This window comes from Pristis pectinata, chromosome 40, assembly GCF_009764475.1.
Source record: "Pristis pectinata isolate sPriPec2 chromosome 40, sPriPec2.1.pri, whole genome shotgun sequence".
NCBI lineage: Eukaryota > Metazoa > Chordata > Chondrichthyes > Rhinopristiformes > Pristidae > Pristis > Pristis pectinata.
In genome coordinates this window covers 7,171,534-7,314,545 of record NC_067443.1, presented here as the reverse complement: position 1 = coordinate 7,314,545, position 143,012 = coordinate 7,171,534, and the positions used below count along the sequence as shown (strand labels likewise).

Below are 143,012 nucleotides of genomic sequence, written 5' to 3'. Positions count from 1 at the left end.
GCTGCTGTCGGCGAGAACAGGAACCCCCAGCCAATGGAAACAAACGCACTGTGCCTTTGGCTGAGACAGCCAAGTATTTCAGCTGGAGATAAATGCTGTGTTATTCTGTGTGAGGGGAAACAAAGCCAGTTTGTTTGTGCTGAGACACAGCACCGTGGTCTGGTCTTCCAGGGGCCAAGAACATTTCTGTTATCGCTGCTTGCATGCACTTGGGCTGGAAGCAGAGAGAGAGCCGGTCTGGGAGCCGGATACACCACCCCTGTTACAGTGGGACACCCCCACTTCTGGCCTTGATGCTGGTTCCAATCCTGTCCCCCCCCCACACACCCCCAAACCCCCACTGTCGACCCAGAGACCTTCAGATCATCGGAGAGACCAGCTGAGGAACAGCACCCCCATTCCCCCGGGCAGTCTCCGACCTGGGGCTACAAACGGTGGATTCTCCGACTTCTGGTAACTGCTTCACACTCCACCCTCCCCTCTGAAAAGATTCAGACATCCTCAGACCTTCTGCCCATCACCTCCCAGCTTCACTCCCGCTCTCCCTCCCTCCCCCATCTGCCCACCACCCCCCACCTCACCTGCATCCACCCATCACCTGCCAGCTCTTGCCCCACTGCTCCCCCCCCACCGGCTCTCTCCCTTCAATCTCCGTCCAGGTGAAGGGTCTCAGCCCGAAACGTCGACTGTCCACCTCCCTCCGTAGAGGCTGCCTGACCTGCTGAGCTCCCCCAGCGCTCTGTGTGTTGATCCGCACCCCTTTTGTGCCTTGATGCTGGAGGAACTCAGCAGGCCGGGCAGCATCTGTGGAGAAAAGCAGGTGGTCAACGTTTCGGTTCAGGACCCTTCTTCAGGACTGAAGATAGGAATTGGTATTGGGATTGGTTTATTATTGGCACTCGTACCGAGCTACAGTGAAAAACTTGTCTTACAAACCGATCGTACAGGTCAGTTCATTACACAGTGCAGTTACATTGAGTCAGTACAGAGTGCATTGATGTAGTACAGGTAAAAACAATAACAGTACAGAGTAAAGTGTCACAGCTACAGAGAAAGTGCAGTGCAATAAGGTGCAAGGTCACAACAAGGTAGATCGTGAGGTCAGAGTCCATCTCATCGTATAAGGGAACCGTTCAATAGTCTTATCACAGTGGGGTAGAAGCTGTCCTTAGGTCTGGTGGTACGTGCCCTCAGGCTCCTGTATCTTCTGCCGATGGAAGAGGAGAGAGAATGTCCCAGGTGGGAAGCGATTCCCTTCCGGATGAACGGGAGGGAAAAGCAACTTTGAAGAAGTTTGCTTCCTCTCTTCGATGAGGGTCTCGTGTCTCCCTCTCCCACTGCTCCCCCTCCACGATCTCCTCTGCTCTCCACTCCCCGACCCTGCTTTCCCTCCTGTATATCGGGCTTCCCCTTTTCCTATCTCCAGTCCCGACCCCGAAACATTGACCGCCTGCTTCTCTCCACGGACGCTGCCTGGCCTGTTGAGTTCCTCCAGCGTCACCGTGATTTCATCTAGATTCCAGCATCTGCCGTCCTTGGGTTCTCCAGTAATGTTATCTACAACATTACTGTACAAGTAAGGACATCTACAACACACGACACACACACGCAAGGTCCGCAGAATCATAGACGACCCTTCTCATCCCTCCCACGATCTATTTGTCCCACTGGCAAGCGGTACCGGAGCATCCAGGCCAGAACTACCAGACTGTGCAATAGTTTATTCCCCAGGCTGTCAGGCTCCTGAATACCCTGGAGACAGTTTCAGACAAATGCCGCGTCAAAAGTCCTGGTTTGCACAACAGTGCACAAGAACTTTGGCTGCTGCTGAATGTGTTTATACAATTAGTGCAACACACCGAGTTCTGGATTTTCTTCGTCCAACTTGGTTTTGCACTAACTACACTAATTCTGCATTCTGTACATACTGTTTTTTTGCACTATTTGTACTTGAACAATTTTTCTGTCTGTTTATTGCATGTCCTCTGTTCTATGTATGTCCTCTGTTGTGTGAGGAAACGACATTTCGTTCCTCCGTGTGTTTTTATAGCATCTGGTGAACGACAATAAAGTATTGACTTGACGAATGTTCCTTCTAAGCCTCGCCGATTGAAGTGTCAGCCTAAGTGTCTCTTACGTGTGCTGAGTGTATCTGTTTCCAGCACCTCCTCTGGCAGCACCTTCCACATGTCGACCGGGCTCTGTGTTAAAAACTTACCCCTCAGAACTCCATGGGAAAATGGATTCTGACTCCCTGACCTGCCATGCCTCTTATAGTTTTACGCACCAGGTCATCCCTCAGCCCCCTTCACTCCAGGGAAATCAAACTCGGACAAACCGGTCCCTCCTTATAACAGAAATGTTCCAACGCAGGCCACGTCCTGGTGGATCTACCCTTCACCCAACAGTGCAGTGACGAAAACAGAACGCAGAATTCCAGCTGTGACCTGACCAGAGTTTTATCAAGTTGTACCAGGACCTCCCTGCACTTGTAGTCTATGCCCCGGCAAGTATCTCCTTTACCGTCGTACTGACCTGTGCCACCACCTTCAGGGGTCCTTGGATGTACACGGAGGGCCCTCTGTTCCTCAGTCCTCCCTGTGGTTCATGAGCAGCAAAATCAGCAGGGTTCGTGCTCCCCATCACTGCCCAGTGACCCCGGGGTTAGAGAGAGGGGGAATCAGCCGGGGTTCCTGCTCCCCATCACTGCCCAGTGACCCCAGGGTTAGAGAGAGAGGGGGAATCGGACAGGGTTCCTGCTCCCCATCACTGCCCAGTGACCCTGGGGTTAGAGGGGAATCAGCCAGTGGTACCTGCCCCCCATCACCGCCCAGTGACCCCGGGGTTAGAGAGAGGGGGAATCAGCCGGGGGTACCTGCCCCCCATCACTGCCCAGTGACCCCGGGGTTAGAGGGAGGGGGAATCAGCCGGGGGTTCCTGCCCCCCATCACTGCCCAGTGACCCCGGGGTTAGAGGGAGGGGGAATCAGCCGGGGGTACCTGCCCCCCATCACTGCCCAGTGACCCCGGGGTTAGAGAGAGGGGGAATCAGCCGGGGGTTCCTGCCCCCCCATCACTCCTCAGCCATGAGGGAAGAGATGAGATTGGACTCTGCGTCACACCAGCAGACACCACTTCACCTGCGCCACTGAGAGGGGACTGAGCGGTGACACAGCCGGCGATGCCCGGGTTCGAATCCCACCTTGGGTGGGTGGGTTTCCCCCGGCTACTCCGGTTTCCTCCCACATCCCCCATTGGCGGGGCAGATGGCTGCTACAATTTACCCCTCGGCGTTGGTCAGAGGCAGAAGGGTGAAAGTGGGGTCACTCGGACTCGGGTTGCAGAGGAACGGGGGGATCCTGGGACTGATGGAGTTGACCCCTGGGAGCCGGCACGCTTCCTATGGGCCGAATGGCCTCCCTCTGCGTCTGCGGTGAATCCCAGGCGTTCCCCAGAGCACAGGGGCGAGGGTGGAACCCTCCCCCCTTGGTGGGGAAGTGCAGAGAGACAGGTGAACACAGTGGGGAGGAAGGACTGGGGAGGTGCAGGAGGGGGGACAGGCAGTTGTCTGCCGAACCGGCCCTGGTAAACCCCCCAACCCCCCTCCATCGCCTGCCCAGGCTCGTCGAGCGGTCAGAGAACATTCCGGACTGAACTCGGAATGAGGCAGCACGGTCGACGGCAAAGCCAAGGGGCAGGGGATGTGCTGCCGGTTCGATGGGTGCTGGACACAGGGACAGCTCCAGGGACTGGGACTCGGGGAGAGGTGCTGGGGGGGCGGGGGGGGGCTGCAAAGGAGGCAGACTCCAAATTATCCAGGGCTCGCTCTGCAGCATCATTCGCATGGCAACCAGTTGCCAAGGCGACCGAGTCTGAGTGGCGATTACAGAGGGAGTAGAGGTGGTGGGTGGGTGGGTGAGGGTGGGGGTGGGGGCGGTCAATGGGATGCGTGTGTGTGTGTGAGTGTGTCTGCGTGTGTGTGTCTGTGTGTGTGTCTGTGTGTGTCTGTGTGTAAGTGCATGTGTGTGTGCGGCTGTGTGTGTGTGTGTGTGTGTGTCTGTGTGTGTGCGGGTGTGTGTGTGTGTGTGTGTGTGTGTCTGTGTGTGTGTGTGTCTGTGTGTGTGTCTGTGTGTAAGTGCATGTGTGTGTGCGGCTGTGTGTGTGTGTGTGTGTCTGTGTGTGTGTATCTGTGTGTGTGTGTGTGCGGCTGTGTGTGTGTGTGTGTGTGTGTGTGTGTGTGTCTGTGTGTGTCCAGTATCTCACTGCTTAAAGAGCTCATCCAAAACCTGGTGAAATTTAAAATCCTACCCACAGCCCAGGGGATGTTCCCCTTCCACTCCCTCCCCTATGGCCACTCTCAGCCACTCTACCACCACCCCCCACCCCCACCGAGCCCCCAGCTCTGCCCCCCTCTGTTCTCCTCCACTTCATTATTCGGCCATTCCATCTGCCGTTGGAAGCTGTGCCTTAAGCTGCCTGTGGCCCAAGCTCTGGAATTTACCCCTTACACTCATGTTCTGGGAGTGTGTGATGGGAACTTCACCCTGTGTCTGACCCCGGGAGTGTGCGATGGGACGGTGTGGAGGGAGCTTCACCCTGTGTCTGACCCCGGGAGTGTGTGATGGGCAGTGTGGAGGGAGCTTCACTGTGTGTCTGACCCCGGGAGTGTGTGATGGGACGGTGCAGAGGGAGCTTCACCCTGTGTCTGACCCCAGGAGTGTGTGATGGGACGGTGCGGAGGGAGCTTCACCCTGTGTCTGACCCCGGGAGTGTGTGATGGGACGGTGCGGAGGGAGCTTCACCCTGTGTCTGACCCCGGGAGTGTGTGATGGGACGGTGCGGAGGGAGCTTCACCCTGTGTCTGACCCCGGGAGTGTGTGATGGGACGGTGCAGAGGGAGCTTCACCCTGTGTCTGACCCCGGGAGTGATGGTTATGTATCAGGAGTTTCCCCGTGTACCCCATCTGATTGTCTGTGCACTGGGAGCACTTGATGAGTTGGTATTGTCATCTGACACCATGCCAGGGAAGAAATAATTCTAACAGAGCAGTAATCGTGTGTCGGTGAGTGGTCCTGTGTGTGGCTGAGTTAAAAACAGCAGCACATTCAATGCATTGATGGGTTTTTAATCTACTCAAAGCGAACTGAAACTCCTGTTGGTAAAATGAGCTCTCTCTTCTCAGAAATCGGGATAAATCCATCATCGAGGGAGCACGGTTATCTCTCTCATCGCCCACAACACCATCATTTCCTGAGCTGCAAGCCGCAGGCACTGAGTAAAGCAGTCTTAATGTCACCCAAGCCCCATCACACTGATCACGTTCCATTATCTTCCAACTACTCCACTTTAATTGATCACCACTGAAAGAGCCGCTTACGTAATTGCGGGAAGGGGAAGGGAAAATGAGGAAGAGGACGTGGCGATAACTCTGTGAATAAAGGATAATGTCAGCGAGCTCCTGCAAAATGGTCAAGGGGCAGATTCACTTTGCAGTAATGTGTGGCAGAAAGTGGACTTTGGGTTGCCCCCAAAGCGATAGTGCCCAGTGTGAAGCTGGCTGGGGATGGTCACTGCCTTTTTTCCCCCAGGACAGTGGGGTCTAAAACTGGAGGGAACAGGTTGAAGCTGAGAGTGGGACACAAGAGATTCTGCAGATGCTGGAATCTGGACCAACACACACAAAATGCTGGAGGAACTCAGCAGGTCAGGCAGCGTCTATGGAGGGAAATAAACCGTCGACATTTAACGATAGACGCTGAGTTCCTCCTGCATGTTGTGTGTGTTGCTTAAGGTGAGGGGGGGGGGAAGATTTTAAGGGGGACCTGAGGGGCAAGTTTTTCACACAGAGGGCGGTGGGTGTGTGGAATGAGCTGCCAGAGGAAGTGGGAGAGGTGGGGACAATTGTGTTTGAAAGACATTTGGACAGGTCCATGGATAGGAAAGGTTTAGAGGGAATGGGCACCTCGGTCAGCATGGACAGGTTGGGCCGAAGGGCCTGTCTCTGTGCTGTATCACTCTGCATTCTTTGTAAATCAAAATAGGATGACAGACCTGCAATAACTGTGGGTCTGTGTTGAATTGCAATTGGTAATTGGTTTATTGTTTCACTTGTACCGAGATACAATCAAAAACTTTTAATTTTGCACGCTCTCCGGACAGATCATTTCAATTCATCGGTATATTGAGGCAGTACGAAGAGTAAAGCAGTAACAGAATGCAGAATAAAGTGTTACAGTTACAGCGAAAGTGCAGTGCAGGCAGACAATAAGGTGCAAGGGCCACGATGAGGTAGATTGTGAGGTCAAGAATCCATCTTATCATATAAGGTCTTATCATATAAGGCACGGTAGTGTAGCAGTTAGCATAACACTGCCTGTAAGGAGTTTGTACGTTCTCCCCGTGTCTGCGTGGGTTTCCTCTGGGTGCTCCAGTTTCCTCCACATTCCAAAGACGTACGGGTTAGGAAGTTGTGGGCGTGCTGTGTTGGCGCCGGAAGCGTGACGACACTGGCGGGCTGTCCCCCAGAATACTCCACGCAAAAGATGCATTTCATTGTGTGTTTCGATGTAGATGTGACTAATAAAGATCTCTTCTCTCGTTATAGTCTTATAACAGTGGGGTAGAAGCTGTCCTTGAGCCTGGGGGGACGTGCTTTCAGGCTGTTGTATCTTCTGCCCGATGGGAGGGGGGAGAAGAGAGAATGTCCGGGGTGGGTGGGGTCTCTGATTATGTCGGCTGCTTTACCGAGGCAGCGAGAGGTGTAGACAGAGTCCACGGAGGGGATGCTGGTGTCCGTGACGTGCTGGGCTGTGTCCACAACTCTCTGCAGTTCCTTGCGGTCCCAGGCAGAGCAGTTGCCATACCAAGCCGTGATGCATCCAGATCGGATGCTTTCTGTGGTGCATCGATAGAAATTGGTGAGGGTCATCGGGGACATGCCGAATATCTGTGACCTCCTGAGGAAGCTTAGGTTAGGAAGGAAGGAATAGAACAGAAGAACTCTGTGTTGGAGCCAGTCGTTTGACCCCGAACCCTACTCGACCTTCAGTGACGTCGTCCCCTGCCTGATCGTGGCCTCGCCTCCCCTTCCCCATGACCCCGAGTGTGGCCACGACTGCCGAAGCCGAGTTTACCGTCAGCCGCACAAGTCCGTGCATGCAGGGGCACGACGGGAAACGTGCTCGCAACGCGACGGAGACCCAACCTTCACGAGCCTCCTCTTCCTCCTCGAGTCTGTTGACTGACTCTGTTCCAGAATGCCGCAGGTCCACCACCCCGCGAGAGGGCAAGTTCTTCCCATCCTAAATGAGTGACGCCCACCACCCTCCCCTTCTCTGGAACCCACGTCCCTGAGTTCTCGATTCCCCCCACAAGTAGAAACAGCCCCCCAGTGCATCCCATCCCCCTATGAATCCGTGGCTCTCGTCCTTCTGACGTCCAACAGCTGTAGACCGTCCCTCCTTTCACTGTCACTGTCTGAAGGGACCTTCTCGCTGCTGACTCCAACGCAGGTCTGTCCCACTGTGAAGGAGGGGAAGCACATCTGCAGGCAGTGTTGCTGCTCCCAACTTTGAAACTCCATCTTCTCTGCAGTGAAGACAGTCGACCGTCCGTTTCCCTCCGCAGATGCTGCCCGACCCACTGAGCTCCTCCAGCACCTTCCCTTTGCCTTTGAATGACGTGCTGTACCTGTAGGTCAACTTTGTGCTCTGTGCTTTGTGTGAGGACACCTCGGCATCCGTCTTCAAGGGTCTTTCTCTGTTTAGTCAACGTACAACTTCTCTGTTCCATCTCCCAACTACTTACCCACTCACTAAACCTATCCATATCCCCCTTTGTGTCCTCAGCATGTGTTTTCCCATCCAATCAGAATCAAGTTTATCATCACTGACTTATACGTCGTGAAATGTGTTGTTTTGTGGCAGCCGTACAGTGCAGAGACATTACCCTACGTGTTACCCTAACCGCTACAGTACCGTGCCCGCCTTTCTGAATAACTTCCTGAGATAGCCACACCTTTCCTACCGTGTCATTATTTCTCAATGGGACAGATATTATTTTAGATATTACAACATGTGTCCGTAAAGGTAGGCCACATTCTTTCAACAGCCTTACCCTCCAACCTGCTTTCCTCCTCCACTTTGTGCCAACTCGGCCTTGAAATATATCGTTGTTTTAGATCAGTTTCAGCCCTACGTTTGTCACTCCAAACTGAAGGCAAAATTCTTTGTTATTATGATCACTCTTCCCCACAGTTCAGTAACATCACCTCTTACAACCAGGATTATTATCACTGACTTAAGTGATATAAAATGTGTTGTTTTGCAGCAGCAGTACAGTGCAAAGACATAAAAATTACTATAAATTACAGAAGTAAATAAATAGTGCAAAGAAAGAGGAATAACGAGGTAGTGTTCATGGCTTCGTGGACCGTTCAGGAATCTGATGGCGGAGGGGAAGAAGCTGTTCCTGAATCATTGAGTGTGGGTCTTCAGGCTCCTGTACCTCCTCCCCAATGGTAGTAATGGGAAGAGGGCATGTCCCAGGTGGTGAGGGTCCTTAAGTGATGGATGCAGCCTTCTTGAGGCACCACCTCTTGAAGATGTCCTCGATGGCGGGGAGGGTTGTGCCCGTGATGGAGCTGGCTGAGTCTACAACCCTCTGCAGCCTCTTGCGATCCTGTGCATTGGAGCCTCCGTACCAGGCGGTGATGGAGCCAGTCAGAATGCTCTCCACCGTACATCTGTAGAAGAACACGACCAGAACTAAAGTGGTCCACAGCAGCTTCCTCAAACGATTGTGGTCAGCACATACTCTGTGGGCCGAAGGGCCTGTTCTCATGCTGGACCTTCCCGTGAGAAACAGGTGCCTTCTCCTGTGAGTTTGCTTTGCACCTTTTCTCTCTCCCTTTGGCCCCTTGTTCACCTGATAGCATTAGTGCATTCCACCGTGAAACGATCATTTAAAAATCTCTGCCCCATCTCCATTTCCTGCCTCTAATTCTCCAATCTATGACTACCTTTGCTCTGCTCTGTTTTTACCTGTAAAAGCTTCAAACTCTTTCCCTCTTATACTGCCTGCTCGTTGATTCTCACACACTTTCTTTCCCCTCTTTCGACATATTTTTAGTTGTCCTTTACCGGTTTTCCACTCCCTTGTCCTGCCGCTAGTGTCCTCAATACTCGGTCCTTTTCTTTCAACTTGGTGCCACCCTCAACGTTTTCAGGTCGAAGGATCCCCCTTGCGGAACTGTTCTTTTTTCCAATATAATATAAACGTTTATTCGCCAAAAGCACTACAAAAGAACATCTAGCGTCAAAATACTGCAACTAATACAGAAAGTTGAAGAAAAACTCTGCAAACTACAGAACTACAGCAATAACGCTAACTAACACCTGCCGAACGCACACGCAACACTTCAGGGAAGAATCACATTCTCACCGTCCACAACACATGCGATCCCCTGAGGGCCCCACCGATCACAGAACCCAACTGGGATGCCTATGGATACCACGAGCTCCCTCTCCAAGGACATCCGCGCGCGGACATGAGCCCAGAAGGCGGCAGGCAGGTGGACCGGCCGGAACCCTCGGCCGCCCGCCGCCGGGACCCGTGGATGGCCAGCTTGACCAGACCCAGGAGAAGACCCACCAGGACATCTCTCACGCACCTGCCCCCCCACCACACCGGGTGACCGTAGATCAGCAGCGTGGGGCTGGAGTGCAGCCAGAACGGAACCACTCATTCTTGCCCGGAACGCACCTCTGCTGAAATGTGTGAGGGATCTCCTGAATTATCCCCAGTCGAAGATCTACCATCTACCCTCGTTCCTTTCAGGCAACTCTGTCCCTGCATCTTCAGAACTGACTTTGTTTAAGTTTAGGACACCAACTTGGCCTTTACGGACAGGGGCAACTCTGTCGTATTGGTCTTGGTTCAGTTTGTGAAGAATGAAACAAGTTAAATTCTCCCATGTCCAGGAATGGTCTCCAGCCGTCCAGAGACCACTGGTCCCGAAAGGCTTGCAGAGAGCAAGCAGACATCACCTGCTCCCTCTCCAGGAACATCCGGGCATGGTGGTATCCCTGGTAGTTGGCTTGGGCGGAACCCTAGGCTGCCCGCTGGCCGGACCTGTGAATGGCCAGGCGCAGACGCAGACACGGAGATTCCCCTGACTGATCTCCCCTCCTTCCAGATGGAATGCGTTGCCTGACAGGGTGGTGGAGGCAAACTCATTGGGGGCTTTTGAGGGGCTTGGATGGGCACATGAATGAGAGGAAAATGGAGGGATGTGGGCATTCTGTGGGTAGGAGGGATTAGCTATGTGGGCCGAAGGGCCTGGTCTGTGCTGTACTGTTCGATGTTCTACGTTCTACGTTCAGACAGGGTGCCCAGAGGGTGAGCCTTAAGTGCAGCCAGAACCAGAGGAGCGGCCCTGACAAATACTCCAACAGGGCGGGCGGCAACATCACACTCCATGGAAGAGAGTCCTCCAGGTCACAGAAGTGACAGGCCGTTGGGGAGTCTGTCAACTAATTTAAGAACCTGTAGCATGGCACTGATCCCTGTAACACTCCCCACCCCAAGCCCCCGCGCTTCACTCTGTGTCTGACGCCAGGAGTGTGTGATGGGACAGTGTGGAGGGAGCTTCACCCAGTGTCTGACCCCAGGAGTGTGTGATGGGACGGTGTGGAGGGAGCTTCACCCAGTGTCAAGGACAGCTTCTACCCCGCTGTTATAAGACTATTGAACAGCTCCCTAGTACAGACTCCTGACCTCACAATCTACCTCATCGTGGCCCTTGCACCTTGTCTGCCTGCACTGCACTTTCCCTGTAACTGTAACACTTTATTCTGCATTCTGTTATTGTTTTCCCTTGTACTCCCTCAATGCACTGTGTAACTATATGATCTGTACGGACAGCAGGCAAAACAAAGTTTTTGACTGTAGCTCGGTCCGTGTGGCAATAATAAACCAATGTACCACTCTTCCATTCAAGGGTCCATTAACACCACAGTGTCGATGGCTGGAGGCTGCTGTGATGTTGAGACCCTCTAATAACACATTGTGCTCGCTGACTTTCTGTTGAGTAATACTCATCAGAGGAATATGATATTGGTTACGGACACAGCAGAGATTTTAATCCTGATCTTTCTATTTTGGACGTCATCAGGATTGTTCATCAGGATGTGGCAATATAACATGTGAGTGCGCATTAAAAAGGTTTATCCAAGCAGCTGGCCAGATTTCGAGAGAGTTTTAGACTCTGCCCTTTCTTAAGGGTCACGGACATTTTCAGATCCATATATTCCACCAGTATGGACAAACATGGGTTGTTTTCTCCGGAGCGGCACAGGCTGAGGGGAGACCTGATAGAGGTTTATAACATTATAAGAGGCGCAGATAGAGTGGACAGCCAGAATCTTTTTTCCCAGGGTAGAAATGTGTTATATTAGAGGCCATGCATTTCAGGTGAGAGGGGGAACATTCAAAGGAGATGTGTGGGGCAAGTTTTTTACACAGAGAGCGGTGGGTGCCTGCAATGTGCTGCCAGGGGTGGGCGTGGAGGCAGATACGATAGAAGCATCTAAGAGGCTCTTAGATAGGCAGATGGACGTGCGGGGAATGGAGGGATGTGAACCATGTGCAGGCAGAAGGGATTAGGTATCATTTGCTTAACTAGTTTAGCACAACATTGTGGGCCGAAGGGCCTGTTCCTGAGCTGTTCTGTGGCCAGACCTTTGACCCTTGCCAGCCAGCTGTTCAACTGCAGGAACCTTCTTCTGTCTTCATGTAGCACCACGGATGTGGGTGGTTGGGGAGGGGAGGATGTGGGGGGGGGAAGGGAGGGAGTGAGGACGTGGGGAGGAAATGAGGGACGTGGGGAGGAGGGAGGGAGTGAGGGACGTGGGGAGGAGGAGTGAGTGAGGGATGTGGGGAGGAGGGAGTGAGGGATATGGAGGGGAGGAGGGAGTGAGGGATATGGGGTGGAGGGAGGTGATGTTGAGGCAGATGGGAAGTGAGTGACCGATGAGGCGGAGGGAGCCAGCAGGAGGATCCGCTGGGAAGGTGCCGGTGTCCCCAGCTCCCGCTGTGTGTGAGCTCTGGGCTCGGTCCCAGGGAGGGCGGATCCCTGAGGAATGTGTCAGTGACTCAGACGGTGCTAAATTTGTCAGGAATTTGAGAGCTGATTTGGATGCAGTGTTGCTTCGTCTCCAGGGCTTTGAGGTGGTGCAGGAGAGGCTGAAACCCCCCCTCAACACACACAGGATCCCCCTCCCCCTCCCATGTAACACCAACTCCCCAGCTACAGTCACACCGCCCCAGTGACAAAATCAGACGAGCACTGTTGACCTCTGGTGACCGCTCAGTATTCCCGCAACAACTTCGACAATCTTCAACGGATGCAAAGTGTTTGAAATGAATGCATTCATGAGAGGATTACACAGCCCCACAGACAGACAATCCCCCCATGGTCAGAACACACCGTGGTCCCATTACATCACCTGGCCCCCACACCCCTCCCCGCCTCAGGCCCCCACACCCCTCCCCAAGGGCCCCTCCCCTCCCCGGGGTGTGAACTCTCCCTCTGCTCCCCCGGGTACACAGTGGGAGTCTGTACCCAACCTGAAACCCAATCCATCCCTCCCAGCAGTGCCTGCCCCCAGGGAGGCATGGAGCAGTCACACACACACACACACACACACACACACACAGAATCACACACAGAGTCACAGACTCATGCACTCACTCAGACACACACACTCCGGGTGCCAATAAAGCCTGACATTATTGGGCCAGGGATGGAACCAATGCTTTTCCAGTGATTGAGTGCCAAGTGTGTCCAATTATTTATCCGCCAAGCTCTGGGAGAGGAATAAACATACGGCCTCTGTCGACAGTGCTCAGGAAGCTCTCTCACCAGCATTTCATGTTGGTTTTCCCCCAGCTGCTTGGGCTCTCTGCCTGCCCAACCCTGACCCCATTCCCCTGGAATGCACTGCTGTTCAAACGCTAATTTACAGCACTCAATGCCACGGACAGAAACCAGAACGTACACTGCGTGCCAACAATCCGCCGTGGGGAGCTGTTGGTGTGGAGGGTGGTAACCGCCCTCTCGGCATCCAATGCCCAGGAGATGCTGCCCTGAATTTGCTTGATTAAGATATGACTCTCTGCCACTAGCGTCAGGGTTATTCCCTCATCCGGGGGATAATCCACATCCCCACCAACGCTCTGGGGTCCCAGAACGCACCCTGTCCTCTCCACCCACCACACCTGGTTCCTGCTCTCCTAACCTCCCTCAGACCCGCACCCTGGGAGGTTTCTCCCCACCCCCCACATCCCTCTTCTGTCACTCCACCTTTGCTAATCCCCACCTCCAGAATTCCCCTCCCAAACCTCTCCGCACCCTTCCCCCCAGCTCCTGCATGAGGCCTCCTGAGCCAGTCACTACCCCTGGGGTGTCTGGGTGTCGAGTGGTGTCACACAGCCAGACCCCGAGGGTAGGTTGTCAGAGACCCCCAGCTCTTTGGCTGGGGTAGGGTCCTCGGACCTGCGGCTCATGCACCAGGAGACCCCCGGGAGAGGGGGAGGCAGAGTCTGCACACACCATGGTGCACAATCAGCTCCACTCGAAGAGGGTGCTGACACACACACACAGGGTCTCACAGAGACAGGGACACACTCACAGAGGGACACACTCACAGGGTTTCACAGGGACAGGAACACACACACACACACACACACACACCACACACAGAGGGAAACGGACACACATGGTCACACAGTCACATACACAAACACAGACACATGCACACAGGTCACACACAAAAACAGACACACACACACATAGACATAGGTTTGTGTACACACACTGACCCACACAGTCACACTCATGTATTCACACTTTACAGACATCATGTTGGTCCCCCCTCACATTCCTGTGTACATTCTCCACACCACCCCTCCCGCAGCGCGGCGCTCCCTCCTCACCGCCCCTCCCACAGCGCGGCGCTCCCTCCTCACCGCCCCCTCCTCACCGTCCCTCCCGCAGCGCGGTGCTCCCTCCTCACCGCCCCCTCCTCACCGCCCCTCCCACAGCGCGGTGCTCCCTCCTCACCGCTCCCTCCTCACCGCCCCTCCCACAGCGCAGCGCTCCCTCCGCACCGTCCCTCCCGCAGCGCGGCGCTCCCTCCTCACCTCCCCTTCCACAGCACGGTGCTCCCTCCTCAACGCCCCCTCCTCACCTCCCCTCCCGCAGTGCGGCGCTCCCTCACCGCCCCGCCCTCCTCACCGCCCCTCCCGCAGTGCGGCACTCCCTCCTCACTGCTGCTCCGTCCTCACCACCCTTCCCTCGACCCTGCAGTGGAGAACGAGCCCAGAGGTCCACACTCAGATGTCTGGGGCGGGACACAAAGCCACACCGGTGATGGTGAGGTGGGCCTGCTGCTCTCTGAGCCACAGTGGGCGCAGACAGTGGGGACGAAGGCTGTTCCGTGCCCACTGTGTCACTCCAGCTGGATTCAGCTCCACAGGAGGCAGGAGGAAGCTGTCAGAGAGACAGGAATAATCTGAAAGTTGTCACTGGGGACAGCTTCTGGCAAACAGACGGGTTGGAAACAAGTGTCAGAGACATTTGCTGCTGAAGATAAGCCCCTTCACCACCTCTGAGTCACCTCCTGCCGGAAGGAGAGAGCTTCAAACGGCCCAGTGATGTGCCTTCCGATTGTCACCTGCTGACGGGTTTCACAGCAACAGTCGGCGAGGATCCATCACTGAAGCGACACAGTGTCCCCGCTGTGTGCACGCACGGGTCTGTGTGTGAGACTGTGTGTACATGCACAGGTCTGTATGTGAGACTGCGTGCCGGGTCTGTGTGTGAGACTGTGTACATGCACAGGTCTGTATGTGAGACTGTGCGTGCCGGGTCTGTGTGTGAGGCTGTGTGTACATGCACAGGTCTGTGTGTGAGACTGTGTGCCGGGTCTGAGTGCGAGACTGTGCGCACACACGGGTCTGTGTGAGAGACTATGTGTACATGCACAGGTCTGTATGTGAGACTGTGCGTGCTGGGTCTGTGTGTGAGGCTGTGTGTACATGCACAGGTCTGTATGTGAGACTGTGCGTGCCAGGTCTGTGTGTGAGACTGTGTGTACGTGTCTGTGTGAGAGGCTGTATGTAGACAGGTATGTGAGACAGTGTGCACACGCATGGGTCTGCGTGTGAGACTGTGCGCATGCATGGGTCTCTGTGTGTGTGAGACTGTGTGCACGCATGGGTCTGTGTGTGAGACTATGCGTATGTGTGTCTGTGTGAAAGGATGTATGTAGATGAGCCTGCATGTAAGAGTGTGTGTACAGGAGTCTGTGTGCGAGACTGTGTACACATATGGGTCTGTAAGACTGTGCGTACAGGGGTTTGTGCATGAGACTGAGTTTGCACGCAGCTGTGTGCACATGAGATTGTGTCACATGGGGTGTGTGAGACCGCATACAGTGGTCTGTGTGCACATGGAAGTGTGGTGTGTGTGAGACTGTGTACATGAGCATCAGAGGGAGATCGTGTGTGAGGGAGAGAGAATGTGTGAGACAGAGTCTGAGATTGTGTGAGAGAGGTTGTGCACGAGTGTGTGTGACAGATTGTCTGTGAAGGTGACTGTGTGTCTGTATCCATCAATGTGTGCATTTGCCTGTGACTCTCCAATGTAAATGGTTGTGAGCCCAAGTCAAACTGTCGAGGAACCTGGGCACAACCCCTGGGTCAGCACAAACTGCAGCAGTCACCGTCTGGGGGCACACAAGCAAGGTCTGAGCTGAGGGAATGGAGGGCAGCTGTTCCCTTCGTATCCTCAGGAGAGGGGACATGGCTCAGGACTGTGTGATGGGACGGTGTGGAGGAAGCTTCACCCTGTGTCTGACCCCGGGAGTGTGTGATGGGACGGTGTGGAGGGAGCTTCACCCTGTGTCTGACCCCAGGAGTGTGTGATGGGACAGTGCGGAGGGAGCTTCACCCTGTGTCTGACGCCGGGAGTGTGTGATGGGACGGTGCGGAGGGAGCTTCACCCAGTGCCTGACCCCGGGAGTGTGTGACGGGACGGTGCGGAGGGAGCTTCACCCAGTGCCTGACCCCGGGAGTGTGTGACGGGATGGTGCGGAAGGAGCTTCACCCTGTGTCTGACCCCGGGAGTGTGTGACGGGACGGTGGGGAGGGAGCTTCACCCTGTGTCTGACCCCGGGAGTGTGTGACGGGACGGTGCGGAGGGAGCTTCACCCTGTGTCTGACCCCGGGAGTGTGTGACGGGATGGTGCGGAAGGAGCTTCACCCTGTGTCTGACCCCGGGAGTGTGTGATGGGACGGTGCGGATGGAGCTTCACCCTGTGTCTGACCCCGGGAGTGTGTGACGGGATGGTGCGGAAGGAGCTTCACCCTGTGTCTGACCCCGGGAATGTGCGATGGGACGGTGTGGAGGGAGCTTCACCCTGTGTCTGACCTGTGCTGCAGCGGGGCTGAGAGCCTTTGACAGGATGGGATAGAGAGAGGCTTATTTCCAGATCTAACCCTTGCTGCAGGAACATGGGGAATATTTGAGGTCAGGGGCTTTTTTTGGGAAAAAATAATGATCTAGAAAATAGCAATGGGGTCAGTCGAAAGAAATTGGCACGGGGGGAATTAGACCAAGCCAAAATCCTTGATTGAAGTCTCTGAGAGTCTATTAACTTCCCAATGCAGATGCTGCCAGCTGTGGGGATTTTTTGTGGTACGTCAACGGTTTTGTCCTCAAGTGTTTGCAGATGTTGATCGCGATCTCTCTCACAAACACACACACACACATACACAGTGTCTCACCGTCCAACAACTCTCCCCACGTGCCTCTGCTGATCCGAGGGAGGTTCCTGCATCGGGCTGGCTGGGCAGTGGATCATGTGACCTCCGAGGATGGCCACAGGCGAGAGCGGCGTGGGATCGCTGGGCGCCCTCACGCTGCCACACCCAGGGGAGACTCCCAGGAGAAGGCTTGGAAGGGAGACACGTGAGACCGCAGATGTTGAGATGTAGAACTTCAAACAAACTGCTGGGGTAACTCAGTGGGTCGAGCAGGCATGGTAGTGCAGCGGTTAGCGTGATGCTATTACAGCGCCAGTGACCCAGGTTCAATTCCGGTGGTCTGTAAGGAGTTTGTACGTTCTCCCCGTGTCTGCGTGGGTTTCCTCCGGGTGATCCGGTTTCCTCCCACATTCCAAAGATGTACAGGTTAGGAAGTTGTGGGCGCGCTATGTTGGCGCCGGAAGTGTGGCGACACTTGTGGGCTGCCCCCAGAACACTCTACGCAAAAAGATGCATTTCACTGTGTGCTTCAATGTACGTGACTAATAAAGAGATCCTATCTGTGGAGGCAGAGGGCCACACCTCCACAGACCTCTTCCTCCCCCACCCCCCCTCCCATCGGGCAGAAGATACAAAAGCTCCAGAACATGTACCACCAGGCTCAAGGACAGCTTCTGTCTCGCTGTTATCAGACTCTTGAATGGACCTCTCAAGATGAATTGAGAGGATTGAGTCTCCCAACCTACCTGGTCATGGCCCTTGGGGGGTGGGGGTGGGGGAATGTTGTTGGGAAATGTGGGGAGAATGAAACAGGGAGGGGTGCTTGAGGTCGGCATGGACTCGGTGGGCCGAAGGGCCTGTTCCTGTGCTGTATCTCCGTACAACTGCTGCTGCTCCCTGCAGCAATGTCCACAGTGGCCCCAGCTGCCCGAGGTCCACTGCCCCCGGCCTCTGTGAAGAGCCTTGCGACTTCTCTGTCAGGAAGACCCAGATGAGAACGAGCAGATCAAGGGGCTGATCAGCCATGGACATGGTGCGCTCCTGGCTTTGAGGCTTTGCCACTTCTCCGGGGTCGATGGACACCTGAAGGCCGGGCTCGAGCAGAAACCCTGGGAGCTGAGACAATCAGCCACCTCTCCCTGGGCAGGACACTGACCAAGGAGGTCCGGAGAGGTTTGCTATGATCCTGAGCAACACACACAATGCCGGAGGAACTCAGCAGGTCAGGCAGCATCCGTGGAGGGAAATAAACAGTCGACATTTCGGGCCGAGACCCTTCATCAGGACTGGAAGGGAAGAGGGGAGAAGCCGGAATAGGAAGGGGAGGGGGACGAGCACTCACAGGCAGGGGATAGGTGAGTCCAGGTGATGGGGGGAGGGGCAAGGTGGGTGGGGGGGGGCAGGGGAGGGGGAATGATGTTCAAAGCTGAGAGGTGGAAGAGGCAAAGGGCTGGAGGAGGAGGAATCCGGCAGCGGAGGACAGGAGACCTTGGAATAAAGGGGGAAGGAGGTGAGGAACCAGAGGGAGGCGAGGGTGGGGAGGGAGATTCCAACATCTGCAGAACCTCGTGTCTCGGCTGTGATCCTCACCGAGCTCTGCGGAACACGACGCTCCGTACCCCAGGGGTTGTCCACACGGACCGCTGCTGGAAGATCACCCACAGGGTTAGGGACACCCGGACCTCTCGGCCTTCCGCTGGGATGTCCGCGAGGGAGTGCTCGCCGACCGGCACACACTGGGCGTGCCGGAGCCCATGCGGGGTGGGGGGGGGGGAAAAACGCACCGGTGTGGCCTCTGTCGGACCAGAGTCTGGTGTCCCACCGTCGCTGGAGATCGTGTGGAATGTCCTCTCACTGGGGCAGTGCTTAAGGAGCAGACGGGGGCAACAGTGACACATTGGATTGTGAAGGGAGGGGAATGAGGGAACGACCCATGGAGGGTCACTGGCTCCTTCCCCTCACTCCCCTGGCATTCAGACTCGGAAAGAACACGGATGTTTGCTCCCTCCCTGATTTCCACGGACTTGGGGAGCAGATCCAGACCCAGCAGTGCACCTCGTCACTGTGTGTGCCTCTGCTGCCCCCTGCTGTAAACAGTGGCCAGAGGCAGCAAAACATTTGTCACAGCGATTAAATACCCCCAGGGCTGGGAGAGCAGGGTCAGGCACAGGGTGAAGCTCCCTCCGCACCGTCCCATCACACACTCCCGGGGTCAGGCACAGGGTGAAGCTCCCTCCGCACCGTCCCATCACACACTCCCAGGGTCAGACAGGGTGAAGCTCCCTCCGCACCATCCCATCACACGCCCCCGGGGTCAGACACAGGGTGAAGCTCCCTCCGCACCGTCCCTTCACACACTCCCAGGGTCAGACACAGGGTGAAGCTCCCTCCGCACCGTCCCATCACACGCCCCCGGGGTCAGACACAGGGTGAAGCTCCCTCCGCACCGTCCCATCACACACTCCCAGGGTCAGACACAGGGTGAAGCTCCCTCCGCACCGTCCCATCACACACTCCCAGGGTCAGACACGGGGTGAAGCTCCCTCCGCACCGTCCCATCACACGCCCCTGGGGTCAGACACAGAGTGAGGCTCCCTCCGCACCGTCCCATCACACACTCCCGGGGTCAGACACAGAGTGAAGCTCCTTCTGCACGCTCCCACCAGGACCAGGAGAGCAGCAAACACCATCGAAAGCAAAGAGACACACAGTGAACACTCAGACAGACAGCACGGAGCAGACTTGCCTCCAGCGTTGCATTTATTGGTGAGCCTTGAGCCTCATCAGTGCACAGAGCCCATGCGGGCAGTTGGCACCACTGCCCCTCCCTGCCACAGCTGCTTGGCTTCGGCTGCAGCCTCACACTCTTCACCACTCCAGATCAAGCCTCGACGATCCCGTGCCGCACCCAGCCTGCCAGGAGCTGATCCCACTCCGTACCACGAGGGGGAGCGATTACCTGGGTGCACCTTCTTCCCCACTGACCAGCCCCCCCAACCCCTATCAACAGGCCGCCTGCGAGGGGGGTGAAGCATGTAGACGTTCAGCTGCATCGGCACCCCAACCCCTCCGAGGGCTGGTGAGGAAGCCCCGGCCGCTTTGTAAAGGCAGGAGAGCAGGCATCCAACACAAGCCCTGCAGCCGTTGTACAGGCCCTTCGGCCCAACTCGTCCGTGCTGACCAAGATTCCCATCCTAGCCAGTTCCACTTGTCTGTGTTTGGCCCCAATCCCTCTAAACCTTTCCTATCCATGGACCTGTCCAAGTGTCTTTTAAATGTTGTGGTTGTACCTGTGCGACTGTGCGTGGGCATGGGTCTGCCACTTCCTCTGGCAGCTCGTTCCATATACACACCACCCTCTGGGTGAAGAAGTTGCCCCTCGGGTCCTTTTTAAATTTTTCCTCTTTCACCTTGGATCCATGCCCTCTAGTTCTTGGTTCCCTTTCCCCAGGAAACAGACTGAGTGCATTCGCCCGATCTGTGCCCCTCCGGATTTTATACACCTCTACAAGGTTACCCCTCAGTCTCCTGCTCTCCAAGGAATAAAGTCCCAGCCAGGCCAACCTCTCCGTATCCCCCTCTGGCCCCCACACCCCTCTCCGTGACCCCCTCCTGCCCCTGCACCCCTCCCCGTCTCCGTGACCCCCTCCGGCCCCTGCACCCCTCCCCGTCTCTGTGACCCCCTCCGGCCCCTGCACCCCTCCCCGTCTCTGTGACCCCCTCCTGCCCCTGCGCCCCTCCCCGTCTCCGTGACCCCCTCTGGCCCCTGCACTGCTCTCTCTGATATAACTCAGGCCGTCGAGTGCTGGCAACATCCTCGTGCATTTTCTCTGCAGGCTTCCTGGTTGATGGCACCTTTCCTGCCGCAGGGCAGCCAAAACCGTACACACCACTCCCGCTGCAGCCTCACCAATGTCTCGTACCACCAGGACAAAAGGTCCCACCACCTGCTCTCAGTGCCCAGACTGGGCTAACCGGCTCTGGGCAAACTCCAGCAAAGGACAGAGCTGTCTCTCCAACTCCTGGGGCTCCCCGTCGTTGGTCAGGATCCAGTCCCAATGGACTCCATCATCTAGTCCACACTCCGACTCCGCGTCATCCACACCTGCCCGGGGAGCGAGAACCAACGTGGTGTCCATTACCACCGGCAACCAGTGACCGCGGACAGGCCCCGCGGCTGCTCGTCACGGGCAGGCGGAGAGGTTCACGGAGGAAATTCCGGAGCTGAAGGCATGGTGGCGGGGCAGTGAGAGGAGGGGCTTAGAAACCAGAGATATGGGGTGTTGTAGGGGGCCACAGAGACGGGGACGGGTGTCGGGGTCGGAGACGGAGAGGGGTGCCGGGGCCGGAGACGGGTCACAGAGACGGGGAGGGGTGCAGGGGCCGGAGGGTGTCACGAGGATGGGGAGGGTGTAGGGGCCGGAGGGGGTCATGGAGACGGGTGGGGGTGTATTGTGACAACCTTTAATACATCCAGGTTTTTAACATAAGCAGTACCCGGAGGTGACTCGGAGCGGGAAGGTGGGATTAGGCTCCCTTAATACCAGCACAGACACAATGGGCCGAGTGGTCCCAGCGGTGTGGGAGGTGACTGGGGACGTGCGTCCTGACTGTGAGCAGAGGTACAACAACTCCTGTACCTGCGGTGAATGTCCAGCCCCTCTGGCTGCGGGTCTCCTGGGAGGCCACCACACGCACCGTCTGCGTGACCTCGGCGAAGTGCCTCTGGAACCACTGCACGTCTGACTTCCGCCGGGCGTCACTGACGATCTGTGAGGAGAGAGGTGCCGCTGTTGGGTCATCGTGTGAGAGGCTGGGGCTGTGTCCGGACATGCAAGGTCAGCTGAGGTCTGGGGGACCCTCAGTCATGCTGCACCCCTTCCACACACACACACACACACACACACACACACAGAATCTGTCTCTCTCTCATACAGAGCGACATGACACACATCTAGTCTCACAAACACAAAATTTGTCTCGCTCTCACACCACAGACACACACACCCTGCGCACAGACACACACACACACAGAATCATAGTTGCAGACGCACATGGTTGCATCAAAGACACAAAGTCTCTTACACAGATTCACAAACACAAAGTGCATGACTGACTGTCCCTCATACTCACACATGCACTGTCTCAGACGCTCATGCGCACACACACACACACACAGACGTGTGCACTTGCACAAATGAGGCCAACTTCTCTTGCAGAATTCTTGAAGCTCACGAGTGCTTGTGTCAGTTTTCAGTTAAGTGAGATCCAGTGTTGGCCAGCTGCGGTGCCCACCGACGTCAGTGCAGCTGGCACAGGAAGGGTGCCAACATTGTGCTGAACCTGCCGCATCAGCCCTGAGAGTGAAATCACTCGAACCCATCCAGGCTTCCCCGGTACGGTTGGTGCAGCTGATAATCAATGAAAGAGTTCAACACCTCCACTCCCTCCCCACCGCCCCTCCCACAGCACGACGCTCCCTCCTTGCCGCCCATCCCACGGCACGGCGCTCCCTCCTCACCGCCCCTCCCGCGGCGCTCCCTCCTCACCGCCCCTCCCACAGCACAACACTCCCTCCTTGCTGCCCATCCCGCAGTATGTGTGAGTATGAGGGACAGTCAGTCATGCACTTTGTGTTTGTGAATCTGTGTAAGAGACTTTATGTGTCTTTGATGTGCAGCACTCCCTCCTCGCCACCCCTCCTGCGGCACTCCCTCCTCATCCTCCCTCCTGCAGCACTGCGTTCCCTCTTCGCCGCCCCTCCCACGGCACTCCCTCCTCCGCCCCTCCCGCAGCACTGCGTTCCCTCTTCGCCGCCCCTCCCACGGCACTCCCTCCTCCGCCCCTCCCGCAGCACTGCGCTCCCTCCCACGGTGCTCCCTCCTCATCCCCCCTCCGGCGGCGCGATGCTCCCTCCTCGCCGCCCCACGGCGCTGAGCTCCCTCCTCGCCGCCCCTCCCACCACGTGACGCTCCCTCCTCGCCGCCCCACAGCGCTGCGCTCCCTCCTTGCCACCCCTCCTGTGGCGCGACACTGATCACAAGCCGAAGTCACAGGGAGAACAGAACTTTCCACCTCACAGCTGCAGAGTTTGGGACCCAGAGGGTTTTGGAACGAAGTGGAGATCTCCTTACCCACACTGGCGACTTCACGTCCTTTACGATTAACCGGCAGAAGTAGCCCGGATCACAGGCACGTTTCTTTTCACCCCAGCAAATCATCTCCGCTCGATATCGCTCCTTGTACTCACTGGGGCCCAGTAACTGCTCAAGGTCCAAGCCGTGTTCCTGAGTGAAGGAGAGAGTGATGGTAAAGTGTGTGGCCACTCAAATACAGACCGGTCTTACCCACCACATCACAGCCCAGAGCACGAAATCACCCCCAAAACCACTGTGGAATGATGCACTGACGTCTCTTAAACGCAGCACTGAGGGGTTCCACCCTGCCCCAGGTGGCTTCGTTCGACAGCTGGTGTCCCTCGTTGGCGCGGAGCTTCAGGAACAGCCCATCAGGAACAACGATCTGGACTAAGTGCCCCAGCGTCTGGCGTCAGAGTCAAGACAAAACCTCCCGACTTGGTGACAGTTCTGCCCAGTGAATTAGAGAGGGCTGTTTCAGGAACACTGCTCCTATTTCCTTGGGCAGGTGGAGACGCGGACCCGTGTCATGGGGGCAGGTGGAGACGCGGACCTGTGTTGCAGGGACAGGTGGGGACGCGGACCTGTGTCGCGGGGACGCGGAGCCAGGCACAGATAGGGTGAATGGACACAGTCTGTTTCCATATCCTGACCACCTTCTGGGTGAAAAAGTTCAGGTTATCAGCGACATATGTCATGAGATGTGTTGTTTTGCAGCAGCAGTACAGTGCAGAGACATAAAATTACTAATAAATGACAAAATAAATTTTAAAAATGCCAAAAAAAAGGAATAATAAGTGAGTGTTCACAGGTTCGTGGACTGTTCAGGAATTTGATGGCGGAGTGGAAGGTTGTTCCTGAATCGAGTTTGGGTCTTCAGGCTCCTGTACCTCCTCCCCGGTGGTAGTAACGAGAAGAGGGCATGTCCTGGGTGGTGATCTTTGCCACCTATCTGAGGTACCGCCTCTTGAAGATGTGCTCAATGACCCAGATACTGGATCATCGAAAGTTGGATGGCAGTTTTTCTGTGTTAAGGCCGAGCAAGGGTAAAGGAGCAGAGAAATTGTTTGAAAGACAGAGACAAGAGAGTGCAAATGCAGAAGCCTCCGCCGTGCCCTGGATAAAGCCACGCGTGCGTACCTTGGCATACTGCTCCTTAATGGGGGCTGACAACCTCAGAATAGTACAGTTCTCAACGCCCAACCTACGCAACAAACCACAGAGAGAAACATTTACTGCCACACATTATTAACAGCAGCGCACTGCAACCGCGAAGACAGGCCAACGGGCATGCCCCTGGGGGGTCCTGACATTTCTGGGGGGGGGGGGGGCTGGTGGTGGGGAACTGAGTGAATATCGGCTCAAACCAAAGCTAAATGACAAGACTGTTCTTACTGACGGATGAATAGAACAGCGTCAGAGTTAGAGAGCACAGAAACAGGGCCTTCGGCCCAACTTGTCCATGCGACCAAGGTGCCTAACTGAGCTCATCCCAGTTGCTCACGTTTGACTCAGACTCCTCTTGAAGCAAGAATTAGATCTTTTGGGGGGGGGGGGGGGGTGGGGGGGGGGAATGACTGATCACGGGGGTTCTGAAAGCAGAGACAGAAGTTAGGAAATGGAGGAGGGTTTGGGGTTGGCACTCTAGGATTGAGGGGATGCTCTGCCCCCTCACTGATGGTATTGAAACAAGATGCCTGGCAGACAGAAGTCAGCAGAATAGAGAGACTGTACTCCCAGAGAAGTCAGTGTGCTGGGAAAAGCACATCTGTGACACTTGGAATCACCGTCTCGTCAAATGTTTGTGTCCACAGACTTCCACCCAGATTCAAAAATGGACTGACAAACAAAAAAAATGCTGGAGGAACTCAGCAGGTCAGGCAGCATCTATGGAGGGAAATGAACAGTCCCAATGAAGGGTCTCAGCCCAAAACGTCGACCGTTCATTTCCCTCCACAGATGCTGCCTGACTTGCTGAGTTCCTCCAGCATTTTACGTGTGTTGCTCCAGACTCCAGCATCTGCACTCTAGTGTCTAAAGCGGACAAACTGCCTACAGTTATTAGCTGATTCCGCAGAAATAAATAAGGCTTATTTGAGTTATCTAGATTGAAATACTAAGGATAGTTTTCTATAGCAAGAGCAATTTAAGTACTCATTTCCTTTTGTTGACATTCCCACAGAAGTCTTCTACAGGTTACAAACAATCTGCTGGAGGAACTCAACGGGTCGGGCAGCATCTGTGGGAGGAAAGAAACCATCGACATTTCAGGTCGAGACCCGAAACATCGACAATTCCTTTCCTCACACAGATGCTGCCCAGCCCACTGGGTTCTCCCAGCAGATTGTTTGTTGCTCCAAATTCCAGCATCTGCAGTCTCTGGCGTCTCTCTTCCACGGGTTAGGTGGGAAACTTGGTTGGCATGGATGAGTCGGCCAAAGGGCCTGTTTCTGTGCTGTATTATTCTATGATCACTTCTCTTGGGTTGGGGGGGCGGGCTTGTAAGTTAGCCAGTCGGGCTGGCTGGAGGGACTCTCAATCCCAATGCCTGAACTTCAGCTCCTGTTGAAAATGGCGTGTGGGGTGGTGTTTTCCCCAATTCAATGTTGACAAGGCCCGCATTATTGCCCACCCCTTTCAAACAAAATGTGGCTTTTGACCACCTTCTCAAACACTGCAGCTCTCCATCCAAGTGTTTTTAGACCCAGAGATGATGACAAAACTGCGGTACGTTCCCAAGTTGGGACAGTGCAGGACTCAGATGTGAATCCTACAAGTTGTTGCCATCGACTTTGTGCCTGCACCCCTTGTCTCTCTTCGTGGTAGAGTGCAAGGTTGGCAGTGATTGTTGGAGTAGCCTCGGCAGGAAGAGGCAAATGATTCCACGTTCAAAGTGAACCCAGTGAGGCTGCACAGTACGGAGAGCTGAAGGTGTTTAGGATCTGCCTCCCAGTGCAGTCACAGGCTGCTGGAGCAGCTCCATTTCACCAGTGCAGCCCTACACCTGTCGCTATGGAAGCTGAAGCAACAAACAACCTGCTTCAGGAACTCAGTGGGTCGAGCAGCATCTGTGGGGGGAGAGGAATTGTCGACATTTTGACCCAAATTCTTTTCCTCCTAGAGATGCTGCTCGACCTGCCGAGTTCCTCCAGCAGATTGTGTGTTGCTCCAGATTCCAGCGTCTGCAGTCTCCTGTGTCCCCAGTACAGACGTTAAAGTGGCTTGGTATTGGTAACTGGTTTATTATGGTCACATGTACTGAGATACAGCCTCCCCTGCACGGACTCTGTCTACACTTCTCGCTGCCTTGGTAAAGCAACCAGCATAATCAGAGACCCCTCCCACCCGGGTCATTCTCTTTTCTTTCCCCCCCCCCCCCCCATTGGGCAGAAGATACGAAAGCCTGAAAGTGCGTACCACCAGGCTCAAGGACAGCTTCTACCCCGAGGTGATAAGACTATTGAACAGTTCCCTAGTACAATAACATGGACTCTTGACCTACCTTGTCGTGGCCTTTACACCTTATTGTCCGCCTGCACTGCACTTTCTCTGTAACTGTAACACCTTATCTGCATTCTGTTATTGTTTTCCCTTGTACTACCTCAATGCACTGATGTAATGAAATGATCTGTATGGATGGCAGGCAAAACAAAGTTTTTCACTGTACCTCGGTACATGTGACAATAATAAACCAATTTACCAATACAGTGAGAAGCTTTTGTCTGTGAGCCTTCGAGACAGATCATTCCATACACAAGTACATCAAGGTAGCATAAAAGGAAAACAGAATGCAAAACATAGTGTTACTATTGCAGAGAAAGTGCAGTGCAGGTAGACACCCCACCCCTTCACTCACCTGCTTTCAAGAAGCTGCTGAGCCACCTTAATGCCTATGCTGGGTCCCATCAGCAAATCAACGGCAGCTCACAGGCGAGCTATCCCCTCCCCACCACACCTCCTGCCCCACCCCACCCCCAGCCTGACCGACGGGGCTTCATGCTGCAAGGTGCGACGCCCCCCACCAAACATCCCACTGCCAGAGTCACAGAGTCTTCACCCCCCAAACATCCCACTGCCAGAGTCACAGAGCTCCCCCCCCAAACATCCCACCGCCAGAGGCACAGAGTTCCCCCCTCCAAACATCCCACCGCAGAGGCACAGAGTTCCCCCCAAAACATCCCACTGCCAGTCCAGAGTTCCCCCCCCCATACCATCCCACTGCCAGAGTAGAGTCCCCCCCAAACATCCCACTGCCAGAGTCAGAGTCCCCCCCAAACATCCCACTGCCAGTCTCCCCCCCAAAACATCCCACTGCCAGAATCACAGAGTCCCCCCCAAACATCCTACTGCCAGTCACCCACCCCCCCCCTTCCCAAGGACCCTCCAGAGTGATGTCGGGGGGGGGGGGGGAGACGGGTGGGGACTGGTTTATACCCAGGGGCTGCAGGTGCCGGGACCTGGAGCAACGCACAAGATGCTGGGGGAGATCAGCGGGTCGGGCAGCGTCTGTGGAGGGAGACGGACGAGACCCTCCGGCCGCAGCTTTCCAGGTCCCAGGCTGTTGTCCGGGGACCGAGTTGGCGGGGGACCGAGTCCACCACCCCCTCCCCCGGGCCGGACGGAGACCGGGGCGCCGGGCCGGGTCGGGTCGGGTCGGTCGGCGTGGACCCCGCACCACTGACCTGCTCTGAATGCGGTCGGTGAGAAAATCCTTGCCCGACTTTCTCTTCCCGCTGAAGAGCAGCAGCAGCGCGGGCGTCGTCATGGCGGGCAGGGACCCCGGCACTCCTCCGGGGGGGGTGACAGATCTACATCCCACCCAAAGCCCCGACCTCCAAAGCGAGCGCTCTCCACACAAACCCCCTCCTTGTATTCCACCTCAATATAAAAGATAAATGTCCATCCCGGGTTCAGGGCCCGAAACATTCACCTGACAAACTAATTTCTCTTTAAAGCTCCCCTCTGCTCCCAGTGGTACGATCCACGCCGATTAGTCCACTGCTAAATGATCCGGGCGCCTCTACTGTTGGAAGAGCCCAACATTCGTTCCGCTTGTGCCAAAGAGCGGCACAGCACGGGCAAAGGCCCTTCGGCCCACACCTGTCCATGCCGACCTAGATGTATCCTAAAGATTAATCCCATTTGCGAGCACTTGGCCTCTAGCCCTCTAAACTCTTGTTATCCATATACCTGTCCACTTAGAAATTTACAGCACAGTCCAGGCCCTTCGGCCCACAATGTTGTGCTGACATTTCATCCTGCTCTAAGATCTATCTAGCCCTTCCCTCCCACGTAGCCCTCCATTTCTCTATCATTCATGTGTCTATCTAAGAGTATCTTAAACATTCCTAATGTACCTGCCCCCACAACCTCTGCAGGCAGTGCGTTCCACGCACCCACCACTCTCTGTGTAAAAAAACTTACCTCTGACATCCCCCTTATACCTTCCTCCAATCACCTTAAAAATTATGTCCCTCGTGTTAGCCATTGTCACACTGGGAAAAAGTCTCTGACTGTCCACTCGATCTATGCCTCTTATCATCTTGTGCACCTCTATCAAGTTACCTCTCATCCTCCTCCTCTCCAAAGAGAAAAGCCCCAGCTCACTCAACCTATCCTCCTAAGACATGCTCTCCAATCCAGGCAGCATCTTGGTAAATCTCCTCTGCAACCCTCTCTAAAGTGTCCACATCCTTCCTATAATGAGGCGACCAGAACTGAACACAATACACCAAGTGTGTGTAACCAGAGTTTTATAGAACTGAACATCACCTCGCGGTTCTTGAACTCAATACCCCGACTAATGAAAGCCAACACACCACACACCTTCTTAACACACTATCAACCGTCCACCTTATCTCTGCCTCACATAATTTTAAACATTTCTATAAGGTTGCCCCTCATTCTCCTAGGTTCCAAGGAATGAAGACTTCGCCTGGCCAATCTCTCCCTATAACTCAAGCCCTCGAGTCCTGGCAACATCCTCGTAAATCTTTCTGCACTCTTTCCAGTTTAAACCACATCTTTCTGATAACACAGTACTCCAAGTGCGGCCTCACCAATGACTTATACAACTGCAATGTAATGTCCCAACTCCTATACACAGTGCCCTGACTGATGAAGGCCAGTGTGCTAAATGCCTTTTTCACCACCTTGTCCACCTGTGGCGCCACTTTCAACGAACTGTGTAATTGTACTCCTAGGTCCCTCTGTTGCATTGCACTCCCATGTGCCCTACCATTCATAGTTTGACTTTCCAAAATACATCACCTCACTAATATTTGTATTGAAATCCATTTGAAACTCCTCAGGCCACTTCCCGAACTGATCAAGATCGCCCCCCTAATCTACAATAACCGTCTGCACTATCAACACCACCTAATTTCGTGTCATCCGCAAACTTACTGATCAAGCCTTGTGCATTCGCATCCAAATCATTTATATAACTAACAAATAACAAGGCTCCCAACACTGACCCCCGCGGCACACTGCTAGTCACCGGCACACTGCTAGTCACTGGCCTCCATTCTGAGAAACAAACTTCAATCCCCCTGCATCCTACCTCCGAGCCAAATTTATTTTTACCTCCTCTCTTTGTTTTATTGTCATTTTTGAAATTGAGATCTTAATTTATGAAATGTAACAAAAAAAACCATGTGCCACATTGTCAGCAGACAGATGGCCAGCATGACCACTTTGCACAACAATTTGTTTTGTTTTTTTTTCCAATTCTGTACTTCATGTACAATTTTGTATAATTTATGTTTTTCTGAATGTTATGTATCTGATGCTTCGTGTCTGTGATTCCGCTGCAAGCAAGTCTTTCATTGCACCTGTGCACACACGGACTTGCATATGACAATAAACTTGACTTATTTTTTAGATGATTGAGCTTTGACAATATTTTTGTTTGTGGAAGTTTTCTGTGCATGAATTGGCTACCACGCTTTTCAACACGACAACTGTGGCTGCACTCCAGTCTTTCATTGGCTATAGAAACAACCATTACCCCTTGCTCATATCCTGTAAAGAGGCCAGGGTGGTGTTCCTGGAAACAGTTCAAGAAAATGCCCAGACAGCCATCAAACGTTTCAACGTGAAAGACACTGTAGAAATGCAAGCACATTTGTCCTTCTTTTAAAAGGCTTTTTCTTTAATTTATTTGTTTAGAGGATGAGGAGATTACAGGAAATGTTGCCATTTGCTGTGCACCTGTCACTGTCCCCCATAGTCCAACCTCTCCTTACAGCTAGTGCCCTCTAATCCAAGGAACATCTTGGTGAACCTCTCCTGCACCCTCTCCAAAGCCCCTAAATGCTTTCTGTAATGCAGTGACCAGAACTACACACAATATTCCCAATGTGGCCTGAACCAAAGCTTTATACAGCTGCAACATGACTTTCTGAGTCAACAACCGCACAAATGACCACTGTATCATTTTGCACTAATATGGACTTTGTATTAGGGAAACAAAGGACTGAGGATGCTGGAATCTAGATGAAAAACACGATGATGCTGGAGGAACTCAGCAGGCCAGGCAGCATCCGTGGAGAAAAGCAGGGATTCTCCTTTCTCCGTGGATGCTGCCTGGCCTGCTGAGTTCCTCCAGCATCATCATGGACACTGTAGTTTTTGTTCTAACTGTTTTTTCTTGTAAAAATTGTGTATGATTTATGTTTAAGTTATGATTTTCTTGTGAATGCTGCTGATCTGATGCTGTGTGCCTGTGATGCTGCTGCAGGAAGTTTTTTTCACTGCACCCGTGCACACATGGACACGCAGATGACACTAAAAGAACTTTGTTTTTCTCCTTCTAATTATGTTCTTTCTTGTAAAAAATGTTTTCAGTGTTTAATTGATGTTTTTCTTGTGAATGCTGCTTTTATAATGCCATGTACCTGTGATGCTGCATTGCACATGTGCACACATGATCCTGCGCATATGACAAACTCGACTTTGAAGGACAAGCACGACGTACACTTTCTTTATCACCCTATCTCCTTGTGATGCCACTTTCAGGGAGCTATGGACTTGCACCGCAAGATCCCTGCTAAGGGTCCTGCCATTTACTGTATAATTACCTCTGACACTTGACCTCCCAAAGTGCAACACCTCGCACTTTAAAAGGAAAACATCAATAGGTGCAGCGCACTTTGGTATTGGTATTGGTTTACTATTGTCACTTGTACCGGGTCCAGTGAAAAACTTGTCTTACAAACCGATCGTACAGGTCAATTCATTACATAGTGCAGTTACATTGGGTTAGTACAGAGTGCATTGATGTAGTACAGGTAAAAACAATAACAGCACAGAGTAAAGTGTCACAGCTACAGAGAAAGCGCAGTGCAATAAGGTGCAAGGTCAGAACAAGGTAGATCGTGAGGTCAGAGTCCATCTCATCGTATAAGGGAACCGTTCAATAGTCTTATCACAGTGGGGTAGAAGCTGTCCTTAAGTCTGGTGGTACGTGCCCTCAGGCTTCTGTATCTTCTACCCGATGGAAGAGGAGAGAAGAGAGAATGTCCCGGGTGGCTGGGGTCTTTGATTATGCCGGCTGCTTCACCAAGACAGCGAGAGGTAAAGACAAGTGGCTGGGGCAGCCTGAAAGGGATGTAAAAGGGGCTGAGGAATCTTAAGTCGTAGTTTTGGTCAACGCGCAGTGTTGACGATGTTGCTCTCTCGGGGGTGAAGTCTATTCATTCACCATCCATTCATTCGTTCGCCATCCATCCATTCATTCATTCCCAAGCCACTCATTCATAACCTGAGGACCAATAGGAGACCGCGCCTCTACGTCACCAGCCATATAAAAGACGCTGAGATTGTACGTGTTGACGTCACGACAGAGCGTCCTCTCTCCAACCACACACCCGCCCCCCCTCCCCATCCACCCAGCCCTCCGAGTAAGCCGACGCGTGATTGGACGCGGATCGGCACGTCGGCCAATCACACGCAGCGTCGGAGCGCGGTGGCCGGGGCATCGGATGCCGGGCGGCAGTTGGAGCTGCTCTTTGTTCTGGAAGTTTCCACCTGCAGGAAAGTAAATAAAAGGAAGGAAAGATGAGGTAAAAGCCCGAGTTCCCGAGGGCAGGCGGCGGCGGCGGCGGGGTTGTGGATGGTTCCCTGAGGGGAACGGGGCGAGCGGCGGCGGGGCCTGAGGCCCAGTCCCCTCATGGAGCCCGGCGGTGCTTCCCCGCTCCGTGAGGGCGCCCGCACCGCCCGCTGCTCCCCCCGGCCGGCCGGCAGAGCCACCCTTCCTTGGCGACGTGTCAATTAAACCGGGTCTGGAACCGGCGAGTGGGATCAGTGGCGGCGCCTCCCGCGCTCAGCCTCCTCTCGTCGTTCCCCTGCTCCCGTCCCGCGTCCCCCTCCGCGTCCCCCTCCCCCCCCCTCCCCCCCTCCGCGTCCCCCTCCCCCCCCCCGGTCCCCCTCCTCCCCCCCCGGTCCCCCTTCCCCCCCCCCGGTCCCCCTCCGCGTCCCCCTTCCCCCCCCCCCCGGTCCCCCTCCGCGTCCCCCTTCCCCCCCCCCCCCGGTCCCCCTCCGCGTCCCCCTTCCTTCCCCCCCCCCCGGTCCCCCTCCGCGTCCCCCTTCCTTCCCCCCCCCCCGGTCCCCCTCCGCGTCCCCCTTCCTTCCCCCCCCCCCCCCGGTCCCCCTCCGCGTCCCCCTCCCTCCCTCCCCCCCGGTCCCCCTCCGCGTCCCCCTCCCTCCCTCCCCCCCGGTCCCCCTCCGCGTCCCCCTCCCTCCCCCCCCCCCCCCGGTCCCCCTCCGCGTCCCCCTTCCTCCCCCCACCCCCCGGTCCCCTCCGCGTCCCCCTTCCTCCCCCCCCCCCCCGGTCCCCCTCCGCGTCCCCCTTCCTCCCCCCCCCGGTCCCCCTCCGCGTCCCCCTTCCTTCCCCCCCCCCCGGTCCCCCTCCGCGTCCCCCTTCCTTCCCCCCCCCCCCGGTCCCCCTCCGCGTCCCCCTTCCTTCCCCCCCCCCCGGTCCCCCTCCGCGTCCCCCTTCCTTCCCCCCCCCCCGGTCCCCCTCCGCGTCCCCCTTCCTTCCCCCCCCCCCGGTCCCCCTCCGCGTCCCCCTTCCTTCCCCCCCCCCCGGTCCCCCTCCGCGTCCCCCTTCCTTCCCCCCCCCCCGGTCCCCCTCCGCGTCCCCCTTCCTCCCTCCCCCCCGGTCCCCCTCCGCGTCCCCCTTCCTCCCTCCCCCCCGGTCCCCCTCCGCGTCCCCCTTCCTCCCTCCCCCCCCGGTCCCCCTCCGCGTCCCCCTTCCTCCCTCCCCCCCGGTCCCCCTCCGCGTCCCCCTTCCTCCCTCCCCCCCGGTCCCCCTCCGCGTCCCCCTTCCTCCCTCCCCCCCGGTCCCCCTCCGCGTCCCCCTTCCTCCCTCCCCCCCGGTCCCCCTCCGCGTCCCCCTTCCTCCCTCCCCCCCGGTCCCCCTCCGCGTCCCCCTTCCTCCCTCCCCCCCGGTCCCCCTCCGCGTCCCCCTTCCTTCCCCCCCCCCCGGTCCCCCTCCGCGTCCCCCTTCCTTCCCCCCCCCCCGGTCCCCCTCCGCGTCCCCCTTCCTCCTCCCCCCCGGTCCCCCTCCGCGTCCCCCTTCCTCCCTCCCCCCCGGTCCCCCTCCGCGTCCCCCTTCCTCCCTCCCCCCCGGTCCCCCTCCGCGTCCCCCTTCCTCCCTCCCCCCCCGGTCCCCCTCCGCGTCCCCCTTCCTCCCTCCCCCCCGGTCCCCCTCCGCGTCCCCCTTCCTCCCTCCCCCCCGGTCCCCCTCCGCGTCCCCCTTCCTCCCTCCCCCCCGGTCCCCCTCCGCGTCCCCCTTCCTCCCTCCCCCCCGGTCCCCCTCCGCGTCCCCCTTCCTCCCTCCCCCCCGGTCCCCCTCCGCGTCCCCCTTCCTCCCTCCCCCCCCGGTCCCCCTCCGCGTCCCCCTTCCTCCCTCCCCCCCGGTCCCCCTCCGCGTCCCCCTTCCTCCCTCCCCCCCGGTCCCCCTCCGCGTCCCCCTTCCCCCCCTCCCCCCCGGTCCCCCTCCGCGTCCCCCGTCCCCCCCCCCCCCCCGGTCCCCCTCCGCGTCCCCCTTCCTCCCTCCCCCCCGGTCCCCCTCCGCGTCCCCCTTCCTCCCTCCCCCCCGGTCCCCCTCCGCGTCCCCCTTCCTCCCTCCCCCCCGGTCCCCCTCCGCGTCCCCCTTCCTCCCTCCCCCCCGGTCCCCCTCCGCGTCCCCCTTCCTCCCTCCCCCCCGGTCCCCCTCCGCGTCCCCCTTCCTCCCTCCCCCCCGGTCCCCCTCCGCGTCCCCCTTCCTCCCTCCCCCCCGGTCCCCCTCCGCGTCCCCCTTCCTCCCTCCCCCCCCGGTCCCCCTCCGCGTCCCCCTTCCTCCCTCCCCCCCCGGTCCCCCTCCGCGTCCCCCTTCCTCCCTCCCCCCGGTCCCCCTCCGCGTCCCCCCATCGTAAGGAACAGTAGTAGGCCATCTGGTCTGTTGTGCCTGCTCCGCCATTCAGTCAGATCATGGCTGTTCTCGCCATGGACTCAGCTCCACGTACCTGCCTTTTCCCCATAACCCTTAATTCCCCGACTATGCAAAAATCTAACTTGTGTCTTAAGTATACTTAATGAGGTAGCCTCTACTGTTGCTTTGGGCAGAGAATTCCACAGATTGACTACTCTTTGGGAATAGCAGTTCCTCCTCATTGTTGTCCTAAATCTACTCCCCCGAATCTTGAGGCTATGTTCCCTCATTTTAGTCTCACTTACCAGTTGAAATAACTTGCCTGCCTCTAACTTATTTAACCCTTCATAATTTTACCTGTTTTTATAAGATCCCTTCTCATTCTTAATTCCAGCAAGTGTAGTCCCAGGTGACTCTCTCTCCTTGTAGGCGAACCCTTCATCCCCAGAATCAACCTGGTGAACCTCCTCTGCACCGCTTCCAAAGCCAGTATATCTTTTCTCAAGTTAGGAGACCAGAACTGCATGCAATACTCCAGGTGCAGCCTCACCAGTACCCTGTACGGTTGCAGCATAACCTCCCTGCTCTTAAATCCAGTCCCTCTAACGATGAAGGCCAACGTTCCATTTGTCTTCTTGATAGCCTGTTGCACCTGCAAACCAATTTTCTAAGTCCCTCTGCAATCTTTCACCATTTAAGTAATAATCTGATCTTCTATTTTTCCTTCCAAAGTGGATGACCTCACATTTACCAACATAGTACTCCATCTCCAGACCCTTGCCCACTCGCTCACCATCTCTTTTCCCTCATCCCCATCCCTTCACATCTCTCTTCCTCGCCCTCTTAAGCTTCCTCAGTACTGATCCTCCAGTTTAAATGGAAGTATGTTCGTGGATTTCAAAGTAATCAAATGTTCATTTGGATTTCTTTGCAGTTATATTTGTGGTCATCCACTTTGAATTTAAATAGGATCAAACTTAGCATTTTCTCTCTGGTGAGGAGGTCAATGCAGTTCATACTGACTTGAGCTTCATATGTGCAGGTCATTAAAATGTCACAGACAGGTACAGAGGATAATCAAAATGAATGCAGTACTGCTCTTTATATCCAGAGAACTGGAATCCTTAGTGGTGGGATGGGGTGGAAGGTATACTGCATCAGCAGAGCCCTGCTAAACTCATGTTGGCAGCAGTTCTGGGTACAAAATCTTCATTAGCATCATTGTCATGACTCACCAGCAAGTATCTTGACTTCAACTGACAGCAATTAAGTATATTGATATATTTCCAAATTTAGAAGATTAAGATGTGACTTGGATATTAAGGTGAATTGAGAGGCTGAAGTAAAAACAGAAAATGCTGGAAATACCCAGCAGGTTGGGCAGTTACTGTGGGAAGAGAACATGTTTCAGATTGAAGATTTTTGCTCAGAACTAGGAAGGAGTGTAAAGAAGCTTGTTAATCTGCAGGAAAGGGGCATGTCCCAGACAGGATAAAGCCAGGGTGACTATTGGTTGAGATGAAAACAAAGTTATCTGGTCAGTGAGTGAATGGGAGCAGTTAAAGAGTGAGAACATAGACAAAAGAATGTTGGAGTTGTGAAATGCAGTGCAGGGAGACCTGACAGGAAAAATACACAAACAGGTTGAGCCAATTTCACAGATGGATGACTGATACAGAAAAATGAAGTTACTTGAAGTTGCAGAATTCAATATTAACTTCAGAAGGCTGCAGCTTGCCCAGATGGAAGATGAGCTGCTGCTCCTCAAGTTTGCATTGGACCTCATTGTAACAGTATAGGAGACCACAGACTGATAGGTCAGAGTGGGATGGGTAAATAAAGTTGCAGGAAGCTCAGGGTTGCCCTGACCACAGGTGCTTTGCAAATTGAGAGGCTAGTTGCAGAGAAACCATTTCCAGTGGTTAAGGAGTCAAGGGCTGGGGAGATTATGTGGTCCAAAATTTAGAGCCAAGCCTTTCAGGAGTAAAGTTCGGAAACACTTGTGCATCCAAGGTGATAAAGGTTTGGAACTCCATTCTGTAAATGGCAATTGATGCTCTGTCAATTTTTATTTTAAACCATACATTTTTTGTTCATCAAAGTACCTTAGATTCTGGAAATGTTCCGATTCTGATAGTTCTCCTTGAGAAAGTACTGGAATCCATTGTTAAGAAGTAATAGTAGGAATGATTGGACAATCAAGTAAGAAAGCTGGGTATAAAGGGAGGCAGTGGATGTTGAGTGTTTACACTTCTATTAGGCATTTAATAAGGAGCCACATAAATGGTTACTGCATACTACAACTGCTCACAGCATGGGGGAAAAGATGTCAGTATGAATGGAGGGTTGGCTACATAACAGAAAGCAAAGTCTTGAGATGAATGGATAATTTTCAGATTGATTTTCAGTAGCTGGTGAGATGCCACAGGAATTGGGCTGAGGTCTCGCCTATATGTTGGTCACTTAGATGAAAGGATTGAGTGTAATGTAGCCAAACCAACTGATATTTCCAATGTGGAAAAGCAAGTTGTGAGGAGAACAGTGTGGAGGTACGGATATAGGAAGGATGTGGAGATACAAAGTCTGCAGAGGGATATGGAAAGGGTGTGAGGAGGCAAATCAAGTATAAAGTAGGGAAATGTATGGTTGACTAATTAGGTACAAAGAAGATTATTGTTAAATGAAAATAGTCTACAGAATGTTGAGTTTCAAAATGATCTAGGTGTCCTTATTGAAGATGCATAAGGTCCGCATGTTAGTACAGTAAGTAGTTAGGAAGACGAATGGAATATTGGCCTTTATTGCAAAGGAAATGCAGTATAAAAGCAGGGAAGACTTAGCAGAGTTGCACAGGGCATTAGTGAGACCACACCTGGAATACTGACTGCATATGTTCCTATTTGCTATCAAACCAGGTATAATTTTAGGATGCAGTCCTGATGCAGGGTTTCAACCCGAAACATTGACAATTCCTTTCCTCCCACAGATGCTGCCCGACCTGCTGAGTTCCTCCAGCAGATTGTTTGTTGCTCCAGATTCCAGCATCTGCAGTCTCTTGTGTCTTCATAATTTTAGGATCCTCAATTCCATTTCCTTCCAGCTATTTCCACTCCACTGTAAATGATCCTGGCTTCTCACTTCACTGTTCACTGCTACAATCTATGGCCTTAGCCCCCATTTTATAACTGGGTGCTCAGCATGGTGCTCTGGCCAACATATTCTCCTGTTTTGTACAAATTCCTCAGTGCCCCAGACTTGCTCATTGCAGCATTGAATAATGTACATAAATGAAAGGTGCCATTAGGCTGCTTCCACAATCCTCACCCTCCCCCACCCCAACTTTCCCATATTTTTTCTCTGCTTCTACCACCTTTATGTAATGCGTTCTAGATCACAAAAACTAGCTATGTTACAGTTTTCAACACTCTACGCAGGGTCAAATCAAACCTCTGAACTCTTGCCACATCTTTTTGTGAATAGTGGAAGCTAATTAAATGGTTGACAGGAGGGGAAGGTTCTGTCAAATCCCCAACATCAATAACTGTATTACCCAATTTGTGAGTGCAAAAGGCAGGGCTGATTGGTTTAGAACTATCTTCGACCAGAAGTGCCAGGTGTCAGGATGATCTACTATAACTTCCTCTTGAGCTATTTATTTCAAATTAAGTCTTTAACTAATTTGATTAATTTAAGAGAATATTTTTAAAAATGGCTGCAAGCAATGGATGAAGCAAATGTTGTGGGCTGTGACTATATTGCAGTTGTGGTGTTGAAGACATGTTCCTGAACCAACTGCACCTCTAGCTAAACCATTCCAACATAGCTTGCAACTTGCCCAACAAACTGGAAATTTGCCCAGGCATGTAGTGTCCACAAAAGGAGAACAAATTAACCAAGTCGATCACTACCCCATCACTCCACTCTCACTCATCAACAACATGATGGAAGATGTTGTCAGAAAAGGACAGCGCATACAAAGTAAAACTAAGAGTATACATCCATAAAAGTCAGAGCAGGAAACAATGGTACAAAGAGTAAAATAAAGGCTCAAGATCATAAGAAAATAGGAGCGGAGGTTGGCCATCAGGCCCTTCAAGACTGCCCTGCTGTTTAATATGATCATGACTAATCTATGCTGTCCTCCACTCCTCTTCTGTGTCATTTCTCCATACTGCTCAATTCCTTGATTTATCAAGTATTTATCCACCTCTATTCTAATGATCCAGCATCCACCAACCGCCAGTGCAGAGGATTCCAGAGATTTGTCACCTTCTGCAAGGAGAAATTTCTTTGTACCTCAACTTCTCCCTTTTAGGCTTTGGCTTTGTGCTTGTTTCCTATATCTAAGACTCCTTGGCCAGCCCCATATCTTGTAGTCATGTCCCCTTCGAAACTCTCCCACTTGTGAAAGCTGTTCGAGTCTGTTCCGCTAGTAAAAACAGTGGGAGAGTCTTTAGAGTGACAGCAAATGCTTAGGCCATAATCTCTAGAATTACTTTCCTAAATTCCATGCTCCCTCCTCTTTTTAATGATACAGTGGATTTTTGACCATGCTTATGCTCATCCCTATTTCTTAGACTGTCTTTATCTGAATGTACACAACATTTGTGAGGAGATAGGAGAATTGATGGCACAAATAGAAATAAATGGATTTGATTTAATAGCCATTACGGAGCTGTGATTGCAAAATGACCGCTCTTGGGAATTGTATATTCCAGGATACAATCTAAAACAGATGGGCAAATTGGAAAAAGAGGCAGAATGTTCCTGACATTAAAGAATGAGATAAAGGCAGTGGAGAGGAAGGATCTTGGCTCAGAATTGTGAAGCAGGATCAGTTTGACCAGGAACCAGCAAGGGACAGAAAACATTTCTGGGATTGGTATTTAGGCTTTCAAGCAATAATGGTAATGTAGTGCATAATGTAAATCAGAAAATTAGAAGTGAATATAACAAAGTTAATACAATGAACTTGGGGGACTTTTCTATACATAGACTGCATGAATCAAATGAACATTAAAATATGTTGGATGAATTCATGGAAAGTATAAGAAATGCCTTTCTCGAGTATGCTGTGGAACCAACAAGAAAACAGGCTATTTTGGTTCTAGAAAGGATTATTTGATGATCTTGGAGTTAAGGTACTCTTAAGGAACAAAGATCATAATATGAATGAATATTGCATAAAGTTGGAAATAACAGCTTAATCTGAAATCCAGATCTTAAATTGAATCAAATGAACTGTGAAGGCACAAAGCATGTGTTGGCTATGGTAGACTGGGCAAGGTAAAAAGTATGGCAGCAATCAAGTAATGGCTAACATTAATATACAGTTCACAAATAACGTATCTTTTTAAAGCAAAAAAAAATCCCAACAGTAAAAGGGACTATCGGGAGAAGTTGTACTAGCTCAAAGGAAAAGGCTTGTAACATTGGCAAAAATGGGCAGGAGAAGTTATATTGGGGAACAAGGAAGTAGAAGAGAAATGTATTTTTGGCTCTGTCTTTACTGAAGACCCAAAATCTCCCAGATATATTAGAAATCTAGATGTAATGAGGAACTCATCAGTATTAGTTTTAAAAAGAAATTGGAATTGAAGAAATTGGTGGGAATGAAAGAAATAAATCTCCACTACTGTTTCAAAACTGCATTTGTCTCGAATTAATGATTCCTGTAATTGCTTAATTAGCAAAGACTGTGTGTAACTGAAATAGCCAATTCCAGCCAGAAGCTTGCAGGTCTGAATCGCAGGCTGTACATATCATCAAGATCAATCGGAGCTTACTGATGTGGAGCGGGGAGGTGAGGGGTTAACGCCATGCAGCATTTCCATTTCCATCCATTATCTTTTGATCCCCAGCGGAATGGGCTCACGTCCCATATCATCCTTTATTTATTTGTGATGCCTTTCATAGTCAAATATTGTGGGCAGTCAGTATGCTGTGATAGCTTGGGTGAATGCAAGAGGATACTTTAGAAAATATGCCTTCAGAAAGTGAGTAGATTGATCCTTAAAGGTATTAATTATAATGGACATTACAAGAACTGTAGACCTAAATGTAGTTGACAGGAAAAAAAGTTTGGGCAATAAATCTTTGACTTCAGTTGTCTTTTTAACCAATATGAATAATGAGATTGGTCTATGTACTTCTACTAATCTTGCCTTTATTTGTGGTTTTATTTGATCTTCCTCACAAAATATTTGGGGTTGAATGATTCTGTTGATTATCCCTGCTGTTGCTGCCTACTAGGTTTTGATAGCTCCATGTTTCTTTCCATTTGTGACTGAAATACAGATGCATTTGAATCCAGGACTTGGCTTGCTTTATACTTTTGGTGTTGGCCACATCCAGGATTCAGGAACTGGGACCCACTACACCACAGATCACCTTAACGCTGTTTCCTCATGATTGCTTGTTTGCTCTCCTATAGAGCTTGTATTCATTTTAACCGCGCATTCATTTGCTTTCTATTGCAGAGGCGACAGAGGACGTGGTCGTGGACGTTTTGGCGCAAGGGGTGGCCCAGTTGGGGGGTACGTGTCATTAGAGACTAGTTTGTTTAAGATTCTCTACTTTGAAATCCAGATTTTTATTAATTTGAAACTTTATTTCTCTCATGTGAACAGGTTCAGACCTTTCGTCCCTCACATCCCATTTGACTTCTATGTGGTAAGTCACAATTCATCAATTTTAAAGGTGTTTTTTGGGCATTGGATTCTATGGGCAGCGATCTTGCTTCATTACCTATTCTGATCACCATTTTGTGTACTTCTGCTTTAACTAGGTACTTAAAATCTCGGATGGATTGCACGCAAGCCCAATCGTGCCCCCTCCTGTTTCAGTATACCACAGGGCATACTGGTTATGTTAAAATGCTACTGTGCAAATCCCCCCACAGGAGCCATGAATTGAAATTCAAGTTGGGTAATAAATCTGGAACTAAAAACTAATATCATTAATTGTATTGAATCATAATTAAAAATGCCCCTCAAAAGATTATCTGTCATTCTTAACCAGTATGTAACCTGGACCTATAACACTCATAACTACCCTCAGAAGTTGTCTCAGTTCAAGCACAGTCAAGAGATGGGCAATAAATGCTTGCCTTTCCTTCAGCATCCACATTCTAAATTTAATCGGAAAACACAGGCCAATGGGGTAATAATCAAAAGTGGGTTTTTGCATCCTCTAGCCCACGGCATAGACTGAACCTTTACAAGTCAGTGTAGGCAGACATATTTCCTCTATCATTTTAAGGAAGTGGGCAAGGAGAGAAGAATTGCATTTCTATAGTGTCTTCCACCACCTTGGGATTCCCTAAAGAACTTCACAGCCAATGAAAGACTTTTTTGAGTGAGGCACCTGTGGTAATGTAAGAATGCAGCAGGTCATTTCATGTGTGTCAGGCTTCCATGCACCAGTTGTGATGATGTTGAGGTAACCTGGTTTGGTGATACGTTGGATATGGTGTCCACTGGACTAGAGAGAACTCTTCTCCTCTTTGAATAGTTCTTTATTTTATGTCCACCCAAGAGGGCAGGAGGAACATTTCTTTCTTTTTGCACTACTTCTGCTTGCACTACTATCTTTGCACCACTCTGTTGTTTTGTGCTCATCGCTGTATTTATTGTTCCCATGTATATTGTTTACTCTGAGCTTCATGAGAGCAAGTATATGACGGTAAACTAATCTGAATCCAAGTCCACTTTAACATCTCATTTGAAAAATGTCACTTCCAATGGTGAAGTGTTCTCCAAATGCTGCACTGGCTTTGTGACCTTAGATTTTTTTCTTTGCCTCTCTGGAGCAGAACTTGAAACTACAAACTACAGATTCTGGTTTAGCTCCAGCTAACACAGTAGTAGGTCATTGGGATCAGCCTACTCCAGCAGCAGTGTTATTTCTGAGCTTTCAGTGAAGCCTTCAGTGAGATATTAAACCAAGGCCTTGTTTTCTGTTCCATTGTTGAGAAAGGCGGTGAAAAACCAATGACCCCATCGGGAAATAGGTTGGAAGTTTCTGAGCCATCAATTAACATGTGAATAAACAGTTTAAGACATTATATCATTCATGGTGCAGTGAGTGTCAGTGAATTTCAAAATTGATATAATTAACATGAAGCACTTTTGAAACGTTTTGATGTATTATAAGATATTATGTAAATGTGAGCATATCTTTTCAGATAATGCAAAAGATCTTGACCCTGATGACTCAGCTTGTTGCTCAGTCTTGTGCTTTTGTATTGGAGATGGAGGATGCTTTTATGTTGGTGTTGAGCTTGCTTGCAATATTTAAATTCTCTTTTTGAACAGCTCAGTGGGTCCATGAATGATTATTTTTTAATTATCATAGTTAAAGGGGTAAGATTTTGCACTGTATTCATGGGTATTGATCACCTGGTATTGGTTTATTATTGTCACTTGTACCGAGCTACAGTGGAAAAACTTGTCTTGCATACTGATCGTACAGATCAATTCATTACACAGTGCAGTTACATTGAGTCAGTACAGAGTCCATTGATGTAGTACAGGTAAAAACAATAACAGTACAGAGTAAAGTGTCACAGCTGCAGAGAAAGTGCAGTGCAATAAGGTGCAAGGTCACAACAAGGTAGATCGTGAGGTCAGAGTCCACCTCATTGTATAAGGGAACCGTTCAATAGTCTTATCACAGTGGGGTAGAAGCTGTCCTTAAGTCTGGTGGTACGTTCCCTCAGGCTCCTGTATCTTCTACCCGATGGAAGAGGAGCCGAAAAATCATGGAGCTTGGGAGATCCATTCCTGTCTGAAATCAAATGCCTCAAACAAAGGGAAGTGCAGAAAATTAACAGGAACATAAAGGATAGGGATATAAAGTCTTGGTAGATTTCATAGATTTCTTTCCACATCACCATTTTGCTTTCCAAAGAAAATCAAGCGTATGAACAGAATAGCTCTTTCAGTTGTTTGTGCCCATTCCTCCATTCATTTAGATCGTTCTTCATCAGGAGTCATCACCATTACTGTCATTTCTTGCTCTTACCCAATTTTAAAAAAATGTCAATTTCAGTCTTGCGTTCTGGGAGAGAAAATCTTAGTTCTGCTGTTCTCTGGCAGGCAGAGTCAGAGGATGTGGGGAGAATGCAGAAAAATGGTGTTAAGGCCAAAATTGGATCTTATTGAATGATGGAGTACGTTTAAGAGCTGATGTAGCACTGGCCCTTGTTTGTGTGTTCTTATGAATAAGCACATATTGATTTTATTTTCATGACCTAGCTCTATTTTAAGATTTCACTTCCCTAAGGAAGTAGATTTTCCATCAAATCCTTTAACCATTTAATCAACTTAATTGCAGTGTTGTTAATATTGCTCTAATTAAATGTTGAGCCTTTATTTTAGAAGGGTAGATGTTGTGTTGCAGCTATATGGGGGGGAAAAATCCACTGATTAGACCTGTAATGTGTTGGCAGTGTACCTTAGGAAGGATTTCTTCATTTTGGAAGGAGTACTATGTAGATTTATGAGAATGATAACCTGGAATTCAACACTTAATGTATGAGGAAAGACTGTAAACTAGAGTTCTTTTCCCTGGCACTTGAATAAATGGTCTGTGATCAAAGTTTTTTTTGGAAAAAGAACTGATGATCTAAGAGTCCAGGATTAGGGGAGACATAACCTAAAAATTATAGTCAGGCCTTTCGAGAGTGAAGTAAGGATCACTTTTATCTGCAGAGCATGATGGAAATTTGGATTATTCTTCTGTAAGGGGCAGTTGATCCTGGGCCAGATGTTAATTTTCTGAGCACGAGGTTGTAAGAAGTTTGAGAAAAAGACAGGCTTCCAGAGTTAGGTTACAGATCAGCTACAATCTCATTGAATAGTGGAACATGCATACTGACACTTTTTATGATCAAATGTATTCTGAGCACAAACTGAGTTCATTGGCCCAAGATGACCAGGAAAAAATAACTTAGTCCAATTCTACTTTCATGCTCTTATCCCATAGCCCTACCAAGTATCTTTAAATGGGATGCGGGGTTCTGCCTCCACCACTATTGTAGACTAAGTGCTTCAGAATTAACCACCTTCTGGGTGAAAAATAATTCTCTTCAACTCCCTCTGATCCTTCCACCAACGACTTGAAATCTATGTCCTCTACTTACCACCCTTCAAAGGGAAATTGGTCCCTCCTATTCACTCTTTGGACTCTTTGTGATTTTATTTACCTCTGTTTTATGTCTGTTTCAGTCTCTTCTGTTCTGAAGAAAACAATTCCAGCTGAGCCAGTTATTCCTCATAGCTAAAGTTTCCAGTCTGACAGCACCTTAAGTTTTCTACCAGCCTGCGCTCCTGGAACAACAATTCCTCTAAGCAATTACAATCCATGGTGAGAAACCTGAAAAGCTGGATCTCTCTCCATATCTCAGGAAGCACCACTCAGCGAAGGCTGGCATTGATGACAAAATGCGCTGCTGCCTTCGGCTGAGGAAAAATGTCTGAAGATCAAGACTTTATTCCTTGGAGTGTAGAAGAATGAGGGGAGATTTGATAGAGGTTTACAAAATTATGAGGGGTATAGACAGAGTAAATGCGAGCAGGCTCTTTCCACCTAGATTAGGAGAGATAAGTACGAGAGGACGTGGCTTTAGGGTGAAAGGGGAAAGGTTTAAGGGGAACTTCTTTCCTCAAAGTGTGGTGGGAGTGTGGAAGGAGCTGCCATCTGACGTGGTAAATGTGGGCTCACTCTTAAGTTTTAAGAATAAATTGAATAGATACATGGATGGGAGCGGTCTGGAGGGTTATGGACTGGGTGCAGGTCAAAGGGACTAGTGGAATAAAGTTTCGGCAGACTAGAAGGGCCGAATGGCCTGTTTTCTGTGCTGTAGTGTTCTATGGTTCTAAGACCTCAAACCAGCATCAAGCTCATGATACTGATACTGCCCTTCTGTATGCTTTGGACTCGTGGACAACCTGTAGTAGGTACCTCAAGCCACTAGTATAGTCTCTGCAAAGTCCTCCAAATTGATTGGGAGAATGGGTGAATTATTGTCAGCCTCCTTTCCCAGGCTAGTATCCATTGCATCAGCTTGGATCAAGCTTAATAATTTCTAGTGAGTGGTTTATGTGCCCAGCGTCAGACTTCCAAAACAAGTACTCTACTCTGCTCTGAGGTTACCTGGCGGACAGAGAAGAAACGCCTCTAAGTTATTCTCAAAGTCATCTTGGCAACATATACTTGGTGACCCTGGCCCCTGATCGGAGTATTCAGGAAGGCACTGAGCACCTCAAGTTTCTACAGCAGGAGCTCACACAGGTCATTTGCATACAGTGGAAGGAGCACAGAACATCCCAAATTACCCACCCACCCACCCCATCAATTAGCACCTGCCGCACCACTGGCAGAGCCTGCAAATCCCACATTAATTCTTCATCCTGGAACCAAGTCATCCTTGGCCTTAAGGGTCTGCCTAATGGAAAGTGTAATCTGTATTGCCCTTTTAGTTCAATCATATCTTTCCTGTAACATAGCCAGGACTGCACACACGATCCTTTCTGTGGCCTAACTACTGTTTTATACAGTTTATGATCTCCCTGCTCTCATATTCCATGCCTCAGCTAATAAAGGTATTCCTTATGCTGCCTTAATCTGCCCTGTGCCTTCAGGGATCTGTTGATATGCCCTCAAATATATCTTGATTTCTCAGCACTCTTTGTAATACAACTATTTACTGTGTCCCTGGCCTTGTTTGCTCTTGCCCCAGTAGATACATCAGTTATCTGCCCACCTGACCAGTTCATTAGTAGGTTCGAGCAAGCTGTAGCTTTCCCTTTTAATGTGAGATTAGTTTGGAGAACCGTTTTTCAGCCGATACGGATGTAATGAACCATACGGCCATTGGTGCTGTAAATTTTCTTAAGTTTATGGTTCTTGCAACCAGGCGGCCAGTTTTTGCCCCTGGTGACCACTTTGCTCTTGCTCCCTACAATCTAAATCATTGATGTATGCCAGAAAAAGTAAGCTACTGAATACTGACTCCTTCAAGATCTGACTGGGGAAAACTGTCTTCTCTTTTACTAAAACACCAATCAACCGTTACATTTTGCTTCCTGCCACTGAAACAATTTTGAATTCTATGGGATCTGAAATAAAAGAAGAACATGCTGGAAGTACTGAGCGGATCTTGCAGCATCTATAGAGATTTCAGGTTAACAGCTGTTAGAAAAGTAATCCATCTGAATCCATCTGAAATGTTTACGCTTTCCTTAGATACTGTCTGACCAGCAGAGTATTTCCAATAATTGTTGTTTTTAAATTGGATCCTAAGTCCTTTTACTTTGTCTGGCCTGCTGACTAGCATCATGTCAAATGGCTCACTAAAATCCATGTTGACTGTATCAAAATGAACCCACCCCCCCCCCCCCATCCCCAATTTCCCAAAAAGATATTCAATTTAAGATTTGTAGGATACAACCTTCCCTCATCAAATCTATGTGACTGTCCTAGATCAATCCAGGCTTTCTAAATGACAGTTGGCTGAAAGGGCTGTAGAGTCTGCTTCTGTTCCAATATTCTAGCCTGAAGAAGACAACCCGACTTTGGCCATTTATATTCATTTGGTCCTTCAAATCCAGGTATCAGTGTGACAAATTGGAATTGTATTCACTGTCCAAGGCTGCCAATCCTTCCTGAGGCCAAAAGAATCTGACCATAGCTTGGTACATTGAAAGCACAACTTGTTCCTGATTGCCTGAGATAAGGGCCTCCATTCTGTTGGCCATTTGAATGTTTTTTGTAACTGTCGTTCAAATTACTGAGCCGAGGGTTATCAGACATTTTCCAGTTCCTCTTCACTTGTGATCCAGCCATTCCTGCTTGGCTGTTCTTAATCTTTCTTGACACCTTCAGTGAAATGAAATGGAGAGATTCCTGGCAGCCTAAACTGGTGGAATACTTGTCCAACTTTGATCTATCAGGCCTTGCGTGGATAGTTCTGAACAACCTTCAAACAGGTGTTGGGCAATAAACCATTCCTGGTGTTAACGTGAGAACTCTCTTCACAGCAATAGGTGGGTACAGGCAATGCCACATATTGTTGATGACTGTTTGCTGCCCAAGCAAGAAGGCAGGGTGGTGGCACTTTACGTGCATTGGGCAAGTCAACTGCAGACACTTTTTTCATAAAAAAATGAGACCTGTGATCCTGGACACTGAAATCACCTTGCTAGTCTGTGGTTTCTGGTACAAGTTATGGTGCTGGTTACGCAATTCCTTAATCACTTCCCCCACTCTTGATAATGCTTATTGCTGGAGGTATTGATCCAAGAATTCCAATACAGCCGGTCATTCTCTCACTTGCTGCATATGTGTGCCTAAATGCTCCACTGACAACTATGCATGGCATTGTAACTCACTTGCTTGTCCCTGGTAGTTTTTAAGTTTTTATTAAAAATCCAGTTGGCTTTGGATTCAAAGTGGAGTAGCTTACATTTCATGCCAGTAAACCTCTGCCAGTTTTTGTCCATCCCCGTAACCCAATTACCTTTATAATATTCAGCTCCCAACTTCACAACTTAGTTGGCTTCTGATGTGGTGTCATCTCAATACTTCTTTGCAAAACTCTTATCCAAGTCATTGGTTTTACATTGTGACAGTCTCTACTTTGATATTTCCTAACATTAAATCTTAATTATTTCCTCCATGACTTAGTCTCTTTATTCTCTTCAGGAAAAAGAAAACAGACAATAGATTAATTTAATAAGTCTGCCATGTTTTTATGAAAATGAACAAAAAAAATCTCTGATGCTGGAAGTCTGAAATAAACATGGCAAACACTAGAAATGCTCAGCAGATCAGTTCTGACAAAGGGTCTTCAACTTGGAACGGTAACTCTTCTTCATTTCACAGATGCTGCTGAGTGCTTCCAGCACTGCCTGTTTTCATTGACTTTTTTACAGTCTCTGTAACAGACCCATGTTCCGTGTCAGCTTCACTTTTTTCTCCCTTGCCTCAATTTTCTTGCAAAGAAAATTCATGCAGTTGAGTTTTGAAGTGAAAGGTGATCCTGACCTTCTGTGAGAGTCCACGCTACATGCAGTGACTTGCAGTAATGAGAGCTTTTTAATGTTTAATAATTGTTATTATTGCACTGTGTAGTTTTTGTGTTGATTAGCTAATTCTTGATGGTTTCAATGAAGACTAAAGTAGTTCTTGCTTTATTCTTGCCCCTAAGATTTTCTCTTCCAAATTCATTATCTTGTGTTCTTTCGCAGTGTGAGATGGCTTTCCCCCGGGTGAAGCCAGCTCCAGATGAAACCACTCTGAGCGAGGCATTGTTAAAGCGGAACCAAGATCTGTCCCCTACTCCTGCTGAACAGGTAAATGCTGATGTACTTTTCAGAGCTTGTGCCAAGCCTTTGGGTTGTTTCAGTCAGGCCGCCTGCAGCTTGTTTCCACGCCACCTGTTGAGAAATTCCACTGTGCAATTCATTCAGGCAGTGGATTACCAAAAATGCACGATTGGTGTTTCTGTGCAAATTCGTAACAAGTCAACATGAGAAATTTACAGGAGTACTCAATTCCCTTCTCCCCCACTCCCCTTCCCAAAATCACCACCACTCCACTCATGATACTCTTTTGTTTCAGGGATTTCTTACCTGCTGCATCTGTGTGCCTAAATGTTACATTGATAGACTTGTCAACTGTGGGTTGTATTTCAGCAGAGTCTGATATGCCTTTCCCAGCTAGAATCGTGAGATTAAAGAATAGAGGTGGTAAATTGATGCAGTTTGTCCTCATCCTGCTTTGAAACCCCCTAAATGCACCAACCCCATCTCCGCCGCATTCCAATTATAACTCTCCTCCCGCTGTGTATAAACTACCTAATTCAGTAAGGACCATGAATTAAGCCATTTTGATTCTAGTAGAAGCTAACTTCTCTCCGCCATCATGTGAAATGACACAGATTGGAACCCTGAGGGCTGCAGAAATTGATCCCTCCTAATACTGCACAGAGGCAGCGACTCCTCTGAAACTGCAGCTTGGTTGGAAAATTCATAAGCTAGCTCTCTCCAAAACTACTCGGTTTCACTGAGTATGTGTGTCCCTCATTACCTGGACTAGGCCTACCATGCACTTTAATAAATTACTGAGTGGAAGCAAATGGCACTGTTGGGAATTGAGGGCTGTAGGTTGGTGGTACATTTCAAGAAGCATTTTTCCCCCCTTGATTTTCTTAATTTGTCATTCCCCTTTGCAATGAATGGAGCAGCCTTAAGAATCGAGGAATCCCATGCTATTTGAGTTGTAGCCAGGAAGTTTGCCTCCTTTTTAAGTGGGAATTTTATACCAAAGCTTTGTACAAATCTGTGGTGTTCCACTACTGTTAAAAATATTTTTTTTTCCCTAGGCTTCTATACTTTCCCTGGTTACGAAGATTAACAATGTCATCGATAATCTGATTGTGGCTCCAGGCAACTTTGAAGTGGTAGGTTTGGCTATCTTTGACATTCTGATTACAAACTCCTGTAAAGCAGCTACAAACCTTGTGCTGTAATATTTCATAACTAAGGTTAATTTTGGACGTGTTGCCATTAAAAATAGAAACTACTGCTAGAAGAGAAAGAGGAAGTAATCACTAAGTTGGAGCTCAAGATGGTGCGTTAATGCCCACTGATATAATGCACCTTCAATTTAAAGTTGTCTTTTGCAGCTTAGGTGGAGAGTTCAGGTGAACCCAAATCTTCTGGACAGTTTTCTGTTCCACATGTAATACCGAACTTGTTCTTGTGTTCGCAGTTTTGTACTGTGTCTTGCTTTTTGATGTCAATAGCCCAGTTGTCCACATCCCTGAAAAACCATCCACTTCTCAGAATGGCAAAGCAACCACCTGCCAAAATTCAGTGATTGGCATGTCAATGTCTCTTCCAGTTTCTGCAGCTGTATGCAACTATCTGAACTTTAATGTTCTCCTTGGTCTCATCAGAGAGCAGAGCAGAGCTGAGGTTAGACAGCTGTTATTGTTTGCGATTGAATTTCTGCTTTGACTCCTCTGGTCCACTTTCACCTTTTGAACAGATATTTCTGGCTTGTTTTTAGCCTCATGCGAATGGAGGTTCGTAGATGTGACACTCTGTGACCTGATCAATTTTCTTCATCAGGGCCAGACTGCTGCCTTGGCAAAGTCGTTAGTATGTTATTTTTTGTTTGTCCACACTGTACACCACCTGCATTAGTTAGGTTTTTTTCTAGAGAAGGTCGCCAGTACAGTTCCCTGTTCAAAATCCCCTGCAGGTCCTCTCTCAGCTTTAAGATGAAGGCTATTTCCTAAGTTATAGCGTGTCATTGATCCTATGTGGGTTGATTTATCATTAAGAGTCCAGATCCAGACAGTAGGATCCATTGTTACCTGCAAGTTTATGAAGTTTGGCCAGGACAGATTTGAATTTGTAATGCAATAATGTTTGCTGGTGACTCTTGTATGCCAAGATTCACATTCAAGAATGGCTAATTGTCACCATGGATCTTGCACCTAGTATGGAATTTAATGTCTACAGGTCACGGAAAAAGAATAAAGAGTGATTTCCCTTGTGTTGTACTGAGCCACTTTGTGCCCATACTTTATTGTGAAAAAATTTTAAGCTTGTCTTTGTTTTTTCCATTCCCTAAAGCAAATAGAGGAAGTGCGTCAAGTTGGTTCGTACAAGAAGGGGACAATGATGATGGGCCATAATGTTGCCGACCTTGTTGTTATTCTAAAGATATTGCCAACCTGTGAGTATTGTAAGCAAATCAAGAGAGCGTCACTCATTTATCCACTTGTGTTCAATAGATAATTGTACTGAAAACCTTCAAGGCTTTTCTTGAGGGCTCTGCTGTCAAAGCAGTGGATTTTATGCTGTTCTATATTTGGAGAAATATTTGTTGCAATTTTTAACCAGAATGCTAATTTGTTCTCCCGAATTTCTTACTGAAGTAATTGTTACCCATCCTTTGGGTCTTGTCCGAACAATGCCCTCTTTCACTGGTACTCTGCTGATTAATGGGGGTGACTTCTTTGTCAATGTGAGTGTGTCTTTGTTCAGGCATAGTCTTTGAGCAAACAGCAAGGTCACAAAATGTTTAACAGCAAGTCCTTAATAACATATTTATCTAATTCAGTATGCTGTGATGTTATCTAAGTCAGTCAGAGATGAGAATAAAGGCATACAGCTTTGGGGCCATCAGTCTGTCATAATAATTCTGCTGTTGTGACAATTAACTTCAAAATAACCCCAGAGTTTTAGTTCTCTTGACCTTGCTTGCTGAAGTTAATTGCTCTGTGTAACGTTTGCTGCGCTGAATACATTGTCTGTTCAAGCCCTGTGGTTCTGTTATTAATCCCGTCTGACATAATTCACATTTACCATATCTGTCTGTGACATGTAACTTTCAAGATATGTACAATCCGGTTAATTAACTCCACTTTCTTCTGGGCTCATTCACTCACATTTAGGATCAGTCATGCTGCTGTTTATCGCTCTCTGTAATGCCACTATACCTTTCAAACAAAGCTAGATGCCTTCGCAAACAGAGAACAGTACTGGTAATACCCAGCAAATTTGTCAGCATTTTAGAAAATAGAACTGGTTAGCCTTCCAGGCGCAGACCCAATATAAAATGTTGTTCACCTAAGGATCTGCATCCGTCACATAAGCCTTTTGTTTCACCTTGAGGATTGCACAAGTCATTGCTCACTTTGTAATTTGCACTTTAGGCTCTGCTTCACCCCAAGTCATTTATTATTGTGTTTCTTTTTTGTCTTGCAGTGGAAGCTGTGGCTGCTTTGGGTAACAAAGTGGTTGAAACCCTCCGGACCCAGGAACCTTCTGAAAGTGAGTGCTGGTGGCTAGGCACTTGATAGGCACTTTTTCTCTGTTATTTTTGTGACTGAGTTTCCTGATTACATGTTGCAGCTAATTGACCAATCCTGCACTTTGCAGACCTGTTGTGGGAGATGGAAGTCCTGGGCTTCATGTGACTTTGTCTGCAGAAAGTCAGGACAAAGCATGCCCATGAGTGCATTAGCAAAGCTGTAGGTCTAATTATTGGCATCTGGAGCTTCCATCTTTCTCACTAATCACCCTTGCTAGATCAGCTGCAGTATGAACAATTGAATTGTCAGCCAACCTAGAGTGCCTTGCCCCACAACTGAGGACCATTGGAGGGTGCTAATCACCTCTGCACTCATGACCCAGTGTTTTCAGAATCTGAACGAGGAAAAGGAGTAGGAATGAACTTGCATGAGTTCTGTTACATCATCCAAATATGTGGAATAGTGGTTAATTTACTGGCCTAATATCTAATGAGCTTGGAGTAGTGATTTGGAGTTATGATTTTGAATTCTGTCATGGGGAACTTAAAAGGAATAAAATGTTAGCATTAGTACTGGTGACCATCAAAACTATCAGATCTGGTTCACTAAGGTCTTTTAGGAAAGGAAATCTGACATCCTCAACCAGGCTGATGTGGCGGTCTCTTAGATTCCCTCTCAAAAATGCACAAATGTGCCATTGGTTAGGGAAAATTAAATATGGATAAAACTGCTTGTGAATAACTGAAAAGTTAAGTTGAGGAGAGAGGTCGCTAGGAAGACTGCTGTTATAAGTAAGGCATTGCGAAGGGCTTGGTGTTGCTGCATCTAACCTACCATCTACATTTTCTTCCAGCACTCACCATGATCACTAACGAGACTGGCTTTGAGATCAGTTCACCAGATGCCACAGTTAAAATTCTCATCACTACCGTGCCGCCCAACCTGCGCAAACTGGATCCAGAGCTCCACTGTAAGTATTTTTGCATTACCCGAATGTTTTCAAAACCTCAGCCTTCAGCTTGTACAATGCTGCATGCTTTTCAATCGGTAAGGTGAGACCTCAAGCAACTTGGCTGCCTACCAGGGTGGACATCGCTTGCAGTGAATGATCCAAAATCGATCACCATTCAATGTATACCAGTGCTCTGATGGCATTCCCAATGCAACTGACCGCTTAACAACATTGTCATTGGTGTGAATTCAAGAAAATATGACAAGCCCCACCCCCAATAGTGTAAGGTACCCAAGTGGATACCGCTCACACACGTGTGCACTCTAGTGCTTGTCACTGGATAACTATTGAAATATTTCAGTCCCACATTCGAGATTTAAAACAGAAACAGCACATGGCATCTTATGAAAGAGATGCAGAATAGAAGGGGAAGTCATAGCCATCAGGTCTGTGCTGGTCTTTGCGGTTCAGTCTGTACCTTTACAGACACTGAACTGATTCACTTTTAAGTGGCAGAGCTGATTATGTTGTCAGTCTGCTAATCGGTCTATCTGAAGATAGTGCATGAGCTTTAATGGTGAAAAACCATTTCTCTGGCTAGCATGAGAGGCTGGTTCTCTCTTGTCTGTGCTGATGATATCTTTCCTCTCCCTTCCAGTGGATATCAAAGTCCTGCAGAGTGCTTTGGCAGCAATCCGTCATGCTCGTTGGTTTGAGGAGAATTCATCTCAGTCCACGTAAGTCAGTGTCTGTTTGCTCCCCTCGGGGAAGACGATGTGCGCCAACTTAATCCAGTATTCTGCACATGGCATTCTTTGAATCTGTGCTGGACACATGATTGAGCTTTCATACAACCCACTGCATGATGCAGATCTTTGAAACTCAAGCTCGGCGTTGTCACTGCTGCAAAAGTAGTAATGCTACCTTCTTGTGAAAGTTGGTCAGTGAATAGGAGATGTCTGTGGCTCAGAACCCCGCCCCCCCCCCCCCCCCCCCACCCCAATCAGCAAGATGTTAACTGCAATGGCTAGATCAAATCTCCCTATGCTGTTTGAAGGAGTGCTCCCAGGGCAGGTACAGCACAGCTTGGATGTCAAGTAAAGCACTGTCTACTCCTGACGAACACTGGCAGACCAAGTGTACTGTCATTTGGCTAAAAGTTTCTGGTTCTTATTGTGTACCTGGGCACTCAGTGCTGTATCTGTCTGTTTTTAATGCATTCCTAAGTTTTAGCTCTGGGACTGCTGTCTCATTAAAATTAGACAATGTAGCCAGGGCAGTGAGTTTAACCCAGGCATGTAAAAATGGCCGTGGTACTTACTGGAAACTGAGGGTCAATATTGTGACTCACGTACACAATGTTTTCTTATTACAAGTCCCTGCTGCAGGTTGGAGAAACAACACCTCATGTTCCACCTTGGGAGTCTCCAACCTGATGGCCTCAATGTCGATTTCTCTAACTTCTAGTAATCCCACCCCTTCTTTCTCTTTCTTGCCTTCCCCCACCCCGCTCCTTGTCTTCCCTTATTCCTGTGGCTCCCTTCCCCCACCTCGATGACCTGCTCATCTCTCTCCTCTCTCCCCCCTTACCCCCCCCCCCCCCCCAAATCCTTTACTCCATGGTCTACTGCCCTCTCCTACCGGATTCCTTCTTCAGTACTTTGCCTCTTCTACCTATCATCTCTTCAGCTAATTACATCTTCCCACCTCCCACCCCCCCCCACCTACCACCCCCCCCCCCCCCACCTACCTTCTCCCCTCACCTGGACTTGCCTATCACCTGAACTCACCTATCCCCTGCTTACCTGTGCTCCTCCACCCACCTTCTTATTCTGCCTTCTGCCCTCTTCCTTCCTAGTCCTGATGAAGCATCTCAGCCCGAAACATCGACTGTTTATTTCCCTCCATAGATGCTGCCTGACCTGCTGAGTTCCTCCAGCACTTTTTTGTGTATTGCTGGCAAACAAAAGAATGTATTGATAGCCAGTCTCTTTCATTATGTCATGGTGGAGTCCCTGCAGTAATGTTAAACTCTGAGGTTTAAACTAGGTGGTTTGTATTCATTCTAAATGTCAGTTGAAACTGCTTTGGGGGGAAAAAATTATTCGGTTCCAGTTTCTTTCACAACAATTAATTATTGTGTTCTTCTGCATTTGTTGTGTTTCTTTTTAGCCTATGCTTACAAAATAACCCATGGACGTCCAAGCTTTGCCTTGTGTAAGCCTGTGGACCCACTATGCCTTTGCCTTTTCTATTTTATTCATGTTTATTCTGCTTGAATTTAGTAGCTACAATGATATGAAAAGGGCTGTGCCCAGCAATTACTGATGAATCATTTCTAAATTTGAGATGAAAATAATTATCTTTATGTTATGTTGGATATATTAATGGGAGTAACTGATTTTAACCCATTTAGCCCTGAGGTTCTGTGAATTTAGTGATATTTCACAAAGGCAGTTAACTTGAACATGCTTAGGATAACAGATCATGCTTTGCTCTCAGAGTTAAGGTGCTGATTCGGCTGATGAAGGATCTGAGGTGTCGCTTTCCCGGATTTGAGCCTTTGACGCCTTGGATCATTGATCTACTGGTACGTATTTTTGTCTTGCAGGAAGCCCATGACTCGTGTGACTGCTCACTGAACTAATCAAGTTAGAAATCGAGGCCATGCAGACTGGCGAGGTTGCTGTTTAGTTCTAGGTTTATGCTGTGATGAGTTTGTCGATTGCAGCCAGTAAATAACGATAGCTAGCCTTGGTGCCTTAGGATTAGGGAAGTGAAACTTGGCTGGCATCCCCCGCGATTGTAATTCAGTAAGTCTTGTGTATGTGTCTGTGTGTTTGCTGCATGTATGAGTGCTTTTTGAGAGTAGAAGCTGCATAATGAATGGTGTTGGTGGTTGTCTGTTGACTGGAGTCAAGTTGAGCTTTGGCTGGGGGAAAGAAAGCAGTTGTTGAGTAAACTTATTTGTGTTCTTGAATATAACTCAGAAGGGGTGGTGGGGATGTGAAACTTGGTACCAAAGGGATTGTGTGAACAGGCTATATAGGTGCAATTAAGGGAGTACAGAGATATATGAGGGAGAAGAGAATAGACGGCTGACAGATTTAGATGAGAAAAGACAAGATGAGTCTCAGTGAACCATGGATGTCAGCATGGACTGGTTGGACTGAACAGTTTGTTGCTGTGCTGTGTGGTGTGTTGTGTGCGGCTCTGGTCACCACACTGTACGGAGGGTGTGGAGTCTTTGGAGAGGGTGCAGAAGAGGTTCACTAGGATGTTGCCTGGTTTGGAGTGCATTAGCTGTGAGGAGAGGTTGCACCAACTTGGTTTTCTCTGGCGTGACAGAGGCTGAGGGAAGACCTGACACTCCAGAGAAGAGAGGCATGGATGGAGTCTTTTTTCCCAGGGTGGAAATGTCAAATTCTAGAGGATATGGGTTTAAGGTAAGAAGCGGACAATTCTAAGGAGATTTGTGGGGCAAGTTTTTTTTTACACAGAACGTGGTGTGTGCCTGGAACATGTTGCCAAGTACAGCGGTAGAAACATATGATAGCAATATCTAAGAGGCATTTAGACTGACACACGAGCAGACAGGGAATAGGGGGATTCGGGCCACGTGCAGGCAGATGGGATCAGTTAGATTGGCATCATGGTGGGCCGGAGGGCCTGTTCACAGGGGGTGAAGCAATTGCATGTTCTCTCCCCACTCTCCATCCTGTTGTACCTGACTCTCTTAGCAACACTACTTAACTCCCTGTTGTCTGACAGGAATAAAGCTGTCAGGGCCTCAGCGAAATTATCATTTTCTTCTAAGCCATCGCAATTGTGCTCAGATATAGATGGCTTTCTTTTGGCTTTTTGTTTGCCTGTGGGTTGGAGGTGTGGAATGGTGAACAATATTTCTGGTGGGAGACTGAGGCTAATCTGGTTCCCAGATTGAGAGGTTTGCAGAATTTTACAATTTAAGATCACACGTAGAAGGGAGCAACGGACAAGACAGTATTTTGGTGTCTTGTGTCAGCCTTTCTTTAAATTGTACTGGTGAATGAGTGAATGTAGTCCCATTGGTCACTGAAAAATAGAAAATGCTGTAAATACTGGGCCAGATCTGACATGACAATGAGCTGAGTAGTGTTGCTAAGGGAGTCTGGTACAATAGAACAAATGAGCGGTGAGAGCTCTCACAACCACTTCATTCCCATGTGGCAAGCAACACGTGATTACATACAGCTTTTGGGTTTTCAGTATCTGAAATTATTTTGCTTTTTGCTCACTCGTCATTGGCTGCATCCAGAACGTTACTATGGTAAGTATCTTAATGTGGGTGTTTCAATGGTGAGCAAGCTTTTTATGGTGCATCACTATTCTGGTCCTTGCTTTGTGTGCCTGAACACACATTCGAGCAGAGACTTTGGATCATGATCAGGAGTGTGAATTCTGGCCAATTTTACTTATAAAAAGAACAAAAAAGAGTAGATGTGCTTTCCCTAGCACAGCAGAACCCACACATCAATACAGTGTTGATCATTCAGCCCATTAGTGCTGAGCTTCATATACTGCAACTAAATTTCAATCCTATTTCCTTTAAAGTGGGTTTTCAATTTTAATTTAGTTGCTTCAATAGCCATTCCACTTATGTACCTCACAGGAGAATTTCTTTTCTCCCTTCATTCTTTTAGTAATGATTCTAATCCATGTATTTTTGATAAACAAATTTGATTATCTACACTCTCACCATTTTCATCAGATTGCCATTCTACATTCCAGTGAGACAAAAGCACCCCTTTAAGAGTAACTCTGGAAGTGTATGATAATCCTTGTCAGTGGTTCCAGTAATTGTCCTTATTGTTTTGGCCTAACCAATGCTTAAATTTAATGTCATTCACAATTTCATTCAATGTTGTTACCTCAAAGCTCTGGGATCTAATTTGCCTTTTTATGGGCTGTTTAAAGCATTATGTACCCTCATGCATCTGCCCCTCGCTCAAATTTTGCCAGTTACACTCTGCTCTCTTTTGCTTTGCTTTTCCCAGAGTGTGCAGTCACGTATTTTTCCCATGGAACACAGTTCCCATTTCCACTGTGTTTTGGAACGTGTTTGTCTCTCCACAGTAGTCTGTGCCTATTAAATAGACTTTCACAATCCTGTTTTATTCCATCTATCAGGAATATCCAAACTAAACACAGTTATACGAGACAGGGCTGTGATCTGCAATTTTCCACTTAGAAGTGGATGTTACATGGAGTTGAACAAGTCTAATCGCAGAGGCAGGCCTGTTGCTCCTGCTGATCCATGTAGGTGCTTATGCTACACATGAGACTCTGGCATCAAACCCCATCACTCTGTTGTTCTTTTCCTTTCTCTCATGTGTTTATCCAGCATCACCTTAAAGGCAACTCAGATTTTCATGTCAAGGAACAAGTTCCACAGTTTCCCCAATCTCTGTGTAAAAAGGTTTCTTCTGAGTTCTCTGACAGATTTAGTCCTGACTGTCTTGTATAAATACAAATGTTTGCTGGTTTTGGAGTCCCCACAAGTTGAAACATTTGATCCAACTTTTAGTTGAAGAGCCACTTTCTGGCACCCATTTAGCTTTAAGGAGACTGAAAGACTGGTTGTATATTTTTCACCACTAGCCCACTGCACCCATGGCACTCCCATTCCCAACATGTTGACAACAGCTCAGGAAGCTTAGTTTTAAGATGTGTTACATAATCAGAGACTCACCTGAAATTGACTCAAAATCTTTTGCAGGGTCACTCTGCTGTAATGAACAATCCATCCAGACAGCCGCTGGCACTCAATATTGCCTTCAGGTACATGCAAGGGTATTTTGTGGGGTGGGGAGGAGGGGCAGTGTTGTGTTGGTGGTAAGGTATCTTCAACCTTCTTCAATGTAAAATGTTGGAGCCCAGTGCTGTGTACTGAATTCTCCAGGGATGATTTCAGTAGAATAAGATTCTCAGAAAAAAGCTGGACTGTGATGAGAAAGGTTGGGTGGGGCCTGTAGGTTAAAAGCAGTAATGTGACATGAGAAAGGGTGGCTGGGATGCAGAGAAAGGGCTACAGAGTCTGAATCTCCTTTTAGCACTGGCTAGAATTGGTCTGAATTGTCCTAGTCTCGGAGACCTCTCCATTCAAACCTCATTAGGTTAGTGTGCAGAGGAATAAGGAATTATTTGACTCCTGGATTCCCACAGGCGCTGCTTACAGCTCCTTGCAGCAGGTTTGTTTCTGCCTGGATCCGTAGGAATTACAGACCCCTGTGAAAGTGGAAACTTCCGCGTACACACTGTGATGACACTCGAGCAACAGGTAAGAGTCTTCCTTTGATATCACTACTTCTGAATATATTGACAAAGCCATGCTCCATGAGGCTCAGCATGTTCCTTCTGTCTGCTCTGCACCTGGTGTGCGGAGGTCATCTTTCCTCCCCACCCTCTCCTTATGGATTCCTGGAAAATTTATGTGCAGGAGTAGGTCATTGGGGCTGTTGTATCTCTGCTGGCCTGAGAAGGAGCAGTTATACTTAGTTCCTCTTTGGTCTCCACCCACCTCACCTCATTACTTTTTGTCTGCAACCCTGTAAATTCTTGGAAATTATATACGGCATTGGCTGCCATCACAATTGCAGGGACAACAAAACAGTTGCTGACAGTATCTCCATGTGAAAGAGTCTTGTGCTCAACTGTCTTCTAGACCTTTTGCTAGTGATTCTGGACTTGTAGCCTCTGGGTTTTCACCTGCTTGGCAGAAGGGATTGAGTTCTGTATTTTCTTCGTCCAACTCGGTTTTGCACTAACCCTGCATTAATTTTGTATTCTGTACATACTGTTTTTGTTTGCACTATTTGTACTTGAACAATTTTTTTGTCTGTGTTTGTCCTCTGCTCTGTGTATGTCCTCTGTTGTGAGAGTCTGGGGGAAACGACATTTCGTTCCTCCCTGTGTTTTTATAGCATCTGGGTGAATGACAATAAAGTATTGACTTGAACTTCATCAGCTTGAGAAACTGTCTTGGAATGCATTCTTACTCTTTGTTCCATGGAGAACAATTTAAAAAATTTCCACTTTTATTAACAAAATTCTCTCATCTCTAATAACAACATCATAATATTTCTGCTTTTTGACATTTTATAGAATCACAAAATGGCCATAGCATGGAGGCAGTTCATTCTGCCCAATATGAGAGCAATCCAGCTGTTCCCACTCCTGCACTTTTCCACAGCTTTACAAATTCTCTTCTTCTCGTCGACTTACTAGAGCCCTTTCAAATGCTGTGGTTGAGCTGATCTCCACTGGTGTCCCTGGCAGTGCATTTGACAGCCATGTGTATTTTTCCTGAAATGGTTACTCCAGCTGAGGCTTGGCTTAAAGAGTTCAGTTTTTGACTTTGCATTCTATATTTAATAAATTTATAATGTCAAGTAACCCCCACATGCACCTTTTAACCATCTTAACAACTTGTTTATCATCTTTAATGAATGTTTTATGAGCATCCAAAACTCTGTTCATCCACAGTGACTGGAGGGTTACATGCAGTTCGATCCTCCCCATCCTTCCAGCTACTTGCATTATTGGTTTTTTATTGGTGTATTGTCACTTGTACCGAGGTACAGTGAAAAGCTTGTCTTACAAACTGGTCGTACAGGTCAATTCATTTCACAGTGCAGTTACATTGAGTTAGTACAGAGTGCATTGATGTAGTACAGGTAAAAACAATAACAGCACAGCGTAAAGTGTCACAGCTACAGAGAAACTGCAGTGCAATAAGGTGCAAGGTCACAACAAGGTACATCGTGAGGTCATAGTCCATCTCATTGTATAAGGGAACCATTCAATAGTCTTATCACAGTGGGGTAGAAGCTGTCCTCAAGTTTGGAGGTACGTGCCCTCAGGCTCCTGTATCTTCTACCCGATGGAAGAGGAGAGAAGAGAGAATGTCCCGGGTGGGTGGGGTCTTTGATTACGCTGGCTGCTACACCAAGGCAACAAGAAGTAAAGACAGTCCATGGAGGGGAGGCTGGTGTCCGTGACGCGGTGGACTGTGTCCACAACTCTCTGCAGCTTCTTGCGGTCCTGGGCAGAGCAGTTGCCGTACCAAGCTGCGATACATCCGGATAGGATGCTTTCTATGGTGCATTGGTAAAAGTTGGTGAGAGTCGAAGGGGACAAACCAAATTTCTTTAGCCTCCTGAGGAAGTAGAGGAGCTGGTGAGCTTTCTTGACCATGGCATCTACGTGATTTGACCAGGACAGGCTGTTGGTGATGTTCACTCCCAGGAACTTGAAGCTCTCAACCCTCTCAACCTCCGCACCATTGATGTAGACAGGTGCATGTACACTGCCCCCGTTCCTGAAGTCAATGACCAGCTCTTTTGTTTTGTTGACATTGAGGGAAAGGTTGTTGTCATGGCACCATTTCACTAAGCTCTCTATCTCCTTCCTGTACTCCGACTCATCACTGTTTGAGATACGGCCTACAACGGTGGTATCATCTGCAAACTTGTAGATGGAGATAGAGCAGAATCTGGCCACACAGTCATGAGTATATAGGGAGTAGAGTAGAGGGCTGAGGACGCAGCCTTGTGGGGCACCAGTGTTGAGAATAATCGTGCCGGAGGTATTGCTGCCTATCCTCACTGATTGCGGACTGTTTGTTAGAAAGTCAAGGATCCAGTTACAGAGGGAGGTGTTGAGTCCTAGGTCTCGGAGTTTGGTGACAAGCTTGTCTGCTTCAGAATTCTCTTTTGGTAACTGGTAAAGAATTGTTCGCCAGGGATATGTCTTAACTAAGGGATGCTAGTCATAAAGCACGGAAACAGGCCCTTTGGCCCATCTGGTCCACACCTACCAAGATTCCCATCTAAGCCAGTATCATTTGCCCACGTTTGGCCCATATCCCTCTAAACCTTTCCTATCCACGTACCTGTCCAAGTGCCTTTTAAATGTCAATGTACCTGCCTCAACCACTTCCTCTGGCAGGTCATTCCATATACTGACCACCTTCTGGCTGAAAAAGTTAACCCTCTGATTCCTACTAAATTTACCCCCGTCACCTTAAACCTATGCCCCCCGGTTCTTAATTTTCCAACCCTGTGAAAAAGACTGTGTGCATTCACCCTATCTATGCCCCTCATGATTTTATACACCTCTGTAAGATGCCCCTCATTCTCCTACGCTCCAATGGTATTTTTTTCAAATCTGACATCGTCAGTCCTCTCAGGTAGACTGAAAAGATGGATAGTTTGGAACACCTCATGGCTGCCCTGCCATTCAATAAGGTCGTTGCTAATCTTTTGTCTTGGCACCCCTCTTCTGCACTATCCTTACCCCATGTACCTTCAATCCCTTAATATATGATCTCGGTCGATGAACCTCTCTTGTCCCCTTGGATTGTGAATTTTAAAGGTTCAGCACCCTCTGGCTGAAGAAATTTCTTCTCGTCTCGGTCCTGAATAGTCATCTCCTTGTTTTGAAATTGACCTCTGGTTCGAAGCATCAACTCTGCATCTAACCTGATAAACCTCATAAGAATTTTCCATATTTCAGTTGGACAACCTCTCATCCTTCCAAACTCAAGAGAGGACTGACCAATCTGTTTATTCTTATCATGTGACAAATCAATCTGGTGAACCTTTGTTCCAATTCTTCCATCATGAGTATAACCCCCCGTAAGTGTGGAGTCCAAACCTGTAGGAAATATTCCAGGTGCATTCTCACTAGGGCCCTTTGTAATTAGTGCAAGACATCTCCACTTGTATAATCAAGTCCTCTTCCAATACAAGTCCAATCTATTGTTGTCTTTCTGATTGCCTGCTGAACCTGCACTTCCAGTGTTCTGTGTACAAGGACATGCAGTCCCTCTGAATATCAACACCTTAGCAAAGGGTCTTTCACCTGAAGTTTAAACTCTGTTTCTCTTTCCAGAGATGCTGTCTGAACTGCTGTTTGGGAAATATTCTTGAATCTATAGAATTTTGGAAGATAACCAGTTCATTCACTATTTCCGTAGCCGCTACCTTCTAACCCCAGGCTGCATGTCGTCGGGTCCTAGTATTTTATAGCCTTTTGGGCCCATTGTTTTCTCCAACAGTGTTTTGTTTTAAATCAATACTAATTTCATTGTTCTCATTGTGTGTAGACCAGTACTTCTCCCTCTCTACATCTTCTATGGTACCAATATATTTGTTTGATTTCTTTGCTCTTTCTCTATTCCCCAATTATAATTTCTTCTATCTTGACCTGTAAAGGATCTGCATTAACTTTTGTGAATCTTTTCCTTTTTGCATACCTACTGAAGCTCTTGCAATTCGTTTTGATGTTTTTAGCTAGCATATTCTAATTTCCCTTATAAGTGCCTTAACCCTCCATTTCTGAATTCTGAAATGTTCCCAATCAGGCTTTTATCAACCACATCATACATTTTCCTTTGATCTCTTGATAGTCACGGCTGCAGCACTTTTCCTGCTGAATTTTTTTAAATTCCTTGAAGTGTTGAATGTTACTTGTGAACTATATATATGATTTAAAAGTTAACCATGTCTAGTTGTCATACCTTGTTAATGTGATTTCCCTGTCTACCACAGGCAATTCACATCTCGTGCCTTTATCATTTTCTTGATTCAGATTTAAGACCCTGATTTCAGATTGAACTCAACCACTTTCATTCTTCATGTAAAATTTGTATTAAGATCACTCTTACTTAAAAGTCCCTTAACAACTAGGTCATCAATTACCTCTTCAATACTTGATCTAAAACAGTCTGTTCCCTTGTTGGTTGCTCAGCATACTGATCCAGAAAGCCACACCCCATGAGTTCATCCTCCACCATTACTGCTCACTGTGCTTGTCCATGATTATCGTGTTACACTTGTGACAGGTAGCTTTAACTTCTTGAGTTAAACTACCCTACATTACCTTTTCTTTGTAAGCCTATATGCAACCCCTACCAATGTTTTCTGCCCGTTGGTGTCTCTTAGCTCCAAACAGTTCTACTTCATTTTCTGAGTCGATCTTTCCTCTCTACTGCCTTTATCCAATTAAATCAGACAGCCCTGCCTTTTCCACTTTGCCTTTCTCTTCTGAAAGTTAAGTATACGGAACTATTTAATTCCCAGCTTTGGTCAATCTGCAACCACATCTGTTTAAAGGCTGTGAGATTGTACCAGCTTATTTGTGCTGTTAGCTTGCCTACCTAGTTATGAATGTTACATGCCTTCAGATAAGGAGCTTTGAGTTTTGTCCTTTCCCTGGGGGATGGCAGAACATTCCTAGAGTCCTGAACAAATTTAATCCCACAAACAGCATCACTTTATAAGCAAGACATCATCTGATTATTTACCTCATTGCTCCTTGTGGGATCCTGTCTGGATATTAGTGCATTTTCTGTATTACAATAGTAAGTCCATTTTGAATGTGTTCAGGGCATGATATAAATGTAAGCTTGGTCTATTCTTTGTGTTATTCCTTGCAATAACCAGGCATTATTTCTTGTGCTAGGACATGGTGTGCTTCACAGCACAGACCCTGGTCCGCATTCTCTCTCACGGAGGCTATCGGAAGATCTTAGGACTTGAAGGAGATGCCAGCAGTAAGTCTGATGCATGGTCCTGGTTCTCCATTCCCTCTCCTCCTCCTCCAACTCCCTCTGCAGTGATTTTGATGCTCTTCTCCACAAAAGCCCTGGCAAGCTGGATTAATTGCCACTTTAGCAAGTGCATTTCCTGCTGTGATGATGAGCCACAGCCAGCTTTTGAGTTGCAGGACTGCAACTGCATCACTGATTGCAGCCAGTAAGATATGCACACCAAGAATGCAGCTGGCCTGATTCTTTTTGTTGTTGTGCCTTCACTCCTGTAGGAATGTGCATGTGGGTGGATTTCAGGTTTGACTCACAAGGTGCTGGAAGAACTCGAATGAAGGGCCTTGACCCAAAACATTGACTGTCCATTTCCCTCCATATGTTGCCTGACCAGCTGAATTCCTCCAACATCTTGTGTGTTGCTCCAGATTCCAGCATCTGCAGTCACAATGTCTCTGGATTTCAGGTTTGGTTTGGCTGTGCTGTACCTCTGAGAGGGAATAAAATCAGAAAATGCTGCACATACTCTGCATGTCAGGCAACATCTGTTTCCCTCCCTCCCGCCCTCTCTCTCCACAGATGCTGCCTGACTTACTAAGTACTTGCAGTACTGTTTGTTTTTATCTTGCATTCCCAGCATCTGCAGTCTTGTATCACTGAGGGACAATTGGAAGATTGACAGTGTAGGAGAAGAGAGGAAAGAATTTTCCTTGCCTCCACATACATCTTGGCCTCCCTGTTGGACTCGCAGTCATCAACAGAACTGAGTGGGAGGTTAATTCCTTTCTATAGATTTTTTTCCATTATAGAACTTTTTAAGTGATGTCACTGAGGGTGGCTGGCGGACTGCTTTAATGAGCTGTTTTGCAGTGCACATTCAACCATCAGCAAGCAGGTCTGCTCTCAGTGGACCTCTACTTTATCTGATGTACTGATTTACAACAGAAACACGCACAGGATTAATGTAAATCTAGAACAAAGTTAGCTAATTCCATTCATTCCCCAGCTTTTCTTGCAGCGTTTGAGATTGAGTGTCCTAGTTTTTAAAGTTCTAACTGAGCCTTTGAGTAATCAGTCTGAATATTTTTCAGTCACAAATGGCAATGTTTAGGGATCTGTACTCTGACATTTCCTCCCCCCTCTTGTACAATTCCATGAAATTGCTTACTTTATTCAAGTGGCCACTTTTCAAATATGAGTGGTGTGGGGCATTCCAAGCTCAGAGTGGAAGGGCTAGCCACATACTACCTGCTAGCCAACATATGTCACGGAGGAGTAATTCTGGAATGCAGGATCTTGCACTGAGGTTATTTATAGGACACTCCCTGGCCCAAGCAATATTTTTTCCCCCAAGGATCAGTGATCTGTGTGAACTTGTCTCTGAAACTTAAAGGGCTCAAGCAGCATGGTGACATTAAAGGGGCTTGGGTTCCATTATCCAGTGAGAGTGCAAAAGATGAAGGGTAGGAAAGCACTTCAGGGAGGTATATTAAGGAGTTTGCAGTGAAAATCAACCCTGCTACTATTGCAATAATACATCAACAGTAGGGTATAACTAATCTGTCTCACGACAGTCTAATCCCAGCTCACGTTCCCTATTAGTGGGTGAACAATCCAACACTTGGTGAATTCTGCCTCACAATGATAGGAAGAGCCGACATCGAAGTATCACTTTCGGGTTAGTCAAAGAAGTGGGACAAACAACATGAATTAGTAACAAGTACATGTGAAGTATCTTCAAAAACATTGCCTTCTGAGATGGCCAAATGTTTGAATTTGTCTCCTCAGAGAGATAGTGGAGACTCATTATAAAGAGGGGAGTATAATGGGTTGGAGGCTTAGATGTTCAACTGTGATGGGAGAACTGGAGGTTTGAGCTTCGATGCAGTTACCTTGAATACAACTTGCACTGCTGTAATACAGTCAGGTATTACTGTCTTGACCACATCCATTTCACAGTTAGGCTTAGAAAGGTCCACTGCACGCTGTAGGATCCCTGATTGTGTGGCCAAACCTTCAAGGAGACAAGTCTTTGAAATGGTGATTGCTTTCTTTGTTTGCCAGGTTTGGCTGTTGAAATGTCCACCTGGGATGGAGTGATCGTGACACCATCAGAGAAAGCCTATGAGAAGCCTCCCGAAAAGAAGGAGGGAGAGGAAGAGGCGACAGAAGGAGCGGAGGAGGAGGAGGAGAACATGGAAACCACAGAATGAAGGAATGTCGGACATTATTTAGTAGTAGGTGTAATCCCACATTCTTCCTACAATTGGCCCTGTACTGTCACCAGGATCATTAGTTCCACCTTGCTGAAAAGTGGCTCTGTCCCAATGTCACACCCCCCCCAATGCCCTCCTGCAGCTACAAGTACATCAGCCTCATGTAATGCAGCTTGGGATGTTGTCCCTGGGTGTAGTGTTGTTAGAATTGCATTGTTAAGGGCTTCTCACAGCTTAGATGAATGGCGTTATACCCCTCTTGTTACATTCTAGTTTCCTCTCAAATATGTTGAATGCCATTTTGTTCATGGGTGTTAATGTTGCATATTCATGAGTAATATTTAGAGCAGCCACATTTCTGTTCCACTAACATAGTTTTAATCTAAATCAGAATAATGGTACAAGTTGACGTGATTGAGATGTGCTGTCAACAAGTCAGAGCAGGCAAGTTTAGCTCATCACTTTTAAAGTGGGGTGGTGGAAGCAGAGGGTTGTCCAAAGGATCTTTGTTTTTTTTTGATCATTTGTAGCTAAGCTCACTAGATCTTGGGAGTTGTAAGAATTCTCTCTAATTTTGATGATTGACATATCTATTGCTTAAATTAAGAAAAGACTTTGGCTGCATATGTTACAACAAAGAAGACAGGATTGCATATCTGGGGGAGTGCAGCAATGTCCTATAGAGCAAGCATTAAACTGTGCCTCCACCTGCATATTCACATGGACATTCAGAGATTCCACGGCACTGTTAGAAGAATGGGGGATTATCCCAGTGACTGGGTTAACGTTCCTGCCTCAAGCAGCTCCATCAAATAACCTTTGATATTTAATCTCTCTCTTTCTTGTGGGAAGGTGGGACAAGGTTGAGGAACTCAACGTAAGCTCATACAAACCTCTGTTCACTGCACGTGGCTCTATTTGACTATCTGAGAGACATGATAAGGTACAGTGCTGGCCAACTAGTAAAATTAGTTTCTGTTGACAAATGTCTGCTGCCCACCTTCATCAACCTCAGAATCTGCATGTCCCCACCAACACAGACTTAAAGGTTTTTTCTTCTCCTTTTTGCTTCCCTTTCTCTTTTTCAGATGAGTGTCCAGGAACTGAAAAACCTATCAGACAACACATCAGACTTGGCACTAGATCAGACTGCCTGCCTGAACTTTTTTGTTACTTTTTGCCCTGTTCATTGTGTTATTTTTGTAGTTTGTTCTAATTGCAATAAAGTTTTCTTTAATTTCAGTTTTCTGATCTGTCGGTGAAATGGTGGAGGCGTTCTGTAATGGAACAGCAGACAGCCATCATTGTATTGAATCTCTGCACCTAAAGAGTTCATTATTGTTCCACTGTTTTCCAATGGTTGCAATGTGCAGCTATGTACAAAATGTTAAAAGGCTCTGTCATTGAGAATATCATTTCTTCCAAGACTGAGCTTTGAAAGATTATCCTGTCTGATACCAGACAATGTGTACACAGGATAGAACTAGAAGCTGAACTCTAGGTGAGGTGTTATACAACAGAACAACAAATTTCTGCAAGTGAGTCATAGCTGGAATCTCACCAAGTGTTATGGAAGGGTTTAAATGGGGATTAATAGATTCCTGGGAGGGTGGCAGGCTGGAATCTAATTTGCGTTTTGGGAGGGGAAGAAATAGATCCATGAGCAAAACTGAAACTAGGTTTACACTTCTGTTACTCTGGCTGAAGAAAATAGGCGACGGGCAGAACTAAAATCCTTTGTGAGTGAAACAGTCAATATCTATAGAAGTTTTCCAGCATTCTTTTTCTCCTTGAGGACAAGTAGTATTGTTAGATGTTCCTCCAATATTAATAGCCTCAGTTTAGTTGTGGCAAAGGTTTATTTATCTTTTCAGTTTCCATCGACTGGCAACCTCCAATCCCCAGGGAACCGGTATGTGCTGGGCAGTGCTGCTGTGCTCTTGGTCCCTGCCAAGAAATGCAAATACCAGGACCTTAAATTACATAATAAACAGGAAAAGGTTTTTGAGTTCACTCTACCATCGATAAGATGATGCCTGATTCTGTATTCAGCTCTGCTCTTCTGCCTGATCACTATATCCCTTGATGATCTTGGTTTCAAAGATCTATCAAGTGCAGCCTTGAACATACTCCACAACAACCCTCTGTCACAGAGAATTCACAACCTTGACTGAAGAAGTTTCTCCTCTCCTCCATCCTGAGTGATTGACCTGCCAACATGCTCCCTAGTTGTAAACTCTCCAACCAGGAGAACGCAGCATCTCCCCCGCAAGATGCTCCCAAGAATTTTAAGCATTTCAATCTGATTGCTACTTTCAAAGCTCATCCTTCTCAGTGTCTCCTCATTGCTCACCCTTCTAACCCAAGGAACCAATGCAGTGTCTAGTGATCTTTCAAAGGCACTTGTATCCTTTCCTGAGTAAGGAAACTGAAACTTAGCATGCTTCACAAAGCCCTACACAATAGCAACAGGACCTTCTTCTTGCACTCCACTCCCTTCCTCTAAATTTTACTCTTATTGCAGTCTGTTTGATTTTTCTTTTCTCTCTCTCTCTCTCTCTCTCCCACCCTTTAACAAGCACCTGTTAAACTAAAGCAACTTGACATGTCTTTCTCTGTAGCTGAAGTGCAATAGAGATGTGCTGGTGTGTGACAAGAAACATCAGTTGAGCCTTGAATTTGCAAAGATGTTGAAGCTTTTCTCCCCCCCCCCCATGTGCTTGACTCTGCACGGAGGATTAATCAAATAGAAATGTGTCAATAAATGTGTTTTCTGATAATTATTGTTTGATGTGTAATATATACCATCTTCCTCAAATGGAACTTGGATGAAGACTTGAGTGAGACCAATGAGAGGATTGAGATTTAATTCCAGGGCAATGTTGAATATGCAGAGGTCGTTGAGACCTTGCAGCTTTGGTAGGGGAGGTGAACCATCAGCAGAATGTGGACCTGCGGTAGGGTCTGCCATGATCGCCAGGGTCTGTTAACCTATCTCCTCATCTTCTACTGGTCTGACTACCCACCACAACTGTAGGGCATACTAAATACTGAATACGTTGCAACCATTAGTGACCTTGCTTCAACTGTGCCCTTGTGAAGTCCGATCAGAAGAAAAGCTGGAGAGCTAGAAAAGCTGAATGATTCCTAAACTTCTCTTTATTCTGAACAGAGGTGCATCTCACCACTCCTTAGTTATCACTTGGTCTGTGTCCTCTGGTTGCCTTCATGAAACCATAGATACGAAGACAACAGTGGTTCAAGACAGCAACTTAATGCTACTACTACCCACCAAAGCAGTATGTGGTTGGCTTTAAAAATGGTCAGTGTGTCCATGTCCCAAGTGCAAATGGTGCATGGGGCAAACTCAGCAGGGACATCTGATCGTGATCTGTAAGACTCTTTGTGGCTGGGTGGCGAGGTGGATTTTAAAGGTAATACATTTTGGAATGCTTGCTCCTTGCATGTACTTTTAACATGGCAGTCTCAACTCATTGTGCTGATTCATTTTATAAATCTTTTCTGAACTGGAAAGAAAATAAAAATCTTGTGCTTGGTGTGAGGTTTGCATTCCAAGTTCAACCTGCCTGCATCCGCTTCGGAGACAGAACATCAGAAGAGCTGTAGGTGGGTGATAGATAATTCAAAGGACCATAAGAGGTGCTCTGTGGAACCTGAACTCATGCTGTTTAGCTCTCCGCTGTTTCCCCCTCTCGCTCTGTTTGTAAGCCATGAGTGAAAGTAGCAGCTGGACAAGAACAAGCTATGCAACTTGGTAGATCCCAGGTTTGGTATTGTTATTCCCAGATTGCCTGAGACAGGTGCTTTTTTGGAAAATTTATTGAGTATACTACGTAGTTAGATTCCACTCTCCGATATGTGGTACCGAACAGGAGTGCAGAGTTTTCAGGAATTCAAGATGGAAGTTTGAAAGTTTCGGAATCTTGCTCCTCTTGGACACCCGCAGACACTACACCATGATACTCTGCTATTTGCATGCAGGACTTCTATATGTCAATGGGCATTAGAGGCACCTCCTTGCAGTTTGGTGACAAGGTCATATCTATTGACCGTTTCCAATTGAAATCATCAATAGAGAATCCGAGGAGCTAAAATCTCAGAGAACATAGAAGAGAGCAGTTATAGAGTCCTTGAATATCATATGTAATGAGCCTGACCTTGAAAGAATTAGTCCAGGAGGTTGGAGTGGTATGTAATAAGGTTGGATATAATGGCAAAGACCATGCAGTCTGAGTAAAATAAAGAGAGGGACAATGTAGAACGGCTTTGTACTTAAATGATGAGGTTAAAGCCTTTTGTCCTGATTTCTCCCACCAGAGGATTTTTGTCCTACAGATTTTTAACCTGTTGAGCATCTTAATCCGCCCATTTACATATGGATTAGGAGAAGGTATAGTTTGTGCAGCCCTCAAGCGTGTTCTGCCATTCAATAAGATTATGATTGTAACCTCATCTCCACATTCTTCCCTATCCTCATCTGCTTATCAACCCTTTCCTTAAAAGTATTCAAAGACTCTGCTTCCACCACTCTTTGAGGGTGAGAATTCCAATCTTACTTCAATCTTGTATGTTTTAGTCAAGTTGCCTCTCATGGTTTGAAACCCCAGCAAATTCAAACCAAGCCTGTCCTGATCTTCCTCAGAAGACAAGCTGCCCATTATTATATACAACTATTAGTCCAGTGAACTGTTCCCCAGCACATTTACATTGTTCCTTAAATAAGATCAGTGCTGTGCACAGACCTCCAGATGTGGTTTCAACTGAAGCATAACCACCGTTTTTTTGAATTCAATTCCACCAGCAATAAACAGCATTCTATTAGATTTCCAAATTACTTGCATACTTCTGTGAATCACAGATTGGGATACCCAGATCACTCTGCATCTCAGCTCGAAAGGTGCCCCTCTACTTTTCCTGCCAAACTGAACAGATTTGCATTTTCCTGCATTATCCTCCAATTGCCAGATTTTTGCCCATTCCTTTATCTACCCTCCTCATGACCTCAACAATTTATATTTTCATTATCAGCAAATTTAGCAAGCACACCTTTGGTGCTTTCTTCCAAGTCATTTATATAAATTATTGAAATGTCAAGGAATTTGTGCCTAATGTTTTTGGTCAACCAGCCAGTCTTCTAACCACACTGATTTGTTACCCCTTACACGTAGAGCTTTTCCTTTCCTCAATCACCTTCATGCATCACCTTAGGAAATCCTGTGTAAAACATCCACCCCTTTTACTTTATCCATAGCACAAAACTTCTTTCTAAAAACTAATAAATTGGTGGAACGTTATCTGTCCTTCACAAACCATGTCGACTTTGCCTAATATTCTTGATCTCTTCTCAGTGTCCTGTTGTAATATCTTCATTAGTAGCCTTTAACCTTTCCCAATGACAAAATATTAGGTTAACTAGCAAGTTTCCAGCTTTCTGCCTCCTTTTTGAATAGAGGAGTTATATGTGCTTTTTTCCACAGAACCTTCCCTGAATGTAGGGAAATTTTGGAAAATGGGAAACTGCATCAATGATGTCACTCGCCACTTCTTTTGAGACCCTAGGATGATGTTCCAGGGATTTATCAGCCTGCAGCTCCAACAGTTTGCTACTGCAATGGAGATTGTAATTTTCCCACGTTCCAATTCTCAATTTACATCTACTTTGCGATGTTATTTATATCTTCTGTGGTGAAAACTGATGTAAAATATCTGTTTAATTCACGTCTCACTTTTCTATTATTAATTCCTTGGACTTCTGTTAGTCCAATACTTATTTCATTAACTTTGTTTAAATATCTATACAAACTCTTACTACCTCCTTGACATCTATAGCTAGCTTTGCTTCATATTTCATTTTAACCTTATTAGTATTTTAATTATCCTTTGCTTTTTTTATATTATAGAGTCATACAACACAGAAACAGGCCCTTCAGCCCAACTGGTCCATGCTGACCAAGATGCCCATCCAAGCTGGTCCCATTTGCCTGGTTTTGCCCATATCCTTCTAAACTTTTCCTATCCATGTACCTGTCCAACTGTCTTTTAAATGTTGTTATTGTACCTGCCTCAGCCATTTCCTCTGGCAGCTCGTTCAATATATGTACCACCCTCTGTGGTTAAAAAAAAGTTGCCCCTCAAGTTCCTATTAAATCTTTCCCCTCTCACCTCAAACCTTTACCCTCTAGTACTTGATTCCCCAACCCTAGGGAAAAAACTGAGTGCATTCACACTATCTATGCTCCTCATGATTTTATACGCCGCTGTAAAATCACCTCTCAGTCCCCTACGCTCCAAGGAAAAAAACATCCTAGCCGCAACCTCTCTCTACAACTCAGTCCCTTGGTCCTGGTAAAATCCTCGTCAATCTTTTCTGCATCCTTTCCTTTTCCTACCCAATCTTGCGACCTACCAATTACAGTTTTTAGTTTAAGTTTGATAGTAATTAACTATGGACGATGGGTAATCTTTTTGTTTGGATGTATCCATTCAGTGTATTCTCAAAGATCCTCTTAAATGTCTGTCACTGCATTTCCTCAATCAAATGATCTGTTCTGAGGAACGGTCTCTGACCGGAAACATTAACTGGTTTCTCTTTCCAAGATGCTGCTTGATGGGGTGAGTTCCCCCAGTATGTCCCCTAACTTATCTGCTGGCTAACTCCATATTCATGCTCTTCACAGTTGCCTGAGTTTAAGTTTAAAATTCTATTCTTGGATCTGTTCCCTCTCTCAAACTGAACATAACATGATTGCTACCACCTAGGGGCATGAACCCAAGATGTTTCTCAATCTTTGTCCTTCTTTCTACCCCATGGAGTAAGGTTCCAGCCGCCTGTCGCATCTCACTTTGGGAGACTTTTGAATGCATGAGAAACAATAGTTGGCCATTCAGCTGATCTGCACTGACTCCTGGTCCAGCAAAACCTCAGATTTCACGTTTTCACCATAGTATTCAAAATCCTTTCATGGTCTTCACCCTCTTGCTACAACTGTGAGGTTGCTGCTGTCTTCTGGTTCTAGCCTGTTACACAGGAACACAAAGAGCTCATTCACCCCCTTGAGCCCACTTCACGCTTCGATGAGATTGTAGCTGACCTGTGACATGCTGTTTCTCCATATCCTAATGTCTTCAGTTGAGAGAATTCCAGCAGTTTTAATATTAATCTTGTACTTATAACAACTCAGAAACAGGTTGGTATTAGTATTGGTTTTTTATTGTCACTTGTACCGAGGTACAGTGAAAAACTTGTCTTGCATTTCATTACACAGTGCAGTTACATTGGGTTAGTACAGAGTGCATTGAGGTAGTACAGGTAAAAACAAGTAAAGTGTCACAGCTACAGAGAAAGTGCAGTGCAATAAGGTGCAAGGTCACAACAAGGTAGATCATGAGGTCGGAGTCTATTATTATTCAGGTTATTATTTATTAGGTTATTCAGTGCATCAGGATTCCCAGGGGAACAATTCTATTGGTCCCATTCCCCCACATTATTCCCTTTCATTCATGCTTATCAACTCTTCTTTTGATTCTTTTTCACACTAACAGGCACTCACCCACCCATCACTCCACAGGTAGGCAATTAACCTACCAGCGCACCCTCAGGACTTGGGAGGGAATCAGGGGTAACCCATAGCATTGGCAGCACCCAAGATCAGGACCGAACCTGGGTCCCTGGAGCTGCGAGATACCAGCACCACGTGCTACGACACTGTGCCACTCAGCATCAAGTGTTGTGTATGGAGGAAAGTTCCCAATTTTGACCACACTACATTTAGGAGTGTTTCCTAAAACTAGCCCCAAGTCCCAGGCACCCCAGCCAGTAGAAATATTTTGCCTGCTATTGCCCTATAGGTTCTGCTGAATAAGTCTACAGTTGTCACCCCAGAGTTCAGGATATTCAACCTACTTGGTGTAATTTCTTCTGGTAATTTACCCTTGGGGACAGGCATCATTCCTGCTGTCCCTTCAAGGCCAATATTCTCCCTGCTGTGTGGTGCCAAGAACTGTCCAAGGTGTGGTCTAATCAGAGCTTTGTATAATTGTAGTAATATCTGTCTTTCATTGTAATCCAGAGTTTTATGTGTAAGGGCCAGCAGTCCATTACCTTATTTTTAATTATTTCCATGACATTTTAATAACTTAGCTACCATCTACTTGAACTACTAGCAACTTTTTATTATTCAAAAGCATCCTTTAATGTCCTATTTTTCTCCTGAGTTCGTGCTCACGGTAGTGACCTGGAGGTGAATCTTGCCCAGCCCTGCAGATTCCAGACTAGTCCTGTGTGGTGGGTAACTTCTGGGAGCTGGATAGGAGTTATGAACGGGGGTGATTTTACAGATCGTCAGAGGCACTCACAGTATCACAGTAACCCACCAGGTGGCAGTGTCTCTCAACTCATCACATCTCAGCTTTATTGAACGATGCAGAACGGAATGTCATGATGCTTGTGCAAACTTTGGGGGAGCTATCTAAGTAGTCCCACTTCCTTGTAGTTTCTTACATAAGCCTGCAAAATTATCCGGTTCTCTTTAGAAAAATCAGCCAATGTGGAATAGCTTGTCCTGGTCTAACCATATGGCCAAGAAAGCACACCAGTGTCTACTTCCTCAGAAGGCTCAGGAAATTCAGCATGCCCCTGCTGACCACCAATTTTTATAGTTGTATCATAGAAAGCATCCTATCTGGATGTAGCACTGTTTGGTACGGCAACTGCACTGCCCACGACTGCAAGAAACTGCAGAGCGTTATGAACACAGCCCAGACCATCACGACAACCAGTGTCTCCTACATGAACTCCATCTACACTTCCCACTGCCTCTGGAAAGCAGCAAGCGTAATCCAAGAGTCCTCCCACCCTGGTCATTCTTTCTTCCCCCTTCCATTGGGCAGAAGATCCAAAAGCTTGAAAATACACACCACCAGTCTCGAGGACAGCTTCTGTCCTGCTGTTATAAGACTCTTGAACAGACCTCCTGTTCGAAAAGGATGAACTCCTGACCTCACAATCTATCTCATCATAGCCCTTGCGTCTTAGTGTCTACCTGCACCGCACTTTCTCTGTAACTATATTCTGCATTCTCTTATTACTTTTTCCCTTTGTACTACCTTGATGTACTTGTGTTTTGAAATGATCTGTCTGGATGGCATGCAAGACAAAGCTTTTCGCTGTACCTTTGTACACATGACAATAATAAACCAATTACCAATATGTAGATCGCACAAGTGTCAGGCAATGACTGTTTTGAATAAGAGACGGCCTAACCCGTATTCGTCTTGGCTTTCAACTGCGTTACCTTCACCAAATCCTTCACCATCAATGACAAGAAGCTAAGTGTCCAGAAAGTTACGGAGCCACGTAAATGCTCTGGCTCGTCAAGCAGGTGCGAGTTGAAGTGTGATACAGCACAGGAACAAGCTCTTCAGCCCACCCTTGGAGACCTGCTGCAGATACGGATATGGACCGGCACAGGACTTGTGCCTTCTCCTCTGGATTTTCAAGGGCCAGCAAGAGTTCACCGGAAACCGCCAAAACCAGGACACTTTCCAAGGCACGGAACCCTCTCTTGGTGCGAACCCATTCCAAGGCGTCTGGCCCTGCGCAAGGGAAGAGCTCTTCCCAGAGCTCCCGCCAGCTTCTCCAGGATCATTTGTGTCACCTTGCTGGAAGCCACAAGGCACCCGTCTCCACCACTCCTGATTCAGGGATCTGTCCTCCCGTGCCAACCATCTGTACTAATCCCATTAACTGCAATTCTATGCTTTGGCAATTCAATTACTTGTCTAGAGACTTCTTAAGTGTACCTGCCTCCAGCACCCCCTCACATATTGTATTCCAGATTCCAACCACCCTCTGGGTGAAAATGTTCTTCCTCAGATCACCTAAGCCTACGCCTGAATGTTAGACCCTGCTCAGGGAAAGTTTCTGACTGACTATTCTAGCTGCACCCCTGATAATTTTGTGTACCTCTGTCAGGTCCCCCCGCACCCTTTTGGATCCAAGGAAAAGAAACCCAGCTAGGAAGCTGGATATTCCATAAGACAGAGGAGCAGAATTAGGCTATTTGGTCCATCAAACTGCTCCGCCATTCGATCATGGATGATTTGTTTTTCCCTCTCAACCCATTCTCCTTCCTTTTCCCCATAACCTTCAACGCCCTTACGAATCAAGAACCTGTCAACCTCCGCTTTAAATACACCCAATGACTTGGCCTCCACAGCCGTCTGTGGCAATGAATTCCACAGATTCACCACCCTCTTGGCTAAAGAAATTCCTCCTCATCCCTGATCTAAATGGACGTCCCTTTATTCTGGATCCGGACTCTCCCACTAATGGAAACATCCTCTCCACGTCCACTCTATCCAGGCCTTTCATATTCAGTAGGTTTCAATGAGATCCCCCCTCATCCTTCTAACCTCCATCGAGTACAGACTCAGAGCCATCAAATGCTCTTCATACGTTAACCTTTACATCCCTGGGATCATTCTTGTGAACCTCCTCTGGACCCTCTCCAACACCAGCACATCCTTCCTTAGATACGGGGCCCAAAACTGCTCAGAATACTCCATATGTGGTCTGATCAACGCCTTGTAAAGCCTCAGCATGACATCCTTGCTTTTATATTCTCGTCCTATGGCTAGTGACTCATTACCTCAGTACTGAAAGTATTTCTGCAGTCTACAAGGAGGGACAAGTGATGGAACACTCCCTACTTCCCTGGATGCGTGCAGCACCAACACTGAAAAAGCTCGGCACCATCCCAGACAAAGCAACTGGCTTGATCAGCACCATCCTAAACACTCCCTCCCTCCAACATGTGCCATCTACAAAATGCACTGCAGTTACTCGCCTGGGCTACTCAACGGCAGCTTCCAAACCTACATGAAGCACAAGGGCAGCAGGTGCAGGGGATTGCCACCACCTGCAGCTTCCCCTCCAAGACAAAAACAGTTCATACTTCAAAATTTATTGCCGTTCCTTCCTCGTTGCCGGGTCTAAACCCTGGAACTCCCTCCACAACACCATCATGGGAGCATCTTCACCGCATGGCAACGTCCAACCACGAGGGCTATTGAGAAGAACAATAAATATTAAATGCCAGCTTTGCAGCCCAAGGATGTTGCTATTCAATCCGGTCCCACCAGAGGAATTTGCGATGACACAGAAAGAGTTCACGCTGCCCAAGGCAGAGCCATCCATCCCTAGTCCTGTTTCCCAGCTCTCAGTCAGTAGCCCTGTTGGATATCAAACACGTTCCCAGAGCTCTTCGAATGCAATGGGAGTTTGACTCCACATCATTTTCAGGCAGTGAAAGTCAGACTCTACTAACCTATAGGTGTAAAAAAAAATTCTCCTCAACTCCCTGCCGATGCTTAAATGTGTGCCAGCAGTTCTTGACCTCTCTCCTAAGGGAGGTAGGTCCTTACTGTTCATCACATCTCAGCCCCTCCTAACTGATGAATGCTCATCTACCCAAATCGTTCACTCCGTTTCCCATTCTGCAAATATTGCTTCACCCACCCAGTATTTCCAGTATATCCTGTTTTTATGTTTGGCCTTTGCATAAATTAATTAAATCTCCCCTCTGCCTCCTCAGTTCCAGTAAAAACAACCTAAGCCCAGCCAAGCTTTCCTCATATGTAAAATTCTTTGACCCTGGATATGTCCTCATGAATCAGCTCCACACTCTCCATCAAGGTGTCAGCAACTCCTGCATCACAGTTCCCAAAACAATACTCTACATTCCAGCTGGGCGCTTGAGGGGGTTACAGTGTTTTGTATAATTTCCATCACAGCTTCCTGCATTAAAAATAGTCTCGTTGTGTCATTTCTGATTCTGTTGTTAAACCACCTCAAATTTATTTCCTTTAATTACTGAATACCCCACCAGGTTAAGCTGCTGTAGAAGTGTGTGTGCATATATGATGCCAGAGGAACTCAGCAGGTCAGGCAGCATCCGTGGAGGGAAATGGACAGTCGACGTCTCGAGTCGAGACCCTTCATCTGGACTGCTGTGGAGATGTGTTGAGTGGTGACACGCAGCAATTTAAGGGTTAATCTGCATTTCTGTAAAGGCTGGAATTCAGACTCTGGGAGTTAAGTGGCTGCATTAATCCTGCTGCCATTTGCCAGTTTGTGCGTGGGATGAGGAAGGTCTACATTTGGCACAGAAAGGGTTACAGCGATGTTTCCATCCAAGCTCCACACACTGTCACTCAGACTTCCCCTCCTTCTCCCCTTCTCATTAGAAGCGTCTAACAGTGAATGTCAAGCGATTATGGCCAAGCTATTCCAAGCTGAACCTGGCATTATTCAAGGAGACTGAACCGGCAAGGTAAAACTCTGTGTCCTGTGCATTGAAATTCTGCAGCCCTTTTCTGCGTAATACCACGGTAAGGGCTTGCATAAGACCACGGGCTCCCTGCGAGTGAGTGACACCGAGCACCCGACCGGTGGAATGAGGTCCCCTGGATTTAAAGGGAAAGGAGGCATCATTTTGAAGATAAACTGCTGGTAGATTCCCTTCCGAAGGGAAAATCAGCTGGAGCTCGGAGAGGAGGGAGGAAATTAAAGGGTAGGAGAGTGTGAGAGAGGAGTGAAGAGGGAGTGCGTGTGAAGAGGAGAACTGGTTGAGCGTGCGAGAGGGGAAGGGAGTGAGGGGAGAGTAGACAGAGAGGGAGTGTGTGTTTGAGGGAGAGGAGGCAGACAGAGTGTGTGTGTGAAGAGGGGAAGGAGTGAGGAGAGGGGAGAGAGAGGAGGAGGAGAGTGTGTGTGTGTGTGAGTGAGTGGGAGAGGGAGGGGGGGGAAGAGGGATGATCTGCTCTGGATGAGCACCGTCCTGGAGCCCGGGCTCACCCTGGCGTCCCCAGCTGGGATGGAGTGGTCTGCTGCCGCCCCTGCTCCTCTGGGCCGTCTGTGGCATGTCCCAGCCGGCCACCGCCACCGCCGCCGCCCCCGGGCCGGAAACGCTGACCATCGCCGTGGTCCTGCCCCAGAACAACACCCGCCTACCCCTGGACCTGGCAGAGGTGGGGCCCGGCCGTCCGGCTGGCCAGGGACGCCATCAACCGCGACCCCGCCCTGCTGCCCAGACACCGCCTTCGCTACGTCTTCGGCAACTGCGAGGACAACCAGGGCATCTGCTCGGAGGGCATCGCCCCGCTGGTGGCCATGGAGCTGAAGTTCACCAACAACCCCGACGTCTTCGTGGGGCCCGGCTGTGTCTACGCCGCCGCCCCTGTGGCCCGCTTCACTGGCCACTGGAACATCCCGATGGTGACAGCCGGAGCCCCGGCTTACGGCTTCACCCAGAAATCACGTGGAGTACCCCACTGCTCACCCGGAGCGGCCCCTCACACGGGCAAGCTGGGGGAGTACGTAGCCCACCTCCACCGCCGCTTCAACTGGACCAGGAGGGCCCTGATCATCTACAACGACGAGAAGGTTGACGACCGGCCCTGCTTCTTCGCTGTGGAGGGCTTGTACCAGGAGGTGCTGGCCTTCAAGAAACCTGACCGTGGTCTACATCCCCTTCAAGGAGAGTGGACTGTCGACTACGACTATCTCATCCAGGAGATTGTCCAGAAGGGCCGGAGTGAGTATGCGCACCTTTGCGGGATCGTTACAGCGGAGAGCGAGGGCTGTTCGGCCCATCGTGTCTGCACTAGCTACCTGCTGTTCTTTTCCCGTGCCCCGTGAATTATTTTCATCCAGTTGGAAGCCCAGAGTGACTCTGTCTCCACCGACGCTTACGGGCAGTGGGTTTCAGATCACCTCCACTTTCTGCCTATTTAGTTTTACCTCCCGTTGCCCATCTCTCCCATAATGTGTCTCTTGTCCCATCACCTGAAATATGGGTACTCTGGTCCTCAATCTATCCCCTTCTCCCAACCCCTCCCCATCCACCAACCCCTCTTCTTTCCCGGCCTCCATCCCCCTCCCCTCCCTCTGCCAACATCCCCTCCCCTCTCCCCTACCCTTCCTCACCATCTCTATTTCCCCACTACCACCCCTTCCTTCTATTCCCCTCTCTCTGCCACGTTTCTCCACCTTCCCCTTAATCCCAGCCGTTCCCTGTGGGACTGTTTCACATTCCCTTCACTCTCTGGGGAAGAACAATTCCTCTTAACTCCCTACCCTATTAACTCCCTATTTTATGATTCCCAAATGTTACATACAATATCCATTTTAACAGAGGCTTGTGGGGGATATATACAGAGAGAGAGAAAAATTGAATGAGACTTGTCTCATTTCTCCTGTCTGCTGGGACCTAGATTATAGAGAGACCATTCGGCCCTTTAAGCCTATCCTGTCATTCACTGGGATTGTGCTTGATCTTTGCCAACCCCCCACCTCTCCACCTGTTCTCTTAATGCAACACACAAGGTGCTGGAGGAACTCAGCAGGTCGGGCAGCATCTATTGGAGGGAAATGGGCAGTCAATATTTCAGGTCAAGACCCTTCATCTGGACTGTAGTGTGTTGCTCCAGATTTCAGCATCTGCAGTCTCTTGTGTCTCCTCTGTGTTCCCTTAATGCCTTTGGTTAACAAAAACCTTTCACAAGAAAGTAGGAGCAACTGTAAACCACCAGACCCCTCAAGGCTGCCCCGTCTTTCAATATGATCATGGCCGATCTATGCTGGCCTCAGCTCCTGCACCAACAAACAATCTGCTGGAGGAACTCAGCAGGTCGAGCGGCATCTGTGGAGGGGAGAAGGAATTGTCGACGTTTCAGGTCAATACCCTGCATCAGGATTTCTGAGTCCTGATGCCGGGTTTCAACCCAAAGCGTCAACAGTTCATTCCCCCCACCCCACACAGATGCTGCTCGACCCGCTGAGTCCTCCAGCAGATTGTTTCTTGCTCCAGGTTCCAGCGTCTGCGGTCTGTTGTGTCTCCTGTGCCAGTTTTCCATCGCCCTCAATTCCCCAATCTTTTGAAAACGTTTTCATTGTCCTTAAATGCTTCAAATGGCCTCCACCACCCTCTGGGGCAGAGAACTCCAGAGATTCACACCCTCCTGTAAAGAGATTATATGCACCTTGGTTTAAATGATTGGCCCCTTGTTCAAGGCTCTCCCACCCGGAAAACGAATCAATTTCAGCTGTGAAATTTACGATAGACCTGATGTTGATCACACTTCAAGAATTCGTATACTGTTAGCACAGCAAGACCCTTAACAGTGTGGACGAGCAGAGGGACCTTGGGTCCAAGTCCATACCTCCCTGAAAGTGGGCTACACAGGTTGATAGGGTGGTAAAGAAGGCACATGGCATGCTTGCCTTTATTAGTCGAGGCATTGAGTTTAAGAGTCAGGAAGTTATGTTGCAGCTTTATAAAACTCCAGTTAGGCCACATCTGGAGTATTGCATTTAGTTCTGGTTGCCCCATTACAGGAAGGGTGTGGAGGCTTTGGAGAGGGTGCTGAAGAGGTTCACCAGGATGCTGCCTGGATTAGAGGGCATGAGCTATAAGGAGAAGTTGGACAAACTTGTGTTGTTTTCTCTGGAGTGGCGGAGGCTGAGGGGAGACCTGATAGAGGTTTATAAGATTATGAGAGGCATAGGTAGCGTTTATAAGCCTGTACCTTTTTCCCAGGGTCGAAATGTCTAATACCAGAGGGCATGTATTTAAGGGTGAGAGGGGGTAAGTTCAAAGGAGATTAGTGGGGCAAGTTTTTTACACAGAGAGTGGTGGGTGCCTGGAACGTGCTGCCAGGGGTGGGGGGTGGAGGCAGATACGATAGAGGCGTTCAGGAGGTTCTTAGATAAGAGGGATATGGACATTGTGTAGGCAGAAGGAATTAGTTCCATTGGACATTTGAATACTAATTCAGTTAGTTCGGCACGACATTGTGGGCCAAAGAGCTTGTTTCTGTGCTGTATTGTTCTACATTCTATGTTCTAATTCCACATTTTCACCGCTTGCTGAACTCCATTCTTGAAGTCCTGACTCTGTGCTCCCTCAGCCCCAGCCTCCAGCCAGCGGAAAGAGTTTTGTTCTGCCCTAGCAGTTCCCCTTTATATCTTGGACATTGTAATCAAATCAGCCCTTAATCCTCTAAACAGGGAAACAAGCCGAGTTTGTGTAAAGTTCACTTAGTGGCTAAGTCCCATTCTGGTCAATCTGCACTGTCCTCCCCAGGAGGCCAAGTACCCTTTTGGTAAGGTGTGATGCCCTAACCAGCAGCTGGTGTCAGCTAGCCAAGGGTTGGCAGCAAATGATTACATTCACACATGGAGCAGGGAGCATCACCTCAGCAGGAAGAAGGAGAGGCAATTGATTTTACCCCACTTCGGAGATTCTGAGGAAGTCCTGATGCAGGGTCTCGACCTGAAATGTCGACCATCCCTTTCCCTCCACAGATACTGCCTGACCCACTGAGTTCCTCCAGTAGTTTTGTTTTGCTTCAGATTACGGGCAACTACCATCTCTTGTGTCTCTTTGAGATTACCTTGTGTTATTGACAGCAGAAAGAGTCCATTCAATCCCACAGGCCTGTGCTTTCTGCCACTAGTCCCACTCCCTATTGGTAATTGGTTTATTATTGTCACATGTCCCCGAAGTAACTGTCCATACAGATAATTCCCTGTACCTCTGCAGCCTCTTACGTACCATCAGTTCCCCTTTCATTCTTTGTCCCCATCAACCTACACCACGGGGGAATTTACAGCGGCCAATTGACCTGCCAATATGTCTTTAGGATGTGGAAGGAAATCAGAGCATCCTGGGGTGGGGTGGGGTGGAGGAGCCACACACTCACAAGGAGAGCGTGCAAACTCTGCACAAACAGCACCGAAGGTCAGGATCGAACCTGGGTCCCTGGAGCTTAGAGGCAGCAGTTGTACCATAAGATATAAGAGCAGAGTTAGGCCATTTGACCATGGCTGATTTTTTTTTCAACCTCATTCTCCTGCCGGCTTCCTGTAACCCTTAGCCCCCCCCCCCCCTTTACCAATGAAGAACCTATCAATCTCTGCCTTAAATACACCCAGTGAGTCAGCCTCCACAGCCATCTGTGACAACAAATTCCACAGATTCACCGCCCTCTGGCTGAAGAAATTCCTCCTCATCTCAGTTCTAAAGGGACGTCCTTTTATTCCAAGACTCTCCTAATAATGGAAACATCCTCTCCACATCCACTGGGTACAGGCCTGCTGCACAATGGTGCTACCCCTTATTGAGGTCTAACTAGAGTGCCGTCAGATCACGTTCCCATCTCAGGCATCACCAAGCTCCTACTGTGACCTTGATGGAAGTGATCAAAACTCACAAACAATCATTTTTCGCCCTCAATTCACTTGAAAATATTACTTTAATCTGGCGAAGAAAAGTCTCCCTCTAATCATACGTTTTAGACATTTCAGATGCTGTAAAATCAACAAGGTGAATCAATTAATCTGCAGGTTTTGTGGTGTTGCTTCAACACATCAATCTGTGAAATTCTTGCCAGAGTAATTCAGTATAAAATGTCTCTCCCTGCTCTCTATATATTTTTCTGTCACCAAGCTTGTTGAGCAGTCCAAGAAGCAGTGGTGTGAGCCTGTCCCTGAGACTGGTGGGTGGGAGTGAGTTTGATCTGAGAAAGGTTTCCATCTCTGCAGTGCCTCTCACTTGTTGTGCTTCACTATCAAGTAATTTTGAACTTAGCACATTCCCTGTGATTGCTTGGCCAGGTTTCAATCACCTTAAGCAGTCAGGCTGGAATCTTTGGAAATTCTCCTCCAGACTCTGGGAACGCTGGCACCCCTGGCTCTGGTTCTTGCATGATGCCCATTTTCCTTTGCTTCACCACTGGAAGCTGTACCTACTCTACCATCTCTATTCCCCCACCAGCACCCCTTCCTTTTATTCCCCTCTCCCTCCCACTTTTATACCCCTTAACCCCAACCACTCCCTGTAGGACAATTTCACATTCCCTTCACTCTCTAGGGCTAGGCTGTAAGCTCAGATTCCTTCACTGTCTTTTTCATGTAAGACTCTCCTTAATACCAACTGCCGTGGCTGGCCACTTTCCCTAATGTTTGTTTATGTGGCTCAGTGTCCTACTTACTAAAGGACTGCCCTTCCCACGATAAGGCATGTCCCCATCCACATCGACCCTCACCAATCTTTACCGATGCACCATAGAAAGCATCCAATCTGGATGCATCACGGCTTGGTACGGCGACTGCTCTGCCCTTGACTGCAAGAAACCACAGAGAGTCATGGACACAGCCCAGCACATCACAAAAACGAGCTTCCCCTCCGTGGACTCTGTCTACACTTCCCGCTGCCTCAGTAAAGCAGCCAAGATAATCAAAGAGCCCACCCACCCCGGACATTCTCTCTTCTCCCCCCTCCCATCGGGCAGAAGATACAAAAGCCTGAAAGTGCGTACCACCAGGGTCGAGGACAGCTTCTATCCCACTGTTATAAGGCTATTGGACAGTTCCCTAGTACGATAAGATGGACTCTTGACTTCACAATCTACCCCGTTATGACCTTGCACCTTATTGCCTGCCTGCACTGCACTTTCTCTGTAACCGTAACACTTTATTCTGCATTCTGTTATTGTTTTATCTCGTACTACCTTGATGCACTGTGTAATGAATTGATCTGTACGGATGGCGTGCAAGACAAGTTCTTCACTGTACCTCGGTGTGACAATAATAAACCAATTCTAATTCCAATTCCTCGGTACTGTCCGTCCAATAGTGTGGCACTCCCTTTCCACTGCCCCTCCAGCAGTGCACCATTCCCTCATTGCTGCTCCTCCAACAGGGCACAGCTTCCTCACTGTTGCCCTCTGGCAATGCAGCAGTTCCTTAACAACGCCACTCCAACAGTGTGGCGTTGCCTTAATACTGCCGCTACAGCAGTTCACTGCTCCCTCAGCACTGTCCCTCTGACAGTGCAGCTGTCTCTCAGCACTGCCATGGACTTGTCTTTGATTGTGTCTTTGATTTTTTTTCATTAAGATCTTGGTCTTGCATGGTTTATTTTCACTGTATGGTATAATTTGATGCCTAACTCATGCATAATTCTGTGTGTTGTCTGTTCCTATGTGCCTTCGATGCTGCTGCAAGTTTTTCATTATACCTGTACCTCACTGTACATGCACGTAAGATGGTAAGATTTCGGTGCAGAATTAGGCCATTCAGCCCATTGAGTCCACTCCGCCATTCAATCATGGCTGATTTTTTTTCCAACCCCATTCTCCTGCCTTCTCCCCATAACACCTAATCCTCCCCCTTACCAGTGAAGAACCTATCAGTCTCTGCCTTAAGTACACCCAATGACTTGGCCTCAACAGCCGTCTGTGGCAACAAGTTCCACAGATTCACCACCCTCTGGCTGAAGAAATTCCCCTCATCTGTTTTAAGGGGATGTCCCTTTATTCTGAGGCTGTGCCCTCGGATCTGAGACTCTCCCACTGATGGAAACGTCCTTTCCACGTCCACTCTATCCAGGCCTTTCTGTATCTGGTAGGTTTCAATGAGATCCCACTTCATCCTTCTGAACAGGCCCAGAGACATCAAATGCCCCTCATACGTTAAACCTTTCATTCCTGGGATGATTCTTGTGAATGTCCTCTGGACCCACTCCAGGGCCAGCTCTTCTTTCCTTAGATACGGGGCCCAAAATTGCTTACGATTTTTGAAAAGCTGTATGACCAACACCTTATAAAGCCTCAGTATTACATCCTTGCCTTTATATTCTAGTCCTCTCGAGATGAATGCTAACATTGCATTTGCCTTCCTTACTACCAACTCAACCTGCAAGTTAACCTTAAAATAATCCTGCACAGGGACTCCCCAGTCCCTTTGCACCTCTGCTTTCTGAATTCTCTCCCCATTTAGAAAACACCTTTATTCTTTATTCTTCCTACCAAAGTGCAGAACCCCACACTTCCCTCCGCTGTATTCCACCTGCCACTTCTTTGCCCACTCTCCCAACCTGTCCAAGTCCTTCTGCAGACTCCCTGCCTCTGCATCACTACCTGTCCCTCCACCTGTCTTGGAATCAACTGCAGACTTGGCCATAATGCCATCAGTTCTTTCATCCAGATCATTAATGTATGAAGTGAAAAGTTGTGGTCCCAACACTGACCCCTGTGGAATTCTACTGGTCACCAGCAGCCATCCTGAAAAGGACCCCTTTATCCCCACTCTCTGCCTTCTCCCAGTCAGCCAATCTTCTATCCACGTAACAATAAACTTAATTTAATTTGACTTGCCCTTCAACAGTGCAGTGCTTTCTCAGACTGTGCTGCACTCCCTCAGCATTGTCACAGTATTATGTGCCCTCCAAGGGTGTGGTGCTCCCTCAGTACCAGAAATGGACTGGATTAGGAAGCTATGTTCGAACCCAAGCTCCATTAACCCTGAGTAGGACTTTCACAGTGAATGGTAGGGCCCTGGGGAGTGTTGTAGGACAGAGGGACCTAGAAGTACAAGTAAATCGTTTCCTGAAAGTGGCATTGCAAGTACACAGGGCAGTGAAGAGGGCATTTGGCACGCTGGCCTTCATCAGTCAGGACACTGAGAATTGAAGTTGGTATGTTATGTTGCAGTTGGTGAGGCTGCATTTGGAATATTGGGTTCAGTTTTGGTCACCCTGCTACAGGAAAGATGCCATTAAGCTGGAAAGAGTGCAGAGAAGATTTAGGAGGATGTTGCTGGGACTTGAGGGGCTGGAGAGAGGTTGGGACTTTTTTCATTGGAGTGTAGGAGAATGAGAGGTGACCTCATAGATGTGTATAAAATCACGAGGGGCATAGATAGGGTGAATGTGCACAGTCTTCTTCCCAGCATTGGGGAATCAAGAACTAGAGGGCATAGGTTTAAGGTGAGAGGGGAGAGATTTAATAGGAACCTGAGGGGCAACTTCTTCACCCAGAGGGTGGTCCGTATATGAAACGAGCTGCCAGAGGAAGTGGTTGAGGCAGGTACATTAACAACATTTGAAAGGTCCTTGAACAGTTACATGGATAGGAAAGGTTTAGAGGGATACGGGCCAAATGTAGGCCAATGGGACTGGCTTAGATGGGAATCTTGATTGGCATGGACCAGTTGGGCCGGTTCCGTGCTATATGACTCTATGACTCTTATGAGAGTGTCAGCCCGAGGCCCTGTTCCTGATCACTGTGGTCGATGGGTGGGGCTCAGCATTATTGTCATGCCTCATGCAGAATTTGGGATTGTTCCTCAGAGAGTCCTGATCTTCAGGAGTGTTGAGAGAAAAACCTGGGACAATGAGGGGTGACTTCTGCCCCAACCCATCTAGTCAATCTGCAGCTCCCATTTGCACTCAACTCTAGGTCAGACTGTCAACTAGCTCAGGACCATTATATTCCTGGCAGCCCAGACAGATGGGAATGAAGTGCGTGGGCTACTTGGAGGCGATAAATAAAATTCCTGCTTCCATGATTATCCCCACTGGCCACTGAGTCTGGGACTGGAGGAAGCCTTTCAGGACTGGAGTTTGGAAACCTTCCACACGCATAGAGAACTGGAAGTTTGGAACATTCTTTCATAATCAGAAAATAATGTTGGGTATTTGTTAATCTTAAATCTGAGACAGATAGATTTTTGTTATCTTGTTACTTAAGGATATGGGGTAAATGTAGATGTTTTGGAGTTTGGTTACCAATGATCCCTGTCGCTACTCACCTGGACAGGCAGAGAGACAGTGTCTCCACTCTTCTTGAGAGGTAGAGAGACAGACAAGTGGAGAGACAATGTTTCCACTCCTCTAGAGAGGTAGAAAGAGTGTCCCTTTCACCTGAAGATAGGGAGTTATCACTCACCTGACAGGTAGAGAGACAGTGTCCCCTTCACCTGGAGGTAGGAGTCCCCACTCACCTGGACACGTAGAGAGACACTGTCCCCTTCACCTGGAGTTAAGAGTTCCCACTCACCTGGACACGTACGTAGAGAGACAGTGTCTCCTTCACCTTGAGGTACAGGTGGAGAAACCCCTGCCCCTTCTCACCTGGACAGGTAGAGCAACCCCTGCCCCTCCTCACCTGGACAGGTAGAGGGATTCTATTGCCACATCTCCTCCTTAAATTATTTTTAAACAGTGACCTCCTAGTCCTAGATTCTCCCACGAGGAAGCATCCTCTCCACTTCCACCCTGTCAATCACCCTCAAGATCTTTTATGTTTCAATTAAGTTTCCACTTATTTTTCCAAATCCCAGCAGATACAAGCCCAGACTGTCCAACCTTCCTCATGAGACAACCAAGTTTCATTCCAAGAAACCATTCCAAGTTTCCAAGTATTGGTCTGGTACATCTTCTCTGAGCTACTTGCAAAATGTTCATACCCTTCCTTAAATAGGACCAATACTGTACACAGTACTCCAGATGTGTACAATATTGGTTTGTCCAACCCTTGGCTGGACAAACTTGAATTGTGTTCTCTGGAGGGTCGGAGACTGAGGGCAGACCTGATAGAAGTTTATAAAATTATGAGAGGCATAGATAGGGTAGACAGTCAGGATCTTTTTCCCACGTCAAGTACTGGAGGTCATGCATTTAAGATGAAGGGAGGGAACGTTTAAAGGAGATGTGTGGGGCAAGTTTTTTACACATAGGTGCCCAGAGCTGCAGGGGTGGTGGAAGCAGATACAATACAGGCATTTAAGAGGCTGTTAGACACATGAATATGCAGGGAACGGAGGGTTAAGGATCACGTAGAGGCAGAAGAGATTTAGTTTAATTTGGCATCGTGTTCAGCACAGACATCGTGGGCCGAAGGGCCTCTTCCTATTTTTTTAAAATTTTATTTACAGCGTGGTAACAGGCCCTTCCGGCCCAACGAGTCCACGCCGCCCATTTTGAACCCAAATTACGTCTTTGAAATGTGGGAGGAAACCGGAGCGCCCGGAGGAAACCCACGCAGACACGGGAGAACGTACAAACTCCTTACAGACAGCTATTCTGTACTGTTCTATGTGTTCTCAACAGTGAGTGCCCTTTATAACTGAAACATAACCTACTTCTGTATTTGATTCCCCTCATAATAAATGATAACGATCTGTTAGCTTTCCTAATTACTTACAGTACCTGAATACTATCCTTTTGTGAACCATACACCCAGATCCCTCTGCACCTCGGAGTACCACAGTCCCTCAGCATTTAGATAATACATCTTTTAATTTCCCCTGCCAAAGTGGACAGTTTTACATTTTCCCACGTTAATGTGCAGATTTCCAGATCTCTGTCCACTCACTTAACACATCCCTTTTTCTTTGCAGCCTCTGTGTCCTTTGTGTCATGAGCAAACTCAGCAACCAGCCATTTGGTGCCCTTGTCAAAGTCATGTCTGTAATTTGGACAAAGTTGAGCATGCAGCACTGATACCACTCGTTATATCTTACCAGCAGGAAAAGGGCCCATTTATGCCATTCACTGTCTCCTAGCTCGTTAACCAGCCAGTCTTCTATCCAACGCTAGTTACCCTGCACCCTGAGCTTTTTCTTTGCACAATAGGTGTCCTTCCAAGGGGCGCCTCATCAAATGTCTTCAGGATATCCTGGCAGAACACATCCACCTGTTCCCCTTTATCCACAACACATACTTTCTCTGCAAAGAACCCCAGGAAGTTGGCCAAACACTATTTTCCTTTCACAAAATCGTGTTGACTTTGCCTGATTACCTTGAATTTTTCTAAGTACCTTGCTATAAGGACTTTAATAATAGCCTCTAACAACAACATTAGTGTTTCAAGCACTCATCAAACTAAAGAACTGAACATTCTGCGTGGGCTGCAGAGATGGAAATTTAAAACTCAGTTGGCTGTTCAAATTTTAGAGGCTAGCAGCACAGTATTCCCAGGATTTTATGTGTTGGCAAGCACTGGGAAATTGACCTAAGGGTGTGGAAGGACTGGAGAGATCCGACAAGGGTAGCCCATTGCCCAGGGAGGGTCTTGACAGGGTTGCGGATCCACAGCCCACCACCCTAACCCCAAAGGAGCTGGAGAAGATCTCACAGCTGTAAACCAAACAGCAAAAAGGAAACTCACAGACCCCAGAATTCTGAGATAAAAGCAGAGTGCTGAGGGATATTCAACAGGTCCTGAGGAAAGGGGTCCACCGCTCCTCTCTCCACAGATGCCGCCTGACCTGCTGAGCGTTTTCAGTATGCTGTGTACCCGTTCTGACAGCCAATAGTGGTGCAGCACCAAAACAAGGCATCCCAGATGGTGGGTCACTTGGGGAGGGGGACAGGAGATGATCACAGCTGCTCCCGTCCACAGAGCCACCCAACCCAACCTGTGTTGACCGAGGTGGGGGCTTGCAGAGATGACCCTCCCCTGAGCTGGGATTGGTGGACATAGATAATGTGCCTTATCTGCTGCCAGTCCTCGGCCTGGCCTGGCAATACCTCCCCTAGTCGAATGGCCATGCTGGTGCTTCTCACAAGTGGGACTGCACCCGTGCAAGGGGTGGGGGGGGGCGCGGTTCGGGTACCTGGTTCCCATGTAATCCGAAGCCCCATCTCACCCAAGTAAAAAAAGTCCTCCTGAGGTTAAAAGGGAAATCCCCACCTTCCTAGAGTGTCCCTCACCATGTCCCGAAGCCAGTGGAGTTTTCTGAGGCACAGATGCTGTTGTTGTATTGAAGCGTGGCAGCCAGTTTTCACACAGCAAGATCCCACAGGGCAATGGAATATCAGCCAGCTCAGCAGTTCTTTGGGTGATGCTGGTCGAGGGTAAAGTACTGGCTCCAGGGCACTGGGCAGAGCTCCCCAACCTCCTCCGAAATAGAATTACATCCCCCAAGGTACCACCAAGGCCCTGGTTTAACATTTGTCTGAAGGAAGAGACCCAGGTGCTGCAGCAGTCCCACAGAACCGTGCATTGAACAGCTCTGCACTCCCTTTAATTTGTCCCCCCCTCAGTACCACCTTCCCACAGTGCGGCACTCCCTCAGTACCACCCCTTCTGCAGCATGGCGCTCCCTCAGTACCGCCCTCCCACAGCGTGGGACTCCCTCAGTACCACCCTCCCACAGTGCGGCACTCCCTCAGTACCACCCCTTCTGCAGCGTGGGACTCCCTCGGTACCGCCCTCCCACAGCACGGGACTCCTTCGGTACCGCCCTCCCTCCCACAGCGCGGGACTCCCTCGGTACTGCCCTCCCACAACGTGGGACTCCCTCGGTAATGCCCTCCCACAGCATGGGACTCCCTTGGTAACGCCCTCCCACAGTGTGGAACTCACTTGTCAGCGCCCCTCCCACAGCGCCGCGCTCCCTCCTCACTGCCCCTCCCGCAGCGCCGCGCTACCTCCTCACCGTCCCTCCCACAGTGTGGAACTCCCTCAGCACCGCCCCTCCCGCAGAGTGACAGTCCCTCCTCACCGTCCCTCCCACAGTGCGGAACTCCCTCAGCACCGCCCCTCCCGCAGAGTGACAGTCCCTCCTCACCGTCCCTCCCACAGTGCGGAACTCCCTCAGCATCGCCCCTCCCGCAGAGTGACAGTCCCTCCTCACCGTCCCTCCCACAGTGCGGAACTCCCTCAGCATCGCCCCTCCCGCAGAGTGACAGTCCCTCCTCACCGTCCCTCCCACAGTGCGGAACTCCCTCAGCATCGCCCCTCCTGCAGAGTGACAGTCCCTCCTCACCGTCCCTCCCACAGTGCGGAACTACCTCAGCATCGCCCCTCCCGCAGAGTGACAGTCCCTCCTCACCGTCCCTCCCACAGTGCGGAACTCCCTCAGCATCGCCCCTCCTGCAGAGTGACAGTCCCTCATTGAAATTTACACATCTCAACAGACTGGGAGCTACAGACTGAGAGGTGTTTAGCACTAGGGATCACAGTGTCAGAGTAAGGGGCTGGTTTAGGACCAAGATGAGAAGACATTTCTTCACGCAGAGGGTGAGGAATCTTTAGAATTCTCTCCCCCGGAAGCCCAAGGGAACTCAGTCAATGAGTCCATTCAGAGTCTGACAGATCTCTGCTTATGATGGGAATCGAGGGATGTCGGGATACTGCAGGAAAATGGCATTGAAGTAGTAGATGATGAATGACAGAACAGACTCGAGGGCCTACTCCCGCTCCCTTTCCTTGGAGAAGAGCTGACGCCTGTCATTGTTCCTCTTGCTCCCCGGCAGTCGTGTATGTCTGCTGCTCTCCCAACACTTTCCGCCAGCTGATCCTGAACGCCAGGCGGGCAGGCATGACTGGCGGGGACTTCGCCTTCTTCCACGTGGACGTGTTTGGGGAAAGCCTGCAGAAAGCGCCGCTGTTGCCGTGGAGACGGTGGGACGAGGATGACCCCGAAACCAAGGAGGCCTATGCGGTAAGGAGCACGGCGGTCCGCTGGCGCTAACCGGGTCACGGGGAGTGGGAACCCGCAGTGGTCCGAGAGGGATGTCTGTCAGTCTGGAAGGCCAGCAACAATAGGATCATGAACTGCTGGAAACACTCGGCAGGTCAGGCAGCATCCCTGGAGAGAGAAGCAAGAGTTAACATTTCAGGTCATAGCCAGTTCTGACCTGTTTCTCATGCACATACTTACATTCTTATTATGAGACAGTAGATTTAGTTGTCCCTAGAAAATTGTCCCCAGTGAGTGGTTTAATCTTGGCAGAGTTGGTAAGAGTACCAACATAGAACAGTACAGCACAGGAACAGACCCTTCAGCCCACAATGTCTGTGCCGACCATGATGCCAAATTAAATCAAACCTATCTGCCTACACATGATCTGTATCCCTCCATTCCCTGCATATCCATGTGCCTGTCTAAGAGCATCTTAAATGCCTACTATTGTGTCTGCTTCCACCCCCACCCCTGGCAGTACATTCCAGGCACCTACCGCTCTCTGTGTAAAAAAACTTGCCCCGCACATCTCCTTTAAACTTTCTCCCCCTCACCTTAAAGCTAGGCTTTCTAGTATTTGACATTTCTACCCTGGGAAAAAGACTGACTATCTACCCTATCTATTTTCTCTCATAATTTTATAAACCTCTATCAGGTCTCCCCTCCAAAGCTGCAGAGAAAACAACCCAAGTGTGTCCAACCTCTCCTTATAGCTCATGCCCTGTAATCCAGGCAGCATCCTGGTGAACCTCTTCAGCACCCTCTCCAAAGCCTCCACATCCTCCCGTAATGGGCCGACCAGAACTGCGCACAATACTCCGTGTGGCCTAACCAAGTTTAGTAAACCTAGTTTAATACACCTGCAACATGACTTCCTGACTCTCAAACTCAATACCCCAACTGATTAAGGCAAGCATGCTTTATGCCTTCTTTACCACCCTATCTACTTGTGTTGCCACTTTCGGGGAGCTATGGACTTGCACCCCAAGATCCCTCTGTACATCAATGCTGTTAAAGGTCTTGCCATTAACTGTGTACTTTCCACTTACATTTGATCTCCCCAAGTGCAGCACCTCACATTTACCCGGATTAAACTCCATCTGCCATTTTTCCAACTGATCTATATCCCGCCGTATCCTTCGACAACCTCCTTCACCGTCCACAAATCAGCCGATTTCTGTGTCATCTGCAAAATTACTAATCAGCCCACCTACATTTTCATCCAAGTCATTTACATATACCACAAACAACAGAGGTCCCAGCACTGGTCCCCGTGGAACACTGCTGATCACAGACCTCCAATCAGAAGAACACCTCTCCACCACTACCCTCTGTCCTCTATGGACAAGCTCATTCTGAATCCAATCTACCAAGTCACTGTGGATCCCATGCATCTTCATCTTCTTGATCAGCCTACCATGAGGGACCTTGTCAAATGCCTTACTAAAGTCCACGTGGACGACATCCACTGCCCGACCCTCATCAATCATCTTCGTCACCTCCTTAAAACAAAACCCAATCAAGTTTGTAAGACGTCACCTGCCCTGCACAAAGCCATGCTGACTGTCCCTGTCAAGCCCATGTTTTTCCAAATGGGAGTAAGTCCTATCCCTAAGAATCTTCTCCAATAGCTTCCCCACCACTGTTGTGAGGCTCAATGGCCTGTAATTTCTTCGATTGTTCTTGTTGCTCTTCTTAGACAAAGGAACAACACTGGCTACTCTCCAGCCCTCTAGGGACTCGCCTGTGGCTTGAGAGAATTCACAGATCTTTGTCAGGGTCCCAGCAATCTCCTCTCTTGACCTGGGATAGACCCCATCAGGTCCTGGGGACATATCTACCTTAATGTTCTTCAGTAGACACAACACCACCTCCTTCTTTATCTCAACATGCCCGAGATTATCAGCATACCCCTCCCTTATCTCACTGTCCTCCATGTCCTTCTCCTTGGTGAATACCAATGCCAAGTACTTGTTTAGAGCCTTGCCTACATCCTCTGGTTCCAGGCATAAATTCCCTCTTTTATCCATGAATGGACGTACTCTCTCCTCAGCTACCCTCTTGTTTTTAATGTATGTATAAAGTGCCTTGGGATTTGCCTTAATCCTCCTTGACAAGGACATGTCATGGTCCCTTTTGGTGCTCCTGATTGCTTGTTTGAGTCCTTGCCTGCATTCTTTATATTCTTTAAGGGCCCTGTCTGATTTCAGCTTCCTAACATATGCTTCCTTTTCCCTTTTGACCAACTTTATGACATCCCTCGTTATCCAAGGTTCCCGAACCTTGCCATCCTAATTTCTCCTCCTTACTGGAACATGCCAATCCTGAAGTCTGATCAGTCGGCCTTTAAATGGTTCCCGCATGCCAGAGGTGGACTTGCCCAATAACAGCTGCTCCCAATCCACTCTCCCTGGTTCCTGACTAATAATGTTGTAATTTGCCTACCCCCAAATTAGCACTTCCCTTCGAGGTCCACACTTATCCTTATCCACAACTATCCTAACTACATGAGGAGAATAAAAAAAGGTGGATTAACGTGGGATTAGTGTAAGTGGCTGGTCGATGGTCGGTGCAGAATGCACGGGCTGAGAGATCTAATTCCGAGTTGAATGTTGCTTTGACTCTATCGACCAATCGGCCCATTTAGTCAATGCTGGCTCCCAGCAGATCATTCCCCCTTGACTTATTCCCCTGTAGCCCTGCACCTAACCTACTCAGAGCCACCTATTAACCCACCCACACGTCTTTGGGATGTGGATACCAGAACACCTGGGGGAACCCCACACAGTCACAGGAAGAAGGAGCAAACTCCATGCACAGCCAGCACCAGAGGTCAGGATCGAATCCTGTTTACTGGAGCTCTGAGGCAGCAGCACTAACTGCTGTGCCATTGTGTCACTTATCTCTCCATGCTCCTGATGAAAGGTCTTTGACCTGAAATGTTCACTCTGATGCTGCCTGACCTGCTGTGTGTTCCGAGCATTTTATTTCTGACTTCTAGCAGCAGTTTTTTTCTTATGATTTTCTGACCAACAGAAATCCTGAAGTTATTCCTTTCCCCACTGTGAGGCAGCGGGTAGTATTGCTGCCTCACAGCGCCAGGGATCCAGATTCATTCCTGACCTCGGGGCCTGTCTGTGTGTGGAGTTTGCACGCTCTCCTTCTGACCTTGTGAGCTTCTGCCAGGTGCCCCAGTTTCTTCCCACGTCCCAAAGACATCAGCGTTGATAGGTCAATTGGCTACTGTAAATTATGCCTTGTGAAGGTAAATGGCAAGAGAACCAAAGGGGCAGTGATAGGTATGTGACAGTGAATAAGTTGTAAGTCTACAGGGAAAGAGAGAGAGAGAGAGGTAATGGGGCTGAGGGGATTGCTCCATTGGGAGCCAACATTTAGCCAAAGGGCCAAATGGCCTCCTTCTCTCTTGGAATAAAGAAGTAAGCATGGACCCATGATGGAGATTCATTTATTGGCTTATTATTGTCACGTGTACTGAGGTACAGTGAAGAACTTTGTTTTGCATGCCATCCATCCAGACCACTGCATCACATCAGTACATCGAGGTAGGACAAAGGAAAAGCAATAACAGAATCTAGAATAAAGTGTTACAGCTACACAGAAAGTGCCGTGCAGGCAGACAGGAGATGCAAGATCCACGATGAGATAGATTGTGAGGTCAAGAGTCCATCTTATCATACAAGAGGAATGTTCAATAGTCTTATAACAGCGGGATAGAAGCTGTCCTTGAGCCTGGTGGTACGTGCTTTCAGGCTTTTGTATCTTTGTACGATTGTTTTTAAAGTAGAATTCATTGAATAAGATCTCATACTTCATGTGAATCAAATTGAATCTGAATAAAAACTAACAGAAATTGACATGTAATTGTGTAGAATCAGTTTACCCAGAATCTGCATATTTACATTTCATTGTATAAAACTTTCATAGAATCGTAATAAGACCACATTATATGTAGATCACAAAACTTCATGTAAAATTTATATGTTATTTACTTGAGCAAAATGTACATCGACTCAAACTGATATTATGTAAATTATATAGAATTTATATATCACGTTAATCGCAGTTGCAGAGAGAATTTACTTAAATATCAGTAGAATTGGCAGTTACCGTAAAACTCCTATAATCTGCTGACGGTTCAGCTTCTGGCTCATCACACGATGTTTTCCGCACTCCTAAAAAGCTCACCCCAGCTCACTCCCCACACTCAGAGGAAACTGTTCCCACACTCCTTATAAACTCTATCTTCCCCTATCTTCCACTTGATAGAAGGGGCAAGAAGAGAGAATGACCGGGGTAGGAGGGCTCCTTGTTCATGCTGGCTGCTTTCCTGAGGCAGCGGGAAGTGTAGACGGAGTTAATGGAGGGGAGGCTGGGACAGAATTCTGTGTAATTGGCATAACAGCTTGTAGAATATTCAGAGCATTTTATAGATTCTCTAAGAATTAAAAGGGGATTCAAGGCAAATGTTCACTTGGATTAAATTCAGTCAGTAGTCCGAAGAGCGCACAGCACAGATCCAGCTGTTCTGCCCCTCTGTGCCTCCTTCCACGTGTTCACCCCATCCTTCTATTCCTCTTTCCCTCTTGCGTTTATCCAGAATCACCTTTAAATCCATCTTTCCCATACTCCTTGACCACATCCTTATTATTGGTTTATTGTACTGAGATAGAGTGAAAAGCTTGGGTTTGCGTGCCATCCAGACCATTCCGTACATAAGTGCACCGAGGTAGTAAAAACAGAATGCAGAATCAGAATCAGGTTTATTATCACTGATGTATGGTGTGAAATGTGTTGTTCTGCGGCAGCAGGATAGTGCAGAGACATAAGAATCCATAGATTAGCAAAATAAATAAATAGTGCAAAAAAAATAACGAGGTGGTGTTCATGGGTTCATGGACCGTTCAGAAATCTGATGGCGGAGGGGAAGAAGCTGTTCCTGAATCACTGAGTATGGGTCTTCAGGCTCCTGTACCTCCTCCCCGAGGGTAATAACGAGAAGAGGGCGTGTCCCAGGTGGTGAGGGTCCTCAGTGATGGATGCTGCCTTCTTGAGGCGCCGCCTCTTGAAGATGTCCTCGATGGTGGGGAGGGTTGTGCCCGTGATGGAGCTGGCTGAGTCTACAACCCTCTGCAGCCTCTTGTGATGCTGTGCATTGGAGCCTCCACACCAGGCGGTGATGCAACCGGTCAGAATGCTCTCCACTGTACATCCGTAGAAATTTGTAAGAGTCTTTGGTGACATACCAAACCTCCTCAAACTCTTAATGTAGTAGAGCCACTGGCGTGCCTTCTTCATGATTCCATCAGTGTGTTGGGCCCAGGATAAATTCTCTGAGATGTTAACGCCCAGGAACTTGAAGCTGCTCACCCTTTCCACCATTACCCACAATGAAGAAGGGTGTGTGTTCTCCCAACTTCCCCTTCCTGAAGTCCACAATCAGTTTCTCGGTCTTGCTAACGTTGAGTTCAAGGTTTTTGTTGCGACACCACTCAACCAGCTGATCTATCTCACTCCTTTAAGCTTCCTCATCACCATCAGAGATCCTACCAGCAGCAGCTGTGTCATCGGTGAATTTTTAGATGGTGCTTGAGCTGTGCTTAGTCACAAAGTCATGACTGTAGAGAGAGTATAGCAGTGGGCTAAGCACACATCCTTGAGGTGTGCCTGTGTTGACAGCCAGCCAGGAGGAGATGTTACTACCGGTACGCACTGACTGTGGTCTCCCTATAATGAAATCAAGGATCCAGTTGCAGAGGGAGGTGCAGAGGCCCAGGTTTTGAAGCTTGGTTGTTAGTACTGAGGGAATAATGGTGTTGAACAGTGAACTGTAATCGATAAACAGTAGCCTGACGTGTGTCTTATGGTTATGTAGGTGCTCCAAAGCAGAGTGGAGAGCCAGTGAGATTGCGTCCACTGTGGACCTGTTGTGGCGGTAGGCAAATTGCAGCGGGTCCAGGTCCTTGCTCAGGCAGGAGTTAATTCTTACCATGACCAACCTCTCAAAGCACTTCATCATAGTAGATGTGAATGCTACCGGGCGATGGTCATTGAGGCAGCTCACCCTGCACTAGAACGATTGCTGCCCTTTTGAAGCAGGTGGGAACCTCCGACTGCAGCATTGAGAAGTTGAAGATGTCCTTGAATAATCCAGCCAGTTGGTCGGCACAGATTTTCAATTAGAATATAGTGTTACAGTTACAGAGAAAGTGCAGTGCAGGCAGGCAATAAGGTGCAAGGTCATAATGAGGTAGATTAGGAGATCAAGAGTTCATCTTTTAGTGTATAAGCTGTGGGAGCAATTCCACATTCCCACCACCATCATGGAATTCTCCTGAATTCCTGACTGGGTTTATGAGTTTTGATTTGTTATTAGTTAACACATGCAGCGGGGTAGGGCAGCAGGTAGTGCTGCTGCATCCCAACTCCAGTGACCTGGTTTCCATCCTGACCTCCGGTGCTGCCTGTGTGTGGAGTTTGTACCTTCTCCCTGTGACTGCATTTGTCTCCCCCAGGTGCTCCGGTTTCCTCCCACATCTAAAGACACATAGGTTGGTTGGGAAAGTGACTGCTGTAAATTGCCCTTGGTGTCGGTGGGTGGTGGGGGAATTGAAGGGGGGGCATTAATGGGTATGCGAGAGAGAAAAGCTTCCAGGGAAATAAGTGGGGGAATGGGAATGATGGGATTGCTTTGGAAGCCGGCATAGACTCAATGGGCCAAATGGCCTTTTTCCATTGTATTGTAGGAAAATGTGTATTAAATATTAATGATTGATCAGCTTTGATTGATTATCCCCGCATTAGAACGATTAGCTGCTGTCATCAGCTGGCCTGTGATAATGTTCGGTGTAAGGAGACACAGGAGGCTGCAGAGGCTGGGATCTGGAGCAACAAACGATCAGCGGGTCGGGTAGCGTCTGTGGTGGGGGGGACAGGGGGGAGGAGAGGAATCATCAACATTTCGGGCAGAAGAGGACTGAGACGAGAGACGGCCGGTATAGTGAGGAGAGGGGGAGTGACGAGACGGGTCTGAGGCGATTGGTGGACCGGGGAGGGGTGAAGGATGATGGGAAGATGGAGCCAGGTAGGGGAGGGGGAAGAGGTGGAGGCAGGTGGATGATAGATGGGGGCAGACAAGAGGAAGATGGGGGGAGGAGAGGGAGAAGGGGGAGACAGCTGCTGGAGGGTGACAAGCAGGAACACTGGAAGGCTCTGTCACGGCTCAGGGTAACACCTTTGTGCTCTTGGTCCCCAGGCAGTGATGATTATAACGTACAGGGAACCTGAGAACCCAGAGTATGGCCAATTCGTGCAGGACCTCAAACATTATGCTGCGCAGTACTTCAACTTCACCATCGAGGACACCCTGGTGAGTTCCAGCACCCGACGGTGGCACCATCCACCTCCAGAGGCATTGGGGGCCTACCCACCCTGATCAGCTGCGGTCCAGCAGCACCCTGTCAGAACATCGGGATTCAGAGCCCAACTTCCACACAAAATCCAGGCTATAGTACCGAGGGAGGGGCAGTGAGGAAGTGCCTCACTGTGGGAGGGGCGGTACTGAGGGAGTGCTGCACTGTGGGAGGGGTTGTGAGGGAGGGTCACTGTGGGAGGGGTGGTACTGAGGAAGTGCCCCACTGTGGGAGGGGTGGTGCTAAGGGAGGCTCACACTATGGAGGGGTAGTACTGAGGGAGCATCGCACTGTGAGAAGGGCGGTACTAAGGAAGTCCTGCACTGTGGGAGGGGTGCTGGGGGAGCGCCGCGCTGTGGGAGGGGTGCTGGGGGAGCGCCGCACTGCGGGAGGGGCGGTGGGGGAGCGCCGCGCTGTGGGAGGGGTGCTGGGGGAGCGCCGCGCTGTGGGAGAGGCGGTGGGGGAGCACCACGCTGTGGGAGGGGCGGTGGGGGAGCACCGCACTGTGGGAGGGGTGCTAGGGGAGCGCTGCACTGTGGGAGGGGTGCTGGGGGAGCGCCGCACTGTGGGAGGGGTGCTGGGGGAGCGCCGCGCTGTGGGAGAGGCGGTGGGGGAGCACCACGCTGTGGGAAGGGCGGTGGGGGAGCACCGCACTGTGGGAGAGATGCTAGGGGAGCGCTGCACTGTGGGAGGGGCGGTGAGGGAGTGCCGCGCTGTGGGAGGGGCGGTGGGGGGAGCGCCGCACTGTTGGAGGGGTGCTGGGGGAGCGCCGCGGTGGGGGAGCACCGTGCTGTGGGAGGAGCACTGCCACGGGAGAGGCACACGGTAGGAGGGATATTGCTCAGGGGGCTTCTTTCAGGTTCTGCAGATGTACCCATTGGCATCCCCTTAAACCGTAGATCCTCTGCTCCTGATTCTGTATGTTCCCCCCAACTCCTGGATATTCCTTTAGCCCCAACTAATCCCCAGTGTGGCTGGAGTTGGGAAATGCCAGCATCCCCCGATGTCACCGCTGCCTCTTCTGCCACTTCACAGATGAATTACATTGCGGGCTCTTTCTACGATGGCATTATGCTGTATGCCCATGCTCTGAATGAGACGCTGGCAGGAGGGGGCACCACCAGGGATGCGATGGCCATCACCAAGCAGATGTGGAATCGAACCTTCCGAGGTGAGTGGAGTGTGGCTCCGACTCCAGCTCCCAGCATCAGGTATCTCTGGAGCAGAAGGAACTGATCTCCCCCTGAGAGAGAGAGGGACTGAGGGACACCGGTCAGTGTACAGATCTCCCCCTTAGAGAGAGAGGGACTGAGACACACTGGTCAGTGTACAGATCTCCCCCTGAGGGAGAGGGACTGAGAGACACCGGTCAGTGTACAGATCTCTCCCTGAGGGAGAGGGACTGAGGGACACCGGTCAGTGTACAGATCTCTCCCTAAGGGAGAGGGACTGAGAGACACCGGTCAGTGTACAGATCTCTCCCTGAGGGAGAGGGACTGAGGGACACCGGTCAGTGTACAGATCTCCCCCTGAGGGAGAGGGACTGAGGGACACCAGTCAGTGTACAGATCTCCCCCTGAGGGAGAGGGACTGAGAGACGCCAGTCAGTGTACAGATCTCCCCCTGAGGGAGAGGGACTGAGGGACACCGGTCAGTGTACAGATCTCCCCCTGAGAGAGAGGGACTGAGGGACACCGGTCAGTGTACAGATCTCCCCCTGAGGGAGAGAGGGACTGAGGGACACCTGTCAGTGTACAGATGTCCCCCTGAGGGAGAGGGACTGAGGGACACCGGTCAGTTTACAGATCTCCCCCTGAGGGAGAGGGACTGAGGGACACCTGTCAGTGTACAGATCTCCCCCTGAGGGAGAGGGACTGAGGGACACCGGTCAGTGTACAGATCTCCCCCTGAGGGAGAGGGACTGAGGGACACCGGTCAGTGTACAGATCTCCCCCTGAGGGAGAGGGACTGAGGGACACCGGTCAGTGTACAGATCTCCCCCTGAGGGAGAGGGACTGAGAGACACCGGTCAGTGTACAGATCTCCCCCTGAGGGAGAGGGACTGAGGGACACCGGTCAGTGTACAGATCCCCCTCGAAGGAGAGGGACTGAGGGACACGGGTCAGTGTACAGATCCCCCCGAGGGAGGGAGAGGGACTGAGACACCTATCAGCCACATCTATGGATTGCTGTAGTCCTTGTGGTGAAGTGTTTACCACAGTGTGGGGACGGCCCTGTGGCGTTATTCCCAGGTTGGGAAAGGATTATTTCCTCTGTCCTTATCCGCAGGGGTGACCGGGTTCCTGAAGATGGATGAAAATGGAGATCGAGAGAATGACTACTCACTCTGGGACATGACGGACACAGATTCCGGAACCTTCCAGGTCAGCAAAACTCTTTCCCTTTGTTTCAATGTCCTTCATCTCACTGGGGGCATTCCTGACATTGTTACAATACTCCCCGTTCTTGGCTCAACTGCTCTGTGCAGTGAGACTAGGCTTTTTCAGTGGCTAAGGTCTTGTCTCCCCCTCAGATGGACATGAAGGATCTCACAATCAGTGCGTCACAGAGTGGGCATTGTCCCTGGACCAATATCCGTAAATATCACCAGTAGCCTGTCCTGGTCCAACCATGTAGACGCCACGGCCAAGTAAGCCCACCAGTGCCCCTACGTCCTCAGGCAGCTAAGGAAATTTGGCACGTCCCCGTTAACCTTCATCAATTCTTATCAATGCACCACAGAAAGCATCCTATCCGGGTTCATCACGGCTTGGTACGGCAGCTGCTCTGCCCGGAACCACAAGAAACTGCAGAGAGTTGTGGACACAGCTCAGTCCATCTCGAAAACCAGCCTCCCCTCCGTGGACTCTGTCTACATTTCCCGCTGCCTCTGTAAAGCAGCCAACGTAATCAAAGACCCCTCCTACCCCAGACATTCTCCCTCCTCCCCTCTCCCATTGGGTAGAAGATACAAAAGCTTGAAAACACACACCACCAGGCTCAAGGACAGCTTCTATTCCTGCTGTTATAAGACTCTTCAGCAGACCTCTTGTGCGATAAAGATAAAGTGGTGACCTCACAATCTACCGTTATGGCCTTGCACCTTATTGTCTGCCTGCATTGCACTCTCTCTGTAGCTGTGACACTTTATTCTGCATTCTATTATTGCTTTTCCCACCCTGAGATGGGACACTGATCCACAGCTGGCTGCAGGTTATTGGAACATAGAACATAAAACAGTACAGCACAGGAACATGCCCTTCAGCCCACAATGTTGTGCTGAACTAGTTAAACTAGTACTCAAATGCCTGACTAAACTAATCCCTTCTGCCTGCACATTTGGTCCATGTTCCTCCATTCTCTGCACATTCATGTGGCCATCTAAGAGCCTTTTAAACCCCTCCATCAAATTTTCCTCCACCACCCCTGGCAGCACATTCCAGGCACCCACCACTCTCTGTGTAAAAAAAAACTTGCCCCACATATCTCTTGTGAACTTTCCCCCTCTCACCCTAAATGCATGCCATCTAGTATTGGACATTTCAACCCTTGGAAAAAGATACCGGCTGTCCACTCTATCTATGCCTCACATAATTTTATAAACCTCCATGAGGTCTGCCCTCAGCCTCTGACACTCCAGAGAAAACAACCCAAGTTTGTCCAACCTCTCCTTATAGCTCATGCCCTCCAATCCAGGCAGCATCCTGTTAAACCTCTTCTGCACCCTCTCAAAAGCCTCCACATCCTTCCTGTAATGGGGCAACCAGAATTGAATGCAATACTCCAGATGCGGCTGAACCAAAGCTGCAACATTACTTCCTAACTCTTGAACTCAATGCCTTGACTCATAAAGGCATAATAGGAATCTCTCTCTCCCTCTCCCTCTCCCTCTCCCTCTCCCTCTCCCTCTCCCTCTCCCTCTCCCTCTCCCTCTCCCTCTCCCTCTCTCTCTCTCTCTCTCTCTCTCTCTCTCTCTCTCACTCTCCCCACTCCCTCTCTCCAGGTGGTAGAGCACTACAACGGGACCATGAAGAAGATCCTGCCCATAGCCGGGGTGGAGATTCACTGGCCCGGGAACACTGTGCCCGAAGACGTTCCCCACTGCGGCTTCGACAATGAAAATCCTGCCTGCCAGAAAGGTCAGAGCTCACCGACCTTAGGAGCAGTCAGCTGGTGAAGGCATTGAACACTCAGACACCACCCCCCTTCCCCCTCCAGACCCCTTTCACCTCCTGACCTGGGGCCGCTATCCAGCCTGGAGTGTGGATGACTTCCCTGTTATATCCCCTGCTCCTCTTCCTCTTCCGTCCCACCCAACACTCACATCCTAGTGGAAAACAAATTGCTGGAGGAACTCAGTGGGTCAGGCAGCAGCTGTGGTGGAAAATGGACGGTCAACATAGATGCAGGGTCTCGACCCGAAATGTCGACTGTCCATTTCCCTCACCAGGTGCCGCCTGACCTGTTCCTCCAGCAATGGAGACGCAAGAGACTGCAGGCGCCGGAATCTGGAGCAACAAACGATCTGCTGGAGGAACTCAGCGGGTCGGGCGGCATCTGTGGGAGGAAAGGAATTGTCAACATTTCGGGTCGAATCCTGATGCGGGGTTTCAACCTGAAATGTCGACAGTTCCTTTCCTCCCACAGATGCTGCCCGACCTGCCGAGTCCTCCAGCAGTTTGTCTTTTCCTCCAGATTCCAGCGTCTGCAGCCTCTTGTGTCTCCAGTCACATCCTAGCACCACGCAGTATCCATAATCACCCCACAGCAGGACACTTGGCCCGGCTCTTTGAAACGCCTCCCTAGTTGACCCCCCAACTCCAGTTCTCCCCAGCCTGTGGATTTGTCACCCTCCAGTATTTACACCGTTCCCTTCTGGAAGTTTCCACAAATCTGCTTTCAAGGCAACAAACCTCTCCCCTTTTGGTTCCCTTGGTCCCTGCCCCTTCCAGAGCTCGACTACCCCCTCCCACTGGAAGCAGCCTCTCATTCAACAGTGAAGGAGGCTGTTTGGTGGGCAGCTCCAATCCCGCTGTTATCGGACTCTGGAGCAGACCTCTCATGCGCTAAGAGCTGAACTCTTGATCTCCCCATCTACCTCGTGGTGACCCTTGCACTTTATTTGTCTAACTGCACTGTCTTTCTCTGTAACACTATATTCTGCGTTCTGTTTCCCTTCGTACTACCTCAATGTACTTATGTACAGAATGATCTCTCCGGATGGCATGCACACAAAAGCTTTTCACTCTGTCTTGGTAGATGTGACAAGAATAAGCTAATGCCGATACTTGTTTCCCCGTAACCCATTCTCTCTCTGTCTCATACTGGACAGAGTAGATGTGGCTAAGTTGTTTCCCTTGGTTGAGTCCAGGACTAGAGGGCACAGTCTTAGAATTAGAGGGTGCCCATTTAGAATAGAAATGAGGAGAAATTTCTTTAGCCAGAGGGTCGTGGATTTATGGAATTCGTTGTCACATTCAGCTGTGGAGGCCCAACCACTGGGGGTGTTTAAGGAGGAGATTGATAGGTATCTAATTAGTCAAGGTATCAAGGGATATGGGGATAAGGCCGGGAATTGGGGCTAGATGGGAGAATAGTTTAGCTCATGGTGAGGTAGCGAAGAAGACTCGATGGGCCGAATGGCCTTCTTCTGCTCCTTGTGATCTTGTGGTCTTGTGATCTCACATTCCCATCAACTGCCCACTGATTTCCCCACCATCCACACCAGGAGTAATATATGGCAGAAGCAGAAATGCCAGAAGCACTCAGCAGGTCAGGCATCATCTATGGGTAGAGAAACAGAACATTTCAGGTCAAAAGGTTCCCAGCATCTGCAGTTTTTTTTTGATTTTCACTTACAGCGGCCAGTTAACCTACCAACGTGCACGTCATTGGGATGTGGGAGGAAACCGGAGGACCCGGGGGAAACCCACGCGGTCACAGGGGGAACGTGCAAACTCCACGCACAGACGGTGCCGGAGGTCAGCATTGAACCCGAGTCCCTGATGCCGTGAGACAGCAGCACTACCTGCTGCACAACTTGGCCTCCCGAGTTAATTGAATTTAATTCGCAGAAAAGCCATGGTCGGTTTTGAACTGACATTTCTGGATGATTGGTCCAGACCTCTGCGCTACTGGTGGGGTAACAACTGCTGCACCACTGCCATACCCTATAGGAGGCGGCTGCTCAACCCATTAAATCAATGGCAGCCCCCAACACTCCGTCAGTCCCATTCCCTTTCTCCTTATTTCCTTATAGCCCTGTAACTTATACATTCTGCTTAACTAGGAAGTAATTTAAAGTCATAGAGCTGTTCGACACAGAAACAGGCCCCTCCGCCCACCATTGTACCTTCCTGTACTAATCCCATTCACAGTAGACAGTTCATCTGGGTGGGACGTGTAAGGAAACTGGAGGCAGTGCCTTCTGACCGTATGGTGCTCTCTCAGTGTGTAGAGTTTGCCCATTCTCCCTGCAATTGCGTGGGTTTCCGCTGGTTGCTCTGGTTTCTCCCCATATCCCAAAACGTGCGCAGGTCAGCTGGCCACTGCAAATTGTCCCTAGCCTGTTGGTGAATGGTGAGGAGTAGATGGGAATGTTGGGGGGGGGGGGGGGGGAGAATAAAATGGGTGAGGGTATGATTAGTGTAGAAATAGGTACTTGGTGGTTGGCACAGTCTCGTTGGGCTGAAAGGCCTGTTTCCATGCTGCATCACTCTCTGACTTTACCTTATAATGCACATGGGTAATTAAAGCCCAGGGTCCCCACTGACAGCTTGTTGGCAGGAGCTCCCGGTGGCCAACCAGAAGCAGAGACCCCCCCCACCCCCCCACCATTCCCCACCTTTTCCACCATTCATTCAGACATGGTTATTCCGATGTTGATATCCCCCCCAAGCTCTCCACAGTTCCCAATTCCCAGGCTCAAATTTCACACAGATAAAAACACAAAATGCTAGAAACACTCAGCAGGTCAGGCAGTGTCTGTGGAGAGAGAAACAGCCAACATTTCCCATCTGGGACCCTTCAAGTTCACACAAATGCCTTTCCAATAGACTACAGAACAGTCCCCTGATTTTGGGAGCTCGGAATATTTCTTGCTGAGCTTTGTTTCCTTTCTCTTTAGGAAGAGCGTTCTCGATGCTCGAAGTCCTCTCCATCATCGTTATTCTGATTCTTCTCATCATTACCAGCAGCTCGATTCTGATCTATAGGTAACCAGGTTTGGGGGTGTTTTTAGGAAGAGCCGTGTTATCCCTCGGGAGGTCTCATGAACTTCTGAATCAGGAGCAGCAGCAGGCTACTCAGCCTCTCCAGCAGCACGAGAGGCGCTGGAGGAACTCAGTGGGTCAGGCAGCATCCATGGAGGGAAATGGACAGTCGACATTTCAAGTCGACCGAGACGTCGACTGTCCATTTCCCTCCATAGATGCTGCCTGACCTGCTGAGTTCCTCCAGTGCCTCCTGTGCTGCTCCAGGTTCCAGCGTCTGCAGTCTCCTGTGTCTCAGCACCTCCAGTCTTCTCTGTCATCCAATAGGATGTTGATACTGCAGGAGGTGGTCTGAGTTGTTGGCAGTGTGGAAGGTAGTCGTAATCTGCAGAGAGATATCGATGTGTTGGTGAAATGGGCTGAGAAATGGCAGATGGGGTTTAATCCAGACAAAGATGAGGTGATGCATTTTGGGGGCACTAATGAAGCTTGAACATACACCATGAATGGAGGGTCTTGAGGAGTATTGAGGAACAGAGGGAGTACAATTCCGTAGATCCTTGAATGTAGCAATGCAGGTAGACAAGGTGGTTAGGAAGGCAGATGGGACACTGGCCTTCATTATTCAGGGCACTGAATACAGAAGTAGGGAGGTTACACTCCAACTTTATAAAACCTTGGTCAGACCTCAGCTGGAGTACTACATGCAGTTCTGGGCACCCGGATGTGAGAGTGCTGGAGAGGGTACAGAGGAGATTCACCAGGATGTTGCTCGGGTTGGAGCAGTTCAGTTATGAGAAGAGTCTGGAGAATCTGGGTCTGTTCTCCCTGGAGCGGAGGGGACACGACTGAAGTATATAAAGTGATGAGGGATATGGATAGGGCAGACGTTTTCCCAGAGATAAAACTAGACAACCCAGACTTAGATGTAAGATAAGATATCTTTATTAGACACATGTACATCGAAACACACGGTGAAATGCATCTTTTGCGTAAAGTGTTCTGGGGGCAGCCCACAAGTGTCACCACTCTCCCGCCGCCAACGTAGCATGCCCACAACTTCCTGAAGAGATTTAGAGGGGATCTGAAGGGGAACTTCTTCACCCAGAGAGAGGTGAGTACCTGGAGTGCACTGCCTAAGAAAGTGGTTGAAGCTGGGTCGCTGAGAGCATTAAAGAGTTGTCAATCGTTTAGGCATAGAGGGCTTATGGACCAAGTGCTGGCCAATGGGGTTAATACGGTTAGTATGGACGAATTTTGGGCTGAATGCCTGTTTCCATGCTGTATGATTCTATGATAAACTGGACTCAGGTTTATTATCACTGACATATGACGTGACATGTGTTGTTTTGCAGCAGCAGTACAGTGCAAATCTTGTCCACTCCCTAAAACATTTCACCCTCTTGCTTATCAAGTATCTGTCTACATCTGCCTTAAACATATACCAAAACTCTGCCTGCACTGCTGTTTGAGGGAAAACTCCAAAGATTCACAATCTTCAGAAAGAAGTCACTTGCTCCATCTATGTCTGAAATAAGTGACCCCCTATTTTTAAATGTGACCCCTAATTCTGCATTCTCCCACGTGAGAAGACATTCTCTTCACATCTACCCCATCAGGATCTTGCATGCTTCAGTCAAACCCCCGGTAACACTTCTAACCAAGCCCAGTCTGTCCAACCCCACCCCCCCATAGGACAACCCAGCCATTCCAGGTATGGTCCAGTAAACCTTCTCCAAACTGTTTCCAGTGCATTTACATATTTTTCCAAGAAAAGAGACCAAACTTGTCCTTGGTACTCCAGATGTGGTCTCACCAGTGCTCTATATAACCAAAGCATAACCTCCCTACATCTATGTTTCTACCCTGAAGCTTCTACTCCAGTGCAGAACCAGACCGTTCAGCCCTCCTGCTCTATGCCTGTGTTTCTGCTCCACACCAGCCCCCTATCGCCCCTCTCCAGCACCCCTCCACAACCCTCGAGGATCTGGAGTCACATATTTCCGCACGGCCCCTCAAACCCGTCCCCCCATTCAGTCACGTCATGGCTGATCTGATTAGGGCTTTGGCTGCATTTTCCTCCCTATTCCCCATTAACACTTGGTTTTCCCTGTTATCCAAGCATCTGTCCATCCCGGTCTTGAATATACATCTCCTCTCAGATCTCTGGGATAAAGAATTCCAAAGATTCTTCATCTTCTGAGAGATGAAATTCCTCCTCATCTCCACCTTAAATGGACACCCCCTTATTCGAAAGCCACGACCCCAGCAAAGGAAACAGCATCTATCCTCTCAATTCCCTACAAAATCTTATTATTTCAGTGTGATTACCTCTCATTCTTCCCAGTGGGATTTGGGAAAAAATAAAGGCCATCGAGATTTGAAAGCCACCACCTGATAGGCCAGTGGATACAGATTGAATGGTAACCCTTCAAGCATTGGGGCAGGAAGTATTGAGTAAGACGAGGTCCCTGAATGGTCTTTTCCTGCCCCTGACTCCTACCTTCTTCCCCACAGGAAGTTTAGACTGGAGAAGGAGCTGGCCAGTGAGCTGTGGCGCATCCGTTGGGAGGACATCCAGCTCAGTAACCTGGAAAAGAACCTCCGGAGTGCAGGCAGCAAGCTGACCCTCTCACTGGTAGGAAGCTCAGCACTCCATGATGTGCATGTGTGTGGGGGAACCTTGTGGGAGAAGCACAGGTACCAGATGCCACAGCATCTACGGTTGAACGTGGGACCTCCTTCATAGAACGATACAGCACAGGAACGAGCCCCTCGGCCCATGACGCCTGTGCCGAACATGACACCGATTTAAACTGCACATCCACCTGCACATGGTCTGTATCCCTCCAGTTCCTGCCTGTTCATGTGTTGGTCTAAATACCTCTTAAATATTGCTACTGTATCTGCCTCCACCACCTCCTCTGGCAGCCCATTCCAGGCACCCACCACTTGCCTCATAAATCTCCTTTAAACTTCCTCCCACTCACCTTAAAGCTATGCCCTTGAGTATTTGACATCACCCTGGCAAAAAGACTGACTATTTATGCTATCTCTGCCTCTCATAATTTTATATCAGACCATCAGGTCTTCCCTCAGCCTCCAACACTCCGGAGAAAACAATCTAAGTTTGTCCAACCTCTCCCAACTTATTTCCCTGCAACCTCTTCCCTCTCATATCCCCATTAACCCCCCTCTGATTTTCCTGGCACTCAACTACACTTGGGGCAATTTACAGTGGCCAACTTACCTGCTAGTCTTTGGGATCTTAGAAGAAACTAGAGCACCTGGAGGAAACCCACATGGTCACAGGGAGAACGTGTAAACTCCACACAGACAGCGCTGGAGGTCGGGATCGAACCTGGGTCTTTTGGCGTTATGAGGCATGGCTCTGCCCACTGTGCCACTGTTCTGCCCTACAGCAAGGCTGCACTCTCCATCTTTGAGAAGCTTGTTTCCCCATTCCACAACCCTGAGCCCCCACACCCCAGGCAGGCACTCCCAAAGAGTGTTGCGGTGTTGGGGGTGCTGTCTGTCAGATGGGATGTTAAACCAACATCATGCCTTTCCCCTTAGGTGGACGTGGAATATCTCACAGCCGCTATTGTGAAGAAGACCAGGAAAAGTCTCCCTGGTGCCCTGGGGTTAAAATTTACCTCTCAGGGCACGTTTAACTGAAACATATTAACTGCAGGATCTTCCTGTGCATAAATTTCCAGCAACGTTTCCTGGACTGTCTTTATGAGCTCCAGCCCCCAATTTTGTGGATGTTTTACACATGAAATAGAGATAACACATTTCACAGAGTAAACTAAGAGGCTCAGTAAGATGTGCTTCTGTTTTGTGCATGTTTGTTGGTGGTTGGCCTCACGTTCAGACGCGCAGATGGAGTTTGAGTAAAAATCAAATCCGCGCTGTTCTTGCCTTGGGTGTGTGTGATGGGACAGTGCAGAGGGAGCTTTACTCTCTATGTAACCTGTGCTCTCCCTTCCCTGGGAGTGTGTGACAGGACGGTTGAAAGGGAGCTTCACTCCTTGTCTAACCCTGGGAGTGTGTGATGGGACAGTGTAGAGGGAGCTTCACTATGTATCTAACCCTGGGAGTGTGTGAGTGGACTGTGTAGAGGGAGCTTCACCCTGTGCCTGACCCCAGGAGTGTGTGATGGGATGGTGCGGAGGGAGCTTCACTCTGTGTCTGACCCCGGGAGTGTGTGATGGGACGGTGTGGAGGGAGCTTCACTCTGTGTCTGACCCCGGGAGTGTGTGATGGGACAGTGCGGAGGGAGCTTCACCCTGTGCCTGAGCCCGGGAGTGTGTGACGGGACGGTGTGGAGGGAGCTTCACCCTGTGTCTGAGCCCGGGAGTGTGTGATGGGACAGTGTGGAGGGAGCTTCACTCTGTGTCTGACCCCGGGAGTGTGTGATGGGACGGTGTAGAGGGAGCTTCACCCTGTGTCTGACCCCAGGAGTGTGTGATGGGACGGTGCGGAGGGAGCTTCACCCTGTGCCTGACCCCGGGAGTGTGTGATGGGACGGTGTGGAGGGAGCTTCACCCTGTGTCTGACCCCGGGAGTGTGTGACGGGACGGTGTGGAGGGAGCTTCACCCTGTGCCTGACCCCGGGAGTGTGTGATGGGACGGTGCGGAGGGAGCTTCACCCTGTGCCTGACCCCGGGAGTGTGTGACGGGATGGTGTGGAGGGAGCTTCACCCTGTGCCTGACCCCGGGAGTGTGTGACGGGACGGTGCGGAGAGAGATTTAGTCCCTTTTCCCCTTCACCTTCAATCATTCCTTTGTGCCCCATGGATTGTCAACCCAGTGGCTTCCCCTTTGACCATAATCAGTCAGGTGAGAATTCCAGTAACTGATGGAGATTTTCTTTCTCTGCCAGCGAGGATCGAACTTTGGCTCTTTCCTATCGAATGAAGGCCAATACCAGGTTTATGCCAAGACAGGATATTACAAGGTAGGCATCACAGACAAATCCAAAAAACCCATGGAAAACAAATAAACCTGCAGACGCGGGTATCTGAAACAAAGTCAGAAATACTGGAAAAAACTCAGCCAGTCAAGCAGCATCTGTGGAACGAGAAATCAGTCATTTGGGTCAGGGACAAAGCAAACCCATCTTCAACTCACAGCTGATTATAGCTTCCTAATACCTTCTTGACTGTAAGCAGCCTCCCCTCCATTGACTCTGTCTGCACCTCCCGCTGCCTCGGAAAAGCAGCCATCGTAATCAAGGACCCCCTTTACCCTGGCCATTCTCTCTTCTCCCTTCTCCCGTCGGGCAGAAGATGCAAAAGCTTGAGAGCACGTACCACAAGGTTCAAGGACAGCTTCTGTCCTGCTGTTATCAGACTCTTGAATGGATTTCCTATACCTCTTGATCTCTCAGTCTACCTCATCGTGGCCCTTGCATTTTATTCATCTACCTGTACCCCACTTTCTCTGTAACACTATATTCTACATTTTGCTTTTGGTTTCCTTTTGTCCAACCTCAACGTACTTACATCTGGAATGAGCTGTCTGGATGGCACACAAACGAAAGCTTCTCGCTGTATCTCGGCACCTGTGACAATAATAAACCAATTACCAATTGGTCATGGGTGATCACAGAGCTGAGAGTTTCCTGCGATCATGATGGAACTGGCTGTTCCTGCCATCATGATGGAAAGATGGAAATGGGTGTCTTTTTTCCCCAGAAGAGAGAAGGCTAAGGGTTGACCTTGGCAGCTGTTGATTGATGATGTTCAGTAAGGCAGGTGCAGAGATATTTCCTTTTGTTTAGGAAGTCCAAAGCCAAAGACCATCTTTAAACCCAGCGGGGAATTCATGAAAAACTTCCCCATCCAAGGGCAGTGAGACTATGGTCGCAATAGTAATGGTTGAGTTAAGGGATGTACAAGGAATGTTATAGGGCTGAATGCCTTTCAAAGAGCTGTGAAAGCTGCAGTGGTTTCCCTGAGAGCAAATCCCCACTCTTTCATTCCAGGACATTCTGGAAAAATGTATTACCCTGGACTAGATGTTCCGATAATCGCTGATCATGTGTCAAATATAACACTTGCAGGAGCAAGACCTGTATCTTGTTGGTAACTAAGGTGCCTTCTCTGGATTCTCTACCCCTAGGGAAATATAGTGGCCATTAAACACATCAACCGGAGGAGGGTGGAGCTGGCTCGGAACGTCCTCTTCGAGCTCAAACACGTATGTTCAGACATGGCTTTCTCGTTCTTCCTCTCTCTGCTCGGGTTTTCCTCCAGTACAATACACTACTTCTCATGGACTGGGTTTCACCCCACCCGGTCATCCCCCTTGGATGCTTTGAGTGCACGAGCAGAGGTCAGGTTTGGATGATGAGCTTAGCATGGACTTGGGTTAAGCTCAGATCCAGTGTCAGGTCAGGGTTATGGTAGCACTCTGGAGATGCCAGGCTTACAGGAAAGGATTTATTCTATACAGTTGAGAGGGTGCAGTTCATTGGAATTGTGTATAACAGGGGTCAATGGAAAGGGGTTCAGTCAATTGAGATTGTGGATAGAGGGAGTGAACAGGAAGGGGTTGTGTCTACTGGGATTGTGCATAATGGAAGCGATTGGGGAGAGTTTCTGTCATTGGGATTGTGTACAGTGGGAGTAAGAGGGAATGAAGGTTAGATCTATTGGGATTGTGTACAGTGGGAGTGAAAGGGAAGGGGTTGGGGTCATTGGAATTGTGCATAGTGGGAATAAATGGGAAAGGGTTGGATCCATTGTGATTGTGTACAGTGGGAGTGAATGGGACCAAGTTTGGTCCATTGGGAGCAAAGTGGGTATCTTTATGTTCACCTGGTGTGATCAGCAGGCAGAGCTCACAGACAATGTGCACGGAGGAGTGTGCACAAGGCGGGACATGGGTGAACTTCCTCCCGAAGCCTTCCTCTGACCCTTCCTTTCTCTCACTCCACAGATGAGGGACGTGCAAAATGAGCATCTGACCCGATTCATCGGGGTCTGCATTGACCTCCCAAACATCTGCATCATCACAGAATACTGCCCCCGGGGGAGTTTACAGGTACAGAGTCTGACCCCGTTAAAGCTTAACCTCTCTTGTACCCAGTGCTACAAAGGCTGCCTGCTGTTCTCCCCGTGATTTGCTCTGTGACCCTCTAGGGTTTGTTCAACTGTCTCTGTCCAAGGGGGTTCTTCAAATGAAGAGACAAGGGCTGACAGCCCCTCATAGACCTCGCCTTCCCATGGAGGGTCAGTGTGTGTGTGGGAGGTGGTTAACCTTCCACTCTTTCATTCCAGGACATTCTGGAAAATGAGAGCATTACCCTAGACTGGATGTTCCGATATTCCCTGATCAACGACATTGTCAAGGTAAGGCATGTGTATTCTTTTTCCTCACCCTTTGATGCAGTCGGTGAAGTTAGCCATGAGGAGGCTGCTCAGCGCATCACGACTGTACAAGCTCTGTGAAAGAGTTCTCCAATCAGCCATGAATGAAAATCAAAAACTGAAATAACAACAGAAATTACCAGCAGGTCAGGCAGCATCTGTGGAGAGAGAAACAGAGATAACGTTTCAGGTTGAAGACCCTTTCTCCAATTAGTCCCACTACACTGCTGTTTCCCCACAGCTCTGTACTTCTTTCCCCTTCAAAACTTTATCCAATTCCCCTTGAAAGTCCCTTCCATTGTACCAGATCACAGCAACTTGCACAGTGGTGTAGTAGCTCCGGCGACCTGGGTTCAATCCAGACCTCTGGCGCTGTGTGTGCGTGCGTGCGTGCGTGCGTGCGTGTGTGTGGAGTCTGCATGCTCTCCCTGTGACCGCGTGGGTTTCCCCTGGGTGCTCCGGTTTCCTCCTACATCCTAAAGCTGTGTTGGTGGGTAGATTAATTGACCCCTGTAGAAACATCAGGGTGGAGTTGATGGGAGTGTGAGAGACAATGGGGTGACCGTGAAATAAATGGGGGAATGGGACAGATGAGATTGATCTGAGGGCCAGCATTGATTGCCATGAGTCAACTGGAAACAAAGGAAATTCTCATTCCTCTTCCAGTGCTTGTCCTCTGGTTCCCAATCCTGTCATTGACAGGTCCTCCCTAGGTTACGGCAGGGCGCTGTTCCTGCAAACTGTTTGTAACCCAAACAGTTCGCAAGTCAGACTGAGTTCCTACCCGGCAGAAGATGTCTGCAGCCCCACAGCAGCCGGCAAATCCATCCCACCGCTCTCCCAAATGCTCGTTCTTATGTACAGGCTGTACATAGGTCAGGCGTTCAGAAGCTGAGGAGGACCTGTATTGCTAACAAAACCTAGGCATCATTCTTTGATTTAATGCGTGTGTGTCTCTGCAGTGACTTGCGTTTACACAGCAGCTCTAACGTCGTAAAAAGCCCCAAGTCGCTTCACAGGAGCACAATCAAACAAAAATTTGGCTTGAGAACAAGGATTATGTACAGTGGGAGGGCAATCTCAAGGAGCTTTGAAGATAGAGAGAGAGAAAGTGAGAGAGAGAGAGAGAGAGCAGAAAGGTTCAGGGAGGGAAATCATCCAGCACTTGGGGCCCAGGGATGGTAGGACAATGGAAAATGGGGCTGGATTTGGAGGAAAATAAGAGATCTTGGTAATGCTGGAGGAGGGTTCCAGTCACAGAGGAATCTGAGCACCAGGCCATGAATTGTAAAATGGAGGCACTGCCCAGACCAATAACGGACTAAAGAGCAATCGGTTAATTAAGTGAACTGGATCACCCTAAAACAAAATCAAGAGCCAGCAGATGCTAGAAGTCTGAAATAAAATGCTGGAGATACTCAGTCACGGAGGCAGCACCGGTTGCGGAGTGCACAGGGTGGCGGATGAAGCTGGCCAGTGCGTGGGAGGGAGAGGGGGGAGAAATGCTGGAGATACTCAGTCACGGAGGCAGCACTGGTTGCGGAGGGCATGGGGTGGCGGATGAAGCTGGCCAGTGCGTGGGAGGGAGAGGGGGGAGAAATGCTGGAGATACTCAGTCACGGAGGCAGCACCGGTTGCGGAGTGCACGGGGTGGCGGATGAAGCTGGCCAGTGCGTGGGAGGGAGAGGGGGGAGAAATGCTGGAGATACTCAGTCACGGAGGCAGCACCGGTTGCTGTTTATGTTGGGAGAGAGTGGGATGGTCACATTGCCTCCCTGCTGTTGGGATTGTGGTTGCTGGGTGCTTGCCCCTCACACCCTTCTCCCTTCAAAGTCGAGTTTATTGTCCGTGTGTGCACAGGTGCAGTGAAAAACTTACTTGCAACAGCGTCACAGGCACACAGCATCAGATACACAACATTCACAAGAAAAACATAAATTAAACAATTTTTATGAGAAAGAACACAATTAGAACAAAAAAAAAAAGTCCATTGTAGTGCAAACTATCAAAGTGGTCATAGTGTTGCTACACTGTAGTGATTAGGGTTGTCCCAGCTGGTTCAAGAGCCGGATGGTTGAAGGGAAGTAGCCGTTTCTGAACCTGGGACTTCAGGCTTCTGTACCTCCTGCCCGATGGGAGCTGCGAGAAGATGGCGCGGCTGGGATGGTGGGGATCTTTGATGATGGGTGTTGCCTTCTTGAGGCAGCGCCTCATGCAAATGCTTCCGATGGTGGGGAAGGATGTGCCCGTGATGTATTGGGCAGAGTCCACTACTCTCCGCAGCTTACATTCCTGCGCATTCAAATTCCCGTACCAGACCGTGATGCAACCGGTCAGGATACTTTCAACAGTACATCTGAAGAAGTTTGTTGGAGTGCTTGGTGACAAAGCCAAACCTCCTTAACCTTCTAAGAAAGCAAAGATGCTGGCGCACTTTTCCTGTGATTGCATCTGTGTGCTGGGCCCAGGACAGGTCATCTGATATGCTAACGCCCAGGAATTTAAAGCTGCTGACCCTCTCCACCGCCGATCCCCCAGTGGAGACTGGCGCATGTTCACCCTCCTTCCCCTTCCTGAATTCAACAATCAGCTCTTTAGTTCTACTGACGTTGAGCGAGAGGTTGTTGCTGTGCTACCACTCACCCAGGTGTCCGGTCTCACTCCTGCACACTGACTCATCACCACCTGTGATTCATCCAACAGTAGTGCTGTCATTGGCAAATTTGTATATGGTATTGGAGCTGGGCTTAGCCACACGGTCATGTGTGTATAGGGAGCAGAGCGGGAGGCTAAGTACGCAGCCTTGAGGTGCCCCAGTGTCGATGGTCAGTGAGAAGATGGGATTAATGTAGGATTAGTGTAACTGGGTGGTTAATGCTCAGTACAGACTCAGTGGGCCGAAGGGTCTGTTTCCGTGCTGTGTGACTCAATGATTCTTCCCATCCCTTCCCAGGGAATGGCTTTCCTTCACAACAGCGTCATCGGTTGCCACGGGAACCTCAAGTCCTCCAACTGCGTGGTGGACAGCAGGTTTGTGCTGAAGATCGCGGACTACGGACTGGCCACCTTCCGATCCACGCTCAACTCCGAGGACCAGCATTCACTCTACGCAAGTGCGTCACCTAACGACCGCCCCCCAACTCTTGGCTCGGGTTGTGGGTGGGCGGAAGTGGGGCAACGGGTGGGGGTCAGACCTACCACCGCACTGCTAACTCTTCGCTTGCCGTCAAACGGTTGGGAACAAACCAATGGGGGAAGATCCAAGAGAGGAAGTAGAATTCAGGGCATATCCATGGGGACACAAGAGACTACAGGCACTGGGATCTGGAGCAAAAACTGAGCTGCTGGAGGAACTCAGCAGGTCAGGCAGCATCCGTGGGGGGAGATGGACAGTCGATGTCTCAGGTCAAGACCCTTCATCTGGACTGATAGACAGAGGGGAGATAGCCAGTGTAAAAGGGTTGAGGGGAAGGGGTGGAGCAAGAGCTGGCAGGAGATAGATGGATCCTGGTGAGGAGGGGAGATCAGCAGATGGGAGGGGAGAGTGGCAGTAGCGACAGAGGCTGGGAGGTGATAGATGGAGGAAACAAAGGGCACCTAAAAACATGCTGGAAGTACCCAGCCAACCAAGCAGTGGCTGTGGAGAGAAATACAACAGTCAGTGCTTCACATTGACCTACCTGATCTGCTGTTTGTTTCCAGGATTGTCGTAAAACTGCAGCAGGGAAGGAAATCTTCCCAGTTATATGTGACCCTGTGGCTGTGCAGTTAGCTCTGACCTGCCTACTGAAATGGGCAGAAGATGTTGCACATCCCGTGAAGAAATGCAAAGAGATGCGAATTAGGAATATTGGGAGCAATTTTGGGCCCCGTATCGAAGGAAGGATGTGCTGGCCCTGGAGAGGGTCCAGAGGAGGTTCACAAGAATGATCCTGGGAATGAAAAGCTTGACGTATGGGGAGCGTTTGATGTCTCTGGGCCTGTACTCAATGGAGTTCAGAAGGATGAGGGGGGATCTCATTGAAACCTACCAGATACTGAAAGGCCTGGATAGAGCGGACGCGGAGAGGATGTTTCCATCAGTGGGAGAGTCCAGGATCCGAGGGCACAGCCTCAGAATAAAGGGACGTCCCTTTAGAACTGAGATGAAGAGGAATTTCTTCAGCCAGAGGGCGGTGAATCTGTGGAATTCATTGCAACAGAGGGCTGTGGAGGCCAAGACATTTAAGGCAGAGATTGATCGGTCCTTGATTGGTCAGGGGGTTAAAGGGTCTGGGGAAAAGGTGGGAGAATGGGGTTGAAAAAAATTCAGCCATGATTGAATGGCAGAGCAGACTCAATGGGCCGAATTCTGCTTCTCATGGTCAGTTGGCGAGTGAACCTGGAGGGAGGCCCGTTGTCTGACTGGCCCATCCTTGTTTCCCACAACAGAGAAACTGTGGACGGCCCCAGAGATCCTGCGGATGGAAAGTCCCTCCACAGGAACGCAGAAGGGAGATGTGTACAGTTTCGGCATCATCCTACAGGAGATTGGACTCCGGAGGGGACCCTTCTACATTGAGGGCTTGGACCTCAGTCCCAAAGGTAGGCCACCTTTAAGTGAGAGGTTCCTTCACCACAGAACTGGAAGCTGGAGGTGACGAAAGGAAGGGACAGTCCAGCAGGTGAAACATTACACTGAGCTGCCTACCCATGGTCTCTGTTGAAGAAGTTGCACGTGGTATTCCGGTGTCAATGTTCACCCCTCAGCTGAAACAGAGACCAATCTCCGTATGGGGCGGGATTCAATGGCAAAGTTAGCCATCCTTTCAACGGCTTCATTGGAGGCAGTGCATAGATTTCAGGACAGGAGTTCAGTGTGTGGGAGATGGGCAGCACAGTGGCCCAACTGGGAGAGCTGCTGCTTCACAGTTCCAGCAACCCGGGTTCTATCCTGACCTCAGGTGCTGTGTGTGTGGAGTTTGCACGTTCCCCCGTGACCATATGGACTTCCCCTGGTGCTCCGGTTTCCTCCCACATCTCCAAGACATGCAGGTTGATAGGTTCATTGGCCACTGTAAGTTGCTCCTAGTGTATGTGTGGCTGGTAGAATCTGAGGAGGAGCAGATAGGGAAGAGAGATTGTAGCCAAAGTTCGTGGGCAAATGGGGCTGCTCTGTGAGCTGGCATAGCCTCAATGGGCTGAATTACCTCCTGCATTGTAAGGAAATATGGAAATAAATATGGCCTGACCTCGGCAGCTACAGATATGGCCTTTCTTTATCTTGGGAGCAGGTCCCAAACACACAAACTGACCCTCACTGGGGGACGGGACCCACACACACACACTGACCCTCTGGGAACCCTAACCCACACACACACTGACCTCACTGGGGGACGGGTCCCACACACACTGACCCTCACTGGGGGATGGGTCCCACACACACACACACACACACACACACACACACACACACACACACTGATGCTCACTGGGGGATGGACCCCACACACACACTGACCCTCACTGGAGGATGGGTCCCACACACACACACTGACCCTCACCAGGGGATGGGTCCCACACACTGACCCTCACTGGGGGAGAGGGGGATTACCGTGCATGACCTCTCTCTCGATCCAGACTTGAACCCTCTACCATCTGACTCAGAGGTAAAAGCACTGCCCACTAAGCCACAGCTGAATCTTCACACCGGCTTGGTAATGGAACCGGCTGAAGCTGACTACACCGTCCCCCCCCTTGCTCATGGTGTGACGGTTTCCTTTCCTCTCTGCTCCCCTACCCTGTCAGAAATTATTGAGAAGGTGAAAGGTCAGCAGCGGCCACCCTTCCGTCCAAGCACGGACATGAGCGTGGAGGAGATCAGCCTGCTGATGCAGCGGTGCTGGTCTGAAGATGTCCTCGAGAGGCCAGATTTCAACCAGATCAAAGTTCTCCTGCGTAAGCTCAACAGGTAAGTCTGCATCTCTATGGTACGGGGATCCTCGCTGAGTGACCACCTCCCCCACCCCATTCCCCTCGGTCCCTCCTTTGTACACGGGCAAAGCCGGTCCTTAAGGTCCATCCCTGATGGCTCTAGAGAAATGGCCGTGAGCCACCAACTCAAACCGCCGCACGCAGTAGACGAGGGCAGTGCCAGGGTTTAGATCCAACACCGATGAAGGAACGGCAATATATTTCCAGATCAGGAAGGTGTATGCCTTGGGAGGGCTGATGTTCCCCTGTGCCTGCTGCCCTTGTCCTCCTGGGTGGTTGAGGTTGGCGGTTTGGTCGCCTTGAGGCACAGCTTTGTGCTGTTGGTACTGAAGTGGAAACCCTCTTCCCCAGTGTGAGCCCACCTGTAACAAGATGTGGACGTCACCACCAAAGCCAGTATTCCTCTTCTTCCCTAATCACCCACTGAATCGAGGAGTTTGATTGACTATTTAAGTATGGAGTTAAGGGTCAACCCCATTGGTGGGCTGGGGTCACACATAGGCTCAGACCAGCAGCGTCCTTCCCCAGAGGGAATTAGTGAACCAGGGAAGTTTCTGCAAGCCCCCATCATTCTCTTACCCCTTCACCACCCACTCCCTCTGCCCCTCACCCAAACACCCCTCCCACTGTTCCCATCTGCCCTCCCCACCTCCCTCTCTTGATTCCATGCCCCACCTTCCTCCCCTATCAGAACCTATCATCTTCACCCCTAACACCTCCCAGCCTCTGTCACTAGTTCCACTTCTCCCCTCCTCCATTTGCCTGTCACCCCCTCCTCACCTGGATCCGTCTATCACTTGCTAGCTCACCCCTTCCCCTGATCTCTCGCTCACCTCTTTCAGTTCAGTCAAGATGGAGGGTCTCAACCTTACTGTCCACTTCCCTGCACAGGTGCTGCCTGACCTGCTGAGTTCCTCCAGCATCTCGCTTTTTGCTCCAGGTTGGGGTTGGAATTGGAATTGGTTTATTATTGTCACAAGTACCAAAGTGCAGTGAAAAACTTGTCTCGCACACCGTTCGTACAGATCAATTCATTGCACAGTGCATTGAGGTGGTACAGGGTAAAACAATAACAGGGTGCAGAATATATCGTTACAGTTACAGAGAAAGTGCAGTGCAGGCAGACAATAAGGTGCAAGGTCACAATGAGGTAGATTGTGAGGTCAAGAGTCCATCTTATTGTTCTAGAGAGCCGTTCAATAGTCTTATAACAGTGGGATAGAAACTGTCCTTGAGCCTGGTGGTACGTGCTTTCAGGCTTTTGTATCTCCTGCCTGATGGGAGGGGGGAGAAGAGAGAATGTCTGGGATGGGAGGGGTCTCTGATTTTGTTGGCTGCCATACTGAGGCAGTGAGAAGTGTAGGCAGAGTCCATGGAGGGGAGGCTGGTGCTGAGCTCTGCAGTTTCTTGTGGTCATGGGCAGAGCAGTTGCTGTACCAAGCTGCGATGCTTTCAGATAGGATGCTTTCTATGGTGCATCGATAAAAATTGGTAAGGTTCGACGGGGACATGCCAAATTTCTTTAGCCTATTGAGGAAGTAGAGTCACTAGTGAACTTTCTTGACTGTGGTGTCTACGTGGTTGGATCAGGACAGGCTGTTGGTGATGCTCGCTCCTAAGAATTTGTAGCTCTCAACCCTCTCGACCTCAGCACCATTGATGTATACAAGAGCATGTGCACTGCCCCCTTTCCTGAAGTCAATGACCAGCTCTTTTGTTTTGCTGACATTGAGGGAAAGGTTGTTGTCATGACACCATTTCACTAAGCTCTCTATCTCCTTCCTGTACCCCGACTCATCATTATTTGAGATACGGCCTACAACGGTGGTATCATCTGCAAACTTGTAGATGGAGTTAGAGCAGAATCTGGCCGCACAGTCATGAGTGTACAGGGAATAGAGTAGAGGGCTGAGGACGCAGCCTTGTGGGGCACCAGTGTTGAGAATAATCGTGCCAGAGGTATTGCTGCCTATCCTCACTGATCACGGTCTTTTGGTCAGGAAGTCAAGGATCCAGTTGCAGAGGGAGGTGTTGAGTCCCAGGTCTCAGAGTTTGGTGATGAGTTTGCTTGGGATTATAGTAGTGAAGGCGGAGCTGTATTCAATAAACAATAGTCTAATGTAGACGTCTTAACTGTCCAGATGCTCCAGAGATGAGTGCAGGTCCAGGGAGATGGCGTCCACTGTAGACCTGTTTTGGTGCTAGGCAAATTGCAGTGGATCAAGGTTGTCTGGAAGGCTGGAGTTAATGTGTGCCATGACCGGCCTCTCGAAGCACTTCATGATGGTGGATGTCAGAGCCACTGGGCAGTAGTTATTAAGGCACATTACCTTGTTTTTCTTAGATACCAGGATGATAGTGGTCTTCTTAAAGCAGGTGGGAACCTCAGATTGAAGCAGGGAGAGGTTAAATATGTCAGCAAATACCCCCGCCAGCTGATCTCCACAGGATCTAAGGACACGGCCAGGGACACCATCCGGGCCAGATGCTTTTCAGGGGTTCACTCTCCAGAAGACTGATCTTACCTCCACAATGGTGACTGTGGGATCAGGTGCATTGGAGGCTGTCGGGGTGGGTGGTGACAAACCAATCCCCTCCTGTTCAAAACATGCATAGAATGCGTTCTCATTGGGAAGGGATGCGCTGTTGTTGGCGATGCAGCCCTACTTCGTTTTGTAGCCCGTTATAGCGTGTAAGCCCTGCCACACTGACGGCTGGTCTGGGACTCGATTTTGGACTGGTATTGTCTCTTGACATCTCTGATAGCTTTACAGCAGTCGTATCTCGATTTCTTGTATCGGTCAGGGTCAGCTGATTTGAATGCTGCAGTCCTAGACTTAAGTAGGGAGTGGATCTCCCGGTTCATCCATGGTTTCCAGTTCCGATTCCAGCACCTGGGGTCTCTTGTGTCTCCAAGTTATAGAACAGTCTGGGAGTTTTGTGGCGACCATTACTGAGCCTTGGTTTTTATTTTAGGTGCTTGTAGTTGAATTTAAATTCCCATCTCCCTTACTAGGGGATGGGTCCCACACACACACGGACCCTCAACTGAGAGTTGCAGAGTGTTGCAGCAGGTCGAGCTGCTGTCTCATACCCCCAGCAACCCAGGTTCGATCCCAACCTCTGGTTCTGTCAGTGTGGGGTTTGCACATTCTCCCTGTGACCGCGTGGGTGCTCGGTTTCCTCCCACATCCCAAAGATGTGCTGTATTGGCCGCTGTAAGTTGTCCCTTAGCGTAGTGGGAGAGTCAGTGAGGGGAGGTGATGGGCAACCGAGAAAGAGTAGTTTGCAGGGAACAAAATAGGATGGTTCAGAAATGATGGGATCGCTCTGAAAAAATTGAAGGGCTGAATGGCCTTCTATGTTGTAAGAAAGTATAGGAACCTTGGGGGGAATTCAAACACTCTTCTGGTCGATTACATGATGCTACTCCAGTAGCCTAACCATTATGCCACCACAGCCAACCATAACTGGTGGACCCTTATCAGCCACCTGAGATGGTCCAGCAGTTCGAGGGGCAAGAAGGGATGGGCAGTAAGTGCCCAGATCCAGTGAACCAATGGAAGTAAAGTTCTCCTCGTTGAGTGTCGGCTGCATCTAAACCGAACCTTCTCGATCGGGTCGGATCCCACAGGGAGAACAGCTCCAACATTCTGAACAACCTGCTGTCGAGGATGGAGCAGTACGCCAACAACCTGGAGGAGCTGGTGGAGGACCGGACGCAGGCGTACCTGGAGGAGAAGCGTAAAGCCGAGGCGCTGCTCTACCAGATCCTGCCGCAGTATGTAACGCACACCAGCCGGCCCGGCTCACCCGCCGCACATCCACACTCGAGCCCCGCGGTTCATGTCCACTGGCCGCTATAGTCCTTGTGGCGAGGGGACGATCGGGCAGGACGTCTGAGGGACCTTTCAGTGCCCTTGTCCTTCCAGATGGTCAAGGCTTTGGGAGGTGCTGTTGGAGTCAGAATGCTGATGGGATCAGCATGGACAAGTTGGGCTGAAGGAACACATGAAACATCCGGGGGAACTCAACGGCATCTGTGGAGGGAAGTGGACAGTCGACGGGGTCCATATGAAGGGTCTCGACCTGAAACGTCGACTGCCCACTTCCCTCCACAGATGCTGCCCGACCTGCTGAGTTCCTCCAGCATTTTGTGTGTTGCTGCAGATTCCAGCGTCTGCAGTGCCTCGTGTCTCCAAGTTGGGCCGAAGGGCCTGTCTCTGTGCTGTATTGCTCTGTGACTCTGTAACTCCGCAGTGCATGTTGTACAGAGCAGCCGGAATGTGCCAATAGAGTCGTGCAGCACAGAAATAGGGCCTTCAGCCCATCAGTTCTATGCTGCCCGTTGTACCTACTGCACTAATCCCTTTTACCCGCGTTAGATCTGTAGCCTTCTCTGCTTCAGCAGTTCAAATACCTGTCCAGATACTTCTAAAGTATCATGAGAGTCAAGGTCAAAATCCAATTTATTGTCATCTGCACAAGTCTGTGTGTGCACAGGTGCGATGAAAACTTACAGCATCACAGGCACAGAGCATCAGATACACAACATACACAAGAAAAACATTAATTAGACAGAAAGAGTACACAAATTTTACAAGAAAGAATACAATTAGAACAAAAAAAAAACAAAGTCCATTGTCGTGCAACGTGGTCATTTTTTAAAGTTTAAAAAAATTTAAATTTAAAAAATTTTTTTAAACTTTATTTACAGCATGGTAACAGGCCCTTCCGGCCCAACGAGTCCGCGCCGCCCATTTTAAACCCAAATTAACCTACCTGTACGTCTTTTAGAATGTGGGAGGAAACCGGAGCACCCGGAGGAAACCCACGCAGACACGGGAGAACGTACAAACTCCTTACAGACAGCGGCGGGAATCGAACCCTAATCACTGCCGCTGTAATAGCATCTCGCTAACCGCTACGCTACCGTGCCAGCCCTGGTGTTGCTATACTAAGGTAGTGATTAGGGTCGTGCCATTTGGTTCAGGAACCGAATGGTTGAAGGGAAGTCGCTGTTCCTGAACCCGGTGGTGTGGGACTTCAGGCTTCTGTACCTCCTGCCTACATCACCTCCTCAGGCAGCACATTCCAGACTCCAACCACCCTCAGTGTGAACAAATTCGCCCTCAGATCTCCAAACCTCCTACCTCGCACCTTAAACCTTTAGTCTTTGACGCACCCACCATGAGATCAAGACTTTTACTTTCTACCCCGCATTTTACGTACCTCTATCGGGCGATGTTAGAAGTGGTGGGTAAGCTGTCGATCGGTCACTGGGTTTTGTTCTGGTCTGTCCTCCTCAGCAGGCAGTGCTTTGAAGGGCAGTCAATTACACACAGATGGAACCCATGGTATTGGGTTCACCTACCAGGGCGCAGGGGTGCCAGGTGCACCTCTGGAGGTAGCAGAGTGAGTGTTGCTGTGGGACCATCAGTGATGGAGTGTGGAAGTCAGCAATAGGCAGCGAGGCCACAGCTGGAGGAGTGCTGACATCTGAAAGGGCCGGAGGGGATTACAGAGACGGAGGGGTGTAGGGCCGGGAGGTGGGGGGGGGGGTTACAGAGACGGGGAGGGGGTGTAGGGGCCGGAGGGGGTTACAGAGACGGGGAAGGGTGTAGGGCCAGAGGGGTCACAGAGACGGGGAGGAGTGTAGGGGCTGGAGGGGGTTACAGAGACAGGGAGGGGTGTAGGGCCGGACCGTGTTACAGAGACAGGGAGGGGTGTAGGGGCCGGAGGGGGTTACAGAGACAGGGAGGGGTGTAGGGCCGGGAGGTGGGGGGGGGGGGTTACAGAGACAGGGAGGGGCGTAGGGCCAGAGGGGTCACAGAGACGGGGAGGGGTGTAGGGGCTGGAGGGGGTTACAGAGACAGGGAGGGGTGTAGGGCCGGAGGGTGTTACAGAGACAGGGAGGGGTGTAGGGCCAGAGGGGTCACAGAGACGGGGAGGGGTGTAGGGACCGGAGGGGGTTACAGAGACAGGGAGGGGTGTAGGGCCGGAGGAGGTTACAGAAACAGGGAGGGGTATAGGGGCCAGAGGGGGTTACAAAGGCGTTACAGAGGGAAGGAGGGGTGTGGAGCCTAGAGGGGGTTATAGAGATAGAGAAGATGTAGTCCTGATGTAGATCGGTGCGCACTGTGCTGGGTGGGATTTCAGCAGCAGAAGTCTGGATGGGATGGAGCCAGTGGAAGGTTGGAGGATGGGGGAGCGATGGCATGGAGCAACTCAGCAACGGGGGGACGAGACGCAATGTCAAGGATGGTGGCATCTGGGCTCATTGCTCCACTGTGCTCAGAGACAGGTGTCCTGAGGTTGGGAGAGTGGGCCAGACGGGTTTCAGGAGGGAATTCCAGAGCACAGCTTCCTAACAGCCTAACCCTCTGCCCCCTTCCCCACCCCAGCTCGGTGGCCGAGCAGTTGAAGAGGGGCGAGACAGTCCAGGCGGAGGCATTCGATAGCGTTACCATCTACTTCAGCGATATCGTGGGGTTCACTGCCATGTCTGCCGAGAGCACCCCAATGCAGGTAACAGGGAGGTGGAGAGCCCCAGAGTGTGTGAAGCACACGGTGACCGGGGTTGCACACAGATGGAGGAGGGCTGGGAATTCCAGATGCCCTCCCTGAGGAGGGCCGGCCGAGGGTTTGTTTTCCCATGGGAGCAGGCAGTGTCCAAACACCAGCACAGGCCAAGATGTTCCAGCCATTAGTCTGAACCCAGGAGAAAACTGCTCGGGCCATTAAACTGTCAAGGGGTTTCTTTACGATGAACAATTCTGTCCATTGGTTTAAAAATGTTGGAGGTGGAGAATCAGCCAATTGAGTAATTGAGAGAGACTGACCATTCCCAATTGGTTGCGGGAAGGTGGGGCACCACAACAATGGGCAACCAATAGTGGGACGCCATGGGGATGGGCAACCAATGGCGGGACACAGTGAGGACAGGCAATCAATGTCGGGACACCGTGACCATGGGCAACCAATGGCGGACAAAGGTCGTCTGTTGAAAGCTCAAAGAATGTGTCCAGCCTTGGTTGGACACCCTGAGCCAGGGCACCCTGAGTCCTGTCCTGTTGCCTGCTGCTGGGTCCCAGACCCCAGACCACAGCCCCACCCCTCACCCCTGGGCCCCAGACCCACCCACTCTCCTGAGCCCCAGACCCACACACCTCCCCGGGCCCCAGACCCATCCCCTCTCCTGGGCCCCAGACTCCGCTGAACTGCCAACAGTTTTAACCACAGTCCTGCACTTCACTGGTGGACACTTCAGTGCTCAGCTGAATGCCAGGGTCACCTCCAGGGACCACCCGGCCTGAACGTTCTTCCATATCTGACCTGTTTGCTTCTGATTGGCCTCAGGTCGTGACATTGCTCAATGATCTCTACACCTGCTTTGATGCCATTATCGACAACTTTGATGTTTACAAAGTAAGTTCACTGCTCCACTTATGTCTCCTTTTGTCATTGTCTCCCCCACTTCTCTTTCCCTCTCCTTGCCTTTCACTGTCTTCCCTCCCTGCGTCCCCTCTCTCCCCCCTGCTCTCTCCCCCCTGGTCTCTCTCCCCCTGCTCTCTCCCCCCTGCTCTCTCCCCCCTGCTCTCTCCCCCCTGCTCTCCCCCCCTGCTCTCTCCCCCCTGCTCTCTCTCCCCCTGCTCTCTCCCCCCTGCTCTCTCCCCCTTGCTCTCTCCCCCCTGCTCTCCCCCCACTGCTCTCCCCCACTGCTCTCCCCCCTGCTCTCCCCCCTGCTCTCTCCCCCCCTGCTCCCCCCTGCTCTCCCCCCCTGCTCTCCCCCCTGCTCTCCCCCCCTGCTCTCTCCCCCCTGCTCTCTCCCCCTGCTCTCCCCCCCTGCTCTCCCCCCCTGCTCTCCCCCCCTGCTCTCCGCCCCCTGCTCTCCCCCCCTGCTCTCCCCCCCTGCTCTCCCCCCCCTGCTCTCCCCCCCCTGCTCTCCCCCCCTGCTCTCCGCCCCCTGCTCTCCCCCCCTGCTCTCCCCCCCTGCTCTCCCCCCACTGCTCTCCCCCCCTGCTCTCCCCCCTGCTCTCTCTCCCCCTGCTCTCTCCCCCTGCTCTCTCCCCCTGCTCTCTCCCCCCTGCTCTCCCCCCCGCTCTCCCCCCCGCTCTCCCCCCCCGCTCTCCCCCCCTTCTCTCACCCCCTGCTCTCTCCCCCCCTGCTCTCCCCCCCCGCTCTCCCCCCCTGCTCTCCCCCCCGCTCTCCCCCCCGCTCTCTCCCCCTGCTCTCTCCCCCCTGCTCTCTCCCCCCTGCTCTCCCCCCCTGCTCTCCCCCCCTGCTCTCCCCCCCTGCTCTCTCCCCCCTGCTCTCCCCCCTGCTCTCCGCCCCCTGCTCTCCCCCTGCTCTCTCCCCCCTGCTCTCCCCCCCTGCTCTCCCCCCACTGCTCTCCCCCCACTGCTCTCCCCCCCCTGCTCTCCCCCCCTGCTCTCCCCCCCTGCTCTCTCCCCCCTGCTCTCCCCCCCGCTCTCCCCCCCCGCTCCACCCCCGCTCTCCCCCCCTGCTCTCCCCCCTGCTCTCCCCCCTGCTCTCCCCCCCTGCTCTCCCCCCCGCTCTCTCCCCCCTGCTCTCTCCCCCTGCTCTCCCCCCCCGCTCTCCCCCCCGCTCTCCCCCCCTGCTCTCCCCCCTGCTCTCCCCCCCTTCTCTCCCCCCTTCTCTCCCCCACTGCTCTCTCCCCCCTGCTCTCTCCCCCTGCTCTCTCCCCCCCTGCTCTCTCCCCCCCTGCTCTCCCCCCCTTCTCTCCCCCCCTTCTCTCCCCCACTGCTCTCTCCCCCCTGCTCTCCCCCCTGCTCTCCCCCCCTGCTCTCCCCCCTGCTCTCTCCCCCCTGCTCTCTCCCCCCTGCTCTCTCCCCCTGCTCTCTCCCCCTGCTCTCCCCCCCTGCTCCTTCCCCCCTGCTCCTTCCCCCTGCTCTCCCCCCTGCTCTCCCCCCTGCTCTCCCCCCTGCTCTCCCCCCCCCTGCTCTCCCCCCCTGCTCTCCCCCCCCTGCTCTCCCCCCCCTGCTCTCCCCCCCTGCTCTCTGCCCCCTGCTCTCCCCCCCCCGCCCCCCCCCGCCCTCTCCCCCCCCCTCTCGCCCCCCGCTCTCTCCCCCCCCGCTCTCCCCCCCCGCTCTCCCCCCCCTGCTCTCCCCCCCCTGCTCTCCCCCCCCGCTCTCTCCCCCCTGCTCTCTCCCCCCTGCTCTCTCCCCCTGCTCTCTCCCCCATTCTCTTTCCCCTCCCTTTTCCTTTCTTCTCCTCATTCTCTCCAGAGATTTGCCATTCATTCCCTCTCCTCCCTCTCCCACCCCTCTCCTCCCTCTCCCACCCCTCTCCTCCCTCTCCCACCCCTCTCCTCCCTCTCCCACCCCTCTCCTCCCTCTCCCTTTTTTCTCTCTCCCTCTCTCCCTCTCTCCCTGTTCTCTCCAGAGATTTCTCACTCTCCCTCTCTCTGTTCACTGGAAGTAATGGTCTCTCTGTCTTTCTGTCTCTCTCCTGCTCCCTGGGGCTCCCAGGTGGAGACAATTGGAGATGCCTACATGGTGGTGTCTGGCCTTCCGGAGCGAAACGGGAAGCTCCATGCCCGGGAAGTGGCCCGGATGTCCCTGGCCCTGCTGGAAGCGGTTAAGACATTTAAAACCCGCCATCGGCCAGACCAGCAGCTGAGGCTCAGAATTGGAATCCACACAGGTAAGGAGCAAAGGCCCGGGGAGACAGGGCTGGAACAGGTCGGTGACTGGGATCAGTCCAGGGAGCATCAGATACGGACAGCACCAGACAGAGTGGGACAGGCCAGGGAATGGGAACACAACGACACGACAGGGATAGGCTCAGGGAAGGTTTGCGAAATTTGCTTATTATGGTCACATGTCCCGAGGTACAGGGAAAATCTTTGCTTTGCCTGCCAATCACATACAGATCACTTCATCACATCAGTTCATTGAGGTAGTACAAGGGAAAACAATAACAGAATGCAGAATAAAGTGTTACAGTTACAGAGAAAGTGCAGTGCAGGCAGACAATAAGGTGCAAGGGCCACAACGAGGTAGGTTGTGAGATCAAGAGTCCATCTTATCGTACAAGAGGACCATTCAATAGCCTTATAACAGCAGGATAGAAGCTGTCCTTGAGCCTGATGGTACGTGCTTTCAGGCTTTTGTATCTTCTGCCCTATGGGAGGGGGAAGAAGAGAGAATGTCCGGGGTGGGTGGGGTCCTTGATTATGTCGGCTGCTTTACTGAGTCAGCGAGAAGTATAGACAGAATCCGTGGAGGGGAGGCTGGTTTCTGTGATGTGCTGAGCTGTGTCCACAACTCTCTGCAGTTTCTTGCAGTCACGGGCAGAGCAGTTGTTGTACCAAGCCGGAGAGGATGCTTTCCATGATGCATCTATAAAAATTGGTGAGGGTCAAAGGGGCCATGCCAAATTTCTTAAGACACATGAGAGGCTTCAGATGCTGGAAATCTGGAGCAGCACACAATCCTGAAGAAGCCAGTCATGAAGAAAGGTCTCAACCAGAAACGTCAACTGTCCTTTTCCATCCATAGATGCTGTCTGACCTGCTGAGTTCCTCCAGCGTTTTGTGTCTTGCTCTGAATTTCTTTAGGTTTAGATCAGAGAACTCCTTGAAAGATCTCCCTGATCTCACTGAAAGTGGATGTACAGGTTGATAGGGTGGTAAAGAAGGTGTACAGCGTGCTTGCCTTTATTAGTTGAGGCACTGAGTTCAGGAGTCAGGAAGTTGTGTTACAGCTTTATAAAACTCTGGTTAGGCCACATCTGGAGTATTGCATTCAATTCTGGTCGCCCCGTTATGTGGAGGCTTTGGAGAGGGTGCAGAAGAGGTTTACCAGGATGCTGCATGGATTAGAGGGCATGTGCTACGAGGAAAGGTTGGACAAACTTGGGTTGTTTTCTCTGGAGTGTCAGATGCTGAGCGGAGACCTGTTGGAGGTTTATAAGATTATGAGAGGCATAGATAGAGTAGACAGCTGGTATCTTTTTCCAGGTCAAAATGTCTAATACAAGAGGGCATGCATTTAGAGTGAGGGGACAAGTTCGAAGGAGATATACAGGGCAAGTTTTTTGCCCAGAGAGTGATGGGTCCCTGGAATATGCTGCCAGGGGTGGTGGTGGAGCCAGGTACAATAGAGACATTCAAGAGGCTCTTAGATAGGCCCAAGAATGTGCAGGGAATGAAGGAAAATGGAGGTCACGTCAGCGGAAGGGATTAGTTTAGTTAGCCACTTAACTACTAGTTTAATTAGATTGGCACAACATTGTGGGCTGAAGGGCCTGTTCCTGTGCTGTTCTATGTTCTAGGTGAGGCCCAGAGAGTGTGGGCACCCTGTGTTGGAGGTGTCAGTAACAGCGAACACACATTGAGGAGATTTAGGGACACAGGAGACCACAGATGCTGCAACCTGGAGCAACACACAATCTGCTGGAGGAACCCAGCAGGTCGAGCAGCATCTGTAGGGGGAGATGCTCCTGCCCAGAGATGCTGCTCGACCTGCTGAGTTCCTCCAGCAGCTTGTTTGTTGCTTAAAAATTAAGGAGAATTAGATACCGAATCAGGAAGGCGGTAACTCTGCTTTCTGTTGGTGGGCATGCTCTACACATCTCTTCCCACACCACTCAATCTCTCCCCTTCACCCTGTTCCTCTGCCCCTCGTGGGCTTTCCCCTTCAACCCATCACTGCAGTCAGCGGGGGATTCCTGGTAGCTGCAGAGAGTTCTCGGGATGGCCCGGGGGGAGTTCATTGTCCAGTTTGTCAGAGGGCACGAGCCGGAGTAGCCTGCCCATGGAATCACTGCCGTGCTCACCTTGGTCTCCCTCGTGGGCAGCCACAGGTGGAAAAGTGCATCTCAGGCTGCAGGGATCTCCTCAGGTTCTTCCAGAGCACTGGGGCTCCCCCTGCATTTGCCAGGTGTTCCAGGATGCTCTCAGTAAACAGACCCAGCACCGCACCAAGAGTCCACTTCATCTCCACATCCGTTAGTCCGGCTTCAGCAGAGGAACCGGGCAGTGAACGTTCTCTGTGCCCACCCTCGCCAGTGTCAGCATCAAGTAGCAATGGGCTTGAATCCGCAGCTGGAGGATGGGCTGTGCCTGCATGAAAACCTCCCTGGGAAACCTAGCAGCCAGACCGACCATGTCTGCTCCCCTTGCCCCCTCCCAGTGGGAGCAGATTCAACATTCCTCCAACCTCTGGGGACAGACGTTTCCCCTCTGACATTTAGTTCCTAGTTCAATTAGTTTGGCACAACATGGTGGGCTGAAGGGCCTGTTGCTGGGCAGTGTTGTTCTCTGTTCTAACATTTCTTCCAGTGGGGAAGGGCATAATGAGAGGCTGCCCCATTTGTCTGTGTTTGCCCCATATCCCTCTCACCTTTCCTATCCATGTACCTGTCCAAGTTCCTTCTAAGTGTTGTTCCATTTGGACCTGGTGTTGGGTAACGAGCCTGGTCAGGTGACCGACCTTTCAGTGAGAGAACAGTTCAGGAACAGTGATCACAACTCCTTAAGTTTTAAGAAAGCTATAGATAAGGATAAGTATGGACCATGTGGGAGAGTATTAAATTGGAGCAGAGCAAATTACAAGAGCATTCGGCAGGAACTAGGGACGGTTAATTGGGAACAACTGTTTGTGGGCAAGTCCACATCTGACATGCAGAGGGTGTTCAAAGACCAACTGCACAGAGTACAGGACAGGGGTGTTCCAGAAAGAAGGAAGGACGTGAATGGCAGAGTAAGAGAACCAAAGTAACAGAGAGGTGGTGGATTTAGTCAAGAAGAAAAAGGAACATTATGTAAAGCTGAGGAAGCTGGGATCAAACAGAGCCCTTGAGGGTTACAGAGAAGCCAGAAAGGAACTCAAGAAGGGAATTAGGAAAGTCAGGAGGGGCCATGAAAAGCCCTTGGCAAGTAGGATTAAAGAGAATCCCAAGGCATTGTATGCATGCATCAAGAGCAAAAGGATAACTAGGGAGGGGGTAGGACTGCTCAAGGATAAAGAAGGGAACACGTGCTTGGAAGTGGAGGATGTGGGTGACGTCCTTAATGAGTACTTTGCATCAGTACTTACCAAGGAGAAGGATAGGGAGATCAATGTGGAGCATGCTAATATGCTAGGGTATTTAGAGATAAAGGAGGAGGTAGTGTTGGGTCTCTTAAAGAGCGTTAAGGTGGATAGGTCCCCAGGGCCTGATGGGATACACCCCAGGTTATTGAGAGAGGCAAGAGATGAGATTGCTGGGGCCTTGACCAATATTTTTGTGTCCTCTCTCGCCACAGGCGAGGTCCCGGAGGAGTGGCGAGTAGCGAATGTTGTTTCATTATTCAAGAAGGGAAACTGGGATAATCCCGGTAACTATAGACTGGTGAGTCTCACGTCAGTGGTAGGGAAGTTACTGGAGAGGATTCTTAGGGATAGGATTTATGAGCATTTGGAAAACCATCGCCTAATTAGGACAGTGAGCATGGCTTTGTGCAGGGCAAGTCATGTCTTACTAACTTGATTGAGTTTTTTGACCAGGTGATGGAGTTTTATAACAAGGTCACGAGGGTGGTTGATGAAGGTAGAGCTGTGGATGTTGTCTACATGGACTTTAGTAAGGTGTTTGACAAGGTCCCTCATGGGTGGCTCATCCAGAAGATGCATGGGATCCACAGTGAGTTGGCTGTTTGGATTCAGAACTGGCTTGCCCGTAGAAGACAGAGGGTAGTGGTCGATGGGACTTATTCTGGCTGGAGGTCTGTCACTAGTGGTGTTCCTCAAGGATCCGTACTGGGACCTCTGCTGTTTGTGATGTATATAAATGACCTGGATGAAAATGTAGATGGGTGGGTTAGTAAGTTTGCAGATGAAACTAGGATTGGTGGTGCTGTGGATAGTGTACAGAACTGGCAAAGGATACAGTGGGATCCAGATCAGTTGCAGATATAGGCGGAGAAATGGCAGTTGGAGTTCAGCCCGGCCAATTGTGAAGTGTTGCACCTTGGGAGATCAAATGTAAAGAGACAGACATTAATGGCAAGACCCTTAACAGTGTGGATGAGCAGAGGGATCTTGGGGTCCAAGTTCATAGCTCCCTGAAGGTGGCTACACAGGTTGATAGGGAGGTAAAGTTGAGGCATTGAGTTCAAGAGTCAGGAAGTTATGCTGCAGCTTTATAAAACTCTAGTTAGGCCACATCTGGAGTATTGCATTCAGTTCTGGTCGCCCCATTACAGGAAGGATGTGGAGACTTCGGAGAGGGTGCAGTAGAGGTTCACCAGGATGCTGCCTGGATTAGAGAGCATGAGCTACAAGGAGAGGTTGGACACACTTGGGTTGTTTTCTCTGCAGCGGCAGAGGCTGAGGGGAGACCTGATAGAGGTTTATAAGATTATGAGAGGCATAGATAGAGTGGACAGCCAGCATCTTTTTCCCAGGGTCAAAATGTCTAATACCAGAAGGCATGGATTTCAGGTGATGGGGGTAAGTTCAAAGGAGATGTGCGGGGCAAGTTTTTTACACAGAGAGCGGTGGGTACCTGGAATGCGCTGCCTGGGGTGGGGGTGGAGGCAGATACGATAGAGGCATTCAAGAAGCTCTGAGGTCGGCACATGGACGTGTGGGAAATGGTAGGATATGGACATTGTGCAGGCAGAAGGGATTAGTTTAGTCGGGCATTTTATTACTAATGTAATTGGATTGCCCGATTGTTCCTGTGTTGTGCTGTTCTATGTTAATGTACCTATCTGAACCACTTTGTCTGGCAGCTCATTCCACATACTGACCACTTTCCGGGTGGGAAAAACTGTTGCTCTTCAGGTTCCTATTAAATCCCTCCCCTCTCACCTTAAACCTATGCTCTCTAGTTCTTGATTCCCCAAACCTGGGAAAAAGACTGTGCATTCACCCTATCTATGCCCCTCATGATTTGTATGCCTCCATAACGCCACCCCTCCATCTGCTAAGATGCTTTTGCTTTGAATGTTTGTTGGGGGAAGCTGGACAAGGGTCAAGGAGGAGGTGATACATCTACATGTATCAAGTAGGACAAGCGAGGGACGTGAAGCCCAGATGGGCCGAATGGCCTATCCCTGCGTAATCCCGGCACAGTGTGTTGTGTGTCACCACCTCCGTCGGAGTCACCAGGTCTCTCTGTTCTGTTCCCAGGGCCGGTGTGCGCGGGCGTAGTGGGGTTAAAGATGCCTCGCTACTGCCTGTTCGGGGACACGGTGAACACGGCCTCTCGCATGGAGTCCAACGGCGAAGGTACAGCAGTCGATCGCAACGCCCACTATCCCACCACCTCCCGCAGTGGGAAAGACAAGTCCACACAGCCCACAGCTTGGCACTGCCCTCCCCAATGTGGGGCACTCCCTCGGCACCGTGAATCAGGTGCCTTCTTTTGGAAGGTAGTCACTAACGTGGGAGAAGTGTCACCGGTCTACGCACAACAAGATCCCACAGACAGATGGCTGTGGTTACTCTGATAAATGTTGTCCTGGGATACCAGGGAGAGCACCCCTGCTCTCTAAAACTGTTGTCTAACATCTTGTGCATGAAACTGAAGAGGCAGATGGTGCCTTTGCTTAAGGTCCCACAGAAGAGATGACCCTTCCAATAGTGAGGAGCCCCGTCAGCATTACCATTCAACAGCACTGTGGTCCCTCAGTACTGCCCCTCCGACAGTGCAGCACTCCGTCAGTACTACCCCTCCGACAGTGTAGCACTCCCTCAGTACTGCCCCTCCGACAGTGTAGCACTCCCTCAGTACTGCCCCTCCGACAGTGTGGCACTCCCTCAGTACTGCCCCTCCGACAGTGTAGCACTCCCTCAGTACTACCCCTCCGACAGTGCAGCACTCCCTCAGTACTGCCCCTCCGACAGTGCAGCACTCCCTCAGTACTACCCCTCCGACAGTGTAGAACTCCCTCAGTACTACCCCTCCGACAATGTAGCACTCCCTCAGTACTACCCCTCCGACAGTGTGGCACTCCCTCAGTACCTTCCCTCTGACAGTGCGGCACTCCCTCAGTACTGCCCCTCTGACAGTGTAGCACTCCCTCAGTACTGCCCCTCTGACAATGCAGCACTCCCTCAGTACTGCCCCTCCGACAGTGTAGCACTCCCTCAGTACTGCCCCTCCGACAGTGTGGCACTCCCTCAGTACTACCCCTCCGACAGTGTGGCACTCCCTCAGTACTGCTCCTCCGACAGTGCAGCACTCCCTCAGTACTACCCCTCCGACAATGTAGCACTCCCTCAGTACTGCCCCTCTGACAGTGTGGCACTCCCTCAGTACTGCCCCTCCGACAGTGTGGCACTCCCTCAGTACTGCCCCTCTGACAGCGTGGCACTCCCTCAGTACTGCCCCTCCGACAGTGCAGCACTCCCTCAGTACCTTCCCTCTGACAGTGCAGCACTCCCTCAGTACTGCCCCTCCGACAGTGTAGCACTCCCTCAGTACTGCCCCTCTGACAGTGTGGCACTCCCTCAGTACTGCCCCTCTGACAGTGTGGCACTCCCTCAGTACTGCCCCTCCGACAGTGTAGCACTCCCTCAGTACTGCCCCTCTGACAGTGCGGCACTCCCTCAGTGAGTCCCTCTGACAGTGTAGCACTCCCACAGTGCTGCCTCTTCCACAACATGGTCCTCCCTTGGCACAACCCCCTTTTTTTTAATGATAAACATTTATTCACTAAAAGCACTACAAAAGACAACCAGTGTCAATACACGACATCTAATACAGAAAAGAAGAAACTACGCAACGACATACTACGGTAGAGAATGCAAACTAATACTAACGAAACACACACGCGACGCTACACCCATCAACGCGACACGCGACACTTCAAATAAGAATCGCGTTTGTACCGTCCACCACACACGCGATCCCCTGAGGGGCCCACCGAGCGCGGAACTCGGCTAGGGTGCCCGCGGAAACCGTGTGCTCCCTCTCTAAACGCACCCGCGCGCGCACGTAAGCGCGGAAGACGGGCAGGCAGGCCGACCTGCCGGTACCCTCGGCCGTCCGCTGCCGCGTCCCGTGGATGGCCAGCTTGGCCAGGCCCAGCAGGAGACCCACCAGGAGATCCGCCTCGTGCCCCTCCCCGTGCCGCACCGGGTGCCCGTAGACCAACAGCGCTGGGCTGAACTGCAACCAGAACTTCAGCAGCAGCCCCCGCAGGTACTCAAAGAGGGGCTGCAACCTCTCGCACTCCACGTATGCGTGGTACACCGTCTCCTCCCGGCTGCAGAAGTGACAAGCGGCCGGGGTGTCAGTGAACCGGCTCAAGAATCGGTTGCACGGCACGGCCCGGTGCAACACCCTCCACCCCAGGTCCCCGATGTACAGCGGGAGGACTCCCGCGTAGAGGGATCTCCACTGGGGACCACCCTTGCCGCCCGGCAGCAAGACGGACCACCACGGCATGTCCGGCCGGCAGACCAGGGCGAGGAAGTGAAAGGTATGCAGGAGCAGCCCGTACAAGAACCACCTCGGCGCCTCGCGGAACGGCACCGTCGGCGTGTCCGCCAGGTGGCTCAGGCTGTGCCGCGCCACCTCCCGTGAGAGACACTGGGCCCTGGGCCCGACCAGCAACTCCGGCGGGGCTGGCGCTGGTGCGGCCGGGACCCCCCCCGGCGCCCACCGCGACCAGAGGGGGAGCGGCTGCGCGCTCGCCACGCGACACCGCGCCCCACACCCGCATCAGATCCCGATAGAACCCGGGCAGCTCCCGCAGAGCGGCTCGGCCGACGCCCGCCGCCGGGAGACGCGCCCCCTCCCGGAGGCAGCATCCCCAGCGGAGGAAGTAGGTGGCCAGCGCGTGCCACCGCGGGGGGTGCTCCGTGTACAGGTACCTCTGCAGCGCCCGGAGGCGGAGGGCTGCCAGCTGGATGCGCACGCACACCAGCGACTGACCCCCCCCTCCGCCGACAGCAGACTCAGGAACACCGCGGAGACCTCCTCACCGCCCTTCCTGCAGTGTGGCGCTCCCTTCTCACTGCCCCTCCCGCAGCACGGCGCTTCCTCCTCAGTGGTCCTCCCACAGTGCGGTGCTCCCTCCTCACTGCCCCTCCCGCAACACGGCACTCCCTCAGTACTACCTCCCCCCACTAGCATGGCGCTCTCTCACTTCTGCACTGTGGGTGCTGGTCTTGAGCCCATGACCTTCCAGTCAGGAGAAGGACTTGTTGGGCCACAGTGACAGGGATGGAGGAGGCAGTTCCCTTAACCCAGCCTGATTTCTTCTTCTCCAGCCCTGAAGATCCACATGTCCTCTGCCACAAAGGACGTGCTGGAGGAGTTCAGCTGCTTTGTGCTTGATTTGCGAGGTGATATCGAGTTGAAGGTAAGTGAGTGTGTAAACCTTCAGTAATAATCCAGGGGTTCGAGGTTGTTCTCTGGGAATCATTGCAACAATAACTGGAAATTGTGCCTTTCCTTTTCATTGTCAGTGCCAATGCCTTGAACCCACTGTCTGTACCTTCCTCCACACCGTCCCATCACACACTCCCGGGGTCAGACACAGAGTGAAGCTCCCTCCACACCGTCCCGTCACACACTCCCGGGGTCAGACACAGAGTGAAGCTCCCTCCGCACCATCCCATCACACACTCCCGGGGTCAGACACAAGGTGAAGCTCCCTCCACACCGTCCCGTCACACACTCCCGGGGCAGGGACAGCCTGTGTTAGGCATAGAACAAAGCTCCCTCTACATTGTGCCATCACATGATCCCAGCACAGCACAGATTTTTTGTTCATTTTAAAAATAAACTTTATTCATAAAAAATACATACTAGAAATACAAAAAACACAGTGCATGGCTCTTTACATTCAGAATGTCGTTCGATCTGTACATTCACAGTGTTGTCAGTTTTATCCATTGGTAGTGTGAGCACATTTTGTGAACAGCACAGGGTGGACAAAGGCCTGAAGTGCCACAATAGGGAACGAGCAGCCAGAGGAAGTGGTTGTGACAGGTTCAATAACAACATTGAAAAGGTACCTGCACAGGTACATGGATAAGAAAGGTTTAGAGGGATATGGGCCCAACACGGGCAAAGGGGATTGGCTTAGATGGCCACCTTGGTCAGCATGGACCAGCGGGGCCAAAGGGCCTGTTTCTGTGACTCTGAAGAGGGAGCAGAGTGAGAGACTATGATAATGGAAAAACAATGACTCGCCATCTGCCCTGTCCACAATTAGCAGATCCCTCTGCTGCTGAATGGTACTGTCCAAGGCAGAAACATGGAAGGCAGATCACGTTCACAAGACAAAGGAGCAGAAGTAGGCCATTCAGCCCATCAAGTCTGCTCCATGAGCTAAACTAAAACTATTCCTATCTAGCCCCAATTTCCGGCCTTATCCCCATATCCCTTGATACCCTGACTAATTAGATACCTATCAGTCTCCTCCTTAAACACCCCCAATGATCGGGCCTCCACAGCTGTACGTGGCAACGAATTCCATAAATTCACAACCCTCTGGCTAAAGAAATTTCTACTCATTTCTGTTTTAAACCGGTACCCTCTAATTCTAAGACTGTGCCCTCAAGTCCTGGACTCACCCACCAAGGGAAACAGCTTAACCACATCTACTCTGTCCAGTCCCTTCAACATTCGAAATGTTTCTATGAGGTCCCCTCTCATTCTTCCGTACTCCAGTGAGTACAGTCAAAGAGCCGACAAACGCTCCTTGTATGTAAGCCCTTTCATCCCGAGAATCATCCTCGTAAATCTTCTCTGAACCCTCTCCAACATCAGTACATCCTTCCTAAGATATGGGGCCCAAAACTGCACACAGTATTCCAAATGAGGCCTCACCAGTGCCCCGTAGACCCTCATCAACACTTCCCTACTTTTATACACTATACCTCTCGAAATGAATGCCAACATAGCATTCGCTTTCCTTACTGCCGATCCGACCTGGTGGTTAACCTTTAGGGTATCCTGCACGAGTACCCCCAAGTCCCTTTCTACTTCTGTACTTTGAATTTTCTCCCCTTCTAGATAATAATCTGCCTGTTTAGTTCTTTTTCCAAAGTGTACAACGGCACATTTCTCAACATTGAATCTCATCTGCCATTTCCATGCCCATTCTCCTAAGCTATCTAAGTCTCTCCACAACCTAGCTGGAAGTGACTCTGGGTTCTCTGCTGATCAACCTTCCTCCTGCTGCCTTGGGCTGTTGGTCCTGAGTGTGTCAAGTCAAGTGGAGTTTCTTGTAATGTGCACCAGTACGGTGAATTACACGTACAATGAAAAACCTGCTTACAGCAGCATCACAGGCGTATAGGTACAGACAACACACAGAATATGAATTACACATTAATTATACATAAAATCACCCCACTCAGTGAATAAAAAGACTGTGGAAAACAAGACCTTCCTGCCAAAAAATGGCAGTGCAGGAGGTGGTCCGTCGTGTTCTGTTGCTGAGGCAGTGATCAGGGTTGTGCAGGTCGGTTCAAGAACCGAATGGCTGTGGGGAAGTCGCTGTTCCTGAACCTGGTGGTGTGGGACTTCAGGCTTCTGTACCTCCTGCCTGACGGTAGCAGTGACAAGATGGCACGGCCCGGATGGTGGGGATACTTGATGGTAGATGCCACCTTCTTGAAGCAGCGCCTCCTGTAGTCAAGTTGAGTTTATTGTCACCTGCAGAAGTCCGTGTGTGCACAGGGGCAATGAAAAGCTTACTTGCAGCAGCATCACAGGCACAGAGCATTAGACACACAACAGTCACAAGAAAAACGTCAATTATATTATACAAGAAAGAACACCATTAGAACCAAAACAAATGTCCATGGTGGGGAGGGCTGTGCCCATGATGGACTGGGCTGTGTCCATTACTCTATGCAGCCCCTTGCGTTCCTGTGCGTTGGAATTGCCGTACCAGGCTGTGATGCAACCGGTCAGGATAACCCGGTGTGTTGCGAGACCAGCGTGGCCTGAAACCATGTCCTCTTGTTTTTCAGGGGAAAGGGAAGATGAGAACGTACTGGCTGCTGGGAGAGCGGCCTGCCAGCAGCCACGGCTGACAGCTCACTGCCTCTCTCCACTGCTCCCGCTCTCTGTCTCACACTGCCCGTCCTCCTCGTGCTCTGGGTTCTTGAGATGAAGGGGGATCCTTCTCTGCACCCTGGCGTGGCACAGCACCATTTCAGGAGTGCGGTGTCTCTGACAGCTGATGCCGGCCAGGAGCAGGAGGAGCAGACGGTCCCCTGCTCGATTCCGGCTCACTCAGACTCCTCGTCGTTCTCGTGGCTCTTTGTGTGTCGGTCAGACCTGCGCGACCTTACAAGTGGATCCTGTTTGCTTTTGTTGATATTAAAACCAACAACATAAATCTGCCAGCAATGTCTATCACAGCCTCTCGCTTCATCACTGTCCACCCTTCGCTGCATTCCTTCCTTACCCCTCTTTCTTCACTTCTTCTAACTCTCTCTCCCTGCACACCATCTCTCTCCCTGCTCTCCATTTCCTAACCTTTCTCTCTCTGGGCCTGCTACCTACTTCTCCCTACATCTCCCTCCTGCAAACCCCTTTCTCTCTCTCTGTCTTTCTCTCCCTCCAACTCTCCCCCATACCCATTCTCTCTCTCTCTCTCTCCCCGTCTTCCTCCCTTCCCCCCCTCTCTCTCCGACATTCTCCCTGCAACCCACTTCCCCTATCCTTCTCTCTCTTCAGCTCTCTCCCCACACCCCTTCTCTCTCTCCCCACCTCTTCGCCCTCTCTCCTGC

At 49.9% G+C, this 143,012-nt stretch overlaps 3 protein-coding genes across 5 annotated transcripts; 2 read left to right on the top strand and 1 right to left on the bottom strand.

Moving 5' to 3' along the window:
* Window positions 1–20,572: 20,572 nt before the first annotated feature.
* pmvk (phosphomevalonate kinase) lies at window positions 20,573–27,732 on the bottom strand. Of its 3 annotated transcripts, none has more exons than XM_052045781.1 (5): window positions 27,647–27,732; window positions 24,105–24,168; window positions 22,962–23,114; window positions 21,468–21,597; window positions 20,573–20,932 (listed from the first exon to the last, which is right to left on the bottom strand). In XM_052045781.1, exons 1-5 carry the CDS (start codon window positions 27,727–27,729, stop codon window positions 20,781–20,783), a joined length of 582 nt encoding a protein of 193 aa, XP_051901741.1. In that variant the 5' UTR covers window positions 27,730–27,732; the 3' UTR covers window positions 20,573–20,780. The 3 variants fall into 3 exon arrangements, with proteins under 3 accessions (XP_051901741.1, XP_051901742.1, XP_051901743.1); XM_052045782.1 differs by lacking the exon at window positions 27,647–27,732 and adding an exon at window positions 27,399–27,574; XM_052045783.1 differs by lacking the exon at window positions 24,105–24,168 and having other exon boundaries at window positions 27,647–27,726.
* Window positions 27,733–31,880: 4,148 nt separating this feature from the next.
* On the top strand, window positions 31,881–68,210 carry ilf2 (interleukin enhancer binding factor 2). Its single transcript, XM_052045839.1, has 15 exons — window positions 31,881–32,029; window positions 40,860–40,916; window positions 41,010–41,052; window positions 48,633–48,737; window positions 49,769–49,846; window positions 51,030–51,132; window positions 52,167–52,232; window positions 53,067–53,183; window positions 53,824–53,902; window positions 55,668–55,755; window positions 58,924–58,985; window positions 59,370–59,484; window positions 64,671–64,761; window positions 66,817–66,989; window positions 68,057–68,210. Exons 1-14 carry the CDS (start codon window positions 32,025–32,027, stop codon window positions 66,963–66,965), a joined length of 1,158 nt encoding a protein of 385 aa, XP_051901799.1. The 5' UTR covers window positions 31,881–32,024; the 3' UTR covers window positions 66,966–66,989; window positions 68,057–68,210.
* An 11,622-nt stretch (window positions 68,211–79,832) lies between these two features.
* On the top strand, window positions 79,833–142,625 carry LOC127587432 (atrial natriuretic peptide receptor 1-like). Its single transcript, XM_052045742.1, is given in 23 exon segments — window positions 79,833–79,988; window positions 79,990–80,581; window positions 93,095–93,282; window positions 100,577–100,690; window positions 101,769–101,904; window positions 103,023–103,117; window positions 104,737–104,872; window positions 107,860–107,947; window positions 110,462–110,582; window positions 112,833–112,907; window positions 114,074–114,151; window positions 114,893–114,997; window positions 115,234–115,305; window positions 118,277–118,436; window positions 119,755–119,907; window positions 121,111–121,273; window positions 124,931–125,077; window positions 127,701–127,824; window positions 128,656–128,724; window positions 130,788–130,962; window positions 136,440–136,538; window positions 139,530–139,621; window positions 142,248–142,625. Coding segments are annotated over 23 exon segments (3,126 nt in total). The 5' UTR covers window positions 79,833–79,907; the 3' UTR covers window positions 142,311–142,625.
* Window positions 142,626–143,012: the final 387 nt, after the last annotated feature.

What these genes read in the sequence shown, in the direction of transcription:
- ilf2 (XM_052045839.1), top strand. An exon ending in GAGAATTCATCTCAGTCCAC is followed by an intron (nt 53,903 to 55,667) that starts GTAAGTCAGTGT and finishes CTTTGCTCTCAG; the next exon opens with AGTTAAGGTGCTGATTCGGC. An exon ending in ACTTGAAGGAGATGCCAGCA is followed by an intron (nt 64,762 to 66,816) that starts GTAAGTCTGATG and finishes TTTGTTTGCCAG; the next exon opens with GTTTGGCTGTTGAAATGTCC.
- pmvk (XM_052045781.1), bottom strand. Translation starts at nt 27,729, where the DNA reads ATGACGACGCCCGCGCTGCTGCTGCTCTTCAGCGGGAAGAGAAAGTCG. An exon ending in ACCGACCGCATTCAGAGCAG is followed by an intron (nt 24,169 to 27,646) that starts GTCAGTGGTGCG and finishes TTTGTTGCGTAG; the next exon opens with GTTGGGCGTTGAGAACTGTA. An exon ending in GGGCTGGACATTCACCGCAG is followed by an intron (nt 20,933 to 21,467) that starts GTACAGGAGTTG and finishes CTCCCCGGGCAG; the next exon opens with GTGTGGATGACGCGGAGTCG.